This window comes from Arachis stenosperma, chromosome 8 (genome assembly GCF_014773155.1).
Source record: "Arachis stenosperma cultivar V10309 chromosome 8, arast.V10309.gnm1.PFL2, whole genome shotgun sequence".
In the NCBI taxonomy this organism is placed as follows: Eukaryota; Viridiplantae; Streptophyta; class Magnoliopsida; order Fabales; family Fabaceae; genus Arachis; species Arachis stenosperma.
The window spans coordinates 31,225,955-31,370,133 of NC_080384.1; the positions used below are offsets into that span (position 1 = coordinate 31,225,955).

General features: G+C 32.0%; 14 protein-coding genes across 18 annotated transcripts; 2 read left to right on the plus strand and 12 right to left on the minus strand.

The window, feature by feature from the left end:
* Positions 1-5,037: 5,037 nt before the first annotated feature.
* LOC130946285 (NDR1/HIN1-like protein 12) lies at positions 5,038-6,214 on the minus strand. Its single transcript, XM_057874960.1, has one exon. It carries the CDS (start codon positions 5,849-5,851, stop codon positions 5,171-5,173), a length of 681 nt encoding a protein of 226 aa, XP_057730943.1. The 5' UTR covers positions 5,852-6,214; the 3' UTR covers positions 5,038-5,170.
* A 1,411-nt stretch (positions 6,215-7,625) lies between these two features.
* Positions 7,626-14,609, minus strand: LOC130943450 (uncharacterized protein At1g08160-like). Of its 4 annotated transcripts, none has more exons than XR_009071820.1 (3): positions 13,510-14,608; positions 12,108-12,506; positions 9,865-11,064 (listed from the first exon to the last, which is right to left on the minus strand). XR_009071820.1 is itself a non-coding variant. In XM_057871328.1 (2 exons), the coding sequence occupies exons 1-2, from the start codon at positions 14,242-14,244 to the stop codon at positions 7,671-7,673; spliced, it is 759 nt and encodes a 252-aa protein (XP_057727311.1). In that variant the 5' UTR covers positions 14,245-14,609; the 3' UTR covers positions 7,626-7,670. The 4 variants fall into 4 exon arrangements, 2 of the variants coding, with proteins under 2 accessions (XP_057727311.1, XP_057727312.1); XR_009071821.1 differs by lacking the exon at positions 9,865-11,064 and adding an exon at positions 11,305-11,318; XM_057871328.1 differs by lacking the exons at positions 9,865-11,064; positions 12,108-12,506 and adding an exon at positions 7,626-7,694 and having other exon boundaries at positions 13,510-14,609.
* Positions 14,610-30,052: 15,443 nt separating this feature from the next.
* On the minus strand, positions 30,053-30,721 carry LOC130945788 (uncharacterized). The gene has a single exon (XM_057874488.1). The coding sequence runs from the start codon at positions 30,719-30,721 to the stop codon at positions 30,053-30,055; it is 669 nt and encodes a 222-aa protein (XP_057730471.1).
* Positions 30,722-31,264: 543 nt separating this feature from the next.
* Positions 31,265-37,491, minus strand: LOC130946922 (serine/threonine-protein kinase Nek5-like). The gene is made up of 15 exons (XM_057875819.1): positions 37,014-37,491; positions 36,809-36,933; positions 36,598-36,664; positions 36,425-36,490; positions 36,229-36,275; positions 36,072-36,117; positions 35,881-35,961; positions 35,742-35,784; positions 35,602-35,651; positions 35,216-35,297; positions 35,090-35,139; positions 34,439-34,512; positions 33,968-34,019; positions 33,260-33,874; positions 31,265-33,157 (listed from the first exon to the last, which is right to left on the minus strand). Exons 1-15 carry the CDS (start codon positions 37,026-37,028, stop codon positions 31,520-31,522), a joined length of 3,051 nt encoding a protein of 1,016 aa, XP_057731802.1. The 5' UTR covers positions 37,029-37,491; the 3' UTR covers positions 31,265-31,519.
* A 17,090-nt stretch (positions 37,492-54,581) lies between these two features.
* LOC130945789 (protein CLAVATA 3) lies at positions 54,582-55,106 on the plus strand. Its single transcript, XM_057874489.1, has 3 exons — positions 54,582-54,657; positions 54,751-54,824; positions 54,924-55,106. The coding sequence occupies exons 1-3, from the start codon at positions 54,582-54,584 to the stop codon at positions 55,104-55,106; spliced, it is 333 nt and encodes a 110-aa protein (XP_057730472.1).
* Positions 55,107-56,045: 939 nt separating this feature from the next.
* Positions 56,046-57,172, plus strand: LOC130946830 (putative pentatricopeptide repeat-containing protein At1g56570). The gene has a single exon (XM_057875689.1). The coding sequence runs from the start codon at positions 56,139-56,141 to the stop codon at positions 57,090-57,092; it is 954 nt and encodes a 317-aa protein (XP_057731672.1). The 5' UTR covers positions 56,046-56,138; the 3' UTR covers positions 57,093-57,172.
* A 70-nt stretch (positions 57,173-57,242) lies between these two features.
* Positions 57,243-58,870, minus strand: LOC130946474 (pentatricopeptide repeat-containing protein At1g05750, chloroplastic). The gene has a single exon (XM_057875234.1). The coding sequence runs from the start codon at positions 58,833-58,835 to the stop codon at positions 57,282-57,284; it is 1,554 nt and encodes a 517-aa protein (XP_057731217.1). The 5' UTR covers positions 58,836-58,870; the 3' UTR covers positions 57,243-57,281.
* A 708-nt stretch (positions 58,871-59,578) lies between these two features.
* Positions 59,579-63,844, minus strand: LOC130943402 (receptor-like kinase TMK3). Of its 2 annotated transcripts, none has more exons than XM_057871274.1 (3): positions 63,704-63,844; positions 61,010-63,534; positions 59,579-60,390 (listed from the first exon to the last, which is right to left on the minus strand). In XM_057871274.1, exons 2-3 carry the CDS (start codon positions 63,390-63,392, stop codon positions 59,879-59,881), a joined length of 2,895 nt encoding a protein of 964 aa, XP_057727257.1. In that variant the 5' UTR covers positions 63,393-63,534; positions 63,704-63,844; the 3' UTR covers positions 59,579-59,878. The 2 variants fall into 2 exon arrangements, with proteins under 2 accessions (XP_057727257.1, XP_057727256.1); XM_057871273.1 differs by having other exon boundaries at positions 61,010-63,543.
* Positions 63,845-65,971: 2,127 nt separating this feature from the next.
* Positions 65,972-68,195, minus strand: LOC130943962 (histone deacetylase 8). Its single transcript, XM_057872071.1, has 3 exons — positions 67,884-68,195; positions 66,946-67,529; positions 65,972-66,597 (listed from the first exon to the last, which is right to left on the minus strand). Exons 1-3 carry the CDS (start codon positions 68,149-68,151, stop codon positions 66,304-66,306), a joined length of 1,146 nt encoding a protein of 381 aa, XP_057728054.1. The 5' UTR covers positions 68,152-68,195; the 3' UTR covers positions 65,972-66,303.
* A 4,345-nt stretch (positions 68,196-72,540) lies between these two features.
* Positions 72,541-74,914, minus strand: LOC130945790 (aluminum-activated malate transporter 2-like). Its single transcript, XM_057874490.1, has 6 exons — positions 74,677-74,914; positions 74,254-74,394; positions 73,862-74,140; positions 73,633-73,745; positions 73,260-73,403; positions 72,541-73,142 (listed from the first exon to the last, which is right to left on the minus strand). The coding sequence occupies exons 1-6, from the start codon at positions 74,912-74,914 to the stop codon at positions 72,615-72,617; spliced, it is 1,443 nt and encodes a 480-aa protein (XP_057730473.1). The 3' UTR covers positions 72,541-72,614.
* A 4,553-nt stretch (positions 74,915-79,467) lies between these two features.
* Positions 79,468-81,764, minus strand: LOC130943504 (aluminum-activated malate transporter 2-like). The gene is made up of 6 exons (XM_057871409.1): positions 81,465-81,764; positions 81,053-81,199; positions 80,666-80,938; positions 80,284-80,390; positions 79,991-80,131; positions 79,468-79,909 (listed from the first exon to the last, which is right to left on the minus strand). Exons 1-6 carry the CDS (start codon positions 81,736-81,738, stop codon positions 79,511-79,513), a joined length of 1,341 nt encoding a protein of 446 aa, XP_057727392.1. The 5' UTR covers positions 81,739-81,764; the 3' UTR covers positions 79,468-79,510.
* A 2,376-nt stretch (positions 81,765-84,140) lies between these two features.
* LOC130945791 (aluminum-activated malate transporter 2-like) lies at positions 84,141-108,053 on the minus strand. The gene is made up of 9 exons (XM_057874491.1): positions 107,693-108,053; positions 102,763-103,057; positions 102,585-102,705; positions 87,712-87,883; positions 87,472-87,618; positions 87,119-87,391; positions 84,887-84,993; positions 84,660-84,800; positions 84,141-84,566 (listed from the first exon to the last, which is right to left on the minus strand). Exons 1-9 carry the CDS (start codon positions 108,051-108,053, stop codon positions 84,141-84,143), a joined length of 2,043 nt encoding a protein of 680 aa, XP_057730474.1.
* LOC130943637 (probable leucine-rich repeat receptor-like protein kinase At1g35710) lies at positions 100,117-102,590 on the minus strand. The gene is made up of 2 exons (XM_057871606.1): positions 100,833-102,590; positions 100,117-100,273 (listed from the first exon to the last, which is right to left on the minus strand). Exons 1-2 carry the CDS (start codon positions 102,516-102,518, stop codon positions 100,151-100,153), a joined length of 1,809 nt encoding a protein of 602 aa, XP_057727589.1. The 5' UTR covers positions 102,519-102,590; the 3' UTR covers positions 100,117-100,150.
* Positions 108,054-112,352: 4,299 nt separating the features above from the next.
* Positions 112,353-118,364, minus strand: LOC130944198 (transcription factor LHW-like). The gene is made up of 10 exons (XM_057872393.1): positions 117,608-118,364; positions 116,580-116,774; positions 116,392-116,473; positions 116,128-116,169; positions 115,985-116,044; positions 113,866-115,632; positions 113,629-113,730; positions 113,317-113,457; positions 113,111-113,236; positions 112,353-113,029 (listed from the first exon to the last, which is right to left on the minus strand). The coding sequence occupies exons 1-10, from the start codon at positions 117,700-117,702 to the stop codon at positions 112,853-112,855; spliced, it is 2,787 nt and encodes a 928-aa protein (XP_057728376.1). The 5' UTR covers positions 117,703-118,364; the 3' UTR covers positions 112,353-112,852.
* Positions 118,365-144,179: the final 25,815 nt, after the last annotated feature.

Below are 144,179 nucleotides of genomic sequence, written 5' to 3' on the forward strand. Positions count from 1 at the left end.
ATCAAGTCACATCATTATCGGCTCAGGGCTTGTAGTTTCAAGGAATTGCCTAATGCATTGTAATGGGTCACAAATTCACAACCAAAGTACATTAACATAAATAATTAGGACACGGTCATTAAACTCAGGCCCATCTTATAATTTGCAAAAAAAAAGAAAAAAGGCAATTAGGTTCACAAACATTATGGGACTCACACTAATGCAAGGTCCAGAGAAAGGTTGCACTGTTGCATTTAAAGAGTATAATATACACAGTCTAATCAAATAATCAGTGATTGTTTCCACACTTTAAACTCATAATCTTGAGATCATGCGTAGACAACTCAACTATTTAAGAGAATTATTAGGTAGAGTATTAGAGCATCTGCTTGCATAGTCATAATTTTTTTTTATCATGAACTATAAAGTCATTGTGTATCCTCTTAAACCATATGGATCTTTAATCCTTTTGGTCCATATGATATGTCTTTTCCAATAACCCATGAGTTGAGTTCATCATAAACAAGAAAAGTTCTAATAAGCTTACAATTTCCCCGGCTTTAATTTGTTATCACAAGTGGTGTCAAGGTTATTTTCTTTGGCCCACCGTGTGTTCTAAACTGTGTAGTTCTGGATTTAGCACTAATGACAAAGGGATATGTAGAAGCCAAATAGAAGACGACTATGAACTTTTTTTTATCAAACATTAAAAAAGATGAGTGTGTCTTTCCCAATGGAAGATCCAAAAATGAGACATCAAACTTGTTCATGACCTTTCATATCCTGTGCATAACAATTAACACAAGCTGCTATTTAAAAGAATGAGTTTTTTTAAGATATGACCATCACTAATTTAAACTAATATTTTTATTAATTGTGAGTATAATACATGTGATATTTTATTAGTATATAAAATTTTTTATGTTTATTATCAATTTAAATTTTTGGAATAAGTAATTTAATAACCTATTTGTTAGTAGTTAGTATAATAAATCATTTGTTATTTTCAATAGAAAAATGAGAGATGAAACTAGCTAGACAATAGGCAAACAAGTAAACAGAAACAAGGCAGTGAAAAATCAGAGTTTTGCAACCTAACAATTAAACAACCATAAGGTAAGTATGGAAGTTGGTGGAATGAGTTAATCCAACTTCCCTTTCAGAGTCTGAAAGAAACTTACTTTCTATAAAGCTGCAGGTAAAATAAGCTACCATAAATTATGAATACAAACATATATGATATATGTAATTTCTTCTTAGTTACTCAAAACTCATGCATTTAATGATGCATATTCCAAAGAATGACTTAAATAGCATGTTAATAGTAACCTCTGCTATGATATCCTGATGCCATATGGTCCACAAAAATATAATAAAAATAAAAAATTTAATTACTATAAGTTGCTTTTGTTCTTTCTCAATTATGGCATTTGAAAGAGTAAAATGATAGCAATAACAATGATAACAACAGGCACAGCTAACAAGCCAAGAAATTTGATTGAGAATATGTATGTCATTCCACTTGAATTCAATTAAAATCTTGAATGCCATTACTGTTTATATGTGTTGTATGAAATGGAGGACGTGATAGAAAATGTATAATTAGAATAAGAAAAATGCTATTTGTATAACATAAATTAGTTTTTAGTCAGTTTTTAAATTTAATATTTTATTATTTTAATTTTTTAATTAATCATATTTTTTATTTTTAAAAAATCACTCTTATTTTAAATTTTATCAACTAAAGAATTTTTAACTTCTTATCACTATAATAAAGCATTTCTTTTATTTTTTTCCTCTCTTGTAACGTCATCATTACCAATCTCTTGTTTACACTTTTTTTCTTTCTCTTTCCTTAAGACCATATTATTCTCTCATATAGCAAAATTCTATGCTTCAAATAAAAAAAAAAAACTCATATAAGTATTTTATCTACACATCCGAAACTAGAATAACATTATAAACTCAGCTGGTCCAATTAAACACAAACACATTTAAAATTATGTTGACTTTGATTATTCTTAGAAAAAAAACAAGAACAACATAAACACATCCAAAATTATATTACCTTTCATTAATTGAGAAAAAAATAAAAAATAATATAAACACATCTAAAATTATGTTGTCTTTCATTAATCGAAAAAAAAAAGAGGAGACAAACCACTACAAATAATGCATAATAATAAACAAAAATTATCTACACATCCAAAACTAGAATATCATTATTCTTTTAATTACAAACTCCGTTGGTTCCAATTAAACACATAAATACATCTAAAATAATGCAACTTTTCAAGCAGAATTAAAAAAACAACAATAATATAAACACATCTAAAATACATAAAACACATTTAAAATTATACAGCCTTTCATTAACTAGATTAAAAAATTAATAATATAAACACATCCAAAATTATGATGCCTTTTATTAATCTAAAAAAAAGCCAGCAAAAATAGGATAAACAGGTTTATTAATAGAAAAAAAGATAAGATAGGAGAGAGAAAACACTACAAATCATGCAAAATAGTGAATAAAAATGATCAACACAGCCACATTCAAATACCTGATAAGCAGAGACGAATCTATTCTTATAGGTGTAGAACAAGCGCCACACTATAATTTGAAATTTTATTGAGTAGTATATAATAATAATAATATTTATTTGTTCTCATTAAATTATTAAATTTGACCGCACAATAATTTTTTATTCAACTTTCGACACTAGATAGTCAATTTGAAAACTTTATATTAGATGTCCATTAATCCATTATAATGATCAATGTTCAAGTTTAAATAAGATTGGTGATCTTTCTTAAAAATCGACTCGAAAGAATATTATTTATCTATTTGTATTTCTTCTTTTGAAATTAGTTTTAACTTTTTTCATAACAACTACACTAATTGAATGAACTTTTTTAACTATGAATATCATCAAGAGCTAATTATATACAAGTTGAGTTTTAAATGATTGTTTAACGACGTATATAAAAAAAAAAATTTTGATTATATTGTCAAGGTTTCAAAATATGAATATAAAAAAATTAAATTTTAAATTATTATTTTTGTATTTTAATTTGTAATTAGATATTTTAAAACATAATCATATTTTACAATAACAAAATATAATTATAACAACAATTATGCTACGTATACATTAAATAATCACTTGTACAGAATAAATCTTAAAATACAAATTTTGAAATACAAAATGTACATTAAAAATAAGTTAAACAAGATATGTAAATAAATTTATAGTAGAAAATTTGATAACTAATTTTTTATGTGAACGTAATATTTTTATTATAAAAATTATTATCATGTTATATATATATTTTGCCCCACTATCAAAATTTTCTGAATCCGTCACTGCAGTAATGAGTATTTCAGGCGCGGGAAAGCGGCGTGGAGGAAGAAGGCGGCCCGACTGAGAAGCGGCATGGAGGAGAAAGGCGGCACGACAGAGCTACGCAGGGGGAGTAGCGCGGTGTGACGGAGCTGCACAGGGAGAGGAACGCGGTGTGCGAGAGCTGCGTAAGGGGAGGAGACCGACGTGGGAGGAGGAGAGTGCGGGCAGAAACCGATGACGACGGTGACCAAGATGAGCTTAGAATGAGAGGAATGTGACGTTGTGGATGAGCGCCGAAGTGAAGGCAGCATCGAAGATGAGAGCCGAGGAGGACGGTGGCGCGGACGAACGGCGGCGGAGAATAACTTCTCTGGAATTTTAAAGTGCGCCGTTGAGTTTTGGATGTGAGCTTTTCGATTTCGGATGTGGGATAAATGTGACTTCTCTATTTCCACTTAGAGTTTTAAATGGGCTTAGTTAATAATTAGATGGTTTAAGATTTATTTTAGAATTTTAAAATTAAAAATTTGAATTTTGAATAATTTAATTTTTAGATGTTTATTTAAATTATAATATATTAATAATTAAATATAAAATAAGAATTTAAAATTTAAAATTTAGATTTTAGTTTTATTTAGTTTGTATTTTAAATATGTATTTAATTTTAAAAAGATATTAAATCTATTTACAATTTTTAGATGTATTTATTTTATTTTTTTAAATTATTATAATAAAAAATTAAATATTGTACTATTTTTTAAATATACATAATTAAATTGTTGGAATAATGAACACATTATTTAATATCAAAATAATTAATAACTCATTCATGGATCAACTAACTTGTAGTTTATCCCCAAATACAATATGTATTTTATATATAGAACTCGTTAAAACAAAATTGGTTTGGATCTTCTAAAATTTGAATTTTACTTTAAAAAATAAAGTGTGATCTCTCACTATTTATTTTATAGATAAAATAAAAAATAAATATAAAAAATTATTTAAAAATAAAAGATCACGCTTTATTCCTTAAAATAAAATTTAAATTTTAGAAGATTCAAATGGAATAAAATTATATCCAAACGACGAGTGCTTCCATGGAATAAGGAATAATATCATCCCAATGTATAACAAAGAGCAAGATCCCAAGAACTAGAAGACCTTGGTCAACTAAGTAGACTAGTAGAGTACCGATGCCGATTCCATTGAATTCGAGGCGCTACTCTCTACGTTAATGTGAAGCAACAAATATATCAAATATAGATATACTATCCAAATACTAGCATCTACTTTGTGGAATTTAAATACAAGAGTTTAAATTAGTATTGGATAGTTACAAAAATGGTATTATTATTATTATTACGAACAAAGAATAATTTTTTATATTGTATAATACACATAATACATATAGAGATCTTAGTCACTATATATTTTTTATATAAAAATATTATTTATATATCAAAATTAATTACTAAAATCAATCATTATATATTTGTGTTAATATATATAATTTAATTTATTTATAGTGTATATTTTATTCACAACTAATATGGTTGTGTTATATATACATGTCTGTGTGTGAAAAAAAAAACATTCTGAAGAAAGTATAGAGTGAGGCAGATTGATCGTTGATGGTCGAAACATAACTAATAACTTAAACAATAATAATAAGTTAATAACTACACAAAGAAGGTAAAATATTGTAGTACTTAAGCATCAAATTAAACCAATAAGAATATTGTAGTAACAAAATATTTGGACATTATACATAAAATTTATATTTATTTAAACCTTATTACTGTTAATGTACCAAAAATAATAATAGTTAATTAATTAGTTAATTAAACATCAACGTTGCAACTCTGCACAAGTGAAAGCTTTAACCCCGGACTTGCCAGCTTCACCTCCGGAGCCGAAGCTCCGACGGCATTATCCCGGTCGCCGCCGACGAACTTGATGTATGCCGGGCAGTTGGCGTACACGTGGTACCTCCCGGAGACCCACGTCCCCACCTTCCACTTAACCCTTCCGTTGACCTTAACGTTGACCAGCACATCACCAGCATTCTGGTCCTGCTGCAACGGCTCCAACAGAAACGGCGACACAGGCACGGCGTTACCGTACAGAAACGGCGACCAAACAGTGACGTCACGATGGCCCTGGTAGGACGGCGGAAGCTGGGTGGCGAGGGAGATCTGCTGGCCGCGGTAGGAGGCATAGACGTCGAGCTTGGTGTAGTATATGCCTATGCGCTGGTTTGGATTGAAGGATGTGAGGGTTACTTGCATGGTGGTGGTGAGGGTGTTCGGGGTTGGTATGGCGGCGCCGGTGGTGGAGAAGTTGAAGGTGTAGACGGTGGCGTCTTGGAGAATGAAGCGTGGCTTGGTTGGACGAAGGATGATCCATATGAGGAAGATCACGAGGAGTACGAGGAAGATGAATCCGAGGATTCCGGCGAGTATTTGGCGGTGGAGCTGGTGGTTATCGTCGTCGTCATGATGGGGGCATTCCTTCTTCGACATGGTTAGTTGTGTTTTAGAATATGTGTTATTATTAGTGTCTGTGTTGTGTTTGTGAAAATGCTTCAACCACGTTAAAAGCGTTTTTTTTTTAATGATGATGATTGATGATGTTGTTGTTGGTAGTATGATGGTCGAAGGTTGAAAGATTAAAGGGAAGTGAAAAAAGAAAGCATGTGTTGCTTTGCTTCTAATGGACTCACTCACTCACCAATCTCAGAAAGAGAATGTTTTCTAACAATCTAAAGTGTGCATTATTTATAGGCAAAAACACCATTAATAACGTTAGATAAAGGTTACTGTTACTCACCGTGGTGAAAGGGGAGGATGATTAGAGAGTCTACTATAAGAATTAGGATTAGAAAATATATCTATAAAGAATATTGTCTCTGGTATTTATAAATTTTAGTGGCTAAAAATATAGAGAGAATCATTGTTGATTTTGTTTTGGTTTGTGGGATATGATCCCGATTAAGTTACTTTTTGTATATAAATGATAACTAAACTAAAATTGGTAACCAATAATTTAATCAAATATAATAAATTTGAATATTCTCGATTAAAATCAACTTCACATAAATAATAATGTCAAGGACACTATTGGTCAGTTTTGGCAGGAATCTAACTTATTTTATTCAATAATCACTAATAAATTAAGAAAAGGAAATAAAAATGTAAAGAACAAGTATTTTTATTAATTATTAATAAAAAATGACATTCATTTTTTCTTTATCGAAATGCATATGATGTGGGTATGTTGTTATATGTATATACAATATAGTTATGATTTTCACTTTTTTTTTTGTTATTTTATCATAATTAATTAATCATCAACTGTAATGATGTAGTCACTTAGGGTGCACATGATAGTTATATTTTTTTTGTCCACAGTATTTCTAAACCCAATAGGTTAAAGATTAACCTGTTGTAGCAGATCTGAATTTTATTTAAGGGTTTGTCGTTGGCTAGTGAATTGCTATATGGACAAGACATAATTTGAACTCCTTAACACTTATTACTTAAGCGAACGAGTGAGCTGACCATTCGACCAACCCAAATTGGTTCATGATAGTTGTATTTAAAGAAGAGTGAATAACACGTAGCAGCTATACAAAGAAGGTTCTTGTAGTAGAATTTTAGCATTAAACCTGGGTGCACGTCAGCCTTACAATTGTGAGGTTTTTCACCTACTATGGTAGAATTGGTTGTAAATGAGTTGGTAAAATAAACATATTTAAAATAAAAAAATAAAGCAGTTAGGGACTAACATAACAAATTGGGAGAAGTGATAGTGATTTGATTTCAACAAAGACTTGACTTTGGGCTTGTATGTTCATATATGTAAACATGAGCTTCTATCATACTATAAGTTTTCTTTTTTGCTTACATAAATATTCAACTATAATTGTATTTATTTAAATTTTGTATTACAGTCTTCAATGCCAGTTAGTATTAACATTCAATTTAGTAGCATTAACTAATCAAGATTCAATAATGAATTTGGCTTTACATATATAAATTGAAATCCCACCTGCATATATAGTTGGAAATTATATATCCAAGTATAATGTAGGAACTGAATTATGACATATATTCACATTCACCACCCTACCTAATAGTTTAACTTTATAGTTTTTGCTTACATTGGTGCCAACTGCCAAAGGTACATCTCCCTATGTGAATAAAGATGTCCGAGGTATAATGAAATTTAAATATATAAAATTTAAGTACTATACCTCGAATTGCATTAAAACCATATATGCGTAGTATTATTCTCCATGCAAAAATGTTTCGTTGACTTGGACAAGTTTTTAACTTGCAATTAAATTCTGCTTGAAAAGAGTACCTAAAACATGAAGTAGTACTTACTACTCACTGCATGATTTATAAATTCAATTGCTATAAATAAATACTATCATGAGCTTCTTCTGCTTATATAATTTAGCCACAGACAGTTTTTATTTAAAAAAAATGGCGAATTGAATTATATACAAGGCAACAAACTTATGCCAATTTGTATAGAAATAATTATTTTAATCAGGGAAGTGAATTCATGCAGAAGTAAACAAACTAACTCAACAAAACATAAGGTTAGATGTCAAATCATAAAATAAAGGATAAGAAATCTTCATTACCTCGTAAGGGACATTAAAGAAAGGGCAAACCATAGAAATATTGGGTGGATAAGCATAAAGCAATTGCCTTGTTAATGTATATTTATGTATATTATATGAGAATAATATTATCATGGTCTTAAACACTTAATAATCAGTTGCATATACGAAATATCACTCAATGGCTGATATTATTTTAAGGGTACATAAACATTGATACTACAATTTATTTTATGCAACTTGTCACCAAATTATCTTAACAAGTGAATTTTAAACCGATGCTCTGTTCAGTAACTTATTATGTATGTATGGTGTAAATCGATGATGAATCAAGAATAATTTATAAGGAATATGATGTAGCTTATGTGGGGCAGGAGGTTAAATTTAGACAATGTTCCTTATAGAATAGCGTTGCCCTAAAAATTATAAGGTTGACTTAAACACCATGTTGAAGGTGAATAAACTTGTTTGCTAGTGGAGACAATCAGCTCACACACCCATAAAGAATTTGCTAAAAGGCATGAATCGGATCCAGGGAAATGGTGGTAGGGTATTATAGTCACAAATTAGAGTCTCACATATAGGTCCATGATCCTAGTGTAGAAATCTAGAATAAGAATTCCAATTATGTAAGAGACCAACATTATTAGTTTTTAGTTTCTTATTATGCAATTGCTTCCAAATTTCTTTTCCTTTTTTGTTCAAGTGCAAGGTTGAATCATGCAATCACTTTGCTAAAGAAAATGAGCTTTTTTATAACTCAATTATACTTTGCCTCAAAAGTCATTGGTTAAGTGCAACCACTAAGAAATAGAGGTATGAAAATTCTGATTTGCTGCCAAATTCGTATTAACTATTAAGCTGTGGATGTTGGAAATTGAATAATGTAAGGCAGGGTCCAATGATAGGAGGTTTGCTGAAATTTTCAGTCACATTCAAAGACCACACCAATGTTTGAGAAGGAATACATTGAAAGGCATGCAGATACAAAGAGACAATGGCATCGTTTTCCAATGTTCCTAGTGTTCAAGGGGGACCTTTTTCCAACGCATCATGATGAACGAAAAATTATGTGAAAACCCAGGTGGTTTTTACGCTAACTAATAAAATTTGTATGTATTGTAAACTATAAACTCAGATTTCTAATAATCTCATGTTTTGTACCCAACAAAATTTGATTAGACAGAGGTAGACAGAGAAACGAACTTAGTGGGACCTTGACAGCCCATATAGTTGTCATCTTAGATTAGATTCATAATACTATTAATCATTATTATGACATTGGATGGTGGGTGGAAGTGGGTGATGGATAAGTGTGGGAAAACAACCGCTTAGTCCCAAATTTGCCTTACCTTTCAAGGTAGACATGTAGGCCTTTAGGAAAATTTGTACGCAAATCGTGTCCTTCTAATGCATGGCCACTTTCTCCGCCCACTTTTTGCATGATTCGTTATATTTTGATGATATTGTGGTCGTCAACGTGACTATACTCTGTTCTTATAATCACAACCAAATCATACTGAACTCTCTTTTTCCTTGTAGATGCATTGCTAAAAGACTGAAGATAGCTTTGGTGGATTTTATATATACCATGCTCATCAATGTGTTGGAAGAGGAGCTCGAGTTCTTGGGAGATCTAAGGCTCATAAACCCGTTGTTTTGACTCTAATGATTTTGATCAAAGTGTCACGTTGGATTTATTATTGCAAGAATAATGCTAGAAAACTAACATTTTCTTTAGCCAACATCAACCAACTATTTTAAAATTATTTTATTTATTTTAAATTCTAGACCATAAATTATAAATTCTTAATTCTAAACATTACTTTATAAACCCTAAAACAATCCTTCACAAAATGAGAATTATTAGAATTAAAAAAAACTAATACTGACTAAGTAAAAATTAATTTCCTATACTTTTGTTTATTGTAAATTTCGTAGTCCATTTATTTAGACATCCTCAAGTTTTAAGTTATATTAAATTGCTAGTGTATTGGATTTGGAGGAATGGCTAGTAGGTGATTATTATTGTTTTTGGTATTAAATTGGGGCTAAGCCCAGAAAAAAGAAACCTAAATACAAACCAAGCAAGACAAGGTAACCCCTTGTTTCATCATCTATTACTATTAGAGTATTAGCAACCTTTCTAAGAGGTAAGTACCAAAAGTGAAAGCCTGGGTAATTCTAAACTTTTTCAAACTAGACAATCTGCACATCTATTGTCTTTTCTGTAAATATATACAAAAAGAATATCCCAAGTCTTTTTTGTCTCCAATGGTTAATGTTTCTGATCAAGGCATTAGGATGCTTGCTAAGATACAAAACTCTTCCTAATTTTCTATTACTGTTTTTGCTTAACTTTCGCAAAAACATAACCCAACTCAAGTACCCATTGAACCCTTGGGCTTCCATTGACCTTTTACTGGGTCGAGCCCCTCTCATATTCGGCCTCATCACGTACAACAAAACGTTTGCGATTAAAATGTCCTAGTCATTTATAACTCTAATGAAGGATTTGAATTTTAAACCTGATAAAAATATCCACTAAACACCCAAACTAGTCCCAGAAATTTCTAAAATACCAAATTTGGATATATAATTTAAAAAATGGCATAACACAAATCTCTTGGTATCTTCGCCTTAATATACCAGGATACCAACCCCTCCTTATAAGGTAGAACAGGCTTTAAACAATACATGCTTATACAATACTCTCTCCCCGAACTAACCGACAATACATGCATTTGAACCTATACCTGTATAATTCCAACGTTAATGCTTATGAAACTCGAGTGTGAAGGCCTTTACTATTCCAATATACAACATTCCCAGGGTACAAAAGGTGGCGTATAAGAACTTCCAATTTGTGAAAGTAAATCAAGGTGATGCCAAATACTTCTTTCATAAAATGATTCAAAATCAGGGGAACATACAAAAATGCCAAAGCAATATAAGAATAAAGCAAAGAAACTCACATGATGATACTTTATTGTTGAGAGATTCCAGTAGTAAATTAGAAGTGAAAGCATACGATAAGAAGGAATCCATTACAATACATAATCATCACCTTAGGAACGTAACTGCCATTTGGAAGATAGTAGTCTAGAACAAACAACAACAAAGATTATTTGTTGTTAGGCACCATTCTTTGATTCAAGCTTGATTATTTGAAAAAGATTTTCAAATTACCTAGATATTCAATAACCTTTAGTTAGCCTATTACCATAACCATCACTTAACTTTAAGGGAAAAAAAAAAAAAAGAAAAGGCGGTTGTTTTTGGGTGGGGGAGGTGGGGAATCAACCAGCCAAGTACAACCTTTCCATTCCCTTCATTATTTGCATCTGATCTGACCCCTGAAAACAAGAACCTACAAATAAATGGCTCTAGCATTTGTTCTAGATTATCTGAAAACTATTTTATCTATCAAACCAACTGCAGTCGGGAAGTGGATCTGAATGAATGGAGATTGGAGAATCAAAATTGACAATAACAATATCTAACAGTGAATAGAGTAACGGAATCACAGCTCTATCAACTTACCAGAATAAACAACAAAATCTTGACCCACTATGAAGTTTGTTACATGGAAAAGACATTTCATAAAAGGGCAAGGGGACTTTTTAGTTTTGATGAAGAACTAAAGCAATTATCACTTCGGCTGCACATCAGCCTGGCAATTGTTCACGTGTTCATTCCATAATAGTGGTGGTACATGTACTGTTATGCTAAGGCCTCTGTGGCTGGACTCCACCAATAATGTAATTTTACATTACTAAGGGTTAGATTGTTAACCTTGACTATTGGGATAGGCTTGTTATATGGCAGGACTTCAGTCGGGATTCAACTTATCCAATAATAGGGCCTTAATGTATGTAAATGTGGAATCATCCCATTTATTACGTATAGAATTCTCTTTTTCCAACCATTATCTGAAAGTTTTTTTTACCGTCATCTAAATAAATTTACCAACTATAAGCATCAAATGTTAAAAGACCACCAATTCCTAATTCTTTAGGCTTCAGAAGAAATAAAAAACACACCAGCATTTTATTGAAGATTAATTCATAAAGTCGCGATCATGCCCAAGACAACTAATGAATAAACACAAAAACCCAACTCAAGAAGAAGGGGAGAAAACTGACCAATTGTCGCCAATGGGTCTTAGGTGTTATTCCTCCAATCTCTAAATCAACAGCAAGCCCCAATTTCGTACTCGATTCATAAAAATAAATAGCCGCAAGCATAAGAACTGTCATACTGTTGGATACCAGCTTCAACAGGTTAATGATCCCTCCTATAGGACTAACCAAACCATCCCAAATACTCGAACTTGATATCCATGCATAGCCAGATCCGGCACAGTGAAATAACTGAAGGTCTTTGAATAACTTCATCATCATCATCCCTTAACCATCCCAAATACTCGATTTTGACATTTTTCTTTTGAGTTAATTAAAGGGGATGAAGAGGGCAGGGCAACAACAAATATGACTATTTTACCCAATAATCAACAGGCCTTCAATTTGTTACCAGGAAACACTCTGCAGAAAATAACTATTACAATCCAATATATTCTTCTAACCTCTAAGATATAAAAGGGGACATACCAAATAACAGCAAAGCCTTTGTGCCACTAAATGGCATTGGCTATATGTATCATATGATGGCATAGTGTCCTATCATACATTCATGCTTATAATTAAATTCTGTAAGATAGAAATAGGGAGATGCCGAAACTCTAGATAAAACTATAATGATATTACTACAACATGTTCAGAGGATCCAATGTACCCGAAAAATACAAAAGTAGGTCTCAAAGCTTTGTTAATCTCAGAATAATATAAACTGCATTTGCCGTTATGTGATCAACCTCTATTCGGAAGGATAAGGATACCAAGAAAACAGCCAAAACCATGCCTAGAAATGCATTTACCACTCGACAGATTATTTTCATTCTATCCCAATTGGCAATACATACCTCAAGACAATGCATAGTCATGGTGACATACAAAAAGAAAGGCATAGATTAATTTACTTAAAATTGATATAGCCAAATGATATTTTTCCCTCTCATAGTATTATGAAAATTGACAAGCGAATAGTTTGTCATAATCTATTAGTTGAACCTATCAACAGACAAACCATAACCAACAATATAAGTTAGTTGCTACAGTCAGCGTAATAGACCATTGACTCCCTCAATGAACCAGAGCATACCATCTGAGAATACATCACTTGCTTCCCTCTCTGTGTCTCTCATCTCTAATAAACATATAAACGTGCAAATTTCTTCTATCACGCATATTTCCAAATCTCAATGCACTTGAAAAGGAACCAAAATGCGAAAAAATTACGCGAATTATATACAACCATACTATTAATAAACTAACCAACAATATCCAATTCAAATCCTACGAAAAAAAAGCACTTGAAAACACAAATCACTAAGGCACAAAATTAAACCATTATATCAATTTGAATTTAGATTTTTCCTCCTTTCCTCAAACCTAGGGTTTCAAAAAAACTGTTCAGTCAAGTCCACACCTGGCACTCCCTGGCTCCGCCGACAAGCTGACCGGAGGAGGATTTCGACGTTAAGCCCACGGGAACCTTCCGGCAGAGAACCTTGAGCACGCGCGGCCTGAACCGCCACGAACCGGATCGGAAGGATGCGGAAGCCAGCAGCTGCACGTCGAACGTAACGGAGCCACTCGACTTCTCGGCGTTCAAATCGGTCACGGCGCGTGGCTCGAGGTAAGCGTCGACGGCAACCAAGGTTGCGTTGAGCGTGTTCTCGGACCTGGTGTCCTGCTTGAACGGCGGTAGCTGCGAGTCGGCAAGGTAGTTAGAGTGGTAGAAGAGGGAAGGGCGAAGCACGTTATAGGTAACGGACATCTTGTGGTTATTGTTGCGGAGGAGGAAGGTGAGGTGCCACGTGGCGGAGACGGTTTGTGCGGTTGTGGAGAAGTTCTGGACGGAGAAGGTGGTGATGGTGAAGTGAGGGAGGGAAGGGCGGAGGACGAGCCAGGTGATAATGAGGACGACACCGAAGACGACGGCGAGGCAGATCATGGTGGCGATGAAGGCGCGGAAGAAGGAGCGGGAAGGGGAGTAGCGCTGTTGGTAGGGTTGGGGATTGTAGTACTGAGGATGGGGCTGGTAGGGAGGAGGTGCGGCGTAGGGGTAGGCGGTGGTGGATGGCGGTGGCGGTTGGCCACCGTTAGGGTGGTTGAAGGGTGGGGCCGGGTAACCGGTGGCGGTTCTAGAAGGTTCTTGCATTGATCTGAGCTGAGGTGAAGTTAAGTGAGTGAATAGTGAATTAGTGCGTAAGGAAAGAGAATGTGTTTGGATTTGGGGGTTTAATTTCAAAATTTTAATTTTAATTGAATTTCATATCTCAAGTCAACAACGGAACGCGCTTGTTACTTGTTGGGTGTAACGGCAAGGTTCTAAGGATTCCTTCAGTAAGAAGGAATAAAACAAACAACACTCGACCTGTATTTTACAAGATGGTTCTTGATCTTTTCAGTAAATAGTAGTACTTATATTTATACTTGGCTTAAATTTTTGGCTTAGGATAAAGCTGTTATTTCAGGAGCGGAGCTAGAAATAATTTTGGGAGGGGCTAACATGAAAAATATAAGTTAAGAAGAAAGAAAAATTAAAAATTAAAAAGGGATTAAACTAAAAAATTAAAAACTTATACATACACCTTATTAGTTTGGGGGGGGCCATTGCCCCCCTTACTCATAACGTGGCTCCGCCACTGTGTTATTTGATTGGGAACGGGGTGGACTGGACGGTGGTGCACAGATAAAGTTAACAGTTGCATATTCTTTAGGGGAAAACCACAATAAAATAAGTGCATTTCCTTTTCACATCGATATTGGTTAGTGCTTGATCCATTTGGCAAAAGGCATCCAAAAATCGTCGCTTGCATTCAAGTTAGATCCTTTTTTTTTTTTTATGTATTCCTATTATTCATATTCAGACGCGTAAATATTAATGCCCGTTTAAAAATGGAAAAAGCTAATCCAGGATTTAGAATAAATCACAATCAAATAATTCTGTAAATCTTTGAAGAGTTTGGGCCCGGATTTATGAAAGCCCAATCGTACATTAAATGTGCAATCAACCCATGTGATCACGTCCTCCGGGCCTTTCTCACGCAAAAGACACAGATTATGGCAAAAAAACATTAAAAGAAAGAATACACATTTGCGTATGGCATGGGAGTTGGGACTTGGGAGTGTGTGTTGACCATAAACAAGGTCGTGGTGTTTCAGATGAAATCATTGTAGGCCAACGTGTAAAACTATGTCTAACGAAAAAACAAATTAAAGAATTGATTATTGTCCGATAATCAAAGTGATTCAAATTGATGACTTATGAATGACATTGAAAGATACTCGTTTTTACATATGTTTGTAGTTTTATTTAATTGATGACTTAGGAATGATTTTATTCTATTTTCCCCCAACATTGAATAAGTGATGTTTACAATTAACTAGAAATTGGCATGTTCACAGAAACATACTTGACCAGAGAGATACAAACACACTTGGCCTCTTGGCTTTCGAGGAAATGCTTGAGAGTCAAAATACTAAAATAGAATTGCATCGCCGGCTGTTGCAATGTAATTTGATTTCCTATTAAGTGGCATCAGATTAAGCATGGTGACAGCTAATATAATCTAATCTACACAAGTTTTTCTTTGATTTTTTTTTTTCCAGAAAAAGTTAATGTAGATGGGTTAAAATAATAAAAGTTCAACTATTATATATGAACATGGAATTGTCACCACATTTTTTTTTGAAAGGAGAACAAGTTCAACACACTTACTAGAACGTACAAAGGTAGGACAAGAAACTAAATAATTCATAAGTCATCTCAGGCATAGTTATTAATAACATAAGTTAATTTTGTACCATTTTCTAAAACAACTAAACGATTTAGCAATACAATCTACTATAATTATTTTTCTATAATTATTTTCTTATTTCATATAACTGAGCCCACTAACTATATTTTTTGCACGTCTTTTTTCAATGACATCGATCTCCAGCTCTTAAAATACTCTTTTATAGAGCCTGTAATACTCCAAACACAATCCACATAAGTAATTCATGCGCACCACACCTGCTAAGCATACTCACACATTACAAATAAGTGTTGCACAGTTTCAATTTTCTTGTTACACATAACACAGACATTGTCTTTTCGTTCAATGATGCCCAATCTGCTCAAGCGATCTTTTGTATTAACTCGGCCTACAAGCACAAACCAAGTAAATTGTTGTAGTTATTCTATAATTAGTACAAATTTGTTTATATTAGGACAGATTTGGTGCAGATTTGTTTTGAATAGATTTTATTACCTGTTATTTTCTTTCCTTCATTAGGTTGTAAATAATCTTTATATTCTGTATGTAATCACTTTTTAGGTGAAACAATTTCAGGAATAATATTCAAAAATCTTCTTTTCAAGTTGGTATCCCGATTTTGAGGGCTCTGCTTCCACATTTTTCCAGCATTTTTTCAGGCGGCCTTCATTGCTGCAACTATACCTGTTTCGGTGTCCTGCCATTGCCGCACACCGCCACCAAAAATTTTTTTTTCCCGGCGAGTTTCTGAACAATACCACCACCATCAGAAGCGGGATTTGTCGATCTACAAAGCCCAGGAGATTTCGTTGCTTTCGGCGCGATCTCTTTGATTGCGACGCTGCTTGCCCAGACACGATCATCGGTTTTTTCTTTTTTTTTTTCTTCTTCTGTCTTCCTTTTGCTGCTGATTCTTACCAATGACGGATGATAAGACTACGCCTCTCGTCAGCCCCAATGATCTACCGGTGTTACAAGGGTCGTATCGTTTTGATGGGCGCAACTACCTCCAATGGTCTCAACTGGTTCGCACTACTCTCAAGGGGCGAAAGAAATTAAATCATCTAGAAGGGAACCCTCCAACCACGACAGACCCCAAATATGAAGCCTGGGATGATGAGGATGCTCTTATCATGACCTGGTTATGGCATTCTATGACACTAGAAATCAACCGTAATTATATGTTCTTCCCCACTGCTAAGGAGATTTGGAATAATCTAAGTCAGGCATACTCAATGAAGAAGGATACTACAGCATGTTATGAAATAGAAAACAAGATCTTCAATATCAAGCAAGAGAGCCTCTCCGTAACTCACTACTATAGGACGCTAAATCGTTTGTGGATCGAGTTAGATCAGTATCAAAAATTGACTATGCAGTGCACATCTGATTCTACTACATTGACACAATTTATTGAAAGGATATGATACGTGCTTCAAATGTTCGTGATATGAAGAGTTCAAGTGTTATTTAGAAGATATTAGTTTATATTTTTAGAATATTTTAATTTAATGTATTTTGATATTGTTTATTTAATTACTAGATTGGGCCTTATGTTTATGGGCTTTAGGGTTTTTCTTTGTTTTAACCTAATAAGAGGTTATAAATACCTCTTTAGCTATTGTAGTCGTAGCATAGAATGATTTAGAGGTTTAAAAACCCCTTTTTGGTTTCGTGATGAAACCATGATGTGGACAATTGAGGTTGAGGAGTCCCTCTCTTGTTGCATCGGGAAATTGGGTAGAAGGTTGAGGAGTCCCTTCAATTCAATTTCCAAACTATGGCGTTGACAAGTTAAGTTGATGAGTCCCTTTCTTGTTGCGTCAAGAAATTGGATAAAAAGTAGAGTGATTCTCTTTGTATTCAATTTCAATATATCTTTTTTATTTTTATTTTAATTTTAATGTATCTTTTTATTCAGTTTGAATCCTTATTTTCTTGTTTATCTTTTATTTTTCATATCATTTGGTATCAGAGCTCAGGTATTAGATTAATTCTTATTAATCTATATCTGTTCTTCTTTTATCAATTAAAAAAAAGAGTCCAATGTCTGTCGTATCTTTTTTTATGTTATTGTGTTCTTATTTTCCGTTTGCGTTTCATTATTGTTTTAAAAAAATAAAAAAAAGCATAAAGTGCAAAAAAAAAAAGAAAAAAAAGGAGAAAAAAGAAATATATACAAAAAAAGAAATAAATAAATAAATTATCTTCCTTGTAATTATTGTCCTTTTCATATACTATTTTATTCCACCAAGATTCGAGGACGAATCTTTTTTGAAGAGGAGGAGAATGATACGTGCTTCAAATGTTCGTGATATGAATAGTTCAAGTGTTATTTAGAAGATATTAGTTTATATTTTTAGAATATTTTAATTTAATGCATTTTGATTTTGTTTATTTAATTACTAGATTGGCCTTATGTTTATGGGTTTTAGGGTTTTTCTTTGTTTTAACCTAATAAGAGGTTATAAATACTTTCTTAGCTATTGTAGTCATAGCATAGAATGATTTAGAGGTTTAAAAACCCCTTTTTGGTTTCGTGATGAAATCATGATGTGGACAATTGAGGTTGAGGAGTCCATCTCTTGTTGCATCGGGAAATTAGGTAGAAGGTTGAGAAGTCCCTTCAATTCAATTTCCAAACTATGGCGTTGACAAGTTAGGTTGAGGAGTCCCTTACTTGTTGCGTCAAGAAATTGGATAAAAAGTAGAGTGATTCTCTTTGTATTCAATTTCAATCTAACAGAGATAATATCTATCGGGTATCTTATCCGTATTCCGCATATGATACGTATATACCAGAATTTGAAATAAGATTCTCGTGCTTCCATAATTGAAAGAAGTTTTCCTTGAAAAAATAAATTCAATAGAAATTGAAAAATTGACTACGACATGCTCTGTACCGAATAAATAGGACTGCTATAAAAGGAAGAGACATGTATCTAATCTGGATACTAGATATATGGCTAGCTATAGCAACGGAAGTTAGATTTGTGCAGGTTTAATAAATATACTAGCTTTATTACGTATTCCAATTGTATTCTCAAATAAGAAGGGGTGGTGTGTAAACTCTCCCACCTTTGTAAATTCGAATTCTCCCTATTAATATAATAGAAATCTATATATATAATTTTGATAATTTTGAATTTGGAAAAAAAAAATTGAAAAGGGAGGGATTAAGTATTCTAAAATGAATTCTATGATTTCTATTATATTGTTTAGGATTATTAGATTAGGTTTTTATCGAGCCGAACAAATCCCGAGTCGATTTTTTTCCCGGTATCCAAATCGAATTGAAATATGTAATATCATAACATAATAATGTTATTATGTTATAAATGGAATCCATTTTTTGGATATTCTAAAAAAACCAAGAAGTCGAGTTGGATCGTTTCAATTCCTTTCCATTTGGATTCTATCCGTTTGTTTTGTTGCAAATTCAAATTTGAGTATTAAATTCGATTCCCACCTTTAAATATCGTTACTTTATAGCTAGATTTCGTTGTGAAAGACCTATTTTACTGGATATTTCATGGGTAGAGCCAAAGAGTGTGAACTGTACAAGTTAATAATATGAATGAAATCCGGGAAGGGGCTCCGGTGTATAGAGAGGATCTCGCCGTTTAAAAAGTAATCATAGAAACGATGGAACCCACCATTTCTTTATCTATTTCTATTTTATTTACTATGTTTTTTCTCAATTCAATACACTTTCATATGGATAGGTTAAACGCTTTTAAATTTACCAACAAAAGAAAACTATACCATTTGATCCCAACTCCTCGATTCCGTTATCAAAAAAAAATTGTAATAAAAAAACATATTTTGGGGTTTTATCATGAATCTATTGATTTTATATGACGTATTACCTACCCCTTTCTTTTTAGGCATGGATCGAAGGTTTGTTTTTATTTCAGAAAAAGACATGCTGGATCATGCATCTTCTATAATATTTTGAAGAATTAAAAGTGACCAATTGATTCACACTGGATATCTATGCCATCGATCATCGATCGATACTAACTATATTAATTCATATAGTTATGTTCTATTATATTAATACTTATAATATAAAAGGATTAATCGTAGAAATTAGTCGTATAAATAGAATAAATAAATAGAATAGTATTGAATAGTATTCAATTTGAGAAGAGAATCTTTATAGAGGATTTCGAATAGATTCGAAATTTAATAGATTAATAAAATCTATAAATCTGAATATATTACTCCTATTGAATATTCAAATTCATTTTTCTATTACTATTTTTTTTATTTTGTGATTTTATTCTATAAATTTAATTATATTAAATTGATAGATTTTGAAAGTTGAATTCAATTTCTATTTTGAGATTTGTTTTTAAGTTTTACAATTATAGCTTTCATACCTGTTTATTAGATTAGAGTAAAAAAATACAATCATTCAAATCAAGATTAATCAAATTCCCTATGATTTAATTTAAATCACCCCAAACAAAAGTATAGTAAAAAAGAAACAACAAAAAAAATAACGTTCTATCCGAATCAGACTATTTGCCTTCTTGTAGTCGGATCGCCCAGTTTTTGGAATGCTCCAAATTCTACTTGAGCACTTTTTATTTTTATTTTAATTTCAATGTATCTTTTTATTCAGTTTGAATCCTTATTTTCTTGTTAAAATATTCTAAAAATATAAACTAATATCTTCTAAATAACACTTGAACTCTTCATATCATGAACATTTGAAGCACGTATCAGGATACGTATATTTAAATTTTTGTCTGGCTTGCACTCTGAATTTGATCCAATTCGAATTCAAATTTTGGGTAAAGAAAATATTCCTTCTCTCTCAGAAGTTTTTCATATTGTACGAGGGGAAGAAACTCGGAGGTCAGTCATGTTGGAAGGAGTAAATTTTGTTGATGGTTCAGCTCTAGCCACGGGCAAAGGTCCTTTTTCATATGGAAAGCCTCCCTCAAAGACTCACCGTGATGATCGCTAGTGCAGTTATTGTAGAAAAACGGGTCATACTAAGGATACATGTTTTAGACTTCATGAAAAGGAGAAGGTCCTCAAATGTATTAAAGGATTCAAAGGTGCCATACAAATACGTGCTAACCACACATTGTCTGACTCTGAAAGTGTGGAAGACCCAACTATCTCACAAGCTACAAAGGAGGCCCCAGCCCTTAGCAAAGAAGAATTAAATCGTTTACATGGTCTTATGGACTCATTTAGTAAGACATCTAGACCTTGTGCTTTAACCATGACTGGTAAGAGTTCTAGCTTCTTATCCTTTAATGCTCCTAGCATTGAGAGTACCTGGATTGTAGACTCTGGTGCTACAGATCATATGACACCTCATTCCGTTTCTTTTTTTATCTTACACTAATTCATCTGGTCACAAACAAATCATTGTTGCTAACAGTTCCTATATTCTTATTACTGGATATGGTAACATCCACCTTCAACCTTCTATCTATTTAAAAAATGTGCTTCATGTTCCAAAATTATCTACTAACCTCTTGTCTATTCATAAGGTTACCAAAGACTTAAACTGTGCTGTAACTTTTTTCATATTCATTGTGTATTTCAGGATCTTGCCACGGGGAGGACGATTGGAATTGCTAAAGAGTAGGACGGGTTATACTCCTTACTGCATGAAAAGAGTACCACACAAAAGGCACTTAATTCAAATCATCAAACAAACATACTATCCTGGGCAAACTCTCAGATATGACTTCAGCATAAACGTCTTGGTCATCCTCCATTTAGTACCCTAAAGTCTTTATTTCCTTTTCTATTTACAAAAGTGTCTGTCGAGTCTTTTCAATGTGATATTTGTCAATTAGCTAAACACCATCGGGCTACTTTTTCTTCCAGTAATAATAAAAGTTCTAAACCTTTTGATCTTGTTCATTCTGATGTGTGGGGACCTTCAGCTATTAGTAATATTTCTGGTGCAAAGTGGTTTGTTTCTTTTATTGATGATTGTACTCGAGTTACCTGGATCTTTCTCATGAAAGATAAATTTGAAGTTTTTCACTTGTTTGAAAATTTTTACCAAATGGTTCGAACACAATTTGGAAGCCTGATTAAGAGATTATGTTCTGATAATGGCAGAGAATATGTGAACCAAAATTTTTTCAAGTTCCTTAAGGATAATGGAGTTATTCATGAATTGACCTGTGTATACACCCCTCAACAGAATGGGGTGGCAGAAAGTAAAAATCATCATTTTCTAGAGGTTACTCGAGCATTACTCTTCCAAACGTTTGTTCCTAAATCTTACTGGGGGGAAGCTGTCCTAACGGCCACTTATTTGATTAATAGATTACCATCTTGGGTCCTAGACGGTGTTAGCCCTGTTCAATTTCTGACCAAAATTTACCCCTCTATCCCTATTATGAGTAGTCTTCAAAGTCGTATCTTTGGCTGTCTTATTTTTGTTCATATTCATAGTTTTCATTGGGGTAAGTTGGATCCTCGGACAATCAAATGTGTCTTTATAGATTATGCTTCAAACAAAAAGGGATACAAATGCTATCATCCTCAAAGTCGTAGATTCTATATCTCCAAGGATGTCACATTTCATGAGTCTGAGTCCTTCTTTCCTAGTTCTCAGCTTCAAGGGGAGAGTATTCCAGAAGCTGAGATCCTTGATTCGTCACCTGTTGTTGCAGAATTTCACTTTTTCGGAGGATAACAAAGACCCTGAATCAGAATCACTACTAGAAAAGAATAATGAGGAGAATAATGAGAACATATTTTTTGAAAAATAATATCAGCGAAGGCAGCAAGAACCCGTCCTGGTCAAACAGCAACTTCATTCGTTTGAATCGGAGGTAAGACCTCATACCCTTGAGACTCTTGACACCTTGAATACCACTTGTGCAACTAACCTAGATGATTTACCTATTGCCATGAGAAAAGAAAAACGATCCCGTGCCAAATATCTTATTTTCAAATTGGTGTCCACTAAAAATATTTCTGTACAGCACTAGAATTTCCTTTCAGCTATTGATTCTGTCAGAATTTCTACATCAGTACAAGAAGCCTTAAAAGATGAGAACTGGGTTCGAGCTATGAATGAAGAAATGGGTGCATTAGAAAGGAACGAGACTTGGGAGATTGTAGAGAGACCAACGGACAAGAAAGCAGTGGGTTGTAGGTGGATATACACAGTTAAATATCAATCTAATGGCACACTGGACAAGTATAAAGTAAGGTTGGTTGCAAAAGGACATACCCAAACTTATGTGATTGATTACGCGGAGACATGTGCTCTGGTGGCAAAAATGAATACCGTCATGATTATTCTCTCCTTAGCAGCACACTTTGGTTGGGAGATGCATCAATTTGATGTTAAAAATGCCTTCTTGCATGGAAGTCTAGAAGAAGAAGTGTACATGGAGATTCCACCAGGATATGGTATCACTAGTGAAGGAAATAAGGTGTGCAGACTAAAAAAGGTATTGTATGGTCTTAAACAGTCACCTCGTGCTTGGTTTGGAAGATTTACTCAAGCTATGATATCTTTAGGGTATCGATAAAGTCAAGGTGATCATACTCTGTTTATCAAACATTCACAGGAAGGCAAACTCACTCTACTCTTGGTCTATGTAGATGATATTGTTGGGAATAAGTAGTATGACCACAATCCAATCAATCACGTGTCAAATAATTTGTTATTGTTATTATAATAAAATGTTAATATAATAAGGTCCTAGATTAAATTTAGAGATTTATCATTGTGATAGTGATCATAATATTGAGAGATAAATCTTTTATAATTTAATCTAAATTGTTCTTGGTCATAGGATTATTAAAAAGGGCATTAATAATCCGGAAAGACCAATATATATATAATGGTCTTCATTGGATGAAGATTAATAGATCTCATTTATTAAATTATATATATAGATGGTGCATATAGAGATATGACCATTGAACTGACTCACTTTGAGAATTCCTAATGGTTATAATTACCAGATATTTGTCAATAGGATATTCTCAAGATGAACATAGTAATAGAGTTTCCTTTGACCTGCGACTGTCATAGTAATTAACAATGTATTTATTACACTTTGATTCCGGACACCTAATACCCTAGGGTGCTAGTTGAATGGATATTGGGTATGATTTAAATACTTGTAGAATTAATGATTAGTCAATAAGGAATCCGTCAACTCTCGGTAAAGAGTTTGAGCTCTATGATTATAATGACTGAGATGAATAAAACCTTGGCCAAGGGGATTGAATGAATGAAGAAATGAGTTTCTTAGGTCATTCACAGTTCATTATAATAATGGTAACAAGTTAGAGTTTGACAATTAAACCATACTCTAAGGGTTAACCAAGAGCTGGAAAGATGGAAGGAAATATACTTTGTTCTTCTAAGGTTCTTAGTAAAAATATATTACTTCATACTATCGGGCCGTTGAGGAGTATTGCTAGACGCCAACCTTGATTAGTAAATTTAGTATGACTAATTTACTACCCGCTTAGTATTGAACCTATGGGGTCACACACTAACGAGTGTTCTAATATTTGCTATAGAATTATTTAATTATTATTTTGATTTGATCAAATAATAATTATATTAATTCAAATGGAATATTATTTATTTTTTGCTAGCACAAAAAATATAATAATAGTATGATAATTGAGAATATTAAATGAGATTTGAGAATAATTAGTTATTCTATTTCTAAATTTGAATTATAAAGTTGGATGAGATCCTAACTGATTTTGTTTCAAATTGAGTTATGATATGATTCATAAATTTAAAATATTCAAATTAAAATAGTAAGATATGATTCAAATTTGAATTGAGATTCAAATTTAAAATCAACAACAAATCTCATACTATATATAGGTATGCCAAGAGTAGAGGATAACATGAGAAAGACAGAGAGAATAACAAGGGTTGTTATTCCTTTACCTCTACGCACATAAATGTATGTGAGCCTAATTCTTAGAGAAGAATTTTATGGTGTGCAAAGAGTTGCAAGAGGTTTCTCAATTTAGATCAGATGTCCATTGGTCAAGGGGTTGACAGCAAATGTTGGTCTCGGTGTGGATACGCATAGCGCCTTCGTACCATCGAAAGAGAAAAGGATTTTTACTAGCGTACTCAGGTATTTAGATCTGATCTACTACTATATTATATTATAGGAATAAAGTTTAAACACAAAAATAGATCTTTAGGATTACTTTCTTTTCTTCCGCTGCGTGTTATGAACACATGGTAATCCTTCAGATATGATTATTGCAGGTGATGATGAGTTAGAAAAATAGACTTTGAAAGAAAAGTTAGCCACTCCGTTTGAGATGAAGGATCTTGGCAAGCTAAAGTACTTTCTTGGGATAAAAGTTGCTTACTCTAGACAAGGCATCTTTATTTCCCAAAGAAAATATATCCTAGATCTCCTCAAAGAGATTGGTAAGTTGGATTGTAAGATCACTAGAGTTCCCATATAACAAAATCATAGAATTGGAAATGATGAGAAAAGTCCAAAGGTGGAGAAGACACAGTACTAAAGGCTTGTGAAAAAACTCATCTACTTATCACACATCAGGCCTGACATAGCCTATGCAGTTAGTGTGGTTTGTCAATTCATGCATGATCTAAGAGAGAGACATTTGCAGGCTGTAAACAGGATTATTCAGTATTTGAAAGCCTCTCCAAAGAAAGGATTGCTATTCAAAAAGGAAGAAATTTTATCCATGAAAGTATATACTAATGCTGACTACGCAAGATCAATTATTGATAGGAGATCCACCTCAGGATATTGCATCTTCTTGGGTAGAAACTTGGTGACATGGATGAACAAGAAGCAAAATGTAGTTGCAAGATAAAGTGCAGAGGCAGAATTTAGAGCCATGGCCCAAGAGATTTACAAATTATTATGGATGAAGATCATACTTGATAACCTCAAAGTAAAGTATGAAGCCCCTATGGAACTGATTTGTGATAATAAGTCTGCCATTAGTATTGCACACAATCTAGTTCAACATGACCGAACGAAACATATAGAAATAGACCGACATTTCATTAAGGAGAAATTGGACAATGGTCTTATAACCACCAAGTACATCCCTTCAAGACTCCAATTGGCAGATATGTTCACTAAGGAACTTCCCACAGAGCACTTAAAAGACCTTACTTGCAAGTTGGGAATGATAGATATACATTCACCAGCTTGAAGAGGAGTGTTGTAATTATTCTATAATAAGTACAAATTTATTTATATTAGGACAGATTTGGTGCAGATTTGTTTTGAATAGCTTTTATTACCTGTTATTTTCTTTCCAACCTATGTTGTAAATAATCTTTATATTCTGTATGTAATCACTCTCTAGGTTAAACAATTTCAGGAATAATATTCAAAAATCTGCTTTTCAAGTTAAACAATTCTACTCGAGGGGGTACTAATCTTTTCCAGATTCCATTTGTGAACTTATAGCCAAGAATATCATCCGTCAAAGTCTGTATATGCAAAATCTGCACAAATAAGTTAGTAGTATAAAGACATTCTTTATCAAATTTCCACACCACTCTATCTTGTGCGCCTTCTATCAATCTCACAGCTTGTAAGATATCAAACAGTTGGTTCAAACTGTCAGTCTCCTATTGGCGGAGCTCCCTCCTTCACTAGAAGTTCCATACCCACTCTATCCCATCGTAAAACTCACATTTTCCAATCATGGATCCTTTATTATTTAAAATCAAGTAGAGTCTCGAAAAGGAGTTTTTCAGCTTCTCCGCCTGTAGCCATGTATCTTTTTAAAATCTGGTTGATCTACCATCACCTACCTTTATAGTCAGACCGTCAATCATCTTTTATTTGACATGTTGCTTTTTTATTTACAAATAACATATATCTCTTTACGAACTCTCTTTTAATAGTCCAGAATTCAGATTATTACATCAACTCACAACTTTCTTCTATAAAAGACAATCATTCTTATAAAATTTCCACCCGACAATTTTTTTTATATTCAAAAAAAGTAGTCATCCATTCAAACATTAGGGAAAAAAAGGGTATTACACCCCGATACAAATCCTATTAATTAAATTAATTTGATATCAAATATTTAAAAGTAGTACAATTAAGTTAAAATTATAGAAAAAAAATTAAGTGTAATAAATATATTGATATTTTAATAATTTAATTATTGATTTTAATTATAAAAAATATATAATATATATTAATTAAAATTAATTATTAAGATTATTAAAACACCAGTATTCTATATACATTTAAAAATTTTTCAAAATTATAACCTATCAACCAAAATTATCATTTCTACGTGATAACTCAAAGTTATTTTTTTATAAAAATTCACGTGTGTTATTTTTATATGAAATTAATAGTTAATAATTATTAAATAATAATTTAATTAAATATATTAAATTATCTAACGATTTTTAATTATTAAATTTATATATAAATAATTGCATATAAATTTTTAACATTTTTTTCGTTAAAAGCCTACAGCGTGGTTGGTTCATCATCATAGGAAATACAAGTGATGGTCATAAATTACAACTCTATAACATATTTAAATATATGAAAGATGATTCTAATATAATTATGTTTTGGTGATTATAATATTTTAAAATATATTATTAAAATTAAAATAATATTTTTTATTATTAAACATTATTTTTTAAAAAATATTATTTAAAAAATATTATTAAAATATAAAATAGAACGTGATTTTAATTTTAATCACTTACATAGTTATTATTATCACTATGACATAATTATATTACAATTTAGTGTATCTACATATTAGTAATATATTAAAAGAGAGTTAAAAGTAATTTTTATATTTATTTTTAATTTTTTAAATTTTTAGCATAATATTACGTTAGGTTTAAGTAGTTCTAGATTTATTTTTAGCTTTTTAAGATTCAATTATATATTAGTGTGAATAGCTTTTAAGTGATATAAATGTGTTTTATAAATAACGTTGTATATCATGTTTATTTTCCAGAGTATGTGAATGGATATTTATATAATTTTTAAGTTGTTAAATGTTTTTATAAATAAGATTGATATGTAGTTTTATAAAAGTGATATTTATATATTTTTATAATATCTTTTTTTAATATATTAAAATAGAATTAAATATGGCCTCTAAATTCATTTTTAATTTTTTAAATTTCTAGCATGATGTCGTGTTAGTGGTTCTATATTTATTATTAGTCTTTTTTACTCTTCTTTTTTCATAAGTAGTTCTAATAAATTTAAATATTATTCTTTAAATACAATAAAAATCAAACGTTACAACAAATAAAATTCAATATAAATTAATATAATAAAATGGCATAATATTACATTATTCATTAGTTATTTATTGCTAAAAAAACATTCATTAATTATAATTAAAATTATTTTTGGTAGTATATGATAAAATAATTTATTTGGTTATAAATGACATAAATAAGTTATAAGATTTATTAAAAAAAAAAAACTTAAATCGTTAGAATATACTCTTCAATTTTTTCGTTAACAACATATTATACCATTGTAATAATAAAAAAATTTAATTATATAATCAAATATTACAACAATAATTATAACGGTCACTTTAACGATTATAAATAACAAAAAATAATATAAATATATATCTAAATACATATTTTTAATTTTTAATTTTTAAACATCCATATATGTTCACAGTATAACTATTCTAAAGAAATTGAGATTTTGTGGTCTTATTGTGTTTTATTCTTCTTTCTTAAAACAAAAAAAAAAAATACTTATAATTTGATCATGTGAAATTTATATGTTAAAAAAATAAGTAAAAAATTATATTGAGCAAATTTTTAAAATTTATTACTTAATACATTATAACCTTTGACAATAATTAAATAAAAAATTTATTAATATATTATTTATTGCAATTATTCGATTAAATTCTTCATATAAATATATACTACTTTATTTAAAAAATAATACGTAAATTTTTCATATAAATACTATTTTATTTAATAAAATCTAATTAAAAAACGTTATGTAAAAATCATAATACAGATTCTTCATACATCGCGCGTGTCAAAATCTAGTAAGAATTATTTTGTATAGCAAGAAAAATTGTGACTTTGGTTTCATTAGCTGATTAACGCGTATTTGTTACGTAAACGTTTATAGTTTCATACTTTCATCCATGTATTATTAATTATTATCGCTATTTAATACAGTATGTTATAGGTGATAGTTGATTAACATAATCGAAACCGGCGTACAACATCGTATTCGTACGTATATAAATAAAATTATCGCTTTTTGTATACATCTTTTTTGTATTTTTTTATAAAAGACAAAAATTTTTTTCTTTTATCTCTTATTTTTTATCAATTATTTTTAATATTAAAAATAAAAAATATAAAAAAATACATATAACTTTTTTTTTCTTTTATAAGTTATAATATTTATATTAAACAGGAGTGGTTACCAATCATACTAGGTGGAGGCATATGTAATAAATAAATAAAGAAATTAAATATTGGCTTCAAGCAACAACCTATAGTTTAAGATTCTCCGAAAACGAAAAAACTATCGGATTTTAGTTACTTGGCAACTTTCCCATGTCATTGAAACAAAAAAGGTATGCCAAATTATAAATTTTTACAATAAATTTAGTCTTATATCCTTAAAAACAATAGGCAAGTAATTTGGGTATGCACGGCACTCGGGGCTAAAAAAGGTTGCCACATTAGAATGTTATAAATTTAGTTAAAAATAAGATGGAACTCAAAGTGCAGTGAATTTTATGTGAAGTTAATAGATGAGAGCTCTTAGATGATAATTTAGTCAAACTTATCAAATTATTTAATAATTTTCAACTATTAACTTCATATAAAATTAACTGTATCTGAATCTCTACCTAAAAATAATGTCATATCCATAAAGCTAAAAGCTTCATTAAATTGTAAAGAAGAAAAAGAAGTAGAACAAGGTAAAATCTATGTATAATTCCCAATTATCCTTATAAATTTATGTATAATTGTATAAGCTTACACTACTTATACTTATAATTCTACTTTCCCAAAGGAATAAAGAGACAAATAAATCTATGTGTAAGTTCCCAACTAATGATAAGGTTATCATGATGGCATCATAATTATACAACATACACTTCACATATTTAATCATTCGAAGTGTTAAGTGACTAATATTTTTCTCTTGCATTTGTCTTGTATTCATAATCTTGTTAGTCTTGTTCTAACGTAGTAACATTACAATCCTTCCCAACACCTAGGAGCTTCCCTGTGTCCTTCATGGTAAAAAACTCAACATCAAGGTCTCCACAATAAATATCCAAAAACTTCTCCTCTGTTCCCCATATCACATGCTCGTATCTAACTCTACCCTTCATTTTCACATTGAAGTTCACCACCCTTTTCTTCCAATCCTTAACCATGTTCTTGTTGCTTCTTCGACTTGGAGCTGGAGGTGTGTCCTTCAACCTCAACTCAACCTTCATGTCCTTCTCCCTCATCTTCTCTACATAGATTAGTAGTGTCTGCTGAAGCACCGGTTCTGGAGCCGAAACCACCATGGAGTCATAGCACACGAAGAATATGAAGTGGTCAACATTCACATCAACCCTCTTGTTTGGGTTTGTGATGTTTAGATCAATCTCATACTTCCCTTTGAGCTGTGAATCAGTGACACTGAAGTTGGACACAGAAACTGAGCTAACTCGAAAACGGGGTGGCTGTGGTTTCAAGACAGACCAGGCAATGGCCATGACTAGTATTATGATAAGTAAGAGCACAAGGGCTAACCACATCGCCTTTCGAACACAGAGGAACCATGATGCTGAGGATCTTGGTGGTGCTGCAGTCATGCTGATATGAAGAGTAGTCCCTGCCTCCATCTACTAGTAGCCAAAAGGGAAGGGGAAGGTGGAAGGTGGTGATGCTTTGTTAAGAGAAAGGTATATGGGGAAACAAAGAATAAGGAGTAGTCTGTAGTAACATGCTAAATGCTTCTAGCTACATGCTTTATTTATAGTTATGTATGTGTAGAAGTTGGTGTATGGTTACCTAGGAAGGTTCCATGAAGCTTCTTAGAAAGAAATGATCAAGGCAACTCAATGTTGACAAAGGGAGGAGAGGGCCTACCAAGTTCCAACATTTTCAAATGTCTTACGTTAAAAGGGGTATGTTATAATTACCAATGTAGGCATAGATCTATTGAAGGACAAAAGAGAACCACATCTATGATCTTTTTTTGTCTTTTTATTTGTCATCTTTCTAGATGTTCTATGGCGTTATGTGTTTGATCAAAAAGCATTGATTTCTAGTTGCTTTGACATTATGGCTTTTGTGCCATTGTCTCATTGCCATGTGCAACTCTATTTATTGATTTATTTGTTTTGCTATATAATCATACTATTACTATAGTTGATGGACAAGGAATAAAATGTAGGTGAACATTTATTATTAGCAGCTTTAATTTGACTGGCCGCATCATATTCCATACAATTCACTGCATTTTTGTGTTATTGATTTGTATGGTCACAATATTTACAACATCATAGTAACACTTGAAAAGGGGAAATTCGTTAATGCTTTTGAAACGCATTTAATGTGCACTCCAAAAACATCAACAGGCAAAAAACAACTTCAAATATCAAACACAAGAAAACTCAGCAAGGATAAGAAAAGAAAGATCATGAATCTCTTCCCACACTATCCTCAATCATTAATCCTTTTAGACTCTTGGCTAACCAAATGGCTGTCTCCCTTGGGGATACCTTATCTTTTCCAAATGGCTTCAAAACAACTGAAAGTTCCTCTAATTTGTTCTGCTCCAGCAAGTCTGCAGAAAGTTCTAAGAGCCCTTCAAGTGCCTCAGCTCTCTGTCTTGAAGATTTCACATCCAAAATTTCCTTTGCCTGTGTTTCCTCTTTGACTGTACTAGTCTCATATTTAGTGGAATCAGATTTTGATACTGTAGAATCAGGGCTTTTCAAATCTTGATCCTTAATGGTAGGTTGGTCAAGAGTACATGATTCCAAACTCAACGTGCCAGGGCAACTTGGAGATTCTAAATGATCAGAAGAATCTGAAGAATTAAGGGCCAAAGGAGTGCTTACATTTCTCATTTCTGCATCATCCTTTACAATGCTGATGAACTTGCCAACATCAACATTTTGAACTCCTACTTCTACAGATTCCTTCACCGGCTGCTCACTCCCGACACGATAACTACTATGCCGTATAACATGGATGACATCACCATAAGCTGGAGGAAGTTGATCAGCAGATGAAATTTCAGCTGATGTGTTCTGTAAAACTGCTCCTTTCTCTTCTTGCAAAATGTTCTGGCTTGGAATTTTAGTGGATACAATCAGAGGATCCGTTTCAGCCACTGATGACAATCTTTTGGTTACCTTGGATTCTTCATCACCACTTGGGGTGATCATAAGTTTTGGTTGGCTATCTTTATCAGGCCTATTATCCGGTGTGCTTTCTTCACAAGAAGACTTCTCTTCGGAAATGGGAATTGGATGCTTCAGAGACTTAGCTGAAGTAGTTTCCATAGAAATGTCTTGAAGCTCTTTGGATTCTTTTGCAGCTGAAGCAAAGGGCTGTAGAGATTTTCTACCACAACCTGAGGCAGCAGATATGGTTGTCCGATTTATGGGACAACCATCATCAGAAGCGAAAATTCCCTTATGATCTTGAACTGAGTGATCCCGAGATAAAGTGGAACTTAGATTCTCATTGCTTGTATTGCTATTATGGAAGCTCCGTGGAAGCCTTGCAGATTCCCAAGACACATCTTCAGATGTCTCGGAATGCGTAAGAGGCAAGTTGCTATTTAGATGTGATTCCACATTCTCAATGTGGTTTATACTCTCATGATCAGCAAGTGTGAGTTCACTCAAGTCCATAAAAGTAGTTGCATCATCACAAAGTTCAAATCCTTGAATAGACACTGAAGATGAGACTGAATTGCTGCTGTCTGTTTGCATTCCTTTTGAGCAATGTTCAGAATACTTCCGAGGCTCTTTCCTAATATCTCTCGAAACACGTGGTATATGACTGTTAGTCAACCTATGATGGCTTATCTTAGGCTCATGAACCACTGGATTCGAGTTTCTTATATCATTCACTATGTTTGGAAAATCAAGCCTGGCCTGCCTCATACGAACTGGAGATGAAGGTGGTCTGAGTAATCTTGGAGGAGTCATTTGCCTTGGCTTGGCAGGAACTCCATTTCCAACGATTTGTTTGGTTCGGCCGGATGGCAGAGTCACAATATCTCGAGGTCTGGTTTTCGGCAATGATTCTGTCATCGGTAACTGCAAGCATATTTTAATGTACCAGAAGTAAATGTAAATGTTATGAGGAAATCCATAAAAAGCTCATAATTGTAGAGTTGGAAAGTTCCTAATGTTATGTACCTGATACTTTAAACTATGTGATCCCTTTGCAGAATCAAAGGTTGCTTTTGCAGGTGCAATAGTTGGTGCCTCTAAATTAGGCCTCAAACCAAAACTAGGTTTGGGCAATTTGGAAGGTATCTCTGTATTTATTTTTTGGATGGATACATTGCCAGCCTTTATGTGATTGCCTCTCATTGGAGAACTTGATTCTCTAACTCTTCTGTCTTTTAAAGCAATCATTGTATTCTTGAAAAGGTTTTGTTCCTTAGATGCAATATTTGGATGGTTTTCATTATGAGATGGCTTCACCACCTTTACTGTTTTAGCATTGCTGGAACCATTTCCTTCTTCACTGGGCAGGGGATACTCAGAGCCATCATCAACAACTAATGCCTGAATTGTGGTTTCTCTACCAAAATTTGGCTCTGCCATTTCCATGTTTCTCTCATTTGATATCAAACAATCTTTGTCACTGCTTGAGCTATTATTGTTTTGGCTTTCAGGCCTATTTCTTCGAGGATCATGGAAAACTCCAATAGACTTTTGAGGAGAACAGGTTGTAGGCGGACAAAAAGACGGACGATATTGATCAACATAAGGTTGCAGATAGGGGTGTTTTAAGATCTCAGATGCCTGTGGTACATATAAAATGAATTTACTTTGAGTTAACAACAATAATGAATCTCATTAGTGTTGGAAATAAAGTTAGTCTCGGTAGAGGCTTACTGATAAACGATGCTCGGGATTTTTTCGCAGCATGCACTTTATTAGCATTTTCCTGCATATATGAGTAAAATTTAATATTTTCGAGCTAACATACAGATGCAGAGGGTATAGAAAGAATTGAGACTGAAAATGGGGCATATAAGCTAAATTGAAAAGCAAGCTTTCTTTTCAAGCCTTCTGTCTTATAAGAAATTATCTTCTGGTTCTCAAAAATGGATAGCAGGACAAAGCACAAGATAAATGATTCTACGTGTATTTTTATCATTCAGAGACATCAAATTCATATTTACAGAAGAAATCTATCTATTCAAAATACATGGGAATTCTTGACAACCAAAAAGATTGAGGATGAAACAGATGAAGTGTATAGTGTATAAAAATGCTTCTACACAAGTGTACCATGCAATCACTAACTTTCTGTTAACTAATTTGAAGGGATATTAAGCATAACAAATGGGAATAGAAACATACAAAGATGGGGAATAACAGGAAGGCAATGGGCCGATTGCGGTACGGTTCACCTTACTTATCAATCCTGCCATATCCTGAAACAAGATTTACCATGTTTATCAAAAGGGAGTAAAAAAGCCATGATAAGATACCTCAACATACATAAATGTCCATATGAGTGAGTAGAGAACAATGTGAAGCATAACCAACAGAAATTCCAGCATCACTGAACTTGTTTTTTTCCCCCTCAAAGAAAAAGTCTAGAAATTGCAATAACTAGATGTCATGTTCATGAAGTTCCAAAGGACTATTAACAAACACTGGGAAAGGCTGGTTGCAAACAAGAGTAACCGTAAAAATCCACCACAGATATCAGAATATTGATAACAACCAAAAATATTGGTCATAAATATGGTTCCTGCAAAATCTGGAAGCAATGCAGTCCACTTGCTCAACTACTACTAATTTTCACAGCTTTTTTCCTTCTAGATCATTAATGCAAACCGATAACTGATTTTTCTTACTGCACTTAACTGAAAGAAAATTTGCTAACTTTTGGTGCAGAAATGAGATATTTTGTTCATACCTAACTTGAGGATAATGCATTAAATGAATTCAAATATGAGTATACGTATATATTATTCTAAATTCAAGAATCAGAGAAGATCTTACAAAAGCTTTAAATGCAGGGCGATGAGCAGCCATTTCATATATACAACACCCTGAACCGGGAAATAAAGGACACTTTAGCTGCAGCAAAATCCACTATACAAGCAACAACATTCATCAAGCATATACCTAATGACCAAATATCAGATTTGAATCCGTAAGGAATATCTGCAAGCAGTTCAGGACACATGTAGTTGGGAGTTCCTACCACCTGCATACAAATATTTGCAGCAATGAATTAATTCTTCATTTGATTATTATTAAGCAGTCAATAAATAAATGCAATACTGATCACATACTAATTAAAAACATGGGCAAATGTCATATCATAACCTCTAGTGGTTGGAGACCATTAAAACATGGATTCCATCCTTACATAAATATATTAGCTTGTTGGATTTATCAATGCAGTGGAAACTTGACAGAACAAGGCTAACTAGAATACTTACATCCGCTAAACAAAAGCTAGGATTTAAATGAGACAGAAGAAAACAAGCTCTCAATTTCAAACATACCGAAGATGCCAAATCATCTGCTTTTAGTGTCTTGGCAAGCCCAAAATCCCCTGTTAAGTTTCAGAAAATTATAAACAAAATCAGAATGAAATCGTAGTAATCCAAGTCCAGTATAATCAAATATAGATAGAAGAACTCACCTAGGCGAACATCCTGATCCTTGGTAAGAAAAATGTTTGAACACTGTCATCAGAGTCAACAAACTCAACTTACTATATTTTCAAATTGAAAGATCAAAACATTGAAGGCTGCACTGTTTGTTGCCAACAAGTATTTTACCTTTAAGTCACGATGTAATACATAATTGGAATGCAGATATTCCACCGCTAAGAGTAATTGTGCAAACCACTTGCAGAGTTTCTGAGAAATGTCAAACACTTTCAGTGTGAGCAACCAAAATAACTTAAGGGAAAATAAAAATCCAAGATGTAGAACATTCAAATATATCTGCATTCATGAGACAAGAATACCTCCTCCGGAAAGTATACCCCGTTTGATTTTTTCATCAATGCAGCCCTGTTAAAGATTTGAAGAGAAGACAAGATACAAAAAACTTACAAGTTATTGGTCATGCACAATTTCTTAACTTATTGACCAGCAAGTTCATAGGTATGATAATTGACTCACATGTCTCCACCTTCACAGTATCCAGTAACAATGCAGACAAAGCAACCCTACAATACAAGTAAAATGAGCTTAGCAGAATAGAACTATTTATTGTTTACAACACATTGCAATTATTAACAAAGTTGTTAAGAGAAATTAAGTGTTTGTATGTATGATCATGACATAGAGAAACTCAATAAGGGTCAAGAAAATTCACCTTCTCAACCCAAGCCTCTTTGAATTCCACAATGTACGGGTGCCGAATTCGAGCAATAAGAACCATCTAGAATTCCCAATACAGGCTACAATGGTCAAATCCTCCAGGCATGAGGCAAATCAACAACAAGCAAGTTCTAAGGGAAAACAAAAAAAACCGCCAAAAAAATGTACCTCTTGATGTGCAGCTCTTCTGCACCTTTCAGTCTGCCTCGCAAGCCTTATTTTCTTCAACACATATCTGCAAAAACGAAACGAAAATCCAGCTACTAAAATTTGAAATTTTGAACCCACCCCATTGCAGTATCAGCTAAATTGAATAGACATAAGCAAGAGACATACAAAAAAAAGAGAGAAAAAATAAAAAGGGGGAAGGAATCAATACTTTTTCTTCTCTGTCTTGTGATGAACGAGAATTGCAGCTCCAAATGCTCCTCTGCCGATCTGCTCCATGATCTCGTACTGATCCATGCGAGACCCCATTGGTACCTCTCTCCAGCTACAAAAATTCTGATAAACAAAAAGAAAAAAAAAAGATGAGCTTTTTATATCTAAGTCAGGCACCCATGATGGTAATTCGGTAGTTGTACATTGCTGAGAAACATTGGAATCACGTGGAAGTGTGGTTTCCTGCAATGGCGGTGCTTTGGCTACACTCAAGAAACGCACTCTTCTCTCTCCTTCTCTCAATCTCTCTGCGGGTGTATGTGTCACTGTCACGCTAGCAATAATAGGAGGATCTAATAATAATAATGGCAATTGGCAACAGTGATGTAGCTTAAGGAAAGGTAATAATTTAGCGCAGGAACTGCAATGTAAGAGCTTCTGTTTTTGACTTGTCTTAGATACATATACATGTTCCAGAAGCTAGGTAACAAAAACCAAACACATGGGAATTAAAGTTTGGACCATAATGTAGTAACTATATAACTAACAATTTGTAACACACACACCCACATAAAACAACGGACGAAAGAAACACACTGTTCTGTTCTGTTCTGTTCTTTCTTTGAGAGTGGAGGTCAATTGGTGAGAGAGAGAGAGAGAGAGATTTTGGTATGATATGAGATGGAGTTTCATGCCGACAGTACCAGCTAGCTTCCTTGCCTTGCCAGCGTTGAATTTTTGGTATATTATAATAATGTTATAATTCCTTTTTATTATTTTTTCTGATTTTGTATTTTGTTAACTAACTTTAAAGTTCAACGTTAATTAATGACTTAATGGCGATAATTTGGGGAATTCCTTTGTTGTCAATGAAAAGAAAACGTTTTATTGTTGAATTGAAATAGTCTTGCATGCATGTAGTGTAAGGAAATTAAAAACCTTTTAGAGAAAAAAAGAAAAAGCTGAAATTGTTAAAATATGATGTTTGGAATATACACCACAAAACGTTTTTAATAAAAGTTGTTTATTGTATTGCACTGTCTGTGAATCTCACTCACTCTCACTGTCATCATGTGCTTCACATAACTCATCAGATCTGAATCTTCTTCTGTTTCTGTTGAGGTAAAATATCTCATTGCTACTACTTTTACTTTTATGTCATACATTAATGTTTTGGAGTATCACTTTTTGTTGCATTTTGTAAAAGAAATATGTATATATATTGAGAATTAATTTGATTAGTGTAAATTTTCATCAAATACAGCTAATTAAGACAAAGCTGCTCATTGTCTCTCCAGATTTGTCCCTCTTGTTATGGCCAGATCTGGTGGGATATATGACTATGATATGATATGACATAATACGTGGTGGTCCTATGAACCCTTCTTGTTACTGCTTGTATTAACTATTAACACGTGCCCTATACTACTTTCATTTTTCATTTTCATTTTAGTAGTTAGTTGGGTCTTATTGCTGAAGCCTATGAACCTTGTCATCCATGAAATAATTAAGTACCATACTCTGATTTTTGGGTCTGGGACAAGTCCCAACGGTGCAAGCCAAACCTAATAGCATATCCAATACTACATTTTATTTTAATTTTATTTTAGATTTTATAAAATAATAATTTAAAAATAAAAGTGAAATTTGTCTCTCCATGTTTAGTTTAGTTAGAATTTTATATTATTTTTAATTAGGGTTGTCATGTGTATCTACCCTTGTATTCAGGAACTAATAAATCTTAACATCAATTGAGGTTTTACCTATGAACTACCAACCCTGAAAACATGAACTCCACCATAATATGCAATTAATGATATAAATTTGTAGAGGTGTATGTCTGCTTGCTTGCAAAGCAGGTGAACTCCTATGATCCATAATTTCATACAAAAACAAAGGGATTAATCAAAGATATGGAAAGCTGCATTTGGAAGCTGTGTGCGGTTTGTTTTAGGTCAACTAACTAACTAAACTCCAATAAATTAAGTTCATAACAATTACATGATCTCACCCAAAAAGTAAAGTTATTCATGGACCAGCAATGTATATACGAGAGGGGGTCACTTTTAATAATGACAATCAGAAAAGAAAAATTACATTCTTTTTTTTTTAATGGATATTCGATATTCTTCTGACAATTATGGAAAACATACGCTGCCAAACTGTCGGATCTTTTTGAGTGTGTAATGTGTGAATTTGTGTAGTTTTTTTTTTAATATTGTCAAGAAATTTATAGATATCAAATTGGGTTTTATCTTTTTTGGGAATGCAAATTGGGCTTTCAGGTATGGCAAAAGGCACCATAAAGCCTTTTTTATTGGACCATAACGTAACTGAAGCCCATTAAGAAAAGAGCTCTATTTGACTGAAAAGAATTCAAGTACCGGAAGCCTGACAGTTGGCCCCCCAAAAAAAAGCCTTATGGGGAGAACCACTCTCTTTAGAGAACATATACCTTCTCCTGACCCAAAAAAAAAAAAAAAAAAAGAGATCAGATACCTTCTTGAAGAATAACTTGGATGGAAGTGGAAGGATGACACCAACATTTTTGTGCTGGTTTGTGCTGATCTACTCTAAGCAAATTGAAACCAACTAATGATTCAAATATTTGTGCTAAAATATATGGTATAATAACAATGATTATGCAGAAGATGAAACAAGGGGCTCATGCACAAGGTCATGCTCAAGTGGTGGCAAAGAACCTAAGGGTATTATTGATTGAAGGTGTGGCTAAGAACATAAGAAGCTTGAAAGTTACAAGGCACAAGCACCAATGCCAATAATCTCACTTGGAAGGAAGCATGGGGTTGCTCAGTTCCCATTCATGATTATTATGTGCAAAGATATTATTTGAATCTATATATTTGTTTTGGTTAATTTTAGTTGATAATTTTTATTATCAATTTTTTTATAGCAATAAATAAGAATTTGGATCGTCTAAATTTTGAATTTTCATTTTAGAGGGTAAAGTGTGATTTCTCACCCTTGAATGATTTTTCTCTCATATTTTCTCTTGGTTTTACCTATGAAATAAATAGTAAGAGATCACACTTTATTCTCTAAAGTAAAATTCAAAATTTAGAAGATCTAAATCCAATAAATAAATAAAGAGTCAAGTATATTTTTTGTCTCTTGATAAAATTTTTAAAAATACCCCTAAATTTTATTTTATTTCTGTCCCAAAAGTTTTTTATTTGCATCAAATGCAAGTGCACCGAGTGGTTCAAATAATACCTCAGGTGAGTAAGGGTCAATTCCACGAGAATTGTTGGATTGAGCAAGTAATAGTTATCTTGCTGGACTTAGTCAGACAAATAAAAAAGAGAGTTGTTGTTGTAGGCGCATAAACAAAATAATAAAGAGAGCAATACGAAATTGGTGTAGAAACAATAATGAGAAATCAGTTAAGACTTTGGAGATGCTTATCTTTCCGGATTAGTACTTCTTATTGACTATATTAAAACCGAATGATTCATTCTATGGTAAAGATGTAAGTGATTAACACGAGGGTCAGTGGTCAATTAATCTCCTTTAATTCATATCAAATAGGGTTAGTGGTCATTTAATCTGAACAAGGATAAAACTCACGCAATTCAATCTCTCTTGGTCCTACTTAAAGTGCCACAGACAATGTCAGATCTTTTGGATCGGAGAATGAAGCTCAGTATTCTAGCTTTAGCGCCATAGAAACCTCAATCACCCAAAGCTAACCAGATTTTATGTCACATATCTAATTAGCCCAAGCAATTTGCAGTTTAGGTGATGTATTCTCAAACTGTAGCTCAATACTATCCGGTCAAGAACTCGCAATAACTCATGTAGAATAAGGGATCATACTTCCATTCCACCCCAGATTCATTTAGATTAAGAAAAATAATACATCATAGAATGGAATAAAAAATATATTAAAATAGAGAAAGTAATAATATTAATCTATGGGAATAAGCAGAGCTCCTAACCTTAGCTTAGGAGGTTTAGTTGCGCATAACTTTACAGAGAAAACGAAATAAAAGTAAAGAAGATCTAAACTAATGTGTCTCTCCCCTCCCGGGAGGCATGGGTCTCAGAAGGAAGGGAGTCCCTTATTTATAGTAAAAATACTAGACCTAAAAGATAATTTAAATTTAAAAGTTACAAGGATAAGATAAAATAAGCTAAGGAGTGCTAAAATCCACTTTGGGGGACCACTTGGTGAGTGTTTGGGCTGATGCCTGGCATTCAACTTGGATTTTGGGCGTTCAACGTTGGTCCCTGCTCCCTGGCTGGCGTTGAACGCCAGTTTTGGGTGTTCAATGCTGGGCTTGCTCCTCTTTGGGCATTGAACTCCAGATGTGGATATTCAACGTCAGTTTTGGATAGTGATTCTGGAAGAGAAATATAGACTATTATATATTGCTGGATAGCTCTAGAAGTTAGTTTTCTAACGATATTGAGATCGCATCAATTGGACCTCTATAACTCGAGATATGCTCTTTGGAATGCACAGAAGTCAAGATTGACAACATCTGCTATCATTTCTTCATCTCTAAACAAGATTCTGGCAAATTCGCCTGAAATTCACCTAAAATCACAGGAAAAACAAAAAACTCAAAGTAGCATCCAAAAGATGAATTTTGCACTATAACATACTAAAACATGATAAAATATAACTAAAAATAACAAAAAAATGCTATGAAAAAGGGTATAAGATATTCACTTATCACAACACCAAACTTAAACTGTTGCTTGTCCTCAAGTAACCAAAAATAAGATAAGACTAATTAGAAGAGAAAAATACATCAGGTTTTAGAGTTGTCAATGAAGCTCAGTTCCAATTATTGAATGGGGCTATTAGCTCTTTATTTCTAAACAGCCTTGGCATCTCACTTTCTTTTGAAGCTCAGAAACATTGATATCCTTTGGAATTAGAATGCGGATGGTATTATTGATTCTCCTCTTTTAGTTTTTCTTGATTCTTGAATAAAGCTTCTTTTTGGTGCTTTGCACGTTTGAGCCTAGTCGTGACTCTAAGCATTTTGTTTTCAAGTATTACCACCGAATGCATAAACGCCACAAGCACTTAACTGGGGGAACCCTTTGGATTCGAATTTAGCTTTGCTTAAATTCCTAGACAGTGGTGCTCAGAGTTCTTAAGCGTACTCTTTATTGCATTAGATCACAACTTTAAATGCTTAGTCTCAAGATTTTCTTGACACCTTCACACCACAAGCATATAGTTAGGGATAGCAACTCATTTGAGCTTTTTAGGCCAATTTTGACTCTCCTAACCATTGATACTCAAAGCCTTGGATTCTTTTTCTTTTGATTTTTCTTTTTCTTTTTTTTGCTATTTCTTTTGCTTCAAGAATCAGTCTTTTGATATTTCAGAGAATCAATCTTTTTGATATTTCAGAGAATCAATAATACTTCTTTAAATTTACTGTTCTTCAAGATCCAATATGCTTAACTTCAATATCAATTATGCACAGTTAATTCATATATTCAAAAAATAGAGATCAGGGCACCACATCAAAGTAATAAGAATAACTCATAATATATAACTTAAAATATCATGCATTTTGCTACTTCTTTTTCAAAAATTTTCTTTTTAACCTTAGTGGACAATTTATGAGACATATTTAACCATAAAAATTTTGAAAATAAACTATTAAAGCAAAATCCTAAGAGTGATCATGCAAAAGTTAAAATAGAAAACAGAAAATAGAATGAAATACTGAAAAACAGAAAGAAAGGGGGGATGAAACTCAACCATCTTAGTGCTGATGGTTACTCAGACTGTGCTCTTCTGTGAAGATGATTCACCTCCCTTTGGTACCATTGAAGATAATATACACCTAGAGCTCGTTCTGCAACACCAAACTTAAAAAGTTCGCTTGTCCCAAGCAAAGAAAACTTGGTCATTTCTGTTCCCTTATGGGCGTTGAATGCCCAAGCTCTCTTCCCCCTTCTGGCGTTGAACGCCAGTAAGGAGCACCCTCCAGAGTGTTTTGTTTCTCTCCTACGTGTTCCTATTTCTGCTCTAAGTGCTACACATGATCACAAACGTTAGAAAAAAAAGAAAACTATGAAAATCAATAGAAAATAAAATAATATAAAACCAAACTAAAGTAACAAAAAGAAAATAGAAAAGAAGAAAATACTATATGATACTCATAGTTGGGTTGTCTCCTAACAAGTGCATCTTTAATGTCATTAACTTGACACTTGATTGCTGAATTTTCTTTCTCTTCTTTCAGTTGGTTAAAAGAAACGACTCCAAGGGGAAAGATGAGGAGATTAGTGCCCTCAGATTTGAATTTCTCCTAACAAGTTTTCTTTTTTTATTTTCAGCTTGTTCTCCTTGCTTGTTAGGGTAGGGGTTGGATTCCTTCTTGCTAACCCTTTCCTTTTCATGGATATCCTCTTTTGTTCCTTGGTCACAATCTCCTTTTCAGTATATTCCTTAATTATCGATCTCCACCACTCTAGATTCAGGATTTGGGTGTTGTGTGATGGGTGGAGTGTATCCTGCATCAAGAACCTCTTGAATTGGTGGTTCAATGAACTCACCCTCTATGTAGCTCTCTGCTTCATTGGAGTGTAAATTCCTATAAATGTTTTCCTCTCCTACAACCTCTTTTTTTTGTGCATCTTCTTCTTCTTCCATGTGTGAGGATGGAGAGTTCTATACTTCATTGGGAGTATGGACTTCTTTGAATGATTTTCTCACATTCTTTTGTATTAATTTGCATTGCTTCCCTTGTGAGGAGGTTTGCTTGTTCCTCTGCCCATCGCTTGGTAATCACCTCCACATGCCCCTCTACATTCTTGACACTCATTCTCATATCATGTATGCAACTTTGAGCGACCTTCCGTAATTTTTTTATTGTAAGCTCTAAAGCTAATAGTTCTTAATAAGGAGATGATGATTCTTGATATAAGTAATGAGATGGTGGCTCTTGATATGAGTAAAAGGAGCATGGTTCTTGGTATAGATAGAGATGTGGTGGTTCTTAGTATGAGTAAGCAGGGAATGAGGATGAAAATTTTTGCAAAATTTCATCTGTTATTTACTCCAGTTCTTGGTAGGCAAGATCAAAAGATGATGGTTTTTGATATAAGCAATATGGAGCACTGAAGTTTTCTTGGTCTTGGTTTTTCCAACTAAAGTCTGGATAATTCCTCCATCCATAGCGATTTGAATTACTCCTTAGGTGTGAGTAGTAGCCCATGCGATCCTTCTCCATAATTGTTCCTCAGCATAAAACACCAAACAAAATTAAATGCATCAGGTGATAAATAGAAAAGCAAGGAAGAACAAAAATATATATTTTTTAAATTTCGAAAATAAATAAAAAAGTAGAATACTAATTTGAAATAAGAAAAATAGCTAGAAATTTTGAAAAATTTAAAAAAATAGAAAGAAAGGAGTTTAAAATTTTTTGAAATTCAAAAAGAAAGAAAAAACATTAAAAGAACACCAAACTTAAAGTTTGAAATTAAATGCAAAATAAAATAACAAATAAAATTTGAAAATCAAGGAAAAGATAAATAAGATAAAGATTGAAAATCAAGAAAGATAAACAAGATAGAAATTTAAAACAAGAATGCAAGAATTAACCAAAAATTTTCGATAATTAAAACGAAAAGGTTGTAAAAATTTTTGAAATTCGAAAAAAAGAAAGAATTAAAGACTAAAGAAACAACAAACTTAAAATTTGAATTTAAATAAAATAACTAACACAAAATTTCAAAAATCAAAGAGAATATAATTAAGATCAAGAAAGATAAACAAGATAGAATTCGAAAATTCAAGAAAACAACTAAATAGAAAGAAACACCAACTTTAAAATTTGAAATCAAAATAAAGATAAGATAGGATAATTATTTTTTTAAGATAAGGAAGATAATTATTTTTTTTGTTTGTTGAATTTGCAAAAAGCACAATAATAAAGAAAGCAATAAAAAGTTGATCTAGAAACAGTAATGAGAAAACAGTTAAGGTCTCAGAAATACTCATCTTTCCGGATTAATATTTCTTACTAACTATTTTAACAATGAATGATTCATTATATGACAAACTTTAAGTGATTAAAACCTGTCTGTTCAGTGAATTAATCTCCCCAAATCTTACTCAAAACGCTACAGATAAGGTCAGATCTTTTGAATTAGAGGATAAAGTTCAGAAAACTAGTTTAGCGCCACAGAAACCTCAATTACCTAAGAACTCTGAGCACCATTGTCTAAAAATTTAAGCAAAACTAAAATTTGAATCCAAAGAGTTCTCCCAGTTAAGTGCTTGTGGCGTTTATGTATCAGGTGGTAATACTTGAAAACAAAACGCTTAGAGTCACGGCTAGGCTCAAAAGGTGCAAAGCACCAAAAGAAAAAGTTGTGGTCAAGAATCAAGAAAAACGGCTAATTTTTCAAAAAATTTAAGACAGATTCAACAACAATTTCATAAGAATAACCCTCAACACAAGCAAATAAAGTATAATTTTCATGCATTATTGATACATTTGTCTTAAATTTTTTGAAAATTTAGCCACTGAAGATATATTTGATACAAATCGAAAACTTTTTAAAAAAATTGAAACAAAATAAAACTTAAGAGTATTTTATTAAATTTTTGTTAAATTTTAGGAATAAAAAATATATTTTATCCATAAATAAAATACATTAATATCTAAAGATAGTTAAAAAAAATAAATATTTAAATATCAGTGTTAATTTGATATCATGTGCATAGTTTAAGTATTAAATTGATGCAATTCTCTTTCTTATTATTATTAAGTACGATTTTTTTAATTAAAATCGAACCTAATTCTAAGAAAAGAGAAAACTATGCTATAATCATTTCGGGAATGGAAATCTCTCTACAATTATCATCAATAATACTCTGAGTTTCTAAGAAGCATATTAACAAAATAAAAATCAAAATTTGCTGTTATTTTTTTCCTTAGCAAGTTACTTTGTATATCTATTTCCTCCTCTATATGTGTGCTAGAATTTTAGATCCTATTCCTTATCAATGTAAGTTGCAATGTGCTTGGCAATATTGATAGGATGTTGTGAAATTTTTCCTTTATTTAAAATTGTTAAAAAATAAACGCTCTAAAAATCATATTCCACTATCACTATTTTTTGTCTTAAGTTCCACAGTCTTCAAAATCATGTAAAATTTTTATAACTCATCCCTAAAGGTTGTGCACACTTTTAAATTGACCTTGTATCCTATATCCACCTCTCTAGATAAATTCATGTGATCTCTTTGTAGCTTATTTTACCATGATTTTTCTCTGTTGTACCATTCAAATTTACCTTAATATAATTTTTTGGAGAGCTTGCCAATTTATGGAAATTTCTGTTTTTATAGATTGAAATTTAAATATCTGACACTTTTAAAAAAAAAATTCAAATGACCAAATATAAAAGAAGATGACTAGATTCGATTCAGCTAGTTTCTTATAGGAAGGTGAAAATAAAAAATCTATTTAGTATTCGATTGGATTGACCAAAATCCGATGTTAAATTTCATCGAATTCATGCATTAAAGGGAACTCTAAAAAAATAAGTTAACTAATAAGAATGTTCTATACTCATATTTAGATGTTGCCGGACAGTCTCACACCACATGAATAAAATATTATTCAGTATTCCTAAATTTTTTTACGTTTAAAATCATGCTTATTTTCTTAATTTTTGGACAAAAATAATCTTCTTCTCTCACCTTCTCCCCACGCCTATTTAATCAAACATATGATGGACAGTTGCAATGGTAGTGACACTATCATCATCAATGAAGTAGCCAGAGAGTCTCCCACTACACCAACCAAACAACAATGCCACTCTTTCCACTCTTATCTAATCGCAAACACATTACACATACTTAGAAAATTCAAAAGAAAACAAAATGAGAGAACGAAGAAGACAGAGAAAGAAAGAAAAAGAAGAAGTTGTCCGATGATGTGGCTGCAGTGGCTGTAAGTGATGCTGAACCAGGAACAGTATGGGGTCAAAATCATAGAGACAAAATCGCATTTAACACTATTATTATTATTATTATTATTATTATTATTGTTGTTGTTGTTGTTGTTGTTGTTGTTGCTGTTGTTGTTGTTGAAGATTTTAGAATGATCTAGAGAAGGGGGTGCATTTATGGCCTCCTTTTGAACCCTTTTGCCTTCTTTTAATTCTGACTATAAGAAGAACTTAGTTGCTGAAGTGTCTGTCAAGTAGAAACTCAAGAGACAATTTTATTTTATCTTTTTACGATGCTTTAAGAAATAGAACAACTTTTTATTTTTTTGAAAAGCTGTGACTTCTGAGATAAAGGTAATGTAGGAGACATTTTTATATTGTCTTTTCATGAAAGAAAAACAGAAGAAGAGTAGAGAAAAGAGATTTACATAAGAATGACAATTTTTTCCAGCGGGACGGGCATCCGTTGGGGAGCAGTTTTGGGGGCATTTTTTATCCTTGAGAGGTGGGTACGGGTACTCGTGTAATAAACGAGGCGGTGGCAGAAGCAGAAATTCCTATCTCGTGGGTATCCGTTTATTACTCGTGATCATAAAATTACAAAAATAACCTCAATTTCGTGGGTATCCGTTTATTACTCGTGATCATAAAATTACAAAAATAACCTCAATTTTATATATATATATATATATTTGTTGAAACCTTATTCCCAAACCACAATTTTTGCACTTCTCTCTCAGACTCTCACGAACTCCATTCTCTATTACACGAGCCTTTCTCTCACTCAATCTCACCAACACCTCGTCACTTCCTCCTTCTTCCTTCTCACTGCGTTGCCAGCGTCCTCCCTCTCTGTCCCTCACGTCATCGTCCCTCACCTTCCTCCGTCACTGTCGCCGCTTACTTTCTTCTTCTCACTGCTTCGCTCGCTACTTGCTTCTAGCTTCACCACCACCTCCACTTCACGACGAAGCCTCATATCTATGATGTCGATGACAACCTTCCTCCAGCAATGTCTCTGCTCCACGACGTCGATGATGTCTCTTCCACTAAAATTCTACGTCACCTCTGCTCAGTGAAGACAATAATGACTGTGCTCTGTGGCCGGCCACCTTGTAATAAGTTGGATGTTTATGTTAATTGATGAAATTAGTTTTAATATATACTTTAATTTTTAATTGATGAAATTGCTATGAAATTGGAACATTGGAGTTAGAATTTAAATTCTGTTATTGTGAAATTGGGTTTAGGTTTAGGGTTTGGATTCTATTAATGTGCAACTGGATTAGGTTTTGGGTTTGTGTTTGTTATTGATAAATTTAGGTTAGATTTAGATTCTGTTACTAGGGAATTGAAATTAGGAATTTGATTCTTAATGTGAAATTGAGATATTGGATTATAATACTAAGTTTATTGTGAATCTGTTGTTGTTTACTGGATTTTTTTCTTTTTTAAAATTTTTTTTTATTTGTTTCTTTCAAATCCGTAGATATCTGCGGATATCCGAATATCCGGCAGGTACGGGGTCTCCGTTACCCGTCACAGGGACGGGACATGGACATGAAGGGTTTCTGGAGGTGAGGGGCGGGGGTAAGGGGCATGTCCCCTTCCGTGGGGACCCGTTTCCATCCCTATTCACACAGCCATATATCATAATTCAATCATCATGTGCAATGTGACCTACGTCCAGTCTCTCCCACAATAGTGGGAGAATTTTCACTATCTTTCATAAAGATTACAAATACCAATTTATCTAGGATTCAACTCAATTCTATCTAAGACAAACAAGCTTCTACCCAAACTAGATTTGGCTAGGTTCACTCGCTAGACTTGCAACCACTAAGTGCTCACCCAACTTAGCAAGGAAATCTCCTCAGAATTATGTGTACAAAATGAAAAAACTTACAAAAGAATTTTGATATAATTTTCTAACTTTTTCTTATAACTCTCTTTGCCTTTTCTCTCAATGGCTTTTACTGATTCCTTACTTAATGTCTTTTTCTATTGAAAAAAAAATAAAGAAAGATGAACACTAAAAAACAGAAAATTTAATGTAAAACTCTGAAGGAGAAAAAAAGGATAGCTTGTAAGCTATGAGAATCCAAACTGTATGCTCACTTCTTTCTCTTTAGCATCACGATTTAGGTGGGTGGTTTCATATGCAAAGCATTTTCCTCTCAACTCATCATAGGACATTTGTTTTAGGTTACCACTCTCAGAAATAATAGTAACTTTGATTTTTCACTCTTTGGTTAGGCTTCTCAATATTTTTCTCACTAGCACTTGTTCGGTGTGAGTCATTCCCATAGTATCCAAGCTGTTGATGATGACCAAAAATCTCTCACATTTTATCAATAGTTTCTCCTTCCTTCGTAGCATCTTATATTCTTTTCTTAGCATGTTGATCCTTGTTCCTTCACTTGTTCGATGCCCTTTTGATTTATTTGAAATTTATCCCAATTTTTTTTTGTTATTTTGCACCTTGATACCTTTCGGTACTCCTCAAAACTAATTGAGCAGTGCATCATGTTGATTGCTTTGGCATTTAGTTTCACCTTTTTCTTGTCTTCATCGTTCCATTTAACTTCTTCTTTGGGTGTTACTATTCTTTCTGCACTTGTTTTTGTTGAAATTTGTGGACCATTCACAATAATCTTTCAGATATTGTAGTCAACAGATTGGACAAAAATTCTCAACCTTTCCTTCCAGTAGTTGTAGTTCTTGCCATTAAAGAAGAGAGGTTTATTGTTGGATTGACCTTTAGTGAGTGTGTAAGGCACGATATTTGAACCCATGTCGTTGGCCATTCGGATATTTTCTCCAAGTTGTGAAGTTTAATTTGGTCTCTTAAGACCAAGCTCTGGTACCAATTGAAGGTTTTAGAATGGTCTAAAGAAGGATGTGTTGAAGCTGGGTTTATCCCAGATAGGATTGAGTTGAATCCTAAAAAAATTGGTGTTTGTAATCTTTAAAAGATAGTGAAAACTTCACCACTATTGTAGGAGATACTGCACTTATTTTTGTTGAAATTTGTGGATCATTCACAATAATCTTCCAGATATTGTAGTCAACAGATTCGACAAAAATTCTCAACCTTTCCTTTCAGTAGTTGTAGTTCTTGCCATTAAAGAAGGGAGGTTTATTGTTGGATTGACCTTTAGTGGGTGTGTAAGGCACGATATTTGAACCCATGTCGTTGGCCATTCAGATATTTTCTCCAAGTTGTGAAGTTTAATTTGGTCTCTTAAGACCAAGCTCTGGTACCAATTGAAGGTTTCAGAATGGTCTAAAGAAGGAGGTGTTGAAGCTGGGTTTATCCCAAATAGGATTGAGTTGAATCTTAAAAAAATTGGTGTTTGTAATCTTTAAAAGATAGTGAAAATTTCACCACTATTGTGGGAGATACTGGATGTAGGTCACATTACATATAATAACTAAATTAGGATATATGACTGTGAATTTTTCTTCTCTACTTTTTTTCTATTTTTCTTTCATGAAGAGACAAAATAAAAATATCTCCTATATTACCTATATCTCAGAAGTCATAGATATTTAAAAAGTAAAAAGTTGCTCTATTTCTAAAAGCGTCGAAAAGAGATAAGATAAAATTACCTCTTGAATTTCTTCTTGATAGATAATTCAATAACTAAATTTTTATCCTGTCAAAATTAAAAAAAAAATGTTCAAAAGAAGACCATAAGAGCAACTCCAATGCTAAGAAATAGAGTTCCTCTTTTAATATATGGAGACTCAATTACCATTGGAGTGAAAAGGGAAGGAGGGCTCTTCACGTGGATCAAGGTTGAGAGTCCCTCTAAACAGGGACTTGCAACAACCAATAAAATCATGCCATGTAGTAAATTAATTAAAAAAATATATATTAAATCTATATATTAAATAATTAAATTATAATTAATTTATTAATAATTATAATAATTTATTATATTAAATACTTATATCTCTATTTAATTAATTATTTATATTAATTATTTAATAATTAGTTATATTAAATTATAATTAATATAAATAATTATGTTAAATCATAATTAATTAAATTTATTTTACATAAAAAATAAATTTAATTTTTACATATTATAAAATAATTTTTAGTTGGATTATTTATTTTTATTTATAAAATTTAAAATACTAACCAAATTTAAGTTATTTATTTTAATATTTTATAATATTAAATTATTTTAAATTTATAAATTTAAATAATATTATTATAAAAAATAATAATTATATTAATTTTAATTATTTTAATTAATTAATTAAGTAGGACCACAATAGGAACTAAAGTTAGTTCTTTCTAATGGAGAAGAGAGAGATTCTTTGAGTTCCTATTTACTGGTAATAATGCAAAAGCTGAAGTGGAGTTACTTTTTATGACAGGTGGGCCATAAATAGGGACTAGAATGAGTTCCCTACTGGAGATGGTCTAAATCCAATCTTCATTTTTTGGATCATTTTAAAACCTTCAATAATTATTATTATTATTATTTAAGTTTTGAGACCCTTATCTTTGGAGGCTAATTTTTTTTGTTATGGAAGTAAAAGTGGTGATATATTTTAACATGGTAATTTTTTGTGTTTTTCAAAACTGTGGAAGTACACAAATCCCTGGCACCGATTTCTGTACTTAAAATTTTTTATTTTTTTTAACACAAATCCCTGGCACCGATTTGTGTACCCTACACAAATTCCTGGCACCGATTTGTATACCTCTCACAAATCCCTGGCACCGATTTGTGTACCTACACAAATCTCTGGCACCGATTTGTGTACCTCTCACAAATTCCTGGCACCAATTTCTGTTTCTCTAGTTAAACGATCCCACATTTAAATATAACACCTCAACAATCTACATTTAAGAAAAACACCACTACCACTCCAATATTAAAAATAAAAGATTCATCTTTGGACTAGTACACCCTCCTATTTTCTAAGACTATTTATTAATTCTCTCAAAACTTAAAAATATATGTCTCGTCAGTGCAAAGTGCAAAGTGCAGAGGCATCTTCATGAGGGGTGTATATGAAAATCTTACTTTAATGCATAAGATACCCAGAAGAGAGCTAGGCAGCAGCCACATCAATCACTCCCCTTTCATTATCTTTTCTTCTTTTAATTTTCTTTTTATCTCTTTGCGATTGTGATGACTTCATGTTGTCACCTTAGATACAAGATAGACAGATAGAGACAGTGCAATAATCATAACCAAAAATAAAAATGGAAATGTTTCATTGCCACCCTGTTATTACTATACCTAGTCTCCTTACCCTCAATGCTACAACCAATCATCACTGTTAAATTTTTACCTTAAAATTTCAGGTACAACCATTTGTAACAGAAAAATCTCAACGTATTACGTACTACTTCACTTGCAAATATTATTTTCATTTATTTATATCTTTTCATTGTAAAATGGAATATACAATTTACTTAAGACTTGTTTATAATACGTTAAAAGAATATAAAGAAAAGAAAGGAATTAAACTACATATAAAAACAATGCATATTATTTATGTTATTCTTATTCAAGGTTGAACCTTTAACATCATCATCTTATTAATTTGAATTTTATACACTATCTTATTAATTTGACTTTTATGTTATTATTATTATTATTATAAACAACTCAAACCCTACTTATTACATACAATATCTATATATGGAGTGCAAGTCTTGTACTTGATGATTTGCTAAATCTTCCATCAATTAGATGATAGTGACCTAGTGGGTTTGAACTTTGAAACCTATATTTATTACCAAAACCAAGTAAATTTTATTCGGTTGAAGTTCACTTTTGACTGATTTTTTTGGTTATGGAAGAGGTGAAAGTGTTGTGCCAGGTTATGGATGATGGAGGTGCTACACCAATTTGTGGGACAGCTTTTTGTTCAAATTTGATGTTAAGAAATCGGATCCTTCGAATTTTTTGTTTTTAAGTTTTTTGAAGCAAATCGGAGAGTCTGTTTTGTATGGAGGGAGGATCTGAAATTCACATAAAGTAAATAGATACTGTGATTTTTCCATGATCAAAATTTTTTTTGATGATTTACATGAAATCGGATGGTTCGTTTTCTCTGTTAATTTGCTTTTTGAATTAAGTTTAAGAAGTCGCTGGATCTGAGTTGTACCTGACACCACACCAATATTAAGTACCACTCCTTCCTATATCCAAGTCCAGCACCAACTTTATCTCCATAATCAAATTAAAAAGCGTTCACTTTCTTCTTATCAATTTTCTCTCTCTTTCATTTGTGTCATAAGGTGTTAGGCGTCTAAATCACCTAGAGGTTTACATAACAACTTTCACTATAGTATTTTTTATTTTTTATTTTTTATTTTTTACTTCTACGGTGCATATTGATTCAAAGAAGAGACAAAGTGTGAGATTTATAGTAGAAGGATCAAGAACTAAAAAAACAAAAGGGAATTTACACATGGATAAATAAAAACCTACTAAATTCTAACATCATCTTACACATTTATGGTATTTGGCTTTTATATTCTTTATTTTTAGTGTTTATTTTTTTATATAAAATTATAAAAATAAAAATAGTGAAAATAAAAACATTAATATACATCTAAATTCCAATTGAACAAATTAAAACTTGATTTTCAATGGTCTCAGCCAATAGAATTTAGGTACGACTGTATGATTGGATTGTGAGAGAAAAAAGTCAGCAAATATAATGACTCAAAAAAAAAGAAGGAAAAGTAATAGTGTATGTATGTAATTGTAAACAGATTTTGAAACAGAGAATCAGATATGGGATAGGGGAAACATCATGTTGTGGCTGCCAATGCCCATGCCATTTGCCTTTTTAATCAAACCACCTACCAAAGCATATCCCCTTTTTCGTTCATTTTCATGTTTCATTTATTTATTAATATCTTTTGACATCACATCTTGTCATATACGTGATTATGTATTGAATTTAAGATATTATGAAAATTCAACTTAATCTAAGAATAAAACATACAGATTTAATATTAAAAACAGATGTTAAAAAAAGTACATAAAAGTAATACATATAACATATTCTTAAATATTAAAAATTTAAAAAGATAAAAATACAAAAAAAGATGTTTCTATTACTGCTATATTTTAAAAAATTAAAAAAGTATATATTTTTCGATCTCTAATTTCAAATGCAAATTTTACTTTTTACAATAAAATTTTTTTTGAAAGCCAGTAATTTTTAGAATTTTTAATTGATTAACATAAAAATTAAATTGTTTTTAATAAATAAATTTAACTAATTTATATGTGTAAATTCTGAAAAATATAAATACAAACTATATTGATTTATATATATAAAATTCAGATAAATATAAATACAAATGATATATTTCTTATGTATAAAATGTCTATAAATATAAATATAAATTATTACTAATTAAATACTAAAAAAAAATGATAATATTTACTGAACACTTAGGATTGCTCTTTCCAATATTGTATCTCATGATATACTAAGCAATTATAAGCATAACATATCCCATCTATTACATGCATTGGCACCTGCCAAGTGATTTGTTTTCACTTTTCAGGTGGCTCAACTGCCACATAAGACGGCGCTGCCACAGAGAGAAGAGCAGTGATGGATCTTAGCTCATATAGGTGCTGCTTACTTGCAATGATTATATACCTCACCACATTAGTAGTGTCTTCATAAAATGGCTGCATGAGCCATCATTCAAATCCTTGAATCCACACACCACTATAAAAGGGTCAACTAGGATACCCTTCCTTCTCTCAACTTGCATGATAAAAAAGAAACAAAGTCCCTTCTTCCCTCCAATGGCATCAAAGTTCTTCTTCACCTCTCTCACTTTGCTGGTTCTTTTCTGCTTGCTTCTTGTGAAAGACACTTCTGGTTTGTCAATAATCTTTTTCTTCTTGTTTCTGTCACAAACTTTGGAAGAAAAAAAAGAAGGTATCATTCATAACATGTTTTGTTTAATGGCAGATTATTGCAATGCTAATAAGCATGGATGCTTTGATGCTCAGGCAGCTGTTCTCAAGGAGATTCGAAATAGGAAGGTCTATCACTACTTATCACTACTTATACTTTAGATTCTATACTTTTGTTTGTGGTACAATTTAATTATAACACTATTTCTACGTTGTTAATTGGTGCAGGTGTTTTTTGCTTTCAAGGATAAGAAAACAAGTCTGAAGGCTATGCTGCAAGGATCATCATCATCAAGAATGATGAGAGATGGTGAAAAATCAGTGAGTTGGGAGCTGAGGAGGGTTCCTTCTGGTCCAGACCCACTCCATCATAACGGTGGCATTGGCAACCCCAAGCCTCAAACCCCTTAACTTCATATATATATAGTTCTGTTCTCTTGACCTATTAGTTTTCTTTTTGTTATCACTGTGAAAACTGAAGAGTGTTTATCTACTTAGTAGCTATATATATAGTTTAATCTGGGGAAAGAAAAATGCAATGTGTAGCAGTGAAGTTCTCTTACTTTGACATGCACTAGAATATATATATGTCAGCTTAGCTTGTTCCTTTTCTTCTTATTTGTTAACTAGTATTATGTTTTTAATTTTAAGCACATCTAGTAAAATTTTATGAATCACACCATATCACAATGGCAAAGAAATCAGCTTATCATACAATAAAGATTTCAGTGATGTTAACCATAACTAAAACCAGTGAAGTATGGCAGATACTGAATCTAGAGAAAAAGGAACAAAAGAAACTGATCTTCCTTCTTCCATGACATTTTTTATATGCTAAATAGAGACATTTTAAAAATAGCACGTAAAAAGTATATATTAATCGATGGTAACATTACTCTTAGCAGTAGATGTGATATTGGGTCTGGAAACCAGTGACATTTTCATTGTGACAATTTTGTGCTTACAGCTCATAGTGTTGATCATGGATTGGATTGAAACGGAACCTTTATGAATTATGACAGTTATGTGTTTTGGCCCTTTCTAATTCTTCCACCCGAATAACTACATAAATATGCAAGTATATGTACCATCTTCTCTGATAACTAACCTCGATCTTCTATTCTCAAATTTGTACTCATGATAGCCATAGTGAGAGAAATGACATCAGCAATAACACATATGCTGACGGAACCAACTATATTTTGTGACAATAGCCAAATCCAATACCCAAATCTGGCTAAACATATTCTCTGGCCCTACAACAAACGAAGATACTATTTAAGGATTTCAAATAAAATGTGGTAGTACATTTTTTTATTAGTTTAGTTTTGCATCGATTATTTCCTTTTTAATCTCTTAATTAAAATAAAAATTCTAAATTGAACTGAACATTCGGAACCATGACCAAAACTCAATAGTGAACTTAAAGTTGAAGGTGATATTATGTACAAGTCTCAAGAACTAAAGCTCGTACCTTTATGCGCCACACTTCTCGACGCTTGCATTTCCTCAAAGAATTTGAAGAATTTGAAACGAATCCACGCGGTCACCATCACCTTAGGAATTTCAAGCCATGACTTCATTCGAACCAAGCTCGTTTCTTGCTACGCTTCCTGCGCCCAGTTGCACCATGCAAATACAATATTCTCCTTCGCAAATCGCAAACCCACTTTCCTCTTCAACGCTCTCATCAGAGCCCATTCCAACCTCAACAATTTTGCCCAATCGCTCTCCCTGTTCCGCTTCATGGTTCTCTCATACAAGCAGTTTGATCGCCACACGTTCCCTTCTGTGCTCAAGTCTTGCGCTGGGTTATCGTCGCTGAGGCTCGGTAAACAGGTCCATGGAGCGGTTGTGGTTAATGGGTTTTCCTTTGACTTGGCAAATTTGAATGCTTTGATAAGCATGTATGCGAAATGTGGTGACTTGGCTTGTGCCCGCAAGGTGTTTGATGGAATGCTTGAGAGGAACGTGGTTATCTGGACAACTATGATGGCGGGTTATGGGATGCATGGAATGTTTGGAGAGTTGTTTGAGATGTTTGATAGGATGCTGGAGGCTGGGGAGAGGCCTGATGGCGTGAGTTTGACGGCAGTGTTGTCGGCGTGTAGCCATGGCGGATTTGTGGAGAAGGGAAGGGAGTATTTTGAGATGATGGAGGTGAAGTTTGGTATTAAGCCAGGGCTGCAGCATTATACTTGTATGGTGGATATGTTGGGGAGGGTTGGGGAGGTTGAGGAAGCAGAGAAGTTGATATTGAGGATGGAGGTTGAGCCTGATGAAGCATTATGGGGTGCCTTGTTGGGGGCATGTAGAAATCATGGGAAGGTGGAGGTTGCTGAGAGAATTGCAGAGAGGGTTTGTGGGAGGGAATTTAGTTTGGCTTCATCAGTTTGAATCCATGATAATTCTAGCTATATGTATGAGCAAGTTCATATATCTTGCATGATCAAACTTAATTCTTTTATATAGTTTTTTTCCCGGGTCTAATCTTATATGCAAATTATAGTTAATCATTTATTTGAATTCGATTAACATTTACCAGTTCAGTAACAAAATTGAATAATTGCAAGTCAATTACAAAGCTCAATCACCCTCAAAAGAATGTTTTACAGATAAATCCGGAACATAGCCACATAACTGAAGATCAAAAGACAAGAGCTCCAAAGCTGCAAAAATATGCTCATTCTCTTCATGAGATTTATCACCTGCCACAAACTTGTGCATGCTTGAATCAATCTCAATGGAGCTAAAGCCTGGTTGCTTTTGAATCCCACGGACCTTCATTGCCCTCCTAACTTTGTTTGCACCTTCCCACTTTCCAACCGATGCATAAATGTTAGAAAGGAGCACATAATTGGAATCTCCACCAGGATCCAATTCAACAAGATATCTCATCACTTTTTCAGCCAAATTAATGTCCCCGCGAGTCCTACAAGCAGCAAGCAATGACCCTAACACCACTTCATTAGGCTTCATGGGCATGTTCTTGATCACATTCAATGCCTCTTCCAATCTCCCAGCTCTACTATAGAGATCCACTAGGCAACCATAGTGCTCAATTCTAGGCGCAATTCTGCGAACTCTCGTCATGTAATCAAAGATTCTTATGCCCTCATCTATGAATCCGGCATGGCTACATGCTGTTAGAGCACCCGTGTAACTGACCCCATTAGGCTCAAACCCTTCCCTCTGCATTGAACTGAATAAACTCAGAGCCTCGTCCGCAAGACCATTAACGGCGCAACCTACAATGATTGAGTTCCAAGACACCAATGTTCGTTCCAACATGCTCTCGAACACTTGGCGAGCAAACTCTATACACCCACACCGAGCATACATATCAATCAACGAGTTGGCAACCTTAACATTGTGCAATAACCCTTGTTTTGCAGCAAGTCGATGCACCCACAAGCCAAGACCAAGTGTTCCCAAGTTGGCACACGCAGCAAGGACAGCAATAACAGTAACATAATCAGGCACTGCACCAGCGAGCTGCATTGCCCGAAAGCACTCCAATGCTTCCTCGTGACAATCTCTCTTCACAAAGCCGCCAATCAAAGCAGTCCAAGAAATGGCATTCTTCACAGGCATTTCATCGAACAGGTGGAGAGCACATTCCGTCTCGCCGTTCCTCATGTATCCGTCGATCATGGTGTTCCAAGTCACCAAATTTCTTACACCCATTTGGTCAAACACCAACCTTGCAGAGCCCACGCTGCCGCACTTTGCGTACATGTCGATCAACGCTGTGCCAACGATGACGTCGTTGACGTCCATGCAACCCAGTTTTCGAGCGTGCGCATGCAATGCACATCCGAAGGAGATGTTGCTGTGAGATGGGTAGTGAGCGCAACCGGAGAGAAGAGTAATGAGGGTGATGTGGTTGGGTTTGGCACCGGCTTCCCTCATGCGAACGAAATCGGAAGCAGCTTGGAGTAAGTTTCCGTTTCGGCAGTGCTGAGCTATGGAGGATGTCCATAAGACAGTAGGGTTTGGGTCTGAGGATTTTTGTGTGTGTCTTAACAACAAACTATGATGTTTGGTGATGTTGGGTTTTATGGAAGACTTGGAATTTGTCTGAGGTGGAGGATGGGGGAATGATGATGTTGGGGTAGCTGTGCACGCAGGTTGCAGCATGGTTCCTTACGGTTATGGACTTATGGGTACCCCCTCTTTCTTTTTTGTTTTGTTTTCTTTATTCTACTCTTTTTTTCTTTTTCTTTTTTAAGTAAATAAATAAAAAGGAAATATTATATTATTATGTTGAAAATATAAACATTCTCTTTGACAGAAATACTCCGATATTATGCCTTAAGTTTCATGTGGTACTCACTGGATCACCAAACTAAATTTGAAGGTCTATTATCTATTATCTCTTCGATTTGTATGCCATCGCATGAAATCAAAATTAAGAAAAAAAAATCCTCAAAAACATGTGACCATGTTTTATAGGATTTATGGCATTTCTGAGTTCGGCAGAATACTATTTCATATCACTATCAGCTTCAATTTTTCAACGGCTATGGTCCAATTGAAGAAGGAAGAAAAATGTTGGTTCAATTTTTCTTCCTAATACAGCTATACAAGTGACATTTTCAACTTCTCATTTTTGGTGACAAGCATGAATGAGATTGAAGAACTCTGCACTCTCTTTTGCTTGAGCTTTAGCCCTACCACCAACTTCCCTGCATTAATCTTGCACCTTTTTTAAGTCTTTTTGGACAAAGAAGTTGTCCGGTAGGAACATAACACACAAACTACAAGTAACATGATAATCAAGTACTAGGACTAGTAGTTAGGCACCTTCAATCAATCAGTATCAAACTTGTAATATGAATCATAACAACCTTTGTTTTAACATTTGTAATATGCTGGCTAAGTTGTTGCTATGCATGTGTAACAATCAACCTTGTATTGTATGGATAACAGAAGACTTACCAAATGAAGTTTCTATAAAGCCAAATACTAAAATAGGACAAAACAAAAACTCTTTATCTACATCTTGGAATAGTATTTTGAAGTGTTTCACTGTCCACAAACAACACAAAAATCACAAAGCAAACAATGTATACTACCTTTTCGGCTGCAGTAACAGAAAATGGAAAATTCTTTATTCAGGTAAATAGCACTATAGTCTATGGCAATAAGAACCACAAATTGCACCGGACTTGGCTCCAAAATCATCTAGCATCAGCAGAGGTAAAAGAATCAGCAAAACCAGAAGGCTTGGCTGCTATACTTCCTCTACTGTTTTCAGTACTGGCACCATAGCTAAATTCATTGCTCTCTGCTTCCTTCCAAATCTTCAGCATTTGTGGGAGCGGTCTACTGTAGTCAATACCAGAGTCGTAATCTAACTCATCGTCAACCGGTTTCCATTTCTCAACCAACGCCACGAGTACATTCACCACATGACTCATATCCGGCCGGTGGTGTGCCTCCCTTGCAGTGCAGTGTCCGGCGAGTTCAGATACAATGGATATGCTCTCGAAAGCTTCGTCAGTTGCTTCCAAAGCTGGATCAATGGCAGCCATGAGCTTTTCTTTGTTTGATTTGATTCGCCAAAACCATTCTGCTAGATATCGTCTTTCCTCCGGCCGGCTCTCATCAAGCGCTGTTAGTCCAGTCAGTAGTTCCATCAGGACCACCCCATAGCTGAACACATCAACTTTGGTGGTGATTTTCCCCATCACTGAAACATATAGACAAAACTTAGTATGCGGAGCTAGATGGATCAAACTGAGAAAAATTGAAGATTTAAAACAAGTGAAAGATGCTAATAAACAGAGACAAACTCACAAGTGTAAAGATGCCAACAAGGATGATGCAATGCATAGTAACTCATAAGTACTTAACTATAAGATAAAGGATACAAAGATCATATTCTGAAATATAAACTGATTGAACTTATAATTAGACATTATCTTCTTGTTAATTATCTAAATGTAGTAGGGCACCTGATTAAAAATAATTGTGTAGTATATTTAGCTAGATAATTTCCTACTTTACTAGGGGCATGATAAATAGTTGTGCTTTTAGCTACTCAATGAACAGAACTAAATTTTAGAAAGGCGTTGACAATTACAAAGGTAAAAAAAAATTGATAGCAGAGTACTATAAAACAATGTTCATTAACAAAACACTCAAAAGCAAGCACGAAAACCGAATTTACTCACTAAATTTTTCATCGGTAAATTAAGTTCTTTTAAGAACATTCCAGCTGAATACAAACATGCAGCAGATACGATGCCTTGAGAATAGTGTGATCCTGTTATTAAGTTCTAGAGGTAATTAAAAGTAACACCTCTTACCTGCATATTCAGGGGCAAGGTATCCAAATGTTCCAGCAAGCTTGGTTGCCACAGATTTTTCGCCATCCGGAGCAAGCTTCACAAGACCAAAATCCGAAACTTTTGCGTGGAAATCATCACCAAGTAGAATATTAGAAGACTTGAGGTCTCTATGGATGAAGGTCTGGCAGGCAAGACCATGAAGGTATTCGATTCCTCTAGCAACATCTAGAGCTATTGCAAGCCTTTGTGACAAAGACAATGGTTTCAATTTCAAGCTTTTCCAATGGAAAAGATGTTGGCTAAGAGCACCAAGAGGCATATATTCATAAACCAAAAGTCTCTCATTGCCTCCAATGGAATACCCCAAAAGAGATACCAAATGCCTGTGACGAACCTTTGAAAGAACAGCGATTTCAGCTTCAAACTCCTCCAGCGCCTTGCTGCTGATAACACCATGCTCCATTCTCTTCACTGCTATTTTAGTCCCATCTTCAAGTTCACCCTTGTACACAGTTCCAAACCCTCCACGGCCTAGCTCATTTTCTGAAGAGAAATGGTTGGTAACCTTGCGTAGGACTTGAACCGAAATGACAAGGTTTCCAGCCTCAATTATATGAGAGTTTTGAGTCTCACCACTAATGTTACTCAGAGAACTTGTCCCAGTCTTAGTTGATAAGCTTCCAGTGGTGGTATCTGAGACTGTGACTTTAACCACATTATCCCGATTGGATGGATCTCTCGGGTGCACCACAATGGAACTTGGAGCATCCAAGGAGGCCTTTTTCTTCTTCATGGAACAAATGAAGAGGAAAACAACCAAAGGAACAGCAACTACAAAGACTGTAATTCCAGACACAATTGCCACTGTCTTGAATCTTTTGGAATGATCCAGTTTAGATTGACTTGAACTTGAATTCATATTGGGATCATGTGCCTTATGAGAGGAGGATGAAGGGGGTGACAGGTTGTCTGGAGAAGGATGTGAATTTTCAGGCGGCAGAGACATTCCTCCACTTTCAGTAGTAAGAAGAGGGTTTCCCACAATAACAACCTTAACATCTTCACGAAAATTTGGCAATGGGGGCTCAAGATGGTTGTCACTTAAATCAAACAACCTCAAAGATTTCAATTCAGAAAAATTACTAGGAACCATGCCAGTTATGTTATTTCCTTCTAGCCTAATTTCAAGTAATGAATCTAACTTAGCAAGTGAGGGACTAAGAGTACCGTTGAGCTCGTGCCGTGGCAAATTGATTATAGATACCTGGTGGTTGGAATTGCAGCTCAATCCGAACCATGGCCCTGTGCTCTCTGTGCTTCCAGTGCATGGATTGTTGCCTGACCAATCCGAAATGAGAAACAATGGATAGTTCAGATTATCCAGAACATCTAGCAGTGCAGTAACTTGAGGATCACATTCATGCCCTGGCTTAATTTGACAAAAGAAATTGTTACTATAAGAAACATTTGCAGCCTTAAATTCTGGTATTGGACCCATTAACATGTTATTGTTCAACACCAATAACTCAAGTTCCATTTCTGCTAGGGATTCAGGAATCAAGCCAACAAGTTGATTACTATTGAGGTTGAGCTCTTGCAAGGAAGTAAGGTTTCCAATATCATGTGGAATTCTCCCATTGAACTGATTTCCATGTAGCCAAAGCTGTCTTAGGAAAATCATTGAAGAAACAACATCAATAGGACCCGTTAACCCTTCACCTTCTTGATTGTTCAACCATAGAACCTGGATAGAAGATTGAGCAAAAGTTTCCGGAATCTTACCGGATAGCCTGTTCCCGGAAAGCCTCAGGTTCGTTAGGGAAGGCAATGTGCCTAGAAAATCCGGCAACGGTCCAACCAAATTGCAATTCACAAGAGAAAGATTGGTTAGTTGCACTGATTTTTCCAAATCAAGAGGAAATGACCAACCAGTAGTTCCATTCAATGGATTTTCTTCCAAAGACAAAACCCTCAAGCTGGTAAGTCCGTTGAAGAAATCTGAAGGGATTGCTTCAAATGCATTGTAATCCAAGAAAGCAAATTCCAACTTAGATAATCCACTGAAACTAGGCAACATCCCAGTGAGGTTGTTCCTTTGAAGGCCCAAGTTGTAGAGTTCTGAGAGCTGATTGAAATTTGGAGGCAATGTTCCTCTTAGTCCAAGATTCTTGGCCTGAATCTGAGTGACTCTATCACCACTGCAGAACACATAAGGCCATGAAGGAGGGCCACATGGATCATCTCCATCTTCCGGCCATTTCAGAAGCTCAGGATTCTCTAACCCTTTTCTGAAAGAATTCAGAACTTTGAGATCATTTGGGTCTGTGTCACCATAACACATTCTCATAATTAGGCCAAAGAAGAGAAAGAACAACACTGCCATGATGTGGCTACCTTCCATTGTTACTCTATAAGGAAGAAAAAATAGAGAACCCCAAGTACTCAAGGAAGGAACTTTGACACTAACTCAGAACCCCATGAAGGAGAAAAACCAATGTCTCTGTCTCTCTGACTTGTGTGGCCATAAAAATGAGGGGCAGTAACTGCAAGAACTAGAAACAGAGAAGCTCAGAACTCAGAAGAAGATAATTACATTGAGTGTGTGAATGAGAATGTGAATGTGAGTGTGAAAGTGAGTGCTTGTCTTGTTTGTAACTTAACTAAAAATAGGTATAAACAAAAGGGAATTAAAATTGAGAAAATGTTGAGTACCTCAGAGGATTAGGAAGAATAGAATAGAGAGAGACAAGGACATTGCAATGTGGAGTATCTTCAGCTTTTACATTTTACTCTGCTTTTCATCAGAGAAGGAAGGAACCTAAAAAAAGTGTTAGTCCACTCTTTCCTCTTCAAACCTTCTCTTCTCTTCCTTTTCTTTTTCTCTTCATTTTTTATTATAATTCTCGGCATCTTTTATGGATTGGCCTTGAATGGGAATTATAAATCTTTTTAGTTTTTGTAATTTGATCTTTGAATCCTATTAACATGAAAAAGAGACAAATTTATTTACCATATGACCAGGTCAATGTTAAATAAAAGGGTAAATTTTTCTATATGGTCATTGTGTGGTATAAATGGAAAATTAAATAGTTTCCATTGGTAGCTAGTTTTAGAATTTTATTTTTGATAATATTAAAGACAAAAAAAAGGATAAAATTTGTCTTATTTAATATTTATTAATTTATTATAATAAATAAATAATTAATAAATATTAAAAAAATAAATTTTACTGTTTTAATTAATTTATTTTAATTACCAAACATTTTAATTTTATTTTATAATTAGAAAACAGAGAGGTATTCGTAGTTATCGAGGTACCTAAATGAGTAACTCAAGTAATGTTGTAGGCTTGTAGCTGTTGACTACTTGTTGTGGGGAAATAAAATTAATTAAATAAATAAATTACACAAATATGTGGTACTAAAAAGAGAAAACAACAAGGGTGGTGGGTCCCATGTGTTGTCCTAGAAGTTCCATAGATTTGTTGAGCTTTTGTGATGGCGGCTCAATTCTAGGAAGGCTTCCCGCTAATGTCGGTTAACCAATGCTAACCGTATCATGCATGATTCATGACTATGTATCTTTCTCTTAAAGTAAAAACCAAAGTCTAAAACAAATAAATGAACCTGTTATAATATTAATTTTAATACTGCAATGCATGAAGAGTGGAGACTAGAAACGATTTAATGGTGGCTTATGGAATTCATTACAGTCAACATGAAAAACAAGTAATCAACTAGTTGCAATAAATTATTTGGTGCATTGTGTAAGAAGAACCTACACATGCATATGCTTATGGAAGTTGATTCTGCTAAAGTCATAGGGTGGAATTAAAAGAGAAGTTTCTGTGTCTTCTTTATAAAATACTGCAATTTAATTGGAGGCTGGAATTGAATTTTGAGAATTTCATAATAATAAGCTTACTCCACTTTCTACTGTTTACACATATATTCTGTCCTACTAAAATTGCTACTCCCAAAGCATAATACTTTTTGAGTTTGGCATAGCATCCTAAGTTACTTTGTAAATGGACAACTTTGCATTTACATAAAAAAAATAAATGTAGTTAATCTAATCCTATTGGGAATAATAGGATAATTTAATTTATTGCATGATGGGAGTGTATAATTAAGCCAAATTGTGATTGCCATGGAAATTCCTTATGTCAGTATAGCATCCAACAAGTATAAGGATGCATGAAATAAAGTGCACAACTGAGAATTCTGATCAAATTTTGTTGGTTCTGATTTTGTCTAACACATTTTTATCCCAAAGAATAAATTCTTATGTTAGTTTTTTAAGTGTACTTTGATCAATTTATGAAGTTGTAAGTTGACTAAAAGGAAGAAAAAACAAATTATTTTGCTCTTTATTTAGTGTTACAAAATAGAGGTGTGTGAACTATGAAGAAGTGACAAGCATCAAAATTAGGGTCTTCAACACATAACACATAAAGGTCATTAGAAGATTGATTTGTCTTTTTCCAAGATATAAAGTAGCATATTAATACAAACTACTATTAATGTCAATTTTACTCGAAGTGTCGGTAGTGACAATTAGGCTAATTTTCTAAGTCTAGATAATTTGTAATGAAAACCAAATTATATATATATATATATAAGTATCATAGTGATGTTTGTCAAAGAATCGGACCCTTTGTGGGGCTAACATGCAGACATGTTGTTAGGCAAAGTCATGAATGTGAAACTTGTTTAATCAAGTCATTGGAAATGACAATGTTTGTTTCTATGTTTAGATTTTTATCAAAGTATGCACGCCTTGTCAAAGCAATCATAATTTTACTTTTACATTAGTATCTTCATTCCGCATTTTTCGCATCTCCATTGGCTTCCAAAATCAAAGAATTCAGCTCCTATAAAATGGCAGTATAAAATCAAACTTAGTCTATAATTGTTTATGCAGATGTTCAAAGTTTTAACACTATTCATGCACTAGTAGCAGAATATTGTAATTTTTTAATAATTATGAAACCATGGCAAAAGTACAATCATAATATCTACTATTGCATGAGACAATTCAGCTGCAGGGAAATTTTAAAATGTAGATTTTCCTTAACTCATTATTCTAGAGCTTTACAAATGAAATAGTAAATTTATACTTGAGAATAAGCTTTACTCCTCATTTTCTTCCAGTGATATGCTTAGTGAAAGTTACAACAAATTCCTTCCTTCTTTCTTCTTACTTAGAAGATATAATTAAACCCTCTTGACTTAATATTTCTGCTAAGGCCTGAGCACATAAGAATTTTTTTTTTTTCCAAATGAAGTATCTCCAAAGTTAAGTAGTTCTCTTTAAAAAGGAAGTTTATCTTTTTGATAGTTTTTAATGGCATCTATAACCTTTGATGAAAATGTGTCATCCTCAGGGTAATAAGCAATAGGATCTGGCAATGGAGGCAATGATGCTAGGCTGAGAACACCCTCCAGAAATGCATGTAAACAGTATGCTGAATATGTAACATGGTATCCACCTTCTTGAACAATTACAAGGCGTCCATCACTGTGCTGTTTTGCAAGATCATGAACAATCTTCCCAATTTTTCTATAACCCTCCATTGTTAAGCATTGCCTTCCATTTGGATCAAACTGAGGCACATAAAGTAAGTAAAGATTCTTTATTGTTAGATAATGATGGAAAAAGTAAAGATAATGTGATTTGACTATTGTTAACATTGTCATGTTCCATTCAATTGAAGTCTGTAGAAGGAAATTTTACACAAGTATTTTTTTAATATCTTATTTAAAGGATTCGATTGTGAAAGAAAACTGACTTAACTTCTGTTGTAATTGATGAGAACAATCTTTTTTGTGATTGAAATGAAACAGATCATTTCTAAGGGTATATTTGGTTGAGGGGTTAAAAATAGGTGAAAATGCTAACTATGGCAAGAGTATAAATCATGAACCTAAAAGAAAATGATAAATAGAACTTACTGCACTTGAGTCTAGTCCAATTGTCAAAACAATCATATCAGGTCCAAACTTCTGGATTGATGGAATAACCAATTCATTGAATGCATAAACATATCCATTGTCCCCAGTTCCATTTGGTAGAGGTATGTTCAAATTGTAGCCATAACCTTCACCTTCTCCTAGCTCATCAATGGATCCATTATGGGGATGGGATGGACCCCATGATCCATGGTTCATATGAAGGGAAATGGTAAGAACCTTATTAGACCTATAGAATCCCTCAGCAGTACCATTCCCATAATGAACATCAATGTCTATAACTGCAACCTTGTTACACACACCAGAATCCAAGGCCAATTGTACTGCAAGGCCAGCATTGTTGAGAAAACAGTAGCCATCAGCCTGAGAAGGTTGAGCATGGTGGCCAGGGGGCCTAACCAAGGCATAAGCAACTTTTCCATGTCCATCAAGGACATGCTTCATTGCACAGAGTGTGGTTCCAGCAGCAAGAAGTGCTGCATCCCATGATCCAGGGTTCAAGAATGTGCCAGCACATAGCATTTTCCCTCCTCCTTTATCAGCTTCTACTAGTTCATTTATGTATTCTAGCAAATTACAAAAAAAAAAAAATTTGAAACTTTATCAAGCACTATTTCATCTCAATTAATTAATTAATTAATCCTACTTATAACCATCCTAATCCCCAATTATACTTGCAAATTCCAATCTTAGCAAGTGCTTCTGGGAGACTCGCATACATAAAAGTTCAGATTTTTTTATACAAAGATCAATTTTTTAACAGAACCCAATTTCCCTCCAAATTAAGAACACTAAAAAGCTCCCAAGATCAAAGCAATTATGGCAGCACAGCAATACAAAAAAAAAAAAAAGAAAAGAAAACAGAAAACATAAAAAGCTAAGGCGATGGAGAAATGAAGAAGATAGTACATAGAAGGTACCAGGGGTGTGAAAAGAGAGGAGGTGAGAGATGAGAGCAGGTGAACCAGGGTGCCAAGAAATGAAGGGAGAAATAGGACCTCTCTTGAGGATGGAGACCATGTTCCTGAGCCTGTCAGAGTTCTCAGGATGCTTCTCCAACACATCCAAGAAGCCAGGGTCGTCACCAGTGTCAAACACTCCAATGCCAGTTTCGTGCTTCAGCATCCCTTCGTCCCAGAAAACGTTGATGTGGTTCACTGTGATTGTTGAACATGCTTCAGTAGCCATGGCAGCAATGCTTCAATATCTTTTCCTCTAAGCTTTTCTCTCTGCCGTCTGCCCTTTTTTTGTCATGGGCCGTCTGCCCTTAAGATATTATTTGCACATACTTAGGCTGACACCAATGATGGTTTTTGTAAAGCCCAATTGATTTACTTGGGCCTATATGTAATTGTGTATTTGAAATGAGCCTTTTCCAGCCAAAAATTCAGTAAATGGACCTATTCGGACAAATAGGCCCAATCTAAAACTGTATTCATCCTTCTGGCAAAAGAAATGCAGCATCACCACTGGCACAAATGTACGAGAGTTTGTATCTCTTAACCATTTTTTACTTACTTAGAAGGATCGCTTACTTTATCCTCTGCAGTACTGAAAGATTAGTTATTGGACCCTTGTGCAAACAAAAGAAAATGCAGCATCGGATCCCAAAAATAAAACTTTAATTATTGATCAAAATTGAATGTAAAAAGATGTCAATGAGCCTTAACTTACACGATATTCCGCCCCTCCCATCTCAAAAGTTTTGAGCTCAACTCCTATCATACCAACGGCAACCAAAAAAAAATGTAAAAGGATATTTAATACGGTCAACTCTTTTTTATTTTAATTTTCATTCTTCAACACCCTCTCCCCCCAAATTTCTAATAAAACTTTAAATTCAAATTTATAATAACTAAAATTCCAGTTATTTTATTGTATTGATTTTATTACATAATTGTGTCTAAAAACATTATTAGAAATTGGAAGTTACAAAAATATATATTTAAAGAATCTATTTTCGAAATACATAATTTTGGGACCAAAAAAGAATTATATTTTTAACCACGTTTGCTTAATGTTCTAGATTATTCGGGGAATATGCAACTGAATTAAATAGTTTTCAACCACTTTCAGGTAGTATCGACCCTACTAAAGCAAGTACTTTCAAGTACATAGAGTGTGTTCATATTACATCATATCATCATATTATATGTTTGTCTTAAAAAATAAGAATGCGGGTCAATTTAGTTCATGCAAATTGAAAGCAGCCTCTCTCCTGTTTGATGCTTTTCTTACCCACTTAGCAGAGTGCAAACTGATTCAGCCCAAAAGATTTGAAAAAAATATCTGACTTTCCGTAGTTTCAATATTATAAAAAGAATTTACGGTACTATCTTGACTTTTCACATCGAAGTCACAAAGAGTTAGTAGTGCTCTTTGGTGGCGCACGCATTAAGCTTGTCTCTCAAATATAATGCTTCTATTCTTTTTATGACTAGTAATTTTCATCATGCATGTTGACTCTGTTCACCGATAAGCAGATCCCCTAATTCCTCACTCTACATATATATAAGATATCGGTTGATAAGCGAATTACATACACGCATGATAATATATAGTGTCCAAGGAAAAAAATAGTATTAGTTAAATAAAATATTCTATGTACACTAAAAAATTAATTAAGGTAGTGTTTGTTTTTGAAAATAAAACAGAGATATGCACAGTACATTTTTAAAAGGTGTTTGAAAGGAGACACATGGACATTAAACAGATTGTCTCTGAAATAATTTTTTATAATTTTGTGTTCACTCTTCTACGAAGGACAATGATGGACACAAAATTTGAAAGAGGGACACGGACTTTTTTTTATGAAATTTTTTTTTCTTTTTGTCCATAAATATTTTTTGTTATTTCACTGTTATCCCATTCTTATTTTTTTTTTAATTTGGGTTGTTATCATAAACGTACTTTTTTCTCTATGTTCTTTCTCTATCTCTATGTTCTTCTTCTTTCTTTTTTTCTACGTACTTTTTTTTTAATAGAATTTTTTATTTAGTTGTCATTCCTTCTGATCTTATCATTCTTACTTCAATATTATTTTAACATTGTATTATATTATTTGATTTGTAATAAAAATAATAACAAAAATAATTAATCTTAAAATTTTTAAAAGATAAATATTATCAAAGATAAAATTGATCTTTTACAATACTAAAAAATAATTTATACGTTGTAATTAATTTTATATAATTTTAAAAAAATTAGTTTTTTGAAAGGAAAAATCAACTTTTAGATAAAAAAATTAATTTTCTAAATAAAAGTATATTTTTATGTGTAAAAACTAATTTTTTTCATGTAAAAATGGATTCTTTTTTAAAATTAATTTAACTTATTAATCTAAATAAAATTTTTCAATAATCAAACTTAGATTTATTTTTTTGTTAATATTAACCATATGTATTCCTACATATTAATAATAAATTTAAAAATAAAATAATTATTTTTATAAATTTTATTTTAATATAAATATTATTATATAATTTTTTTATTAAAATTTTTGGCCCTTTTAAACATTTTTTTTAATTCTACTCTCATTCTCTATTAAATTAGTTTGTATTTGATGCAGAAAATTTGAAATCACATGACTATTTTAGTCATTTCATATAATATTTTAGTCTTATCCATGTATATCCAAACATAATACTGAACATTACATTAGTGTCTTGTACATCATAACCAAATACAATACACAAAAAATAATTTTTAATGTCTCAGTTCTATTGTCTCTATTTCAATGTCATATTCTGTTCTATTTCTAAAAACAAATACTAATATATTATGTATTATGTATATTAATTTACAAAATTTTTTAATAAAATAATCGTTATCTGAATAATTAAATTTATTTATAATAATATAATAAAATATTATAAAGAATTAAATACGTATATTTATATGTTATAGTTAATTAGTGATTAAATTTTAGTATGTTATTTTAAGAATAATACTATAATAAAATTTAAAATAATATTAACTATAACTGATTTTTATTATGTTAGACTAATTTAATTATATTTAATTAGTCAAAAAACTTGAATATAAATTAAATAACTTGTAATATACATCAGTATTAGTAAAGAAATTAAAACTTTATGTGCTTAGTGGTTGTCGTAATTATGAGAATTGTGATAACCGTTGTGGACTTTTGGTCTTAGATTTTTACAATCTTCCAAACACTTTTTTTTTATGACAAGCTAAGTGATGAGGACTGTAGTTAATGCCCCACTTTCTCATGTAGTTTTAAAGTTTTCTATTACATCCATCTAATAAAATTACCAACTTTGTAAGTGGAAGAAAAAACAAAGACCTGATTTAATTTGTGGCTGAAAGCACATAAAAAAAAATCAATATTGTCAGCTTTCAATTTAGAATTCTTACCTGCCATAGGGATTTTCTTGAAGAAGAAGAAGCACTAATTCATTGATGAGCAGCTATTGGTCGTTATATGTAACTTATAAACATATTAAATTGAATAAGAATGCATGCATAGTTAGGAGAAAAGCTTAGCTGGCACGTTTGACATACATGATACATGTTATTATAATTTAATCTAAATAAAGTGCGCAAATTAAACTATTTTGCATGAGATATATTGACGCACGCCGCTGACTTAGATTCAACTCAGTCAACTTTTTATTTGACCCCTGCCCCTTAACCTTCAAGAATATACTCCATCTCTTCATTCCTAATTCCTTTTCCCTACTAACATATACCGCAAGTGAATTACTACTTATTCGTGAACTAGTTATGATTCAATCCATTAACAGAGTTTATGAGTTTATACGTCAAATTTGAATTGGAATTTATATATTATATATTTTTAATTTTTAATTTATAATAATAATTATATAAGTATAATATTTACGTTTATTAAGTTATGTTATTTTTATTTTTTTCATATCTAAATTAATTTTTATTTATTTTATTATATAGATTGAATGAATGAATAATAAATCTAATTAAATTATAAAAGAGAACTATATATATATATATATTAATGTTTGGGATAAAATTAATACTCATATTTTATATATAATTTTAATAAAGAGTATAAACTATAATTGATAAATAAATAATATATATATAATTAATAATCTTTTGTAAATAAATTATTATTTATTTATATAAAATTATAAATTGTTAATAAATTGAATCATAAGCCAAATTTAATTTTAGTGAATGGAGTTCAAATTTTACTTCGACACTTCCTCCCTTACCTACTATTAGTAACGAGAAACAAAGGTAGTGCATATACATATATAGAGGTAATTAATTTACTATCCCAATATATATAAGAAGTGTGAAGTTTTAATTTGTTTGATCAACGTTATCGTATGGAACTTTGTATTTGCCATGTCATGTGTTGCATACCTACCTTGCTTCGTTGAAACTTGAAAATATAATAGTGAAGTAGAGTAGTAATGCGTCAACCATAAATGTAAAGCAAATTATACGTAAATTGATAAAGGAATCTTTCATTAATCTATACGAATTAAATTAGATAAATATCAAAATATCATTGATATATAAGTATGCATATCTCGTATTTGTATATATAAAGAACTATATATATATAATACAATGTTACAACTTTTTTATGAATGAAAGAATAATTAAACTGTTATACTGTATTTAGTTAATTAAATTGATTACTGAACAATCACTTCTATGGTTGAACTCCTATTTTGTTTCGGCGAACCTATTGAAGACTCATGAATTCTGTTGTTGTGATGATGTGGCATTTTGTCACGAGGGAAAAACCGTTTCATAATCCCTTCACGAAGCAAAGGTAATGGTCTTGTTCTCGTAGCTTTTGTTTCATCTTGATGAACATTATTATTATGACTCTTGAAATGTGCCAAGGATGCTAATTCATCAACTTGTTCCGAAATTCTTTCAATGCTAATCACAACATCCATTAGGAGTGAAGCCATTGCAGCAATTGCCACTACCTCTAGTAGATTAACCTCTACTCCTCCTCCTGAGAGATTTGATTTTAACATGGTGCTTAGGGATTCAATTGCCTCTTTGGCATTTGCAATGTAAGTCTTATAATTTGTTTTTGATAAGCATTTCATTGATTTAATTGATAAAGATAACTCCTTCAAAGCCTTCCCGGATTCTAAGCAAATGTGTTGGCATGTATCCTTAATTTTGTTCCTTAGTTCATGTGTAATCTACATACAAAAAATCAACATGTATATGTTAGAAAGTAAGCTATACATATTAATTAATTTTATTCGAGTATGTATATAATGAGAAATAATTAATTAATAAAGTGCTCTATTGCATACTTGGATCTTAGACTTAATGTGGTAATCTAGGGCTTCAATTTTGTAAGCACATTGCCGCGTTGAGTTTCCAACTTTCAAGTATTGCTTCCATGGATGATTGAATTGAAACTTGCCATGTCGAGGTTCCCATGAAGCCAAATTAGCCTACAAGACAACAAGGATTCCACTTGTTGGTAAGTTTGTGTATTTGACAGTATAAAAGAATTTAAATTTTTTTTTATTTATGTAATAATAAAACATCAACTATATTACGTATACACCAAAATTAACTATAAAAATCAGTCACTAATATAAAATATATGTTGGAATATAAAGATTTTATATGTTTATACACATTAAACTAAAATAAAAGCAAACTTGGGTTTAAGTTTACCATGTTTTCTTCCTTGGTTTTTGAATTAAGAACACTTTCATATTCCTCAGCAAATGATTTCTCATTCTTGGATTTATTCTCCTCCGATACATTAAAGGAGTCATTGATGAACCCTACAAAGAAATAAATTTTATCTTTTAGATAATTCCCTTACATAGAATTTAAAATAATCACCATATATATAATATCACAATTAATTAATTATAGATGTTCATAGATATGTATATACCTTCTAAGAAATCGCCTATCTTTTCTATGTTTTTAGCAACGGAATGATGAAGATCCTCTCCTATCCACACCGGAAATATGCAAGCGGATACAATCATAGACAAAATGCTTCCAATGATAATTGTGAATAGTCTCTTGCAAGATAATTCTAGTGTTTCACTCTCATCATTTCTATAACCGGATATAGATACAAGACTGAAGGTTAATATGAAAATTGAGAATCCATAATCATATTTTGCTTTCACTCCAGGGATACACCTAATATATGTCATCACCGCACCTGTAACACAACAACAATAATAAATTAATAATAATTTATAGATGATGAATTCTTTAATTAATCAATAAATCCATACATTATATTATATTATTTTTAATTAATTAATTTGGTACCTATGATGAAGAGAAAAATTGCCAATAGTATTGCCTGATTTGTCTTTCCAGGCAAAGTTGCTAGTTGTTGAACTCCAAAACCTAGAAAACCACCTAGCAATGTTGCTGCCATTCTATTTAGTCCTTTTCCAAGAGTTGCTCCTGAAATAAATGGAAAATTCAATTAATTAAGTAAGTCATGCTTATTAGAAGTTTACACTATAGATATATATAAATCTAAAAAACATTTTTTATATTTAATTTGTATCGAAAATATTATTTACATCTAAAAGTCAGTTATTAAATCAGTCAATATATAAATATATATTTAATTTATTTTTAATAAGTATTTAGTATTCTTACATGATAATTGAATTTGTATTATAATGATGATGTAATGATAATGAAAGGTGAAGACATATATATAGGTACTTAATTAATTACCAACAGAAAATTCCATGACAACAACGACCGTCATAATAGCCCACAATGTATTGACACCAAAGCTATCATAAAGAGCTTGGACATAGAAGAACATGGAGACCAATGTGAGTGCAAATCCTACTTTGAGAGAATGAGTAATCCTTCTAGGATCATCTTGCCCCGATTTCTTTATTTTCTTGGGAAATTCTCTAAGCCATTGACATGTTGCATTTTCTTGAGATGTTATAGGAGAAGCCATTGCATATGAGAGTGTATATTACTAATTGTGATTAAGGGCATAAGGTTGGGTATTTATAAGGTTATTAATTAGTGATTGATGGTGCATATGGCTGCTGATGATAAAAACAAATAGTTATCAGGCTTGACTCAAATGAAATTAGTGCGTGCGCATTTTCTTTATGTTGCTTCCGTGATATTGCAATGCTTTTTCCACCACTATTTAGACTTTCATACTCACTACAATTCTTAATTACTTTTGCTTCTCTTTCATCTCATTGCGCTTCTTATTTTATATATTATTACTAGTTTTTCAGATAAACAACTTGTACTTATTTTTTGCATGTATGTGTATGTTTTTATTGGTGGAAACAATCATTTCTTAATTGGATGTAATTATTTGAGCCACAAAATTTTTTTCTTGTAAATTCTAAGATAATTGCATCATTTGCATGCCTATGTATGTATGGCTTAAATTAAATAATATAAGACATTTCATTATAACACAATTTCTTGCTAACACATGCGAATGTTTGTTAGTATCGAGATAATGGGGTAATGTTTTTGTTTACTATGGTGATTAATTAATAATTGAATATTACTTTTAGTAGTTTTTCTTTTATTACATTTCTAACGTGTTAAATTTTTTTTATAGATTTTTTTCTTTTTATTGGTCTTGTGTTAAAATTATAAGGATTGAACTCTTAATTTTTAAGTTACAAAGACTCTAATACTATATCATAAAATTACTTATAAATAAAAGGAGGGACATAATAAATAGTTATAGTTGTAACATTTTTAAAAAGTTAGAGGATAAATTATTTTTGTTTTGTATAACAAATGATATAAATCAGTTATATACATATTTTTAATACATAAAGTAATCACATCTTTAATCAATTCAACTTATAGTTAAATTTTAGACAAAAAAATTATCTTTGAAGCATGAATTAAATTTTTCTAAAATTATATATTTATAAAGTTTCATACTTCTATAGAAGAAGAAATAATGTGATAAGTTTAATTCTGAAACTGATTGAGAAAAGTCGTAAAGTGTAACTTAATATCAAGGGTATGAGATGGGTAATAGTATAATTTAGAAAAGTCTTAAAGAATAATTTATTAAAAAATATACATATTTATATTAGGTAAATGCTATCCAATCCCCTCTAAAATAATATGTAAGTTACCATTTATTATGTGTCACATTGTAATTGGTCCTTATCTTAACCATAGTTGAGTTATTTTATAATTTATTATTCTTAAAATATCAAAACTCCACTCCCGTTAATTGAAGCACATTCCACTCCTCCATTTTTTGTTCATCACTTCATCACCTAGATTCGGTCTTTTCAAGCACCGTTGCGTTCGTGACAAGAAGCACCAACGTCATCGCCATCTACTGTCTTCCCACACAACCTCTAATTAATGGTTAATTTTAGTTATTAAATTTTTTTATTAAAAAAATATATCTTTATTTAATTACGTGACGGAACATATATTTATATGTAAAATATAATATAATAAAATAAATCTATTCAAAGTATTTAAAAGTTTAATTAAAATTATGAACATACAAATATAATAATAAAATTTGTACTCCAAACAAATAAACATATTTTTTTATCATACATATATTTTTTTAAAAATAAATATATTATTAAAATTAATAACAGAAATTTAAAATAATAAAATTTAACTTTCTTACCGTATTTTTTATAGTATTTTTATTTTTTAATTTATAATTTATTAGTACTTTATTATTTAATTAAAATTAAACAAATTATTTTTTGTATTATATTAGAGAAGAGACCAATATAGCAGTTTAAAAAATAAATTATATAAATATTTAAGAGATAAATATGAAATACATACCTAAAATAAATAAAACAGACAAAATGGGAGTACTATTGAAAAATGGAGAATTATTTTTGTCTGTTTTATTTATTTTAGGCATGTATTTCATATTTTTCTCTTAAATATCTATCTATATAATTTACTTTTGTATTTAAAAATTTTAATATTATCTATTTTTTATTTAAAAATTATTTTTACATTATTTTTTAGACTGTTATATTGGTCTCTTCTTTAAGATAATACAAAAAATAATTTATCATGAAGATAATTTATTTAATCATTAATTAAATAATAAAGTACGAATAAATTAAAAATTAAAAGAATAAAAATATTATAAAAAATACTTGTAAGAAAGTTAGATTTTATCATTTTAAACTTGTGTTATTAATTTTAACCATTTATTATTTTTTAAAATAATTTATGTACAATAAAAAATATATTTTTTCTGATTTTAATTATACTTTTAAGTACTCTAAATAGAGTTATTATATTATATTTTACATATGAATATATGTTCTATCGTGTAATTAAATAAAGATTTATTTTAATAAAAAAATTAATAACCAAACTAAACATTACTTAGGTATGTATTTCATATTTATCTCTTAAATATTTATACAATTTATTTTTTAAACTGTTATATTGGTCTCTTCTCTAATATAATATAAAAAATAATTTTTCATAAAAATAATTTGTTTAATTATTAATTAAATAATAAAGTACTAATAAATTAAAAATTAAAAAATAAAAATACTATAAAAAATACGGTAAAAAATTTGAATTTTATCATTTTAAATTTCTGTTATTAATTTTAATAATATATTTTATTTTTAAATAATATATGTATGATAAAAAAATATATTTATTTTTTTGGAGTACAAATTTTATTATTATATTTGTATGTTCATGATTTTAATTATACTTTTAAATACTTTGAATAGATTTATTTTATTATATTATATTTTACATATAAATATATATTCCATCACGTAATTAAATAAAGATATATTTTTTTAATAAAAAAATTTAATAACCAAATTAACCATTAATTATGTGGGTAAGCAGTGATTCACGCCAAAAAGAGACACTGGCTATACTATATTGGGAAGAGAGGTTGTGTGGGAGGGCATGGCGATGACGTTAGCGCTTCTTGTCACGAACGCGACGGTGCTTGGAAGGACCAAATCCAGGTGATGAAGTGATAAACAAAGAATAGAGGAGTGGAATGTGCTTCAATTAACGGGAGTGGAGCTTTGATATTTTAAGAATAATAAATTATAAAATAACCTAATTATGGTTAAGATAAGAACTAATTACAATGTGACACGTAATGAAGGGTAACTTACATATTATTTTAGAGGGGGTTGGGTAGCATTCACCTTTATATTATTATTACAGATCAAAAGTATTTTGTTTATAGAGTAATATATAGTATATGAAAGAAAACGCAGTCCAAACAGAATTTGAAAAAAAATTAACATACAGTAGTTGTTGAGAATTCAGGTTATGCATGTATTATTATTTAAAAAAAATACAAAAAGGTTATTTAACCCTTGAAATAAACAACTATAAACTGGATGGTAATAATACATTTGAAAGCTCAATGAGGGGAAGCAGAGTTTCCTACGTAATAGAATTTATTTGACTTTTAATTTAAGTATATAATAGGTACCCTTGATATTATATTTATACCTATACAATAGGATTACCAATACCACTACTCAACTTTTAAAAAACGGCAAAATGGAACATAATTATTAGTGTGTTGAAGAAGTATTAACATCGCACTTCCACTACCAATAAAAAGGCATTTCTACAGTATATTATAGAATTTACGGTAATGTAAAAAATAAAATAAAAAACTATTTTATTTAATATAACTTTTATATAGTATATAATATTTATAATTAAACACATTATATATAAATGATTTAATTAATTTAATGATATTTAAAAAATATAAAAATAAAATAAATATATACTATTTTAAATTGATTTTTTATTTTTTTTAAATATTTTTGTAGCATTTAGGGAGGATGGCTATATATATGTATTTGAATCTTAAACTTTGAATTCAACAAGCCTTCTCACGGCTGTTTCTATTGAATTGAATAACAATTTGCAAAAATGACACAAGTGAAAAAGAGCCTTTATTTTAATTAACTAATTAATTAATTGGGCTAGCAGACCGAAAAGAAACAAGTTGCGGACAAAGCAACCAACAACAATTAAACAATGTCTTAAACAAAATAAGAACATATATATGCATAGATAAATAAACACATAATTAAATCACATGCCTTCTTCTTTTTTTTTTTTTTTTTTGATATAGTACATGAAAGGGGCGGCTTGATCTCCTGAGCAGCTAGAAAACAAGTTAATAATAAGGTAATGAATTTAGACATTCATGATTAAAGCATTGAATAAAGTAAGAGTATTAAATAGGAGCTGTCACATGCATAGAGAATAATGAGAATATGGACGTGGTGGCTAGCAACCTCGTATGCGCGCGTTTTTTTTTTGTTAGATGGATAATTTGGGCCTACATATAAGGCTGGGCTGAATCTTTTTGGAACAGCAGAATAATTAGGCCCATAAAGATCAAATGAGTTAACAAAAAAAAAAAACAAAAAAGAAGCTGCAGATTCTGGAAAATTGTTATCATTTAATTAATCTGGAAATACAATATATATAGTTCTTATCAAATTTTGACCCAACACAAGTTCCATATTAACTGATCGATTAATTGCTACAGGAGAGGCTAGTTGATTGTAATAACATGATGAACTCCAAGATCATGAGGAGGAGAATTTGGGTAATTTGGTGCAACTTTGCTGTCTTTGTTCTTGAATTTTGCTTGCACTGATAATTCATGTACTGACTCAGCGATTTTCTCGGTGCAAGAAACCACATCAAGTAGCAAATAAGTGACAGTCATAATAGGAATATCCTCAAACAGATTGGTCCCTTCCCATAACCCTGATTTCAAAATGGACTTGAGGTTCATTGCAACAATCTTAGATTTCTCAATGCTAGGGTTTGCAGCACAAGGTGGAATCGTTTTTTGGATTGACACTGATAACTCCTTCAGAGATTTTCCTGTTTCTTTGCTTATTTGGATGCATGTCTCTTGCACTTTGTTTTTTATTTCTGATGGGGTCTGTATAAAAGGTCAACCAACGTTATTTGAAGATTAAGTTTATTATAATTTAATAAAATTAAATGAGAATCCAATTAGTACCTTGGTAGAATCAAGGAAGCCAGTAAGAGAATCAAGGAGGCAGGCACATTGCCTTAATAAGATTCCAATCTTCAAATATTGTTTCCAAGGATGACCATATCTGAAAGGACCATGGCACGGTTCCCACCTTGCAAAATTCGCCTTCAAAATATTCTCTTTTTGTGATTAACGATATAAAAAAATATTTTTTATTAAAAATATTTTAAACCTCTAACTTTATTGATTTGGCAACTGACTCAATTTTTATAAAGTTGATGAAAAGATATAATTGATTAATTCTCCAATATCCTTACCAAGCTTTCTTCAATTTGTTTTGAATTGAGAACACTTTTATATGCTTGAAGGTTTAACTTATTGGATCCCTTGCCCTCTGATGTTCCAAAACATTCATCTCCAAAACCTGCAGTATATATTTGCATTTCATTACAAATTAAAACAGGCCATCTATTTCATATCATACACAACATATAATATTAAAATAACTTTACTTAAAATTGGATAATACTATATATATAGAAATTAAAATATTTCAAGTGTTTTAATATTTTATATGTTGTACTAATTTAGTCATTAATCTCAATTAGATTTAATCTAAGCATAATTAAGATCAATAGCTAAAGTCACTGAACATACATTTGAAATACTAAAACATTATATATATATACTAATAAGTACCTTGAATAGAGTCTCCTAGTTTTTGAAGATTCTTTGATACTAAGTTGTGAAGATCTTCACCTGCCCATATGGGGTACACAATAATGGAAACCAATATCCACATTAAAACACCTGTGAAAATTGTGATTACTCGTCTCTTTGCTATGTCTAATAAATCTTCGTCTCGATAGCTAGGTAGAGATACTATGCAGAATGTCAAGATAAACACTAAGAACCCGTAATCATATTTTGCTTTGATTTGAGGTACAAATCGCATATATGTCATTGTCGCAACTGCATTCATTTATTCAAATTTCACATTAGCCAAACAATTTTAATAATTAATACTTTATTCACGTACTATAATAATATTCAATTGAACAGGCAAATTTTTTATATATATCTTACCTATGACAAAAATTAGGGTTCCAAGAAATACTGACCCCACAATATGTCCTCCCATTATTGAATCAACCAAGTAATAACATCCAAGTCCTAGAGCACTAGCCAAAACTGTTGCTAAACCTCTATTGAAACATTTAGCAAGTGTTGCCCCTGCATGTGTCACGCAATGTAACACTTAGTCAAATAAATTAAGAATAAGAATTTAATTTTGATACACTCTCATTCTTTTTGTATAAAATAATTTTGCACGTACATTTAATATCATATCAGCAAAAATAACTATATTTTATATTAATTGCGTGAATAATCATCTAAAAGAACGAATGTGATTACACCATTGTATAAAATGTTTTATATTAGTGTATCAAAATTAAACTCATTTGTTAAATGAACAAGTTTAGTTAAATGAACTTGCCTACGGAAAATTCTGAGACAAGGATGACGGTTATAATTATCCACATGGGATTTTTATCAAAACAAACGAAAAGAGATTTAACAAAGTAAAATGCAGAAACTGTGGTGATGGAAAGTGCAACTTTGAAAGAATGAATAAGCCTTCTAGGATCATCTTGTGCCGGTTTCTTCAGCTGCAACATCACACCAACCATCTTAGCAACAAACCGTTGCCAAAACGTGACATTATTATTATTGTTGGTATCTGCTATAACTTGAGATGATGATGCCATCATCAGTTAGTTGCAGCCGAAATTGGACACACAAGTCCAACCCCAAAATGTTTTGAATTGTTATTGTGCTTTCTGTGTTGTGTTTGAATCTAATGTAAGAACGTAACGTTGTCCTATTTATAGAGAAGTTGTGTTGACCAATAAGGTACCCAAAAGGATTATAATAATCAACACTCCTATGTTTTCAATCCATTATACATTCAATGCATTAAGAATAGATAAAAAAATCACGAATTTTTTATTTTATCCAATATTTGTATAATGCTTTTTTAATCATTTTTAGGATCTTTTTTTGCTAAGAATTTTTTCCAATACCTTAAAATATTGATTAACTACATTCCTAATAATCAAATTTTTTGTTTCATTGTGATCTGACTAACCAGTATTTATAAGGATATTTGTTAATATTATTAATGTAATTTTATTGAAATATATGGTACTCAATTTTTATTTTTTCCAAGGTTGCGAGAATCGGACCGGTCAATGAACCGGTGAGGTTACTGGTTCAATGGTTTAATGGTTCGACCGGGGTTCAATTGGGGTTCAACCGGTTTAATTAAATATTAAATAAAATTATTAAAAAACCTAAAAATAATTTTAAATATATTAATTTAATAAAAAACCGTTAAAAAACCGTTAAAAAATTGGCCGGTTCGACTGGTTTACCGGTTAACCGGCCGGTTCAACCGATTTTTTACCGGTTTTTTGCTGGCCGGTTTTTGAGCTCACCCGGACCGGTTAACTGACCGATTCTCGGTTTTTCCGGTTGAACCGGCCGGTCCGGTCCGGTTTTCAGAACCATGATTTTTTCCCATGCATGAATTGAATAAGAAGTTTTAAAAATTTTAAAGGCAAATAACAAGTGATTGATCCATTTGGCAGAAAGGTAGACGAAAATCGGTATTTGCACTAAAGTTAGATTTTTTTTTTATATTGATACTCTATCTTATAAAAAAAAATATCAACGCAAAGGACACACATTATGACCCAAAATAAAAAAATAAAATAAAAGAATCTCCATTAGCTAGCGTATGGCTTGGGAGTGTGTTGACCAATGTAGGCCAACGTGTAAAACTATGTGTTATGATTTATGAAAACAAATTATTGATTATTGTCCAATAATCAAAGGGATTTAAATTGGACCACCAATGCAAGCCCTTCTCTTTCCTTGTCTGAATAATGACATTATTATTGAAAGATGCTTGTTTTTAGATTAATTAAAGAAGTTCATATTTTTAGGGACGGAATCCTCCTGGGATATCTGTCACTTTTGGGCATCAAAATAGGTTAAATTTATCCAACCAATTCGATTATCCGTTTAAATAGACATATCTTTGTTTAAAAATTTAAATATTTTTAAATTTTAAATTAGATAAATTTAATATGATTAATCTGAAAAAATAATAGATTAAACAAGTCGGTTTATAGACTAAACAAGCCGTTAATTTAATTTTTTTTATATTTTTAAAAAATAATCACTTTTTCTTAAATTTGAAATACAATAAAATTTAAGAATACCTCATGCAAACAGATATCACACATCAATAAAAAGCTGGTCGCAATGTCTAATTGACTTAAGCTTGTGTTTTGATGCAATATTTTGGCACCACGTTTTTGGTTACATTATCGCCGCAATTTTACTCACTTTGGGCACTGAATTAAACTCTCTAACTTTTTTTTCGGCCTTTATTTATAGATACGAAACACTTACATAAAAACATAAAATTATATTTAATTGATAAAATATAGACAAAAATATTAAGATATTAATAAAACATACCATTTATTTTTTAATTTTTTATTATTTTTATCAAATTTTTTATAATTATATATTTTTTTTTTTGTATAAAAAAATAAGAATAAATTAAACTTTTATAATTTATTTTAATTTAGGATAAAACAAAATATAAGAACATTAATTTTTATGTCTTTGTCTTTAATATCTTATTTTTATTATTCTGTCTTATTCTATTTACAGAACAAAATACAGTCTTTTAAAATAATTAAATATTAGGCCCATAAATCACAAAAAAAAAAGATTAGTTGAGTTGATTAAAAAAAAAATTGACAAAAGAAGCTGAAGATTCTAGAAAATTGTTTTCAATCAATTAATCTGGAAATTAAATACGAATATAGTTGTTATTCACAATGACTTCAGTAAATGATGAAAAACATTGAGTATGTAAATTAAATAAAAAATTTTACATAAACATCTGGTCATCCAAAATAAGTCTTAAGAAAGAGTAGCTAAAATATAAGCATCAGTTTTTTTTTTTTTTGGTGCAAATTTTGATCCAAGACAAGTTCCCTATTAATAAGTTTATTTGTATTTTACAAACCCACATTTAACAGATTGATTAATTTATTGTTAACTAAGGATTTATTGTATGTTAACACAAGGGAGGCTAGTTGATTGTAATAACATGATGAACTCCAATGTTGTTCTCTTGGTCCCCATGGCACGGTTCATCAAGATGAGGAGGACAATTTGGTGCAACTTTATTGTCTTTTTTCTTGAATTTTCCTTGGATGGATAATTCATGAATTGACTCAGCGAGTTTCTCAGTGCAAGAAACCACATCAAACAGCAAATAAGTCACAATCATAAGAGGAATATCCTCAAAGAGATTGGTTCCTTCCCATAACCCTGATTTGAGAACGGACTTGAGGTTCATTGCAACAATCTTAGATTTCTCAATGCTAGGGTTTGCAGCATATGATGGTGAAATCTTTTTTTGGATTGACACTGATAATTCCTTTAGACCTTTTCCTGTTTCTTTGCTTATTTGGATGCATGCCTCTTCCACTTTCTTTTTTGTTTCTGATGGAGTCTATATAAAACGTAAGCATTTAAAATTATTTTTACAATGTCAACTAATCACATTTAAAAAGTTTATTATTGTTACTAATTGTAATTTTAGTACCTTGGTATAATCAAGGAAGCCAATAAGAGAATCAATGAGGTAGGCACATTGCCTTAATAAGCTTCCAATTTTCAAATATTGTTTCCAAGGGTGACCATATCTGAAAGGACCATGGCACGGTTCCCACCTTGCAAAATTCACCTTCAAAATATATAATAAATCAAATTATTACATTAATATATAATAAGGTTGTTAATAATTTCGTGAGTCTAGAATATTATTCTTACCAAGCTTTCTTCAATTTGCTTTGAATTAAGAACACTTTTATATGCTTGAAGCTTTGCCTTATTAGATTCTTCACCATCTGATGTCCCAAAATATTCATCTCCAAATCCTGCAATATAAATTTGTATTTCATTACAAAAATATCCCAGCTATTTCACATAATGCACAATATATAAGAGTAAACACCCAATCCAATCCTCGTCCATTTTCACGAAGGACAAAGCGATCCCTGTCCAAAAAAAAGGGACATTTCGACCCTCAACCTTTTTATTTTGGGACAATACGGTTCCTCCGTTAAAAAAATTATTAAATAATAATAAAAATTAGCTTTGTGGGGTTTTATTTGTATTTTGTGGGGGTTTTAAACCTCCACAAACTATTAATAACTTTGTTTTTAAAAAATTCCTTCATTAATGGTAGTTAAGTGAAAAAAAACCATTGATAAAAATGATGCCACAAAAAAAATAATGGATTAACCACCAAAAACATCCCCGAATTATTCAAACTCTGACAAAAATACCCCTAAATTTTACTATCGACAAAAATATTTTTAAATAATTTAAAAACATAACAAAAATACCCAACAGTAAATATATATTTTTAAAAAATGCCTTAGAGATTGAATTTTGATGTAATTTTTTGTAAGCATGATTATAAAAATGAGATATTATTATTCTTAAAATTTGGTAATTTTTTGTTAATTATATATATTTTTTATAATTTATTTTGTTAACAACCAATAATACTTTTAAAAAATCACAAAAAAATATATACTTAACAAAAAATTATCAAATTTTAAAAATAATAATATATTATATTTTTAATCATGCTTACAAAAAATCATATCAAAATTCAATTTTTAAAGTATTTTTTGAGAAATACATATTTAATGTTAATTTTTTTGCAAGATTATCTAACATTAAATATGTATTTCTCAAAAAATATATTAGAAATTGAATTTTGATATGATTTTTTGCAAGAATTATTAGAAAAATGAGATATTATTATACTTAAAATTTGGTGATTTTTCGTTAAGTATATCATTTTTTATAATTTTTTTGTTAATAACCCACCATAATACTTTAAAAAAATTACAAACAAAATATATACTTAGTAAAAAATTATCAAATTTTAAGAATAATAATATCTCATTTTTCTAATGATACTTGCAAAAAATTACATCAAAATTCAATCTCTAAGGTATTTTTTGAAAATATATATTTACTGTTGGGCATTTTTTTTGCGTTTTAAAATTATTTAAAGGCATTTTTGTCGATAATAAAATTTGGGTGTATTTTTGTCAGCGTTTAAATAATTCGAGGGCGTTTTTGGTGGTTAACATGGAATAAGAAATGAAAGAAATAATTATAGTATAAATAATTATAGTATAATACCTTTTAAAGGAAAAAAATAACATGAAATAAGAAATGAAAGAAGAGAACTTTAATGTTGATAATATTGGTATTGGTGATAATGACGATATAGGAGATAATGATGATGATAAAATATAGTTACACAATAAAAATAATAGAAGTAGGAGTGATAATAATGAGGATGAAAAAGATAATGGTAGTAGTGTATTAGTTATATTGTTAAAAATATTTTTGTGGGGGTTTAAAATTCCCACAAAATACAAATAAAACTCCCACAAAATTAATTTTTATTATTATTTAATGAATTTTTTAACAGAGGGACCGTATTGTACCAAAATAAAAAAGTTGAGGGTCGAAGTGTCCCTTTTTTTTAGACAGGGATCGCTTTGTCCTTCGTGAAAATGGACAAGGACCGAATTGGGTCTTTACTCCAATATATAATATAAAATAGATTTAATCATTCTCTTTGTTCTTATAATTTCATCAAATTTTTTATCAATTAAGTTTTTGCATTTTTTTTAATTAGATCTTTACATTATTACTTTTAATTTTATTATCTATCTTTTCATTCAAAAACGCTAAAATTAATCAAATGTTTCTCCTAAAATACATGCAGTAGTCAAAGATCTAGTTAGATTTTTAATTATGAATATCTTTAATTTGTGAAAAATATTCAATTAACTCTAACATTTTTTTACACTAATTATAAAACTAAACATAATGTAGGGATTTAAAAAAAATATATAAAAACCTAATTGCAAATTTGATAAAACTATAAGGGTTAACTAAATAATTAAACCTATAAAATATTAACTTCATTTAAAATTAAATGATATTATTATATGTACTAGGTAGAAGTACCTTCAATAGAGTCTCCTAATTTCTGAAGATTCTTTGACAGTAGCTTGTGAAGATCATCACCTGCCCATATGGGGTATACAAAAATGCACACTAATACAGAAATTAAAACCCCTGCGAAAATTGTGATTACTCGTTTCTTCACTGTATCTAATAAATCTTCATCGCGATAGCTAGGTACAGATACCATGCAGAATGTTAAGATGAACACTAAGAATCCATAATCATATCTTGCTTTGACTTGAGATAAAAACCGCATATATGTCACTCCTGCAACTGCATATATTCAATTTTCGCATTAATCAAACAATTTTAATTTACATAGTATATAATATTCAATTGATAAAGCATATTACCTATGATAAAAATTAGGGTTCCAAGAAGTAATGGCTCCACAATGTGCCCTCCCATTATTGAATTAACCAAGTGATAACATCCAAGTCCAAGAGGACTAGCCAAAACCGTTGCCAAACCTCTATTGAAACATTTAGCAAGTGTTGCCCCTGCATGTATAAGACTTGGTTAATTATTATTGAACTAGAAAACAATTCTCCAAATACATTGAATGAACAAGTTTAATTAAAAAATGAACTTGCCTACGGAAAATTCTGAGACAAGGATGACGGTTATAATTATCCACATGGGATTTGAATCAAAAGCATCATAGAGAGGTTTAACGTAGTAAAATGCAGAAACTAAGGTGATGGAAAGTGCAACTTTGAAAGAATGAATGAGCCTTCTAGGATCATCTTCTCCCGGTTTCTTCAGCTGCAACATCACACTAACCACCTTAGCAATAATCTTGCTGAAAATGTTAACCAACCAATGCCAACACGTGACATTATTAATGGTATCTGCTATAAGTTCAGATGATGCCATGAGTAGCCAAAAGTGGAAAATGTTGTGAATCAAATATGCTATTATTGCTTATATAGGAACAATATGCTTTTTATGTGTTTGTGTTTGGTATAAGAACGTAAATTCTATGATATAATGTCGTCCTATTTATAAGAGGAGTTTTGTTGACTAATGTACACAAAAGGATTTTAATATTCAACACTTCTCTCTGTTTTTCAATCCATTGGATGCATTGGTAACTTTAAAAATTTAAATTTTGGGTTTTGCTAAAGATGTTAAGGATATCATATATCGTACATAATTTTAATATATAAAAAATATATCTTTTATTTTTTGTGGTACAATTTTTTTTTTCAATGCAAGTTTTAAAAATTTTCTCTCTTATATTTATCCTAATTAACAGTAGTATAAATCCTTTTAGAGTTGGTAAGCTCTTAACAGGTTATTATTATGTGTGTGTTTAACTGTTTATTGAAGGTATATATTATTAAAGTCAGAGTTAGTGAATAAATTCAAAACAAAAATGATTAAATGTATAGTACTGTAACTTGTTTATCCCTATACGAAAGTATTAATTAACATATTTTCTTGATGAGTATGAATTAAGTATTTAGATTAGGATTAACTACTGTTCTTTAATTTCTGGGGGTGCAGTATCGTATTCATACTTGCATGTACGTATGCGTGTATTGCTACTGTGGATTGTGTCAACTTGCATCGTTATTAATTAGCGGTGAAAACTCAGATACAAATTAAGATCACATGAACTTAATAGTTGAGAATTGTTAAATAATTTAATAAATTTAATTAAATTATTATTTAATAATTATTTTAATTATCAACTCACCTGAAATTAACTAGAATTCTACCTTAACTAGAACTACATATTTAAGAATGCGTTGAAATATTTTGTAGACGTAGCCAATTTTGTTTTTTACTTATTTCAATTTTCAAGGAGGCCAAAATGTGGCTCCGTACGAAACCATAATCTACCGTAACTCACCACTGGGTTTAAAGCCGTCATGTGATCTTTCCCTTTCAACTTATTGTTCTATATTTGTATTGTTATTTTAAAGAGTGTTTTGGATAAAATTTTTAAATTTTAAAAAATTTAAAAGGTTATGTAATTAAGTTGTTAAAATTTAAGTATATTTGATTTTTAACAATTATATTTTATACACATAACAATTATTAATTAACAAAATCAATCATTTATATGCAATACATTTTAAAGTATATATCAGTTGATTTGGTGTTTGATTTACTTTTAAATATTTATTTCTGTATGTAATAAAAGAGTTATATATATGACAATTTTGATATCAAATTAAATTTTATTTATCATCAATCAAATTTAAGCTTAAAACGAAGAAAATAATGAAACTGTTTTGATCTTTTTTTACAAGGAAAAATTAAATTGTTTATTTTGAATTAGACAAAATATCTCATACAAATACTTAATAATTTTAAACTTATTTTTATTAATATTTAAGCAAAACAATTTAATTTAATAAAATTAAAATACTCATAAAGAATATTTTTCCACTTCCAAGCCAAGTATTTTATCCAAATTTTAGTAAAAACAATGTACCAAAGTTGCGTTTGGTTTTAAACAATTTCTCTCTCTTCTGACTTTAGTTGTATTTATTAGCATTTAATCTTGCTAACTTGTGCAGCAAAAATCTTTTGGTGCTAATAAATAGCATAGCCGCCATTGTTATAAACTTATCTGGAGTGGATAGTTTTCGTTTTCCGTTGGCTTCTAATATTTAGCTGGCACTGGCTTAAGGATTTTGCTGTTATTACTAGTCTATTAATAAAAAAATCATCCACAAGCACGTGCTTTATAGAATCATCCCTCTAAATACATTACACTTGAGAATGCTAATTAAGAAATTAATTTAATGTGTTTCGATGAATTATCCCGCTTTACACTATTTTATTAAAATCGAATCAGGATTAAACTGATTAATTTAATTATAATTAAATAATTATATAAAATATTATTTTTATAATAAGTGTTTTTTTAATTTTATTTTTATATTTTAATAATTTATTATATTATTATATACTATATATAAGTATTTATTAAAAAGATATATTGTGATGAATAAAAATTTTTATTTTTTTAATTTGTATATAATTAAAAATATAATTAATTTAATATTTAAGAATGAGTGATAAAAATTAAAATGAAATTAAATTAGTAATGAAAATGTTATAAGTAAAGTTGCCAGAATCGGTCTAATAAATGAATTAGTAAAGTGACTGATTCATTGATTTAATAGTCTAATCGAGTTTAATCAGTTTAATTAAATATTAAATAAAATTATTAAAAATTCTATATATAATTTTAAATATATAAATTTAATAATTTTTAACCTAATAAAATTTAAAATTTTACAATTTCACATAATAACTATAACTTTATTGAATGAAACAAATTTTATTATTTCATTCACTGATAACTATTAAGATATAAAAGCATAACATTTTCGATATATAATAAATCAGCATTAATATATGAAAGCATATAACCAATTTGGGATTATTGGACATCATTAAAATTAACACACAAAATTAGAAGATAAGAAAATCAACAACAATATTATTATAACAAAATATAACAAATAAAGAATAATAAAAAATTAACAAAATTTCAGCAATTCAGAATAAGTGATCTAATCCATCAACTCAATTAATATTATTAACAGCAAATCAACAGTATAAAATAAGCAAAAAATCAAAATCAAATTCAAGAAACAGTGCTTAATGCTAACTAGAAGAAAGGACAGAAAGACATTAAAAAACTAGTAACAATATTATTATGGTAATCTCAGCAACTCAGAATAATCAGGAATTAACAAAATCTCAACAACTTAGAATCAGTGAACTAATCTAGCAACTCAATCAGTATTATTAACAACAGACCAATAGTACAAAACAAGCAAAAACAAATTCAAAAAGTAGTGTTTAATGTTGACCAGAGGAAGGGGCAGAGAGACAGAGAGCGAGTTTGACGGCGACAAAGAGAGAGTTCGACGACAACAACGAGGAGAAGAAAGAGTTCGACGACAACAGTAGGGAGAAGAGAGAGCTCGACGACGGGGAGGAGAATAGAGAGCTCGACGGCGACGGCGAGGAGAAGAGAGAGCTTGAAAACGACGACGACAGAATCTACAACCCTACTTCCCATGACGAGACGACGCCGACGATGCTGACGAACACAGAGAGAGAGAGCTCGGCGATGACAACGACGCAGTGCTGCGGTGCTATTGAGGTTGCAATGGGCGGTGGCTGTAGTTTACGGGGCTGGGGGCCTAGGATTTTTTTCTTTGTCCTTTCAATTTTCAAAGAGGGAGGAGATGAGTAGGGGCCTGGGAGGACTAGGTTGCTTTTCGAGTAGTCATTTAGGATTTTTTTTTCATAAAAGTCAAAACGACGCTGTTTTGGAGGGCTTCACCAAACCGAAAGACCTCTAAAATATCGGCCGGTTTCGCCAGTTCATCGGTTAATCGCCGGTTCGACTGATTTTTTGACCGATTTTTTGTTAGACGATTCTTGAAGTTAATCGAACTGTCCTGATGACCGATTCTTGGTTAATCCAATTGAACCGACCGATTCAATTTGGTTTTTAAAACTATGGTTATAATATTACTATATATAATAATTAGCATATAAAGTGTTAAACAGCAAGATAGCCTAATAGTAATGCTAGTTGCTTACAATACTAGTTTGTTCGGTTCACATTTCTACCTGGATCGATCATATTGTCGATTTACTAATTTTTCAATCAAACCGATTCATCTGATCCGATTTTAATAACTATGTTTATTTCTCTGTTCATTTGTATACTAAATTACTAATTAAGAAATGAAATATAAAACTTTGGTTACAAAATTATTTATGAAAATACTTCTATCGAATAACTTAATTATAGGATAAATATAGTATATATTATTGTTTATTGCACTTAATATTATGTTGTGTAAACATGAAAAAAAAAAAAGTATTTAGTATATAAATATTGAATTGAAATCATGCAAGTGATTTACTTATTTTGTTTAGATGGTATGATATATGATTTACACATATCGTTATACTGTGTTTTTTCTATTTTTTGTTTGTTTGTCTTATAAATATTTTGGGGGGAAAATGTAAAATAAGCTTTGTAAAATTGGAAAGTAAAAAATTAATATAAAATTGGTAACTTCTATTATATTTAAACCTTATTATCTTAATTAGTCAACAAAAAAAAACCTTATTATCTTGATTTTAAGTGGTTTAATCTTTCACATTTTTTTTGGTTTCTCACCGTATTCCCCAACTCGACAGGCGAAGAACTAATCCGTCGTAGTACTGAGCTCCATTTAAGGGTTTGTCGCTGACCAATGGATTGCTTCATACACAAGGCGGGATTCGAACCCCCGACACTTGCTTAACGGACTAGTGAGCTAACCACTAGACTAACCCAACTTGGTTAGTCTTTCACTTTTTCTATTTTCCATTTTTTGTTTTTTTTTTTTTTTTGTCAGGGTCCAGGCTAACAGAAAGCCCATATCACAGGAAACCGGAACCCCAACCCTATACACGACCCGGTACTGGACCCGGCACGGGATGCATCCTCCTTCCTCAGACTATAGCTGCTGCTCCTATACCGGTGCCTTATCCCGTTTGAAGCCTATCTTCTCGCTGTTCGTTCCCTGTACCGGAGCTTTCGTCTGGGTCTTCAACATCGTCACTACTACTCTTTCCAACGCTCCCCTTGATCTCTCCTTGCTTGAAATTCCAAGCCGAAGACGGGAAACGCGCCTTCAGTTGGGCTTCGGCAAATGTCATCCTCTCCGGGTAAGTTGCCACCGGCTCAGTCAGAGTTGGATTCTTGCTTGTGTTGTCCTGATAGCTGGTGCGTTGTAGCTCTTATGTGCATGTCACTCTTCTTCCTCTCTGATTAGCGACACTAGGGGAGGTGAAGTTGGATTCCCCATCCTCTTCATCCATTTAAAGGACCTCCAACCAGCAGAGGAATCGTGTTCTCAAATATGACGTCTTTATCACACCAAGACAGCAAGCCAAAAAATTCTGCGTCTGATTTCTTTTCTTTTCTTTTCTGGAGAATCCCACATCTCTAATCCATCTTCTCCCGCAAGTCTGATTCTTGCTACTTACAAGGATGCCATGATGCAAGATTGGTTTAAATTCTTTAGATATCTAGCACCGATGCTTCATGCGTCATCTTATTGTCCTCTCACTACCCGCGAAGCTTGAAAATTGTGTTGAAAATGTTGCTGCTCGGTCATGGCCTGTTTGAAAGTACTCCGTGCTTCTCTTCTTACAATCCCTCTGATTTCCACTGGTTGGTCCTAGGTCCAATTTTGATTTAGTCTACCATTTATCGCAAGGCTTGCCACTTGGTTTGCTAGTTGATTGCCCTCCCTATGTGTCCACGTAAAACCGCTATTTGACATACCCTTCATCAGGACATAGATATCCCTCAGAATCGGATCTATCTCACCAATAGTTTCTTTCGCTTTCACTGCTTGGATGAGAGGTAAACTATCCGATTCAAATAGGATATTTTTCAATTGTAAATTTTTTGCTAGAATAAGAGCACTCCTTAATGCCATTGATTCCACTGATAGACTTGATGTTGCTCTGACTATTTCAGCTGATCCTGCTACCACCTTTCCTTCATTATCTCTAATTACAACAGCTATTGCACCCTTTCCGGATAACTTCCTGAAAGCTCCATCAACATTTGCTTTGAGCCTGTCTCCTATTGGCGGCCTCCAGGTAACCCTTCTTCTATACAGATTTTTATTTTCAATACTATTTCTTTTGTCTGTGATTGGCTGCTTCTGTTCATCTATTTTATTTGCCTCTACAAATTCCGTTTCCGAATTTCTTGCCCTTGTGATCGTTGCCATTGGTTCTGTGTTGCTGTTCCAAAAAATTGCATAGTTTCTAGATTTTCGAATTTCCCAGCTTAGGTATCCCAATTTACTTATCATAGTTTCTTTCGATTCTTTTCCTTCCATGTTGATTTGCCTCATGTTCTCTAGTAGCCATTCTCCATATGAAGTAACATTTTCTGGTGTTGGAATGCATTGAATTTAAGCTCCAAACCACACAATCCTCGTCCAGAGACATAGTAATAGTGCATGCTCCGTTGTTTCTACTTCAGTTTCACAAATTTGACATATAGGGCTTCTTATGATTTTCTTCTTATAAAGGTTGTATTTTACTGGAATTATATCATATGCAGCCCTCCAAATAAACATTTTGATTTTTTTTGGGACTCGCAATCCCCAGATCCCCCTCCAAAGTTCCTTCAAATGTGTACTTGATGATGCTGAACCTATTTCATGTTCTCTTTTCTCCATCTTAGCCGCATAATAGCCTGTCTTTACTGTGTATGTTCTGTCATATCTGTAGGGCCATATTATCTAATCTTCTTTATTAATCAAGCTTATAGGTGTATTCATAATCATATCTTCTATGTTCTATGAAAAAACTTGTCTGATCTTATTTTCATTCCATCCTCCACCTTCCTCCATTAAATCATTCAGTCTTTCTACTGTTGTGTTTATGGCTGCTTGAATTCTATTCATTCCCATAATCCAGTTATCCTACCTTACTTTAATTAATTTGTCTTGTCCGATACTCCATCTTCCTTTCCTTCTTAGAAAGACTCTTCCTTGTATTATGCTTTTCCAAGCCCAAGATGCTCCTTTCCCCTCCTTCGCTTCCCAAAAATTTATTTCTGGAAAGTATATACCCTTCAGTATTTTAACCCAAATGGCATCAGGATTCTTCATTACTCTCCAAGCTTGTTTTGCTAGGTACGCCAGGTTTTGACTTTGCATGTCCCTGAAACCCAAGCCTCTTTCCTCTTTGCTCATGCTGATTTTTGTTCAACTCCTCCAATGCACCCTTTTTTTCTTTTCCGGAGCTTGCCAACCAGAATTTTGCTATTCTTGCGCAAATCCTCTGATAGTAATTCTTCGGCAACATCACAACGTTCATAACATATGCTGGAATTGCTTGTATCACAGACTTAATCAAGATTTCTTTACCCGCCTGATTTAGTAACTTTTCTTTCCAGCCTTCTAACTTGTTCATCACCTTCTCCTCTATCCATGTCAGTGCCTTATTTTTTTATCTTTCCCACTGCGTCGGTAGCCCAATATATTTTTCTGGTTCCTCCCAAGTAGGCATTCCCAATATCTCTTCAATATTTACCCTTGTTTGTATAGGAACTTGGCTTCCGAAAATAACCCCTGATTTCTCCAAGATTATCATCTGTCCTGATGCCTTCGTGTACTGATTCAAAATTTATATGATTTGATAAAGTTCATCTTCCCTTGCTTCAGCCAAAACTATAAAATCATCTGCGAACAAAAGGTGTGTAATGGCAGGTGCGGTAGGTGCTGCCCTGAACCCTGTAATCTCTCCTTTGCTATATGCCTCTTCCATGAGAATGATAAAATCTTCAGCCGCTAATATGAAAAGATAGGGAGATAGTGGGTCGCCCTGCCTGAGGCCCCTCTGTGGATTAATGACTTTACTGAAGTTTCCATTTACTTTAATCCTGTAGGAGGCACTTTTGACACATTCCATAGCAATCTTAACCCATCTCTGATTAAAGCCCAAAGCTTGCAACACCTTTTCTAAAAAATCCCACTCTAGTCTATCATACGCCTTATTCATATCTAACTTGACTGCTAGACTTTGTGATCATCCTTTCCGTTTTTTTCCAAGACTGTGGAACACTTTTTGCACTATCAAAATATTATCTTGAATGTATCTTCCACCGACAAACGCACTTTGTATTGAAGAGATTATCTTGTTCAGTATCTTTCTCAGCCTAATTACAATGACCTTCGTTATGATCTTGTAGACAAAGTCGCAGCAACTTATTGGTCTCAGCTGACCCAAATTCTCAGGCTGTTTGATTTTCGGTATAAGCACAACTGTAGTTTCTCCAATTTCCTTTGGCATTGTTCCAGAAGCAAAAATCTCTTTCACCACCGCGATAACTTTCTTATTAATTACATCCCAATGCTTTTGAAAAAAAAAGTCCATTTAAACCATCTGGCCCTGGAGCCTTTAGGCTCCCTATCGAAAATGACGCTTCTTTAATTTTTGCATCAGTGATTCCCCATAGTAGCTCCTCGTTCATTTGTCGAGTTACTCTCCTCGTTCTTATGATATCCTCGAAGTTCCTTCCACCTGTTGTTGTGAAGAGATTTGTGAAATGTTCTTAATGTTCTTCAATTAAAGATATTATCTCCTTGTTTCCATATATCCACTGTCCCTCTTGGTTTTTTAATTTTTCAATTCTATTATGATCCTTTTTTTTGTATTGTTGAAGCATGAAAGAATGAAGTATTTTTATCACCCCACCTCAATCATTTGATTCTGGATCGTTGGCCCCAGTACTTCTCCTCCCTCCTTCATAAGTCTTCAATTTTTTTCTTCAGAGTTATAATATGTTGCTGAACTTTCTCAGTTAGGTCTCTTTCCTGAAGTTGCTTTAGCTCTTCCTTCAGTCCATTAATCTCCTTATCTGCTCTTCTAAAATCTTTTTGCTCCATTTGCTCAATTCGGTTTTGCCGTTCTTTATTTTTCCTGAAAGATCTTCCTATTTTTCTCCTTGATTTTCATTATTATTCCATCCTTTTTTGATAATTTTCTTGCATTCTTCATGGTCTTCCCAATAAGCCTCATACCTGAACTGCTTGGAGCTTCTTCCCTTTGGCTTTAGCTATAGAAGTATCGGACAATGGTCTGAGCTAATTGCTGGTAGAGCAATTAACGTAGCATTCTGATATATCATACACCAAGCCCAGTTTGCCAAGACTCTATTTAACCTCTTTCTGGTGACAATTTCATTCCTCGGGTTGCTAAACCAAGTGAATTCACCACCCTTTAAGTCTACATCCATCAGCTCGTTATAATTAATAAACTTTCAAAATTCCTCTATTTGACTTTGAGGCTTTGGGTGCAATCCTATTTTCTCTTCTTGTTCTAAAATATCATTAAAATCTCCTATAAATATTTGTGGATCATCTGTTGACCTATTCTATGCTGACAACTCCTTCCATTGAACATTTCTATGTTAAAATTTTGGGTTCCCATACAAAAAACAGCAACTCCAGTCATAGTTATTACCTTCTTTTATTTTAGCTTTTATAATTAGATCAAGCATAAACATTAACATCAATATTTTTATTTCACAAAAGACATAGACCACCGGACAAGCCCAGGGTTCGACGCAAAAGTGTTTCTCAAAATGTAACTTCCTTTTAAGCTTCATAATTCTACCTTCCTTGGCCTTTGTTGCTATCAAGAACAAAGTATCTGGTTTAAATTTTCTACAAAGGTCCTGAGCCTCTGAGGTTGTCGCAGGGCCTGCAACCCCGCGACAATTCCAACTTATAACACTCATGGCTCTAGGTGGGGCATGTGTCGGCCTGCCTCCTCAGCCATATCAAAAGAAAATTTGCTGTGATCACCTCTGATAGTCAGTTTTCTGGTGCTTCTCCCTTCGGTCTCGTACTCAACTTTGCCCTTTTTGCTTCTCGTTATCATGGTATGCTGTTCCATTCTTGTCTCGTCTGAATCCAGAATTGTGGGTCTCTTTATCGAATCCCTTTTCCTTTTAATGTTTAATTTGTATTGCATCTTGTTTGCCAATTCAATTTCCCAGTTTTCTGTACTTTCTCTACTATGTTGCTACTCTTGCTCTTCATCATTTTCACTAGCCAACTCCACCAAGTAGAAGCTTCTCTTACCATCTCTATGGACTTGTGTTTTCCTGGCTTTCTTCTTTCCCACTTCCTCCATATTTTGTTTTCTATAATTCCATATGCTTTCACTTTGTGTCTTCTCCCTAGTTCTCACTACTATGACTTTCATGTGCTCAACCATCCTCTGTTCTATATTGGCTTCATTTCTCTTCCCAAACTTCTCCCTTAATAGCTCCCTAATTGTCTTGGCCCTTTCTATTTTAGTGACTTTTTCTTGCTACATCATTTCTTTACTCCCATACCCAGTATACGTTGGCAGCCTTGTATTATCCTTGCTTGGGCCTTTAGTGCATGAGTAGCTTTTTCCTTCTTCACAATCTGCATTGCATGGACACCTTTTATTGGGCTCTCCTTCTTGAAACATTCTTATGCCTCCTAAGTCTTGTCCTGTCTTCTTTGGGCCTGACCCATTTTTGTCTATACTCTACTTGGCCTCTTTACCTCTTTGTTGCTGGGTAGCTTTACCCAATATCCCCATCATTCTCTGATCTTCTTTCCCTTGATTTTCTCTATTAGTCAGCCGATTTTTTGGGATTTCTCCCACCTGCTCCGCTCCTTCCATTCCTAATTTTTCTCTACTTTCCTGACTTCCAGAATTTTTCTCTCCCTTCTTCTTTGTTTTTTTCCTGGTCAATACCTACTCCACTGGCTGTAGACTCCTGTAGCTCTGCCACATGCATGTTGTATTCTGTTCTTCCATGCGCCTTCCCTCCTTTCTCTGTTTCTCCTTCATTGCACTGTTCATCCCCCTTCTCTGTTGGAACATGTATTGCTTTTGCTTGACTGACCCCATTCCTGCTGTGTATTTAGGCATATCTGAGTTCCATGAGGCCAACACCCTTTCCTTGTTGCACTCTTTTCTTCCATGCCCTAAGATTCCACATTTCAAGTAGTATGAATCTTGCAATCTTTCGTATTTAAAGTGAATCCTAGCATCAAGAAGATTATCCCTTCTTATCCAAAATCCCGTAGGTAATGCCTTCGTCACTTCCATGACCACTCTCACTCTGAGAAAAGACCTTGCCAACATATTATTTTTGACCGGATCCTCCACCTCCTCCACTATCCCCATTCTTTCACCTATAAATTTGCCTGTTTCAACATTCCTGTATTCCAAAAGCAAGCCATGAATCTGTACCAAAAATTCTAGAAAGTTATGATCCATTTCATGTATTGACTCATTTTGTGTCCACAGTTTTAGATTGATCAGATAGTCCCTTACACTTCATGGCTCCCCTCTTAAGATCTGTTGCCCTCTTCTTCTGTCTTCAATGCTTATTAACACCTTGTTTCACCCCATTTCAAATATGGATAATCCTTTCAGGTTTTTCCATATTCCCATTAAAGCATTCTTGATTGTCTTAAAATTAATCTCTTTATCTGCTATGACTTTTCCAACTATGTTGATGCATTCCGGCTTAAAACCTTTTTGCTCCTCCTGTCTGATTGTTATTATTTTTTCATCTATAGGGTCACTGATGAACAATGCCATGCTAGCTGAATTTAACTCTGCTGATGCTCTTGCCTTTGCAGCCGTGCTAACCTGATGGTCTTGTGTGTGGATGTTGCGGAATGTAAATGTATTGTTATGTGTGTGGATTCTGTATGTGTTGTTTTGTGTTGATGAAAAAGGTTCTAATTCATAATGGTTATTTTGTGTTTTGTGATAAGTAATCTCTCTTACAGAGAGAACTCCTACTTGTACCAACTCTCTCCAGTTGAGAGAAATTTGCTCTCCGTTGAGAGAAAACCAACTCTTTGGATTGCTACCTGCGAAATGTGGATAGATACCATTTTTTGTATTTTAAAATAAGCTACCAAAAACAAAATAGCCCATTTCGCATTTCTAAACCCAAAACAATTCTGTCCATCACACAGAAGATCGCCCCTGATATTGGGCTTTAGTATAAAAGTCCAACGTTAATAAGGATAATTCCAAAATAAAGTAGTATCTTGACCAAAAAAAAAATAAAGTAGTAAAAAATATGCTATATTATTTCCCCAACAGAATTTATTTTTGGTGTCTAGCCGACAGATTTAAATACAGAGATATCCAAGACCCAAAAAAAAAAAGAAAAAAAGAAATCACTCTCGATTAGGCTTTATTTCCCAGACATGTTAATAAAAAGCAAAATAAAATAACTATTCTAATTCATTCTTCTATGATTTACATGCACTCTGTTTTTGTTGTTTTTCCTTTTGACTCTCTTATTTGGTATACGGATACCTAAAAGCCTTGCAAGCCATTGTGGCTTCCCAGTGTAGAAAAAGTAATATCCTAAGAGCACTCCAACCACCACTCCACATGCATATCCCACTGCAACAGATTTCCAGCCAAATCCAAATTTTTCTTCATCCTCAAATGTCATAGATGATGAGGTATGTCCATTGTCATCATCGGCCTCACTGCATGATTTTGACAAAGGGAATCCGCATAACATTGCATTTCCCACATAGGAGTCATTTTGGAATGTGTTGAATTGGCCACCTGCAGGTATAGCTCCCTCTAATTGATTTTGTGAAACATTTAAGACCGACAGAAAATTCAAATTTGTTAAGACCAAAGGAATCTCACCCTTCAGCTGATTCCAGGAGAGGTCCAACCATTCCAAATTTCTCAAGTTACCCAAAGTTTGTGGGATGGTGCCAGTTATTCTATTATGTGAGAGATTGAGCCCTTTGAGAGAATCTAATTCTCCAATTACTTGTGGAATTTCACCCTCAAATGAGTTATTTGACAAGTCTAGGGTTGTAAAAGTGGTTAATATTTTCACTAGTTCCACTGACTGACCTTTCATGTTGACCACTATAGAAGCAAAATATGATCGATAGCCAGAATAATTGGCACTCATATATTGCAACCCAGTTTGAGTGTCATTGACATTCATCATTCCTTGAAAGTTCTTCAAGAATGATACTGGCAAGGACCCACTAAAATAGTTGTTGGAGACATCAAAAACTCTCAACTTTGGAAATGCATGTGCATCTCTAATGTTGGAGGAGTTGCTGAAGGTACCATAAAATTTATTTGCTCGTAAAATGAGTACCTGTAGCTCTTGAAGCAATCCTAGCCAACTAGGAAATGTGTCCTCTATGCTATTTTCTCCAACGTCCAGAACTTGTAGTTTTGTGCAGTGAGCCAGAGACTTGGGTAACGGTCCCTCCAAGAGGTTGCCATTCAATTTTATAGTATATAAGACATTACCTTTAGAGAAGCTTCCTGGTAAGGTTCCATAAAGGTTGTTCATTTGCAAATCCAAAACTGTGAGAGAGGGTAAGGTTGCCAAACATTGTGGAATTGTTCCTGTCAAGTTGTTGTGAGACAAGTTGAGAATTTCAAGAGAGCTTGCATTGAATGTTTCACAGTCATTAGGAATGCTTCCACTCAAGTTGTTATTAGATAAATCAAGGAAGGTAAGATTAGCCAATCTGAAAAATCTATGGGGTATATTTCCCGTGAATTCATTAGAGCGCAGGTCTAGAAAACCAAGACTTGGATAAACCCCGAGTGCTTCTGTGATGTTTCCAGAGAAATGATTGTCATCAAGCCTTATTATAGTTAGTGTTGAACAATTTCTCAAGGACTTTGGAAAAATCCCCGAAAAGCTGTTGTTACTGACTGTCAAACCAGATAGCATCATGCCACTGCACAAGTCAGGTGGCAGTAGTCCTGAGAAGTTGTTGTTAGAAAGATAAACAGTACTTAAATTAGGACTGTACTTCCCAAAATCTCTGGTGACGCTGCCTGACAAGTTGTTGGAGAACACAGAAAAGTATTCTAAAGCAGTTAGTTGAGCTATGCTGTTCGGCAACTCTCCCTCCAAATTATTACTGTTGGCATCAAAGAGTTCCAGTGACTTGAGGTTTCCTATTTCTCTGGGTATGGTTCCAGTGAGCTCATTCATGAAAAGATTCATCAGTTCAATGTTTGTAAGATTCGAAATTGTTGAGGGAATTGTACCTGAAAAATGGTTTCCAGAAAAGTCTAAATTTATCATTTCCCTCATGCTTCCAATCTCTGTGGGGATGGGACCTGAAAATTCATTGCCGTACAAATAGAGGTACTCGATTTTCTTCAACAGACCAATTTCTCGAGGTACCTTTCCTGTCAGCAAGTTGAATTGGAGTTGCAGACTTGTCAACTGAGTCCAATTAGAAATTAGTGGGGCAGAGAGTTGACCAGAAATGGAATTATATGATAATCCCAATTCAGAGAGTTTGGTCAAATTCGATAATGAAAAAGGCAAGGGACCTGCTAGATTATTGCTTGATAAGTCTACGTAGGTTAGATGAATGCATGAGCCAAGTTCCGAAGGGATTGAAGAGTTTAAAAAATTCCCTCTCAGATCAAGATGTCTTAATTGCATGAGTTGGCCTAGGGATGATGGAATTTCCCCGTGGGCTGAAATGTTATGCAATTCAAGAATTTGAAGCCCAGCTATGAATCCTATTTCCATGGGAATGGGACCAGTGAAGTTGTTGTCACCCATACGAAGCTCTTTGAGGTTTGAGAGCTTGGACAAGTTGGACGACAATGGTCCTTCCATCCCACAACCTGTGAGGTTCAGGTATTGAAGCTTGGCCAAATTGGTATACAATGATTCTGGTATTGTACCATTAAAATAGTTCAGAGAGAGGTCTAGGAACGACAAGTTGTGGCACTTCATTGTGAAACTTGGGAATTCGGGAGTGAATGAATTGTAAGACAAGTCAAGGTGTGTTAAGGAAGGCATGCATGAATAGTCAGACCAGTGAGTAGGAGATGCAAAGTAGTTTCCTCCAAAGTCAAGGTACCATACCTTTGGGAGACTTATGACCTGATTGGGAATAGCACCATTGAAACTGTTGTTGTAGAAGCTGAGATATTCCAGTTCCCTTAAATGTCCTATCTCATAAGGCACTGTCCCTGAAAAGTTGTTGCTTCAAAAGTCCAAGAAAATGAGTTTGGAGAGGCTGCCAATTTGAGGTGGTATTGACCCAATAAAGCTGTTATCATTGAGGTCAAGGTGAGTCAGGTTTGGTAGGGAAGCAAAATCCAAGCCATGAAGAGTGCCACTGAGATCGAAACCAGAAAGGTATATCTCTGAGACAGTTGTGTTTGTTGTTTTGTCGCAAACAACGGCATCCCAACTACTGCAAAGTTTGTGAATATTGGAGAGGGACCATGAATTTAGAAAAGGAGTGTATAGTAGGCTGTTTTTCCATTTCACAAGGACTTCAGCTTCTGTTGTTGGAGAAGCTGTGATTTTCCGTGAAAGCAAGAACATCAATACTAACATTATATGAAAGAGAACATGATTGAGAACACAATGTGTTCTTTCAAAAGTTGCCATGTCTCACCGAATGACTTTTATGGCCTCTCTTTGTTTAAAGCTTTACTTTGAATGAGTTTAATGCTGGTTAGCTTTGCTCTCTTATATTTACCATATAATCACCATTATTTATGTTAAGATTAAGACTAAGACTAGTCTCGGTAAGCTTATTTCTTTTCTAGTTTTCTGAACATATTAAAATAGCTATTTAGTATGGACCATTTGATCCCCAGACGCGGTTTGTTATGTCAGTATTGGATCATAAATTCATAATTCTAAAATGAGATTTAATTATATTATATAGTGTATTTTAATAAGAGTTATATTATTTAAAAATTAATTAGATAATATATAAATTATTGTTAAATTTAAATTATTTTATATTAATAAATATTTTGTATAATATTTATTTAATAATTTGTATATAATTCTATAAAATTATTCAACTTAAATATAACATAAATTAAAATATAATTTATTATTTTAAAAATTTAAATTTATTTATTTTTAAAAAAGACATAAGTCTTTTATATTAGAATTATACAAAATTATATTTTTATTTATTATTTTTATTTTTATATTTATTTTAGTTGTCATACTTTGTCTTTTTATATGGTATTTTTTAGGTTGTAAATAATTTTTAAAAAAATTAAATGAATGAAAATAAGAAACACCAAAAATATAAGTTAGTTTTATAATTATGATATATTTGAATATACTTAAGGAGATATGTTAAATTTGAATTTATTTGGGTTTAGAAAAAGGAATGAGAACGAAAAATACAAAAAATGTAAATGCAAAATTATGAATTAAATTTATAATAATGATATATTTGAAAGTATTTAGTTAGAAAATGTGATAAATTTAAACTTATTTGAAAGAATTTTTGTTAACCGGTACGAGAAATTAAGAAATAAATATAGTAGAATCTTATCTAGCATGCAGAAATAGACCAAATAATATAATAGTAAGAATATTAACACGTTTAAATTGTAAAATTTTAATATTTAAAATTAAAATTTTTTATAATTATTATTATTATGACAAAAGTTAATATATATCTATTATTGTATGTAATTAGTACTTTATGTTTTAATTAAATAATAATCAATACAAATTTTTTTATTTTTTTAAAATATTTTACTAAAAAATGATCGATTGATTTTTGAATTTTATCAAGTAAGTAAAATTTTTTACATGACATCATTAAAAGAAAAAATATGAATTAAACATAATATAAAAAAATTTAAATATCAATTTTTATACTATAAAAATAGAGATTCTTATTTTTTATTAAGAGAGGATCGCAAGTCTTAAATTACAGTAGTTATTTGCTTGACTTGGTCGTTTTATTTCGTGTTAATCAAGTAGCACTTTATATTTTTATCAGGACCATATTTGTTTACTTCTAGTGGATTGATTGGCGCCTCAATCCACATTTTTGTAAGTGGTAGTTAAATGAGAAATGAGGGTGACAGGTTTTTTATATACGTGGAACTCAAATTTATCTTCAATTTGTTTTAGAGATATCAAGAAGTGGTCACAAGTTTGAAAACTGAACACTAATTATAATTAGTAATTATTAATAAATAATAATAGGTATAGATTAATTTGTAAAATGGTATCGGACTCTTGTGAATCAAGAAATCAGTGAGGGACTAATGCAGAAGCTCCCTGTTAACACGCAAAAGCACAGAGAACAAAGAGAATGAAGAGTGAAGAGAATGCGGGAGATTGAGAGAACCCTGGAGCTGACTTTCATTGAGACACGTCACACGTGTAATTCACTCTCCACAGTTTACACCATTACACACTGGTATTTATATTAGTTAAATAGTAAAAGAGTGGGCGGATTTTATGATTTGTAATTATTAATTAATTATTATTAATATTTTTAATAGTATAAAATTATTTAATTTTTTTATTAGTTTAGTTAAATATTAGTCAAATATTAATAAAAATATAAATCTAAAACATTTTTTAAAAGAAAAATATAAATAGATAATAAAAATATTAAATAATATGAATAATAGATATATCGAATATTTATTTTATTAGATATACGAATGATTATTTTAATATTAAAATTTAGATAATTAATTTAGAGATATAATATATTTTTTTTAATTAATAATTATTTATATTGTTTAAAATGATTATTATTTATTTAATATTTTTTTTTAAATAATAACTAACCAACCACGTGCCACATCAGCAACAAAGATAAATGATAACTAACCAACCATGTGCCACATCAGCAACAAGGATAAATGACTCAATACCACATACATCAATATCTCTAACCAACTAATCCCTGTAATTAACCTAGGGCCAGCAGGACTGGATCGTTGGGTATACAAACTCTTCAATCGTATTAGGTTGAAAATTCAATCCGTAAAAAAAAAATTTTTTTTAGGGTTTTCATCACTCAACATCCATTACACTAGAGCTACGTACTGTATGGTTGTGTTTGTTTTCAACTGACAAAATATGATAAGACACTGAAAATAAGATAGAATAAAATATTAATAGATAAAGACATAAAATTTTATATTTTTATATTTTATTTAGTGATAAATTAGAATAAATTATAAAAATTTAATTTATTTTTATTTTTTTTCATTCAAAAAATTTGAAATGAAAAATATAATTATAAAAAATTAACAAGAATAATGAAAGAAAATATAAAAAATAAGTTGTGTCTCTTATTAGTGTCTCCGTATCTTTCCTACCAGGATGGACACAAAATACACTAATTCAGTGTCTCTGAACACATTGTCTCTGTCCATATCTCTTTTGCTAAATACAATTTTGTGTCTCTGTATCTCTATCTCTGTAAATAAACGCAGCCTATATAACTTTTTGAGAATGCTAATTAAGAAATTAATTTAATCTGTTTCAAAAAGTAATTTCCTCGATTTAAATATAAAATACAAATAACAAAATAAAATATAAAATTTCTTATAAAATTATTTATCGAAATAATTTTATTTAATAACTTAGTTATAGTAGTTTAAATATATTATATATTATTATTTATTGCGCTTAATCACTACAAGAAACATCGTTAAAATCGACGGCTAAGTCGTTGATAATATTAAGATTTGACGGTAAAATGGACGGCGGAGGTGGTCGCTATTAAACTTATCGATTTTTCAAAATTCTAATAAAATCAACGGTATTTCTGTCTATAATATGAGTTTGAGAATTTTTACCTTCTTACTAAAATCGACGCCATTTCTGTCGATATTTGATTCAATAAAATCGACAATATTTTCATCTATAATATGCTTAATAAAATCGACAACGTTGCTGTCAATATTTGATTCAATAAAATTGACACAATTACTGTCGATTTAATTATTTAGATACCAACAAATTCTTTGTTTATATTTTATTTTTTTTCTATTTTAAATTTAAAAAGTGACAACTCTACCATCGATTTTAATAGTATATATATTTTAATTATTTTTTATTTAAAAAATAGTAAACAATTTATGCAAATAAACTTTTAAATATAAAAATAAAATTTATACCGAATATTTGATAACAAGACAAATAAAAATTTAAATATAAAAATAAAATTTATACTAAATATTCGATAATGAGTTTAGGGTTGTCAAACGGGTTAGCCCAGTCCATTTAGGCCTGGCCCATTAAACCCGTGGGTTAAATGGGCTGGCTCATGGCCCATTTAAACCTGCTTTATTTACGAGCCAAAATTTTCTAGCTCGGACCGTTTATGGTCAGTCCAATGGGTTAAACGGGTAAGCCCATTTATCATTTAATTTTATTTTTTGATAAATATTTTGACAAAAAATACCATTTTTAAGTCAAAAACCTCTAAAAGATTTCTTTTTTTTTTTAGTTGGTAGGTCGGATTTTCGGATCGAATCGGGATAAATATCAACTAAAAGTATTGCTTTTTTTGAAAAAAATGTAAAAAAAAAAAATAAACGGACCACCCATTTAGCCTGTGGACTAGCCCATTTAACCCGTCATTTTTTTCGGGTTAATCGGGCTCAGCCCGTTTAACCCAAAATTTAAACGGGTTTAATTTTAGAGACAAAGCCCACCCATTTAAATGGATAAACGGGCTGGCCCGATAGGTTTAACCCATTTTGACAGCCCTAAATGAGTTTACAAACTTATCAAAATAATAAATAATCCTCTAACATAAAGACTCAAGACAAGATAAATAACTAAATTTAGATTTATATTCGTTTAAATTGCAATCCACTAATATTACAAAATATTCAAAGTAAAGTAAAGTAAATAACCTACTCATACTAGTCTAAATAATCATTCGAGTCATCAAGATCGTTAGAATCATCCTCCCTTTGAGAACTCTGTGGTTGTCCTAGTCGCTGCAGAATAAGTGGGAGTTTTCTACTTGGGGCTGTGATTGGGGTGGAGCTGTGCTTTTCTGAGAGTTTGGAAAAGTAAAAGGAGGAGGTGGAGAAACACGTGATCCAGAACTATTAGGATCTATGGCCCTCACATACTCAGTCAAGCTGCTCAATTGATGACTAAACTGATCCATCTGTGAGTTATTGATGTTGAGATCCTCATGCAAGGATTCAAGAGTCTGTTGCCACTCTCTTTTCTTCCTTTGGTAGCGGTCTTCAAGCTCTCTATATTTAGCGGCATGTTGTTCAACTTCCCTATTGAGTACTGTGATTCGTTCGCTAAGATCCAAAACATCAGTGCTGGTAGTCGTGGTCCATCAACTCGAGGTTGCATCATGGAAGAGTCCCTTACCTCACCCATGCCAAATACCTTACTTTTTCGTTTTTCACCCACTGTCTCAATCCATATGCTTTCCGCAGAGACATGTAGTGGATCAGTTACACCAGCCTCTATAGCAGTCTGCTGCTCTTGCTCAGCTTGAAACATACGCTCTTGAATATATCTTACAATGAGGAGAAATAATTGATAAACTACTATAAGTACCATTAATGCAAAAGCTAAGGGGATATGTGAAAAAAATAAGTTCAATATTACAATGAAGGTAAGTTATCTTTGTCTTTCGAAAGTGTTCATCAACTCATTGAGTCTTATTCTCTTTACGAGTATGAATGTACTCAAAAAACTCATCCATACGTGATAGTCTTCCAAATAAATAATTCTATATAATATAATCAAATTATCAACAAATAAATGTATATAAACGTCCCAGGTTCAATCATCCCCACAAATTACTTGATTTTATACTCGCTCAATACATCATGGGTTAAAAGAAATTGCAAGCTAACATAATAAAAATATATCAATTATTGATGGTTAATTATGAAGTTGCCTTTTTCTTTTTTTAATTTTTTGTTTGACTTTTCACTTTAGATACTACATATTTGCACAGGTATAATAATTGACCATTTATGATTATATAATATGTACATGATTTCCATTTCAGTTTTGACATCACCACACATAACAAAGTCATCCCAATTATATGTGAACTTTTTGAATCAATTGGAATAATAAACTATAATTCTCTTATTCAGCAAGTGTTAAAACAATTTTTATAAGTAGGTTAACATGTTCAATAATAAGTTCAACAACAAAAACATGTACAATAATACACACAGATGGAATTGCTCAGAGAGTGGATAAACTATAGCTTCATCATTGAGCTTAATGCCATTAGACTTTACTCAATCAACAAGTACTTCAATCAATCTTTAATTCTATTGTATGAAGGTTCAGTCCAATATTGGAAATAAGAACCAATGATCCACAATAAAAGGCCATACACTCAGGCCACACAGTTCAATCCAATATTGGAAATAAGAACCAATGGTTCACAATAAGAACCTTTTTTCACTAATTATTATCTACTTGTTTAATTCTTAATGCATAAGCACTAGTTGGATTATTGTAATACACACTGAATTAATCTTATTAATAAGTTATATATATATTATATAAGTATTTATCTCTTTTGATCTGATTATTGTTAAATTTAGGAGTTCCAAACACTACAAATTCTGCAGGTACAAAGCAATAATAAGGTAGAGTACTAAGAAATTTCACTACATTCAAAATCATGACCTTTGCATGCGAAAACCATTAAGAACCAGATTTTTATGCTTGCTATTATTTGTTTATACTTTGGAATTATCTATCTATTTGGATTTCGGCAACGACACTATTTATATATGATAAATAATCATAAAAAGTGATAATATGTCCATTTAGAGGAATAGAACATTTCATCATAAGATCAATTGCAGCAAATTTTAGAACTCACAGCCCAAAAGAATAATATTACATTGAAAAAAATGCCAGTGTGAAGATTAAAAAAAAAGTGTTTAGTATATAAATATGAAAAAGTCTAGGACAACACTTTTATTGAAATCTTACCAACATTTAACCATAAAAAAAAATGAATAATTCTACACTATTAGATGTCATCTCACACTATAAAAGTATGAAGAGCCAATGAAATATTTATACAATGTGTACAATGGAGGTTTATGGAGTATTAGAGATATAATTATTAGTGTTACATTTTCCTATCAGCGAAAGCTTTTGGGATAAGTGGTATCATGACATGGTATTAAAACGCTAAATCCAAAAGGTCAAGAGTTCAATTTTTGGTGAACCCAAAAATTAAATTAATTTTTCGAGAAGATGTTTATTATCCCTTGTACTCTGATGGTTATTCTAAATAGTATAGGGGATGTTCATTTCATAACTCAATAGCCATTGTACATAACTCAATAGCCATTGTACATATTGTACAAATAGTCCATTGTCTCCCTAGCGGAATCCTAAAAATATTGATGATGACTAATTGATGGCTATACATCACAAATTCTGCTGCCCCTAACACTCCTCTATAAAAATTACATTGAAATAAATGTGAGGGATTTACTTGTTTTGTTTAAATGATATTATGTATGATTTACAAGTATTGCTATATTATGTTTTTTTTGTTTGTTTTCTCCTTTTGTTTGTTTGTTGAAGATTGTAGAAGGGTTAGAGAAGGGGATTGAATTTATAACCTTTTTTATTTTAATGAAATAATTCTTTAATTTCAAACTTTCAATCTGAATCTGTTTGAACTCAGCAGCGAAAAATTTATGAGACAATTTGGTTTTGTCTCATAACTTTTAGAAAACAGAACAGAGAAGGAAAGAGAGCAGCTGACACCATCATGTATCCTGGTTCAGTTGCTTTGTGCAATGTAACCTACATCCAGTCTTCACTACAATAGTGGTGGAATTTTCACTATAGTTAAAGTATTACATACACTAATTTCAAAGGATTGACACAATCTTTTCTCTCTCAAGTTCTATCCCAACTTGACTTGGTTATGCTAATACCTAACTTTTCACTCTTAGTACTAATCCAACTGAAAAAGGGGTACTTCACAGGTATAGGATACAAGACAATATAAACAACCTAAAGAAATCTAAAATCACGCTAGATTTTTTTTCTCAAGTATATCACTCAGCATTTTGTCACTCTTTAGCTTTTTTTTCCCTTAAGTTCTCTCTTTCAGCCTTTTACCACTCAAGAAATTACAAAAAGATATACATTGAAAATGAAATACAAACTGTAAAACATGAAGGAGATTAATGCTTCAACAGCCTCTGTTGCTATAAGTTGAACCGGATTGTGCTAACACTGATTGAGTTCTTCATATTGGTGGAATGTTTCTTTCTCTAGAAAACATTGTCCAACAAAATTGGTCAATGGTAAATCCAGATCTGAACCCTTAAGCTTCAGCTTCGTCTCCAAGAAACAATTTTGGCCATTAATTTACAACAGTAATGATCAGAAATTACTTTCTCCATTTATCCCAAATTGGAGTAGCAGAGAGTTAGAAAAGGAGTGAGAAAAGTAAATTACATGGAAATGAAAATAAATCACCTTTAACTTCTGACTTAGGTTGAAATTGTTTGATTTAGGTGATTAGATCTTTACCTTTTGGATTAAGCTTTCTCTTTTTTTTCTTCTCTGATGAAATGAGCAAGGAACGAAGCTTTTTCTCTTTTGTCTGAATCTGACCGAAAGAAAAAGTGGACGTTGGCTTTGGAGGGTACCACCATGGAGGGATCAGCTTGGGTGAGCAATTTGGGTTTGTGTTTGCTTCGTTTTATTCAGCCCAATTGTTTTCTTTGCATTATTTTCTATGGACTTCGCACTAGCAATTATTTTGATTTCTTGCATTTGGGCTGCTGTTTGTTTTAATTTTGGCCTGCATCACCTTATCAAACATAATTAAAAACTAATTGAATGATTAACCTAATAAAATAATATTTATCATCATCAATTATAATTAATTAATTTCTTAATTCAACATTTTTCTTCTTAATATTTTCAAAACAAAAATCTAAAATAAGTAGATTTGTAAAATTAGAAAGTAAAAAAATTAATCTATATAAATTTTGTAATTTCAATTACATGTAAGATTTATTATTTTGATTTTACCTTGAGTAGTGTTTTATTTTATTTTATTATTAACTTTTTTAATTTTAAAAGCAAGCAAAATTTTATTAAATAATTTATTATGTATAAAAATTAATTAATAACAGACAAAAACCAAATCCTTCTCCACTCCCACACTAAGGGACCTATTATCATTGAGGTCAAGGTGAGTGAGGTTTGGTAGGGAAGCAAAATCCAAGCCATGAAGGGTGCCACTGAGACTGAAACCGGAAAGGTATATCCGTGAGACAGTTGTGTTTATTGTTTTGTCACAAGCAATGGCATCCCAACTGCTACAAAGGTTGTGAATGTTGGAGGGGGACCATGAATTGAGTAAAGGAGTGTATAGTAGGCTGTTTTTCCATTTCACAAGGACTTCAGCTTCTGTTGTTGGAGACGCTGCGACTTTGAGTGAAAGAAAGAATGTGGATACTATTATTATATGAAAGAGAACATGATTGAGAACACAATGATCTCTTTCGAAAGTTGCCATGTATGTCTCTCCGAAGCACTTGTAATGTTAGTACGTTAGCTTTGCTCCCTATCTTTTATGGAGACACGACAGTTACACTTTCTTAGCTTCCAGGTTGCAGCACATTTATATGCATTACTTGGTCCCTTATTCTTCTAGAGTCAAGTATAACACATTTAACACACCCAAGGTTGACGGGTATTTCATATTTGTAGAACTCAAATTTTTCTTCCATTTGGTCTAGAGAAATCAGCAAGTGGTTAAAAAATTGAAAATTCAATACTCATTATAATTGAGAGGCTAATGCAGATGCAGATATCTATGCAAGTCACAAAACATTGTAGCAATAATTTACAAACCACACATAAAGCTTTTATGTATTTAGATATAACACTTCCAATTTAGGGCCCTAATTAGAAAAATCAAGAGTATAAAGTACACATTAACCCCCTTCCTTACACATCCTACAATATCTATACATCAAATCTTGAATCTATCACCAAACTGCTACCAAATACTCACTACCAGAACCACCCTCCACACTAAAAAATAAAGGATACAACACAAGTCACCTAAGAGTTCACTAATAGCATCACATGTTGGAGGGAACATGTGGAAACAGTTACAATATGGGAGAGTACGTATTTATTAATTTTGAGGTGCTCTTCACTAACTTAGCATTATCAGATATGAGATACGGGAGAGTTAGAAGTTAACACCACCAGAAAACTTTGGATCGGATTGGAATGGATTGGATTTGATGTTAGTCATTGCAAGCCTAGCGCATATCATACTTGCTCTCAACACATCCATGCCAAGAAACCATACGTAGCTCCCGGTTGGTGGTTCATTGCAAACTACTAGGCCTACCAGTTGCCGGAATCTGGGTAGCTTGCGGAAAAGATTGATATGCCATCATGTTCTTGTCACCTGCATTTGATGAAGACACATTTCCCTTCACCGTTTGGTCCAAAAGCCGAACCAGCGACATAAATATTTCCATCCTTGTTATGTCCCTATTCGCCTGCAAAACTTGACAAGTTAACTAACTAACTAGCACCATATATGAGCATTGAAAAGCATGCACACACTCTTAAAACATTACCTCAACGGCGAAACGAGCCCAGATTTTGTCATTTCTTGCTTCCATTACCCCCTTTAGTATAGTTAAGCCTAATCCTCTGATTAAATCAGCTATTTCCAGAAAGAAACCTCGTTCCTCGCAAAGCATCTATTGGAATAACCAAGAAAAGTGATGAGAGAGGTGATAAAGGAATATGCAAAAGAACTTGGTAAAGCATTGCAAAATACCTCCACTAGCATCTGACGAGGATGGTTCAGATCCTCAACTATAATAGGGCAAACCATTGATTGTGAGCCAACCTCGTATGCCCATGTAGCCCCTCCCTCAAAGTTGTCTTTCAAAAGCAGTCCACCTTCCTTGCTGATAATCTGCACATTCAAGAAAGAAAGAACATGGGTTGTTTCCCCTTATTCTTCAAATGAAAAAGCTATCATCTACATATTCTTTTGATAGTCCTTTATAGCATAAATGATGCAAAACCAAAAAATTCTATTTGAATAAAAGGTTTGATTGGTACAATAGTAAACATTGTCCCTTACCTTTGAATCCCCAGTTTGTTTCAGCTTGTCAGCATGCTTTGTCACACTCTGCAAAAAAAGCATATGCTTGATGGTACGTTCCAGAAGTGCATCTATGCTACACTGTTAAATCATCACAAGAGACCAAGGAGAAAAATATTCAGTGTTGTTACATACAAAATCATTCATGAACCAAAATATTAGAGTTATAAAAGAGATATGCTGGAATCAAGTATATGAGCAAAAAGAAGTCAATACCTTTGCTCCATTTGGCACAATTTCCCGTAACTCTTTTACACGATCTTGAATCATTTGGCGATCCTTAGGTCGAGGCCTAGGATTCTCTCCCGGTTTAAGCCTTTTGCGATTCGATTTGCAAACTTCATCAGGTCGCTTGGAGTATCCAGTCGAAACACTATTTTCAAGCTTAAGCTTGCTACTATTTTCAACCCATGAACTAAGTTGGGACCCAAACATAGAAGAAGTTTGGGAACACTTTCCACCGTCGTCCTTAATACATCCAGACCTCATGGAATTTTCAACAGCACCTGTTTTACCCTCACTCTTAGGAATACCAAACATCCCACCCTGGATATGATCAGGCATAGCCGGCTTGTAGGCACGAGAGGGAACTGAACAGGTACTACTTGTCAAAGTTGTCCTGCAAGACATGTCATCAGAATTCTGTTTCATGACAGATTTGGTCTTTGAAACCACAGCATCCAAGAGGTGGTCTGTGCCTGTCCCAGAAAAAATGTCACTCTCTGATATTGCTTCACTTGCAGAGTAATAATCAGAGTTCATACCCTGCATATTCATACATGTTGGCTTTTTATCCATATTTTCTGTATTAGATTCAGATCCAACAGCAAACAACTTATCCCAGTTTCCACTCAGAAGTTGGTTTTTGAAATCTGCTCCTAGAATATCAAACAGATCATCACCTGATGACGGTTGAGCACAAACTTGTTCTTGTTTAACATTCTTCACCATAGATCGACCAGTAACATGTTTATTAACACAATCTTGGACAAAATCAGGGCTTTGACCTCCGGTAGTCACAGGCTTTGAAGGTAAAGCGTCATGAACATCCTTCACATCTACAGAGAGAAGCTTCTGATCAGAACCTTCCGTAGGCACAGTAAAGGAACCTGAATGACTGAAAAAATTAGCCAGAGAACAACCACCTGCTTCACTTGAACCATCACTTTTAACTCCAACCCCACCGCCTTGTGCTCCGGATAAATCACCAACGGACACATCTGGAGTTCTTAAACCAGAATCAGTAACAAGACTTGTCCTCAAAAGACTACTCACCCCACCATGTATTGGTATTCCAGCAAGTAATGAAGCACTGCTAGAACTTTGATTGTGATCAAGTATATGGCCTCCATCTGTCTTTAGTAGAGACATGTTTAATGTACTTGATGCATTTATACTAGGATTACTGTGACCTTGATTCCCAAGGACTGACATCATTTGTTGCTCCATATATTTTAGATTGCAATCGCTTGGAACTGATTGACCGAAACTGGATAAGCCATTGAATGCAGATCTTGCATTATATGAAACAGAAGGCTGCTGTAGGCATGAACCTCTGCTTGAGGGTATCACTTCAGCCTCCACAACCCTATTCTCACTTTGGCCAGCAAAGTTTGTTTTAATCAATGTAGTAGCATTTGGTTGGCAATAACCATTTGATATCTGGCTCAGGTTATTAGTTTTGGGAGTCAATACTGAACCTTGGAAGTTATTCATTTCTCCCCTTATAGGACAGTGTGTTTGAACAGTTGGCCTTGAAACATGAGATGGGTTACTTTGCTCATTTGAACCATTAGATACTGATGGAATGCAATGTGAGGGAATTGCAGGTGGTTTGACAGAGACAGGCAAGCCACCAGTAGCAAGTGCTCTTCCAATGGAAGGACTTCCTGAATAATCTTCCGATAGAAGGGCACCGGGAATGCATCCAAGTTGCAAGATCAAGCTCTTTACATCATTTACAAACCCAATATTCTCCATTATCTGTAGCAGTAGATATTGCTGAATTAATTGCAGAAGAACGTCGAAAGAGAATGTAAAGCATCAAAAACAATTACAATGGCGCATTCACACTAGATAAGAGGGCATTGCTAGCTTATTCAACTCATAACATGCAGCTTTCAAGAATGGCTATCCAAGATTTATGCAATCCATCATATTCATGTAATCCTGTGCTGAGTATGTGACATATACACATGTAAGCTAACAGAGGCTACTCACTCTTGATCAAAATATTATATTACAATGTGAGATACTCTGACCTAGCATGATAATTTTGGGGATATTGTATCACATTATATCTCTTCAGAACTACAAACATAAGAAAAGGACTTACTGGCAAGAAAGATCCAAGTTGAACAACCCCATGGGGAAGCACAGGAATCACTGCAACAGTCTGCATAGACAAGAAAACAAGGTATCATAATATAGCAACATGAACTCTACAAAAAAATGTGGAGCATAAAGAAGATCACAAACCTGCATTCCAGCTGAAAGTTGGTGATGCATCTCAGCATATACCTAAGAAGAGGAAACCAAAATAAGAAATCAAAACGAAACTCATGAATTACAGCCCTATATAATGCATATTACACAATTTCCAGAAACTAAATTAAATTGAGAGAGCATAAACAGGAGTGCAAGCTTAAAAAATATTGTTCACAAAACTTCAACTGAACCACAACATCTGCAATATACAGCAAAAACTAGTCAAGCATTCTTAGCAAGAGAAGATCAAATTACCTCAGGTGGATATGCATCTCTACTGAAATTGTTGAAAAGAATCCACTGATGGTTGCCAGTAAATGCAGCGCGTCCAATTATTCTGAGTTCACAACAAAATGAAGCACATGAGTCACTACAAATTTTCTCCTAGGATCCTGAATCCCCAATAAATATTCAAAAAATAGAGAGAACAGGAAAGCACCTACCCTTCACCTGCGATATTGACTGAATTATTCACTGTCATTTTGTTAATCAAAGAACAAACTCTGTCCTCCTCTTGGATCCCCATCTGAGACGAGTGAGACTCAGAAGAAAACCAGCTTCCTTCTCCATTCCCAAAATTTGGTTGTGGGAAAGAACATGGCAATGGTTCATAATAACATTCTTCCCAGATCAATAGTCTGCCATATGAAACTACAATCAGTTAACTCAAATAAAGTAACTAAAATACTTTCATATGTTCAGTTATATGTATAAGGTTAAAAGCAATGATGCATCATAAGTTGCAAGGATGACAAAGATAGATCATATTTTGGCTCATTACCAAAGCAAGCTATTTTGCAGATTCCCTCTCAGAATCACAAACAGATCAAATACAGTAGGTAGTGCGCCTCTGGCAAAATCTAGGGCAAATAAACTTCAATTTTCTTTTCTCTTTAACTAAGATTCTCAAGGACAAATCAGAAACAATCAAAGCACTAAGCTCCAAAATAGTAAGAATGAGTATAAAAGTGAACAGAATAAGAATAGAATCAAATACAAAGAAGCAGTAAATGTAATGAGTAATGACCAACAAAATGAGAGCCTAACATCTCAATAATATCTAGGAATCAAGGCAACCCCTAAAATGGAATATATTATCATAATTTCTTATGAGATCCACCCATATGATTAGGGAATATTGAACGAAAGAATTTTCAATGAATCAGCTAAATAATTTACTCTTAGGTTGCATTATCCAGGTTTTAGAAAGAAAACAAAAATCTCAAATTTATCATTAAAAGAAATAAAGGGCACACGCACAAATCAGCAGCATAAACTCGAAAGTAAAAGTAAGGGTGTAAAACACTATTAGCTTTTCTTAAAATTACTCATAAACCGAAGTAGCAGCCAAAAAATCATGCTTTGATGGATTTAGAAACCACAAAAAACAAACAAACAAAATAAAGCAAGATGATTTCACTTTTTTTTTTTGTTCTTTTCATTTCTCTGCAAAAATCAACCAGGCACTTACTTTGAATTGTTGCATCCGATCTTCCAGAACACAGCATAAGACCACTGATTCCGACCGCACAGAGTCTTTAAAGCTTCTTTCAGCAAAAACCCCATCTTTCTTCCAACGGGGTATTCTCAAAACCACACAAAAAAAGTCTTTTTTTTTTCCTTCCTCTGACCTTAAAGGAAGAACAACAACAACAACAGCATGCACCAACAGAAGATAAGAACAGAAAAGAGTAGAAACCTTCAAATCCGATGAGCATGCATTTTCCGGTGAGTGTTGCAAAAAAGTCCTAACTACCACGGCATGATCCTCTTCCCGCCTGTTTAGTCCTCAATCCACCACTTCTCTTTCGCTGCGGATCCAGGTTCCCGGCGATGAGTTTCCGGCAGGCCATCCTCCGGAAGAGGAAGACGTACGAGAGAGAGAGAGAGAGAGAGAGAGAGAGAGAGAGAGAGAGAGAGAGAGAGAGAGCGCAAAGCAAAGGAGTTAGCTTTTGAAGTTGGGTTCACACTATGCCACGAGCTTCAAGGTTGTAGAGAGCAACGATCTTGTCCATTATTGAGGGAATGGGAAACGATGAAGATAGAAAAAGAAGAGAACTTTGAAGTGGGGAAGTGATGGCGTTGGGGTTTGTGAGGTCTTAGCTTGTTGAAGAGAGAGAGAGAGAGAGAGGAAAAGGGTTCAGGTTCTGAGGGCTGCGCTCTGTGGTTGTGGTGTGTGGGTGACAGTGGAAACTGTGAAATATTATTCCCACTTGTTCTGGCTTTCCATTTGTGAGAAAATAAATGGAAGTGTTTTAAAGTGGAAGGGGTTTCACAAAGAGGAACGCTTTTGACGAGAATTACATGCAGAGCCACCAGAGAGAGAGAGAGACAGAGCTTGCTTTTGTCGGGTTCTGAAACAGTGTCGGGAGTAGTCAGAGAGAGGGAAAATGTTTGGTTTTGTTTGTTTTGTTTTGTTTGGGTTCGGTGAGTGAGTATTGTCTGAGAGAGAGAGAAGAAGAGGAAGAAGATAGGAGAGAGAAATGAGTGTGTGAGTGTAAAGCTTGGGACTTGGGAGAGAGAGAGAGTGCGGATTACTATCATGCTCACGTCACCTTAAGTTTTTGTGAACTAACATGAAATGCAATGTTTTCCTTACTCTTACAAAAATTTTGTCAAATAAAATTGAATTAAGTGTCAATAATTTTATCAACTATTTTAACAATTAGATATGCTTTCTATTTGTTTCATAATTTCTTTTATTATCAAGTAAGTTTATCATTTAATCTAAGAATAAAAAAATAGAACACAAAATAAATAATAGAGTAAAGTATCGTTTTTGTCCCTAACGTTTTGTGTTCTTAACGTTTAAATCGTCCTATTTGTATTCCTAACGTTTATAAAAAGTGATTCAATGTTATCCTACTATCAATTATACTAACAAATCAGATTATATTTTTCAATTATTCTCACTTGAATGTATTCATTCTCAATTAGGTCTCACTTGGATGTGTTCGATTTTAATATTATACCCACTATTTGTATTTAGATTCAATTATAGCCCTAGAAAAGTGAATTATGTAAATGTTGTAGGAATTAGTTTCAACTTTTGATGAGCTATTTTTTGGAGTGGATCATCGATTCTATCCTAGACATTTGTATTCTAACTTCAAGAAGAGATTTTTAAAACTCAAACTAAAGCGTTATTGACGTGTAATTGACGGTATGATAACATTGAATTACTTTTACAAACGTTAGGGATACAAATAGGACGATTTAAACATTAGGGACACAAATAGAATTTATCCCAAACGTTGGGGACAAAAACGATACTTTACTCTAAATAATAAAAGAAAAAGAGAAAACATAAAAAATAACTTTTAAGTTACTTAACATTAACTATTTTTTAAATATAAATTTTTATTTTTTAGATTCTAAAATCAAATATAAATCTAAAAATTTTTTTACAATTAGAACAAAATAAACATAACATGAAATAAAATGAGAGATGTAGGACATTGAGATCAAAATTAATAAGATAATTATACATAATTTTTATGTATTATTTAGGATATTTTTAAATTTTGATGGAGATATTTGTCACAACACTATCTTAATAAATATGTTTCTATTTAAAATTTTAGATAAATAAAATAATTTAAAAAATTTGATTAATATTGATTATAAAATTAGCTTTTTTATCATTATTCAAAATATGATATTGTTAATTTTCTTTTTCAGAATTTAGTCTCTACTCATCCACTGTTTTATTAGCTAATTGTAGATTAAAAAAATAATTTCTTAACAAAAATAATATAAAAAATTGTTTGCCACAAAAGTTAGAGTGGTTAACTTTGTAGATAAATTTTAAAAAATAAAAAAATAAATAAGCACATATGAATTGGATTTTTTTTCAAATAAAATTAAAAAATAAATATTTTTTCAAATTCAAAATTCGAATTTTATTTTTCAGGATACAATTTTTTTTTTTTGGTAATTAGGGAGAGTTCGCCGCACCCCCGGCAAATTATATGTTGGGTTTCGATGATAAAAGCATGGCTATTGGAGTGCAAAGCAAAACATTGGTTTTTTATTTTGAAGGTTGACATTTTCGCTACGATGTCAAGGAATCCATTGTTATCCATTCAATACGATGGTGAAATAATGTATGACGAAGAGGGTTCTATAATTTTTAGATCGGGGCAACCGATATTCACCTACATGACACCAGAGGTTGACAGTTTAACAGTTTTGAAGAATTTGATATTGCATTCTATTGGACAGCAAGAGAAAAAGATGGTTAAAAAAATTTACTACAGATATCCGACCGAAGTAGATGGCAGTTTGTTTTATAAAAAGGTATATTACACTCGTATTGTGTTTGTACTATTGTGTTTATGAGATTACGTTAGTGAGAAATACGTTTGTTGTCTTGAATTAGGTACCATTTCCATGATGACGAGGACGTATGGCTCATACGGTCGTGGCACAACCGATGGACAAATATCCATCTGCTGGAATTATTCGTGTATCTCGTTGAGGTGGGTGGCCGAGGATCATCTGCAGATACGGTCGATAATAGTCCGTTGAGTGGAACTGTTAGACGAACTATCAAAAAGACCATGGTGGATCTTAATATGCCACCCGAGGGGAGTCAAGAAGGGTCAAATGTTGAAGCTTGTAATGTTGACTTGATGGACGATGTGGTTGAAAGTCATGATGGTTCATCCCTTCTTCCTCGTCACCATCGTCGGGAATTTGAGCTGGTTCTTCCTCGGCATCGTCTACCTCATCGAGGTTAACTTCATATTGTTCCATCATCGGATCTCTAATAGTTGAATCATCATGATTTTCAACCCCATCGTCCATCAAGTCAATATTACAAGCTTCAACATTTGACTCCTCCTGACTCCCCTTGAGTGGCATATTAAGATCTACCATAGTCCTTCTGATAGTTCGTCTAACAGCTCCACTTAACGGACTATTATCGACCGTATTTGTAGATGATCCTCGACCACCCACCTCAACGAGATACACGAATAATTCCAGCAGATGGATATTTATCATTCGATTGTGCCACGACTGTAAGAACCGTACGTCCTCGTCATCGTGCAAACGGTACCTAATTCAAGACAACAAACATATTTTTCACTATCGTAATCTCATAAACATAATAGTAACAAACACAATACGAGTGTAATATACCTTTTATAAAACAAAATGCCATCTACTTCGGTCGGATATCTGTAGTATATTTTTTTAACCATCTTTTTTTCTTGCTGTCCGACAGAATGCAATATCAAAATTTTCAAAGCTGTTAAATTGTCAACCTCCGGTATCATGTAGGTGAATATCAATTGTCCCGATCTAACAACTATAGAACCCTCTTCGTCATACACTATTTCATCATCGTATTGAATGGATAACAGTGAATTCCTTGACATCGTAGCAAAAATGTTAACCTTAAAAATGAAAATTAATAGTGTACTTTACACTCTAACAACCGTACTTTTATCATCGAAACCCAATATATAGTTTGTCAGGGTGCGACAAACTCTCTATAAATTATAAAGTTCATCAGGGATATGATGAACCCCTAATTACTAAAAAAAACTCATATCCTAAAAAATAAAGTTCGAATTTCGGATTTGAAGGAATATTTTTTTATTTTATTTGAGTAAAAAATCCCATCTGAATTGTATTGTAAAAAGCTCAAGAGAATATCATTTTATTAATGTATTGACCCTTGTTAAGGGAGTGATTGTGTGTTGATGAATGATAGGACAGGGTAGGAGAAGGGTGAAGAAGTTTTGATTGTGTAGTTTGTATAGAAGTTGGATACGTATTATGAGACATGATTGATCACTGAGGTGGGAAAATCATTATGTGCAAAGGATAGTCCTTTCTCATCACTGCTCCTATCTATTAACAATAAACAAGAATGAACAATGTTTTGTGTTTTAATGTTCAATTCAATTATTAATTACGTAACCCCATATATAATTATGATGCATGTTAGCTGAATTTTGGACACTTCAACTTATTGCTAAAAACTCTTTCATTAGTATCAAAGTTTGATGATGGCAATCATGGAGTCTTATTGATAGTAATTATGCTTTAGACCAATGATTACTGCTACAAACAAACATTGCCAATTAAATTACTGGATAATATGGATATATTTAGTGTTTTGGGAGTATGATTACATTTACTGTTTTGGACTTATGTGATAAGTAATTAATATTTTGGAATATTCGTTATTTTAATTATATTATGTATATATAAAATTATTGTTAAATTAATTATTTATATAAAATATATGTTAAAATATAAACTATATATTAAAAATAACATATGAATATATATAAACAATTGTAATGAGATTACTGGTTTTATGATAAAGTAAAAAGTTTTACTAATTTGATGATAGTTGTTTTGAATATTCATTTTTTTAGAAAAAAAAAAATAGTAATGTTTTTAAGTAACTGTTAGTTAATAACTTATGATGATCATGATTTATTACTGAACCCATAATTTAAGCGTGCTATAATCATCATTTGTGATTTGCCTGAAATTTATTAGGTAACCTTATCATAAATTACTATTTATTTTGTTCATCATTTTTATTTAATATTACCACATTTTAACACAATCTTATATTAATGTATCTAAATATTTATATTCTTAAAAAAAAAAAAGTAAAACAAGCAATGCAAATGTAAAGGCGGCAGCTTGACACTGATGTAAGCATCTTCAAACAAAAACATATATATTAAAATCATATAATCTAATTACTAATAATGCTTCTTGGGTCAACTTGAAAGATAAGTTATGCCCTAGATTTCTCTATATATGTATATAGATAAAGACCACCATCATCTTCAAGTGTTACAATCAAAGGACCACCTCATTCCTGAGCAGTAGGAAAAATTGAAAATCAATTGGACCACTTATTATTAAGGGATCAAGAAGGAAATACAACTAAGACTTTAAAAGAAAAAGGTAACAAGTAGAAAAGAAAGTCTTATATTAAGGCTATTGCATTGATAGCTAATATTTGAGGTTTTTTTAATTTTAATTATCAAAATGGGGCCTTTTTTGTTATAGAAGTAAAAGTAGTGATATACTTTAATATTGTAATTTTTGGAGTTTTTTAAAATTGTAAAAAGTACACAAATCGAAATGTCTGATGTCTGTACCTCAAATTTTTTATTTTTTAACACAAATCGAACGGTCCGATTTGTGTACCTCTAGAAATCGGACGGTCCGATTTCTGTATCTCTAATAAATTAGACAGTCCAATTTCTACTTCTCTAATTAAACAATTCCATATTTGAAAATAACACCCAACAATCTACATTTTAAAAAAATACCATTACTACTCCAATATTAAAAATAAAAAATTCTCAAATTGGAAAAGAATTCAAATGTGATGAATTTGTGGAAGTTTGAATGGGACAATACAGGTTATCTAGCATCAAGATTCTGAGAACCAAATCATAATGGTCACTTGAATAATCTTGAAAGTAACCAAACTCATTAAGCAGCCTCCATTTTCCCCCCTCCACTAAAAATAATGTTAATTATATTGCTATTGAAAATTCAAATGGAAACATAACTTCTTTATGAATAAATAGACTTCGTTCTAATCTGAAATATCCACCTTAGGCTAAATATATACAATAATTTTCCTGTTCTTACCTCCTTTATTCTTATTATTTTCTACTTTACTTTTTGTGGGGCTCAAAAAGACATGGGAGTAAAAGAGGGTAAAAGAAAAAATAGAAAAAAAAAGAGAGAGTGATATTTCAAATTTACTCTAATATTTTTTTAAGACAAGTTAATTCTTTAATAAATTAATCCTTGAACTTTTAGAATATTAGACATCTTGTGTCATATATTTCACTTAAAAAAAAAGGATACACATCACATACATATTCCATGCATCTTGTGTATATGCCACAGTTTTGCAAAACAGTTTGGACTTTGTTTTGGAACGATACAAATAAGGAAAGCAATTTGAATTATTTTTTATAAACTTTTGTAGTGTCAAATTCATCTATCTCCTTATAAAAAATAATAGAATTTAATTTTGATATAATGATAATATAAAAAATATTTTATATATATATATATATTTATTTATTTAATTACAATACAATGTAGCCTAATAAGTTAAAAAAATAAATGTACTTGGAAGTATATATATCAAAATGAAAATATTTGTTTTATCTGTCTCCTTCTCATTCTCAAAAACGCATGATGGTTTTAAATTTGCACCAAAGTCCCAAACCATGCTATATTACATTCTAGGCAAGCATTGAAAGTATTTCCTTTCTATCTTTCTATATAGTAATAGTAATTATATATAAAATGCTCCCTTTTCTTTTAATTTCATGTTTCGAGGAATAGAGACATTTGTCTTTCAGATTTTGAAAGGAAAAAGAATGATCTCAACCCTTTCTTGGCTTGGTGGAATCACTGCTATCGGTGTTAAGAACATAGATATGTATGTATGGTTTCAATTATTCAGTTTGTGGTGTTTCTTGTTTGGAAAGAAACATTGTTAAATTGTGTGTATGTATCGGTCAGGCTGTAATCAAGTATATGCATCATGCACCTATGAACCTATAACCTCGAATAATTGAAGGATTCAAAGCACACAGGGCATCATTTATATAATAATAATAATAATAATAATAATAATAATAATAATAATATGTTGCATTAAAAAATCATTTAAGAGTTCTAAATTATATATCATTCTCAATTTTAAATAAAAAATTTTAGATTTATTTCTATGTTTTCAAAAATTAAACATATATATATTTAATCTTGTAGTCATTTAAATATTAAAAAAATAAATTAGAAAATTAAACTAAAATTTTTAATCATTACTACTCTGTATATATGTGTATGGAGTTATGGACCACCTCTTATTAGCTTGTTCTCATTTCTCAATTTTATATTCTGTTCTTGGGTTTTGATGCCTAAAACTAACATGGATATCAATTTTTACTTTTATTATATATCATTTTTATAATTATATGCTGCTATATATGTTCTATTCTTTTCCTGTCCCCACTGCAATTTTTTTATTTGGCCCAATGTGCTTAGCTGGTTGGTTATTGGCATCCCAGTAATTGTCCCAAGCTACCTTTTTCATTAAATTAATCTTTTCCTAATTTAATTGTCCCACCCTAAACCTTTTTCATTAATTTTCTTGGGCGGCTTTCACTTACATCTTTTTTCCTTAATTCTTTTTTATAGAATATCTAATTTTATTTGGATAAATGTTGCCTTTATGTACATTCTTTGATCATTTATAATTACCATTAATTAATTGTTAAAAATATAACTAATATCAGTCATTTAAATATATATAATTAGATAAAAATTCATATACAACTATTTTTATATATATTGTTAGATGTTAATTTAATTAAACAGATTAAATTATTTAATAACTTTTAATTATTAATTTTATATAAAAATAATTGTATATGAATCTCTATGATAAAATTAACCTAAAATAAAAAAAAAGTGAAATTTATGTGTAACAAACAGATGAATTTATTTATTAATTTATGGGGTAAATATCCCACTAATATTTTGAAAAAATATATAAAAGTGTATGTATAAATATATATTTGTCCCATTAAAAAATTATATTTGTTTTCACATTAAAAAATATATACGTATTAAATTTGATGTCAAAATATTTCAAAAATTTTGTTAACCTATACTATAAGAATATATTTTAAAAACACCATAAAAAAAGGTTTGACAAAAATTATTGAAAATTTATTTATTTTTTTATATTTTCAACGTATTAATTATATTAAAAATTTAAAAACGTTTAACATGTTCTCTTAGAGTATAAATTAGTTAATTCTTTTATTATATATATTTTTTATTTTTATAATTAAATTTTAATATATTATCAGTGTAAAATAAATTTTTACGTGCATCCAATTACGTAATGTCATATCATAAAAATAACTATCCTTTATATTGATCGTGTAAATGATCATAAAAAAATAAAAATAATTGAATAACCGTATAAATTATTTTACACTATACATTAAAATTAAACTCTAATTTATATTTAAAAATATAAAATAAAAATAAAATATTACTATAACATTATAAATTAATGAATTTATTTAGTTAAAATTTATATGTTTGAGTTTTTTTACTCAACTTTTTTATTATTATTATTATTATTATTATTATTATTATTATTATTATTAATTTATAAAAATTAAATTAATAACTATATTATTACTTATTAATATTGATAATAAATAAAAAAATAATATTTAATATTTTTATGTTATTTATTTTTATATGTTTTGATATGTTTATACAATTTATTTTTGTTATTTTAATGCGTTTCATGTTTAAAAGTTATGAATCCGTGACCGGTAAGAAACAACCATAGCAATGAAAACTAAATGGTACGTATTGTAGATAATTGGTTGGTGTTCACTGCTATGCCTTTCATTTAGTGTTTGAGAAATAAACAAAGATGGAAAAAAAATACATAAAAAGATGGAGCACTAGTTGGAGACACGAGTGTGCGGTTCTTTATGCGGTTTCCTTTGTTACTTTTATTATTTCACCTAACTCTAGGTTAATTATAGTAGTAATTTTTGTGGGGAAACGAGTAAAAAGATTCCTATTCAAAGGTTCTTATATCAAATGTTTCCAACCTCAAATGCTTCTTCTTCGTAATAATTATTTTCTCATCCTATTGGCTATATATGCGCTCCCTGCTGCATATTAATATATATTAATTGATGTATGTTTGTATTAATTAAAATATCTATTAAACTATATATTTAAAATAATTTACACAAACCTATAACATATAATGATTGGTTTGTGTGTTTAGAATAATAATTATCTCTACACGTAAGATTCTCAATTTTAATTCTCAAGTTTTTTAGAACACATGGAGTAAAATTTACTCTAACAAACTTATTGTTATATATTTATTTATTTTACTGACAGTAATCTCGGAAATAACATAGAAGCATATATATATATATATAAAATATATATATAAATTATAAAAATAAAATTAAAATTTATTTTATTTAATATTTATTAATTATTATTAATATAAATAAATATTAAATAAAATAAATTCTAGTTGTTTTGACTAATTTTTTTATTATCAAATATTTTCGAAAGCTAAGTATATCAACTTGTATCAAGGAAACAGTTTCTTCTGCAGATAATCTGCATAGGCATGATGAGTTAGAAAGGTGGAATAAATTATATGGGGAGACAGAATTAGTTTAAATATTTTCCAGAAGTTTTTTTTTCCTTCAATATTATCTTTATTTAGTTTGTTAGAATCGGTGCTTAAATCATGTCCTGTACATTCGATCAGATTAAAATATTTTTATTCTCCATATATTCTAAAAATTAAGTATAAAAAATTTAATTTAAATGTATAGAAGTAAAATATTTATATATTCTAATTTATATCAAAAATTGACTCTTTAATTAAATGTATCTTAAAATATTTTACTTCATCTATAGAAATATCTCTGATAAATTTATTTAAATGATATCTATGGAATAAAAAAAAGTCATGAAAAATTATTACTGATTAGTGTACAAATATATTCTCTTGTTATTAAATTGTATGGATCAAATTAAATAGGAAGAAAAAACAAATATTATTTCAAGTATGCAGCATGAATGAGAAAAAGTAGTTTTTGGTCTCAGTAGTGTGGTCTTGTTTTCAAAAGATATACATAGAAGTATAAAAGTAGATGAAGATGCAAAAGAAGGTTTGTTGAGGATTTGCATATATAAATGTTTGTCTCAAATAACCTAATAATAGTTAAGAGGGTATTAAGGGGACCAAGAATACTATTTAATCATAGGATAATATGATTTTCCTTTATAGTATACTGTGTACACGTAACATGTGAAAGCTTAAGCTAGGTCATTTATTATATGAATAATTTGACAAACCTATATATAGTCTTATAGAGGCTCTTTTTTGACTTGTCTTTTAGAGCCCCGGTTTGTAAAATATTAAAGGTAACTGTAAAATACGATGCCCTTTCATGTTTGGATAGGGCACTAATTATAAAATAAACTGTTAATTAATTATTAGTTCCAAATATCCCAACCACCTATGTACACTAACTAATACCGTTGATTATCACTCTTTAATTTCGGTCATTTTTTATTGATTATTAGTTAATTAATGGATGTCACGTGATGACATAGGTTTTTGCAAACAAACGAAATAAATAAATTAAGAACAACCACTCACTTTAATACTCAAGAAATTCTATATATTTAATGTTTAATAAATTTGCATTCTTTAATTTTTTTTAAAAAAATACTCCATCGAATAAATTAGTCTTTTATCATCTTAAAAGAAATTAATTTATCTTATATTTAGTGATATTTTTAATTTAATTATTTTAAAATAAAATTTGTTATAAATTTATTTATTTAATATGCATATTATAAATTTGATTGAAAGTAATGAATGAATTAATCTATATGATGTGAATAATTTTAAAGAATTTTCAAATAATAAAAATTTATTATAATGACTAATTTAAAATGATTCAAAATCCAATTTAAATGTTTATTCGTATATTAAATAATGAGATAATTTACTGAATTAAATAAATTGTTCTTTAAATTTATCAGAATACACATTTTGCAAAATGGATACCAAAATACATTTTTTGATAAACTATGTAAACTGCGACAGGAGCCCCGCGATTTACGAATGCACGTAATCTGCTACAGGGGTGTCGCGGATTACGTTTAAAAAAATCATCACATAATCCGCGGTAGGGGTGTCGCGGTTTATGTGTGATTTGCATACGTGCATAAACCACTACAACTTTAGCGATTTATGCTTTATTGTGGACTTAGTTCATTTTTCATGGAGGATGAGTTTTTTTTTTTTTATGAAAGTTTGGTTTGCATTTTTTATGTATGGCGCAACATAGGTTGGTGCTTTGATTTAATTGAAATTAGTCTATTGAACTCATAGAATTACCAACAAAATTAAAACACCTTTACTCAAGAGAATCACAACTACATAGAGAATCACTAACAATAACCACGTCACCGTAAAACAAACAGCAAGTACAACTTTACTTAACAGTAAGTATAACTAAAACAGGACAAGAACACAAATAAGAAAAGAAAAATGAAAGCTAATCATGACTACCTAATGACACCTATGCCTCGGCACTGGGGGCGGATCCTCGCTGCGGGCAAGTCCTGCGAGTGTGTCCTGTCTGTCTGCATAACCCACATCGCTTCGGCCGACTAGTATCGGCCTCATCCATGGTATTACGGATTCTTGTTGACCTCTGTCGCCCTTCTCTGGCACGTCTCATGTTAGGATCAGGAATGATAGTAGGACCGGCGTACGGTGGCCACAGACCCTCTGGAATATGGGGCAAAAACCCCATCCAGTAAACACTGAACACCTTACTGATGGTATAAACCTCATGGACGTACGTAGCCCAGTCTAACCGGGATTGAGCACAGCATGCAATCGCATGGCAGCATGGGTAATGGAGAGCTTGAAAGTACCCGCAATCACAAGTGCGATCTCTGAGGGAAACCTGATACGTCCCAGGCGAAAAGTTACCGGTAGCAATCGTCTCAACCATGGTATACTCAGACTGATGTCTGTCAAAAAGAGTAATCGTGAAGCACCTCGAATTTTTCAAATTGCGCTCTATCGCCTTGACTAGCGCCTGGCAAAACCGTTGGCCTGATCCCAACTGCGCCTCTACTGTCTGTCCTCGGACAACAAAAAACTCTGCTAACCTCCCATATGTGGATTTCACAAGTGCAGTAATCGGCAAATTCCGTGTCCCCTTTAGTACAGAGTTAACACACTTGGATATGTTCGTTGTCATGTGGCCGAACCATCTGCCTCCATCCTGGTGTTAGGTCCACTTATCGTACTCCAATCGGTTGGTCCAATCACACATGGCCGGATTATCAGTCCTCATAATATCAAACCAGTAGTCAAACTCGGCCTCAGTCTTGGCATACGCTACATTCACGAGCATCCGCCTTGCATCCTAACCCTTGAAACTGAGAGCAAAATTAGTTGCAATATGTCGAATGCAATACACTTGATATGCATGAGGCGGTTGCCAACCATTGTCTAGTACCTCCAGTGCAGCCTTAATGCCGTTGTGTCTATCAAAGATCACCAAAATCTCTTCTTGTGGGGTCACATGTTGAAGCAAGTGGGATAAGAAAAAATCCCACGACTCAGCATTATCCCCCTCAACAAGTGCAAACGCAACTTGCAATATATTCGAGTTTCCATCTTGTGCAATAGCCAAAAGTAAAGTCCTGCCATACTTCCCATACAGATGCATACCGTCAATGCTGATTAGTGGCTTGCAATGTTTAAAAGCCTCAACGCATGGAGGGAATGTCCAGAAAAGTCGATGAAAGTACTCTGTAGACTCATCAACCTCATCACCTACGCGCACTGGAGAAGTCTTCAACAAATCTACGGTTCCGTTCATCGTTGCTTGCATCCCAAGGATCCACCGGGGCAACTCCACATACGACTCTTCCCAATCCCCGTAAATCTGTGCGACTGCCTTCTGCTTTGCCTTCCACACCTTCCTATAACTAGGCCTAAATTCGTAGGTTGACTCAGTAGCTTCTTGCAACACCTTCATCGTAACCGCTACATCCGCCCTAACCAACGGATAGATCCTCGCACAAACTACGTGGTAATCGAGCTGTTAGTGGTCGCTCGAAATCGAAGTGGCCAGGCAAGTGTGGGCTCCGTTGAACCTTCTAACCTTTCAGTTACCCTTGTGTTGCCGAAGTTCCACGCAGATCATCCACGTACAGCCGTTTCCAAACTCCTTGCATCTCCCAACATACTTCAGATGATCTGATTCCAAAACCCGATACTGAACTCCACAACGAATGTTATGATGCTTAACACTCGTCACATCTTTCTCCTTAGTCTGGAAAGATTTGCCAATCCGAAATTCCCAAGAAGTATTGTCCTTGCGTAATCCTTGGCCTCCGAAGGTGTGTGTCTCGTCCGGTTGTTGACTCACTACTTTCAGGTTCAGCGTTGAGAAATGTAGCGGTTGTTGGTGGAACCCAGGACTAGATGGCCCCTGAGGTGCAGGTGGGGCCACTAGAGTCTCCTCTTCACTATTCTCCGATATGTGATCGGGCTCATCATCCGAATCATCTTCCCACATCGCGTTCTCAACGTGATCCGGCTCACCACCACCAAAAAGACCAGTAATCAAACCAGGTGACCTAGCTGCTAGTGTTAGAACAAGCGAAGGCGCAACTAAGAGACAACTAGGTGCAACGACAGGCATCAAAGTAGAAGCACCCCCCACCATCGTCAACTAAGGATTTGGCGCCGAAGCCTTGGAACTATCGACACGGTATTCCAACTTGGCAAACAACTCGTGTATTCTCACATCCGGAAAACTCCATTGACAATGAAACAAGACCTCCATGTCTTCATCCGACCCTATCACAAATGTTTCATACTACACACCACTTGACACAACCACCATCGGAATCTTATAGAACACCTTCTTCACTAACTTGGCCCCACACAACCCTGCCTTCTACAATATGTTCCTCTTTAGATCCGACAAAGTATCAATCAAACGGATAAAAACGCTCAACGGTTCTTTGTCAGTGAACTTAACACCATGCCTATTACTTTTTTTTTATTTTACCAGAGCAGTGGACTAGAACCAACAAGCTCTCCTCACTATCCATTTGTGAAAATGTAAAAATGACTCTCCTCAAATGCCCCACTCCCTATCTTGAGTGGTATATATAGGCGAATTTGACAAAGCATAAACCGCTAGACTCCTGTAACGGTCTATGCACGTCTGCAAATCACACATAAACCACGACACTCCTATTGCGAATTATGTGATGATTTTCTTCAAACGTAATCCGCGACATCCCTATAGCGGATTATACGTGCATTCGTAAACTGCGAGATCCCTGTTGCGATTTACATAGTTTATGAAACAAATATATTTCGATATTCATTTTACAAAATGTGTATTCTGATAAATTTTAAGGTCAGTTTATTTAATTCAGTAAATTGCCCTAAATAATGCATGTGATATTGCTTGCTTATTTCTGTTGCTATAAATTTTCTATCATTTTGCAACCCCATTTTTTATAAGTAGAGTGAACTATTAATTCGATTTTTGACTATTTTTTGAATAACTACATAACTTTTCACGAAAAAATAATTCACTTTGATCCATATTTTTTATTTTCTAAAAGAACACAGTTTTTTTATGTATTTTTTCTATCAAATTTAAATGAAAAAAGTTAAGTTGTCATGTTACATAATTGAATTATTGAATTATCACATCATATTTGTTGAGGTGGTTATTATATGTCAAGGTAAATAATTAAAAATTATCAGAAATTTAATTATTTTTAAATTTAAATTAATTAAAAATTTATTTGTTATTATATTTTAAACAAAATAATATCATTTTAATATTAAAATAGTTATAAACTTATTTGTCAGAGATCTATTTTTTCTAAAAAATGATACAATATATTTTTCCAAAGTTTTATATTCATTATATTATTTTTTTAATAAATTATTAAATATATAGTATAATACATACAAATTAATAATAAATTATTTAAATTTACATATATCATTTATTATGAACTAAATAAATAATTATTAATATAATTTTTAAATATGTAAATAATAAAAATTGAAATACGGTACATTAATATTAATATTGCGACATATATTATTAATATTATGATTTAGATTATTTTTATAATAAAATAAAAACTAATAAATATATAATTTGAAATAATAATAATAATAATAATAATAATAATAATAATAATAATAATAATAATAATAATAATAATTGGCATTGATATGCGTACATTTTTTCTAGAGTAATGACAAACTTAATTTGTCATCTTTTTAAACTAATTAATAATTAGGGCAAATGACAATAATAAACTAAAGGGAGTCAAATATTATAGGAATAAGTCAAACCGAAAATTGTTTCATAAATTTACCAATGCACGTTTATATGTAATTCGAATCAGCTAAATTTGAACGCTATTTTTACATAATTCGGTTCGAATTATACACAAACACACGCACACACTAATTCGAATCAACCTAATTCGAATTACACACAATAATTCGAATCAGGGTGATTCGAACTACACTCACGCACGTGTTTTCAAGTAATTCGAATTTAACTGATTCAAATTATTCATGGTATAATTTGAATTATGCTGTTAAAAAATTAATAATTTATTAAAAAAAATTTATTAAAAAATTAATAATTTAAAAATTAAAAAATATATATTTTATTTCATACAATTAAAAAAAAAAGCTAACAAAATATTTAATTACGAGACTTATTTAAAATATTAATGAGCTATCAATTCGAATTCCATACAATACTCTGTTGTCCATTTTTAATAGCTCATGAATATTTTTTAATAAATTTTTTAAATAAATTTATTTAAATTATACTACAAAAAATATTTTATCCTATGCAAAACAATTTAAAAAAAATGGCTTAAAAAATGTTAGGAGTATTATAAAAATTTGTAATGTTTTAATAACTTAGGCAAATACATGCATATACTCAAATTTTAAATAAAATACTCTACATAGTCAATAATAATTTAGAAATAAAAGAAAATATTTTATTCCATACAAAATAATTAAAAAATATATTTTATTCTATACAAAATAATTTTAAAAAATGGCTTAAAAGATGTACTATAAAAGTTTGTAATATTCTAGTGATTTAGGTAAATACATGATAAAAATATATTTTTTTTAATTTCTAAATTATTATTGACTGTGTTGAATATTTCTTTAATGTTCTAAGTTATTAAGACATTACAAATTTTTATAGTACTCCTAACATCTTTTAAGTCATTTTTTAAATTATTTTGCATAGGATAAAATATTTTTTATGGTGTAATTTAAATAAATTTATTAAAAAATATTCATGATAGCTCATTACTCTTCAAAAAAATATTAAAATTACTGTGTGTGTAATTCGAATTAAGTTGATTCGAATTAGTATGTGCGTGTGTTTGTGTATAATTCGAACCTAGTTGATTCGAATTATGTAAAAATAAAGTTCGAATTTAACTAATTCAAATTATATATAAACATGCATTGGTAGATTCATGAAATAATTTTCAGTTTGGCTGATTCCTGTAATATTTGGCTCCCCTTGATTTATTACTGTCATTTGCCCTAATAATTATATTTGATATTTTAGGATTGAAATATATTATTATTTCAATCAAAATAATTATATATGACTATATATACAAATAACTATTGAAATTCATTATAAATCATCGCTACTTAATTATTAGTTACATTATGCAAGTAATTGATGAATTTTAATGTAGGCAAAATTTTAATTAATCTACACTATTTCTTATATCGATAAATTTTTATCAATTTCTGACTTTATGACAATATGTATCATTAATAGATTAATAATATTATTAATATTTTGAATTTATAAATAGTTATATATTATAATTATTAATTTAGTTTAATGAGATAAAAAATTAAATTTATTATTACTAAAAAAATTTTATACATATCAATACTTAGTAAAAAAATTATAATTATTTAATAATTATAAGTTATTATTATTATTATTATTATTATTATTATTATTATTATTATTATTATTATTATTATTATTATTATATGCCACACACATATATATATGTATGTGTGTGTTAAATAATGTGCTTGTTAATTTTTATTCTATTGCAAAAAATTTTTAAATCATAATACTAATAATATATTATAGGATTATTATTATTAATACATTAACTATATTTCGATTTTTATTATTTATATACTTAAAAATTATATTAAAAATTATTTATTTAACTTCATAACCAATTATATTTTTAAATTTGAATAATTTATTAACTAATTTGTACTTATTATACTATCCATTCAAGAATTTATTAAAAAAATATTAATATAAGGATAGGGACGGCGGTGGGCGACGGCGTCGACAAAAGAAGGATGGCGACGGAATGCGTGGAAGAGGCCGCGCAGCGTGACGAAAGACGCGATGGTGGTCGGTGGGCGACAGCGTCAAAAATACGTGATGACGACGGATTTAAGGATGGAGGGAGAGATTTGACTGTTTTCAACTGAATAAAAAGGGATTAATTTTTTATGAATTGTTTTTATTGTGTATTATAAATGTGATTAGAATAAATAAAGAAAGAATCTTTTTTGAATTTTAAATTTTGATTCTAAAATTTTTATTTATTTTTTAAATTTAAATTATAATAGAATTGGCTTATGTTAGCTTGTAGAAAAGTTATTTTCCTATATTTTTCTGGTCCTAACTAATTTAAATTTAGAGGTAATTAAATTTTTATTTATTTTTAATTATCAACGTTGACACATAAAAAATGTCTCAAGTAAATGTGATAGTTCGATTATATAATGTGATATGCCAATTTTGCTGTTTAGATTTGACAAAAAAATATACAAAAAAATAAAAATAAAAATTGCGTTGTCACACGAAAATAAAAGACAAAAACTAAAATAAATAATTTTTTCGTGATAAATCACATTATCATTCGAAAAAATATCAAGAATCGAATTGTTAATTTACTCCATATAAGTGGGATGATGATTAGACGTATTTGTTTGCATGTAGGTCAACTTTAGAAACATAAATATGGGCGGAAATTAAAGTAACTGCATTTAGTCGAATATATATTTTTTATGAACAGTTATAAGCTATTCTGGAGAATAAGAGAATTGTTACTCCAGAAAAAAGCAAAACTTAAATAATTAAATATAATTAATAATGGCATCCAGAGACAAAAAAATTAAAGAAGGTGAAAAAGTAAAAACACAAAAAGAAAAAGTAATGATGAACTTTTGTGAAATTCTCCTGCTTTATACAACTATACACGTATATAATATTTATTAGTTTTGTATATATATGTCGTATTATATTTAAAATTAGTGCACAAATCACATCAATATCAACTTCAAAGTTCAATTTTGTATCCATAAACTTTGTTTGGTTTGACAAAATCCATATCTTAGTGCAAGCCGTCCCATATATCATAATACGTAAGGATCTTAAAATGGACCCATATTATCAAAGAAAGATCTAATAAATTGGACCCATAATTATATCCTCAACAAGAATATGTGGTAATGACCAAACAATTCCAGAAAAGGGCAAACTAAAAAGTCACCAAGGCAAAGCAAAATAAGGCAGTGTCCCTGCGAGCTAGCTAGTTATTAAAGAGAACTCAAACTTTTTCTTCATAGAATCATTAAGGAAGGGAAATAATGAGAAATAAAGACGAAAAATATGGCAGACTAGAACACCAGTGCTTTAACAATATTAGAACTCAAATTATAACCTAACTATAATAAACCAACAAAAAAAAAAAGGACTAGTCTACCTACATAAACCATTAACTAGGTTGGTAAAGAGTGATTCACGACAGAAAGAGGGATCGAATGAGAGGACAGTAGATAGTGATGACGTTGGTGTTGGCTATATTGGAAAGGACGGTAAAATTACAGACGACGTAAATTCAACGACGTCATTAAAGGATGATCTACTGAAGAAAGAAAAATTGCGTGAGAGGGCAGTAGATAACGACCGGTGCTTCTTGTCACCATGGCGACGACCCGAAGCTAGGTGATTAAGAAAGAATGGAGAAGTGGAAATGTGCTTCAATTAACGGAAATGGAGTTTTGATTTTTTAAGAAATTATATCATCACCCATCTCAAATAATAAATTACAAAACAATTCAATTATGGTTAAGATAATGACCAATTAAAATGTGATACATCATAAAAGATAACTTACATGTTATTTTAGAAGAAGCTAGGTAAAATTCACCTAAATAATAACATATATATAATAACCCATCCTTCTAATTATTTTTCTAATTTTTAAATAAAAAAGTTTTGAATTTTTTTTATCTTTTTTTAATATTTTAAAAAACATATATTTAATGTTTTCCTCATTTAATTATTAAAAAATAATTAAAAAGACTCCTAAGTATTATTATTTTTAAGTATCCATAATTTATATTGGGAAGTATATTATATTAAGAATTTAATATAATATATTAAATATATGTATCTAATTACACAATATTATATCAATAAAATAAATAATTTTTAATATTGACTGCGTGAATAATTATTTAAAAAAATAAATATAATTAAATATTTATATAAAATATTTTACAATATCATTACATCAAACAATTATATTATTGAAACCTTCATATGAATAGATTTATCTCACAAATTAAAGTGTCATTTTTGTCTTATACCTTGTGCTTTATTTCTACCATATCCGTCTCTTACAATTTGGTGTATATAATATATAAGGGATGTGCGAAAAATGGGAAAATAGAAAAGGAAGCTAAGGTGGGTTGTGTTGTGTTGTTCACTAGTCCACAGTCCAGCATTGAAAATAATAAAATGATAATAATAATTGTAATGGAAATGATGATGGGACGGAAAGGAGAGAGGAGGAAATGACTGTGCCGCAGAGAAGGGGATAAAGATTAAAGAAGAAGGAATGGAAGAGCATAAATAATGGGACAAATAAGTGTGAGAATCTTGACCATCCCCTTACAATAATAATAATGCCAACCACCAATTACTAACAAATTGCAAATGAATCACAATCTACTCTCTTGGCTTGGTTTTCCCCCATTCACCACATTATATTGTCTATAAAGTCATCGCGCTTTCATCTTCTTCTTTTTCAGCTCAAACATATTTTAAAGTGTATTTACCCAAATTGGTCCCAAAGAATTTTGAAGTGGACGTTTTGGTTCCCAACAAAATTTAATTATGTAATTAGTCTCCAACTTTTGTAAATGTCCGTCATTTTAATCCTTCTATTAATTTCTTCCGTAAAATTCTAACGATAGAGTCCAACGTGTCACGTTCAGATGATGAGTCAGCCGTTAAATGCCACATGTTCAATCAAGACAAATTATTCCCTATTCTGAATGATGCTAAACGCGGCGTTTTGGGAGCAGGGCATAAGGGTGTGTGTCGTTTCGTTAGCTGAGTGGTTTTAAAGGTCCATTTTTGTCTTCCTCCCCCAAAACGAAATTACAACCAGCACCCTCTCTTCCCCTAGGTTTTACAAAGAAAGCCACCACCACGTGAATCGGTAGTCAGTCTTCCGACGACCTCGCTGACATTGTAGACTCAAGACTTTGTACCAAACGAAGTTATTGTAGAAGAAGGTTTTGCCGGTCTATCGGTCTTCACCGGTCAGGTTAGTATATCTTTTCTCTATTATGATGCGGATAGTATAGTTGATCATCGTTGCAATTGTTCGAATGTGTTTACCTTGTGTATCTGTTTCTGGCAGTAGAAATTAGTTACCGAAAAAAGTGTTTTTAAGTTCTTCATTATTATGAAAATCAGTTACTGATAAGTGACATAATGCATGCATATATGAGTTTAACATTAAAAAGATTCAATATTTTGTGGTAAATACACTTTATACATTAATTAATCTAGTTATCACAATTAGGAAATTAAAGTTTGAGCAGTTGTTGTTTAATATGAAATTGCCCTGTATAAGTTTGTGTTCTGGTTTTGACATTTTATTCCATGTTTATGGATTGCAGATGATTGATTGGGTTATCCCTGTCTTTTAACATGGGGGAAGTTTTGTCAAAGATAACAAGGGTGAACTACTTTACATTAATGGGAATGTAAAGAGATTTTCTCCTTTAGATCTTGATTTAGTGAATTATTTTGATTTGAAGAAAATGTTTAAAGAACTTGGCTACCATGCATACAAAAAGATGTATTAGTATGACCCAACAGCCCCTAGTTATGAAGCAAGCCTACATCCTATATATGGAGATAAGAAAATCAAAGAGATGTGTGACAAAAAGAGGGAGGACAGAGAGACGGATGAATTGTGTATGTTCTTTGATCATCCAATTATGGAAGATGTTGATTTTGAGGATAGCGATGATACTGATGAGCATAGTGAGGCCGAGGTCTTGTCTGATGAACCAATTTCTGACAATGATAGCTATGATAGCTATGAAAGTGCTGAAGACGAAGCGTATAAACCCCACCTCCAGGATTTGAGGATGACACCGATGATAGCTATGATAGCTTTGAAGATGAAGAACTCGTGAAGAAAACAAAGAGAAAAGGTGGCAAAAGAGATAAGAAGGGTAAGAAGAAAGCTGTTGGAAAAAAGGATAATGCAAGGAAGATGGCTGTTGAAAAAAGGGATAATGCAAGGAAGAAAGGTGGGCCTAAACAGACTACTAGACCCAATGACAAATATGGGCCCAATATAACTGTTGGGCCTACATCTACTAATGGGTCTACTCCTACTGTTAGGCCTAGTCCTACTGCTGGTGGGTCAGAATTTGGTGTTGGACCGGATATAGCAGAAGAAGGGGATGACATCTTTAATGATGAGTCTGATGGTTTAGGATTTGAGTCAGAGGGGTTTGATACACCTTAATTATCAGACAATGAGGGAGATGATTTTGATTGGCCCCAATTCAATGAGGAAGTAGACTTTGGTGATGTTCAACTCCAATTGAACATGGAGTTTGCCACGTTGGATCAATTCAAGCATGCCTTAAAGGACTGTACTATTGCTGAAGGAAGGAGGATTTTTTATGTTAAAAATGATAATAGAAGAGTTAGATGCAAGTGTGCAAGTGGGGAAGAGAAGGCTATGATTGCAAAGGCAAAATTCAAGGCTAAATGTAAGGCTAAAAGGAAAGAGACTGATGCTGCAGAAGTGGATAATTCTGGAGAGAATGGAATTGCTATTGTCCCTAGCAGTGATGATAATGAATGTCCCTGGCTGATTTATTGTGCCTGGAATAGTGCTAGAGGGTGCTACCAGATTAAGACGTATGAGCCTAAACATACTTGTGCTAGGAAATTCGGGTCTAACATGGCTGATCAGAAATGGGTGGCTGATAAATTAGAGAAGAGGTTATTGACCCAACCTCACATGACTCATGGCAAAGCTTTTGATCATATTAAGATAGACTTTAATGTGGTGTGCAGTGACAAGATGATTTATAGAGCTTTAAGGGTTGCTAGGGAAAGGTATATTGGGAATGAGAGAGCTCAGTATGGAAAGTTGAGAGATTATCTCACTGAAATACACAGAAGCAATCCTAGCAGCACTGCATTGCTGGAAACAACCCCCACAATTCCTGGTTCACCGCCATTGTTTAGCAAACTGTATATTTGTCTGGAGGGGTGTAAAAGGGGGTTTAAGGCTGGTTGCAGATCACTAATTGGGTTGGATGGATGTCACTTGAAAGGATATTATGGGGGATAATTGTTGTCTGCTGTAGCTCAAGATGCAAACAATCACTTCTATGTGATTGCCTATGCGGTGGTTGACAGTGAAACAAAACAAAGTTGGAAGTGGTTTTTACAACTTCTTCAAGAAGATATTGGTAACTGCTCAACAGAAGAATGGAATTTTATCTCGGATCAACAGAAGGTAAATGACCATTGCACTGATTGTATTTGACTTTATTTTACTTGCTGTGATTAAATTTGGGTTGGTGTGGTTGCATTTGAATTGAATTGTTGTTATAATAGTTGCATAGAATTGTTATAATTATTGTTAATGCTTACTGTGATTATATTTGTGAATGTTAACGCTTACTTGTATTTTCTCTTCTATCCTAAAATCTGGTTGGTTAGTAATTAATACTGCTTCTTTTATTTCAATGTCACAAGTTATACTGAAATTTGGTCGTAAATTAACTTTTTCACTTTGTTTTCTGCGTATATATAATCATGTCTCAAGCTAATCTTTATATTGTTGCATATTTATTGGATGAGAAAGCGTGCCATACAAAAAAGTGTGTTTCTATTCATGTGATATTATTGGCATATATAAAGAGCGTGTTACTTCTTCACCTAATAATATCATGTATATTGTTGCATAATATAATAGCATGTTACTATTCATGTTATAATAGCATGTTACTGTTCATGTTATATAAAGAGCATGTATAATAGCATGTTACTATTTATGTTATATAAAGAGCATGTTACTATTCATGTGATATTATTGGCAGATATTATTAGTGGAATGCGTGACATTTGAATTAGTGTAATTGATTATAAATCTCTTATGCTCTTGTCTTTTATTTGAATTGTACTATTTGTAGTAATTAAATTTGACTTGATGTCATTATATTTGAATTGAATTGAGGTGAAGTTAATATGAAATAGTGTTTTAATAAGGTTTCAGATGGATGAAAGGGTCTAGATGACTGTCAAATTATATTACTAAGGATCAATCTGTCTGATAAATAATTTATTTAGGGGCTTATTTGTTTGATAAATAAATTTTTTGGGAATCTTACTGTCTGATCTATGATTTTATTAAAAAAGTCTGTATATGTGTTTGTTCATTTTGATGCCTTTTTCAGGATTTACTGTCTGCTTTGCATGAGGTGATGTCAAATGCACACCACAAGAATTGTGTAAGACACATTTGGAAGAATTTTATTAGGAAGTTTAAGGACAAACAACTAAAAAATATAGTGTGGGCATGTGCAAAGAGTAGTACAGATGCAGAGTTCCAACATCATATGCAGAGGCTAAAGAAGATGAACGAAGAAGCATGGGCATATCTTGCAAAGTTTCAACCCTCTTGCTGGACCAAATCTTATTTTAGTCATTGGCCAAAACTTGACAACGTGACCAACAACATGAGTGAGGTCTGGAACGCCAAAATTAATCACTATAGGGAAAAGCCTATTCTCACCATGTTGGAGGAGCTTCGTTGCTACTTGATGAGGAGAATGGCAAAACACAAGAAGATTCTAAGCACCTACACTGGAGTACTGGCACCAGTTCAACAAAGGAAATTGGAGGACCTTATGAAGGATACTAAATTCTGGACGTCTCAATGGACTGGTAACAATGATCGTAACGTGTTTAAGGTGCAGACACATTCAAAGAAGGTTGGTGTTAATCTTGGAAGGCATACTTGTACCTAATATGTGGCAACTGACAGGTAGTCATAACATATTGTATTTGACTTACATGAGTTTAAGATATGCATTCTGCTGTATTAAAGTCAACGCTAGTTAATTCTTTTGTAGGAATACTATGTGTTCATGCATTAGCAGCTATTCAAAAGAGCTGTGATAGGCCAGAACTATATGTGCATCCTTGTGAAGGTAGTTGATGCATTTGCTAGTAAGTTTGTTAAAATATCTCTGATTTAATTTGTTAGAGTCTTATACATGTATAGGTTTGTTGGTCCAGTTATAATTAGTTAGTGATTAATTTTAGAGAATTTGTTAAAGTCTTGTGTGGGTCTTGTGGTTTAATCTCTCTTATGTAAGGCATGTCAGGTTATTGTTGAACTTAAACTTAATTTACATTTTCAATACAATTCTTCTACATTTTTGATTCATGCTCTCTCTTCTAAATCACCTCCATTTTCTAATTCTCTTTATGGTATTATAGCCATTGGTTCTGCATCCATGGTCAACGCTATTATTCCTTTTCAATATTCTTCAAACACCTTCTCCTACCCAATCTTAGACAAACTTGATAAGAACACCCACCATACCTGGCAACAGTTAGCTTTACATGTCATTAATGAAAATAGCTTAGGAAATCACCTGATTGAAAAGAAGATTCCATCACAATTTGATAGTGAAGCATTGAAATAAGCTGGTACAGAATCTGAGCAATTAAATCATGAAAGCTTAAGGATAATCAATTGATGGCATAGTTACTCACCTCCTTGGATCCCTCATTCAAGAACAGAATGCTTGATTGCCACTTTATTTATCAAATTCGGAACAAAATCAATGACTATTTCTTCTAAATATCGAAGATAAGGATTCAACAACTGAAGGCACAGCTCAAGAACATCAAGATGCATGCATTGACCACTACAGAACATCTTCAAAGAATCTGCAAGGTAGTTGATGCATTTGCTAGTATCGAACATCTTCTTTCATTAGATGAGCATATCACTGCTATTACTAATGGTGTCAGTGAAAAGTATGCCATGTACATATCATCAATCATGACAAGATCTGGTGTAATTTCACTAATTGAGGCAGAAGGCTTGCTTCTGGCACATGAAGATATGTATGAAAGATTTAAAAAATCTTAACTTGGTTCTCATGTGTAAGCTAATTTTACAAATCCTACTCAAATTGAAAGAGAAATTTTTCATGGAACTTCATAGTCAAGAAGAGGTCGCGGATCAAGATTCTTCAAAGGTGGATGAAATTCAAATCAAGACTCGCGTCCTCAATGCCAAGTTTGTAACAAACATGGTCACATTGCCCTTTCATGTTTTCAAAGTTTGATGAGAGTATGTTCCCTTATACTGAGATGTTTCTTCATCTAATAAATTCTTCTAAAGTTCAGTTCTCACATCATACTCTCTCCATTCCTTTAATTTCACCTTCCATGCTATTTAATATCAATTTCTCTCCGCCAAATACAAGTAATACATCATTTTTATATTCTTCATTATCTACTAATATCTCACCTTCTAGTGATTATAATCCGTCTAATCCAAGTCAGGGCCCTAGCATAAATTCGGATGCTAGTAATCTAGTATCTCAAGCTAATGTCAATAATTCTTTTTGAGATTCTGCTGGCAATATCAATTCTACTACTTCTTTTTACCAAAAAGACACTAATGCTTCTATTCCTTTATACCAATCTTTGCACAAAGACAACATTCCCATCTCAGAGTTAGAAATTTAGTTTGAAACTTTTTCTCCTCACCTCATTCTTCTAACATACACAAAATTCAAACTAGATCTAAATCTAGGATTTCCAAACCAAAATTATTCTCAACTATTTCTTGTGCACACTTAAATCTTCTTAATAATATATCAACTTCTATAGAAAAAGCCTTATTAGCACCCCACTGGAAACAAGCTATGTTAGAAAAGTTTAATGCTCTTTATAAAACACAAACGTAGTCCCTTGTTATCTTTATTCCTA

Bases quoted from the DNA above. Each gene is read 5' to 3' on its own strand.
- LOC130945790 (XM_057874490.1), bottom strand. From the start codon at position 74,914: ATGGCTTCTCCTATAACATCTCAAGAAAATGCAACATGTCAATGGCTT. The intron at 73,404-73,632 runs GTAAACTTAAAC...GTTGTCTTGTAG, and splicing joins AAACCAAGGAAGAAAACATG to GCTAATTTGGCTTCATGGGA. The intron at 73,143-73,259 runs GTATGCAATAGA...TTTTGTATGTAG, and splicing joins ACATTAAGTCTAAGATCCAA to ATTACACATGAACTAAGGAA.
- LOC130945789 (XM_057874489.1), top strand. From the start codon at position 54,582: ATGGCATCAAAGTTCTTCTTCACCTCTCTCACTTTGCTGGTTCTTTTC. The intron at 54,658-54,750 runs GTTTGTCAATAA...GTTTAATGGCAG, and splicing joins TCTTGTGAAAGACACTTCTG to ATTATTGCAATGCTAATAAG. The intron at 54,825-54,923 runs GTCTATCACTAC...TAATTGGTGCAG, and splicing joins AGGAGATTCGAAATAGGAAG to GTGTTTTTTGCTTTCAAGGA.
- LOC130943450 (XM_057871328.1), bottom strand. From the start codon at position 14,244: ATGCAAGAACCTTCTAGAACCGCCACCGGTTACCCGGCCCCACCCTTC. The intron at 7,695-13,509 runs GTGTGGACTTGA...TTCATGTTTTAG, and splicing joins GCGGAGCCAGGGAGTGCCAG to GTACTCTTTTCAAGCAGAAT.
- LOC130943637 (XM_057871606.1), bottom strand. From the start codon at position 102,518: ATGCCTTCCTTAACACACCTTGACTTGTCTTACAATTCATTCACTCCC. The intron at 100,274-100,832 runs GTACTCATTTTA...CTATACCTGCAG, and splicing joins GATTGCTTCAAGAGCTACAG to GTGGCCAATTCAACACATTC.
- LOC130944198 (XM_057872393.1), bottom strand. From the start codon at position 117,702: ATGGGGTTTTTGCTGAAAGAAGCTTTAAAGACTCTGTGCGGTCGGAAT. The intron at 115,633-115,984 runs GTAAGTCCTTTT...CTACTGCTACAG, and splicing joins AACTTGGATCTTTCTTGCCA to ATAATGGAGAATATTGGGTT. The intron at 113,458-113,628 runs GTAAGGGACAAT...TTGAATGTGCAG, and splicing joins AACAAACTGGGGATTCAAAG to ATTATCAGCAAGGAAGGTGG.
- LOC130945788 (XM_057874488.1), bottom strand. From the start codon at position 30,721: ATGGAGGCAGGGACTACTCTTCATATCAGCATGACTGCAGCACCACCA.
- LOC130943402 (XM_057871274.1), bottom strand. From the start codon at position 63,392: ATGGAAGGTAGCCACATCATGGCAGTGTTGTTCTTTCTCTTCTTTGGC. The intron at 60,391-61,009 runs GTAAGAGGTGTT...TATATGTTTCAG, and splicing joins CCTTGCCCCTGAATATGCAG to TGATGGGGAAAATCACCACC.
- LOC130943962 (XM_057872071.1), bottom strand. From the start codon at position 68,151: ATGGCTACTGAAGCATGTTCAACAATCACAGTGAACCACATCAACGTT. The intron at 67,530-67,883 runs GTACCTTCTATG...GTAATTTGCTAG, and splicing joins CCTCTCTTTTCACACCCCTG to AATACATAAATGAACTAGTA. The intron at 66,598-66,945 runs GTAAGTTCTATT...TATGTGCCTCAG, and splicing joins TTGGACTAGACTCAAGTGCA to TTTGATCCAAATGGAAGGCA.
- LOC130945791 (XM_057874491.1), bottom strand. From the start codon at position 108,053: ATGGTACTTATAGTAGTTTATCAATTATTTCTCCTCATTGTAAGATAT. The intron at 87,884-102,584 runs GTATGGTACCTT...GTGATGTTGCAG, and splicing joins AGGTCATAAGTCTCCCAAAG to CTGAAGAAACCGGGAGAAGA. The intron at 84,567-84,659 runs GTACTAAAATTA...CGTTTTATATAG, and splicing joins GCTTCCTTGATTATACCAAG to ACTCCATCAGAAACAAAAAA.
- LOC130946922 (XM_057875819.1), bottom strand. The intron at 35,962-36,071 runs GTATTCTTGTCT...GACATTTCTCAG, and splicing joins GGGTATACTTTCCGGAGGAG to AAACTCTGCAAGTGGTTTGC. The intron at 33,875-33,967 runs GTAAGCCTCTAC...TATGTACCACAG, and splicing joins ATCCCGAGCATCGTTTATCA to GCATCTGAGATCTTAAAACA.
- LOC130943504 (XM_057871409.1), bottom strand. From the start codon at position 81,738: ATGATGGCATCATCATCTCAAGTTATAGCAGATACCAACAATAATAAT. The intron at 80,939-81,052 runs GTAAGATATATA...AAATGAATGCAG, and splicing joins AACCCTAATTTTTGTCATAG to TTGCGACAATGACATATATG. The intron at 80,132-80,283 runs GTAAGGATATTG...AATATTTTGAAG, and splicing joins AACAAATTGAAGAAAGCTTG to GCGAATTTTGCAAGGTGGGA.
- LOC130946285 (XM_057874960.1), bottom strand. From the start codon at position 5,851: ATGTCGAAGAAGGAATGCCCCCATCATGACGACGACGATAACCACCAG.
- LOC130946830 (XM_057875689.1), top strand. From the start codon at position 56,139: ATGTACAAGTCTCAAGAACTAAAGCTCGTACCTTTATGCGCCACACTT.
- LOC130946474 (XM_057875234.1), bottom strand. From the start codon at position 58,835: ATGCTGCAACCTGCGTGCACAGCTACCCCAACATCATCATTCCCCCAT.